Source organism: Indicator indicator, chromosome Z (assembly GCF_027791375.1).
Source record: "Indicator indicator isolate 239-I01 chromosome Z, UM_Iind_1.1, whole genome shotgun sequence".
In the NCBI taxonomy this organism is placed as follows: domain Eukaryota; kingdom Metazoa; phylum Chordata; class Aves; order Piciformes; family Indicatoridae; genus Indicator; species Indicator indicator.
In genome coordinates this window covers 32,651,273-32,795,451 of record NC_072053.1, presented here as the reverse complement: position 1 = coordinate 32,795,451, position 144,179 = coordinate 32,651,273, and the positions used below count along the sequence as shown (strand labels likewise).

Genomic DNA, 144,179 nt, shown 5'->3' with positions numbered 1-144,179 from the left:
ATATGGGGTTGTGACCCAAGTGCTGGACCCACCAAACCTCATACAACTGGCCTCAGCCCATGGATCCAGCCTGCCCAGATCCCTATGCAGAGCCTTTCTACCCTCAAGCAGATCAACACTCCCACCCAATTTAGTGTCATCTGCAAACTATTGAGGATGTGCTCATAGGTATCATTAATAAAGATATTAAACAAGACTGCCCCCAGCACTGAGCCCTGGGGAACACAATAAGTGTCAACTGAATTTAGTTCCATTCACCACCACTCTGTGGGCCTGGCCATCCAGCCAGTTTTTAACCCAGAGAAGTGTCCATCCATCCACATCATGGGCAGCCAGTTTCTTCAGGAGGATGCTGTGGGAGGCAGTGTCAAAGCTTTACTAAAGCCATGTAAACAACATCCACAGCCTTTCTCTCATCCACTAAGCAGTTACCTTTTCTAGAAGGAGATTGTTAGTCATGAAGGACCTGCCCTTCACAAACTCATGTTGATTTGGCCTGATCACTTGGTTGTCCTGCATGTGCTGCATAATGGTTTTCATGATGATTTGCCTCATAACCTTCCTGGCACTGAGGTCAGACTGGCAGGTTTGTGGTTCCCTGGATTCTTCTTCTGGCCCTTCTTGTAGTTGGGAGCCACATTTGCCAGTATTCAGTCAGATGGACCTCCTCAGTTAGCCAGGGCTGCTGAAATGATGGGAAGTGTCTTGCTGAGCATCTCTGCCAGCTCCTCAGTACCCCTGCGTGGATCCCATCTGGCTCCATAGACTTCTGCGGGTCTAATTGGTGTAGTAGGTCACTAACCATTTATTCTTGCATTATGGGGTTTCATTCTACCCCCTGTCCATGTCTTCCAGCTTACCAGACTGAGTACCCAAAGACCAACTAGTTGTACTAAAGAATGAGGCAAAGAAGGTGTTGAGGGAGTGCTGAAGACCTCTTAAGTACCTCAGCCCCACTGTTTATAGGGAGATGCTGAGGGCACAGCCAGAGGAGTGAGCCTTTACCAGACCTGTGGGCATTTACTGCCAAGCAATATCTTCTGGAGGGCAGTGGGAGAAGGTGAGCAAATCAAAGCTGATGTATGATTTCTTCCCAAAGACAATACATCTAGTCTGTTCAAGCATTAGAAACCTTCAAAGAGAAGATTCAAATGACTAGATAGCTTTTTCAAAAGCAATTACTATCAGCTTCTGGAAGTTTTCATCACATGCTACTGATACTGTGGATCTGGCATTTAAATATACACTTCAGGGAACGGAGATGTATCTGGCTTCGTTTCCAAAGGGACATTGTAACGTAAAGCATGGCAGTTCACTAAAAATATGACATCATCAACTTCATCAGACAAATGAATAACACAGAAAACATCAGTCAAGGTAGTTACAAGGTAATTTCAAGACTGAGGTTAGAAAAAGTTTTGGAACAAGCTATATAAAACAACAGATTGCAAGTGTTGCTGTCAGTCATTCTATTGAGAGGATGAACAATCAGAATGAGGCATGATCAGCCTCTAAAGACTGGTGAGGTGAGATGGGATGGGTGGGCCATGACAATATGATACATAAAAGCAGTTATATTGCAGAAAAGAGTTTTGTCCAAGACACATTTGAGCCAATCTGGAATAAAAGCTGGGAAAGCAGAGATGCCATAGCCAGCTGACAATAACACCCCGTGGTCACAACTGATATATGTGGGAAAATTCCAAATTGAAATAAACCATTTTCCTAACAGACCTGGAGGCATTGCAAGAGTGGAATTTTTCATTGCAGTGATGCCATGTGTTTCCAATAAAAACTGATGCTAAGACTCCTAGGGAACACAACACGGACAATGTAATGATAGCAACTGTCATGGACAATGCAAGGAGATGCACAGAACTGCAATCTCATGGTGTGGTTTCACAGGTGAAATACAGGTTATGAAAAGCTTCATTCAAGTTACCTGCACCACGGAGGTCAGCTGTATCAGATCACCACTGGTGGAAGATGGCTAAAAATATCCATCAGAATGTTTTTTCATATCCAGCAGAAAATTTTGTGAGTGCCAAGATTTGCCTTTTCTATGGCAGAGTTTGCTGAAGGCATTTGGCATTTACTGTGAAAACCAGAGGAGAAAAACACACATGTAAAAGAGATACTTTGTAGTCCAAAGATGGAGCTCCCATTCTTGACCTTGACGGATTCATGGATAGATTTCTTTATCTGGTGATGAGAAAAATTTTTAATCTGGGTCATCCATATTGCAGGAGAATCAGAAACATATTTTGTGCTGAAATCACTTGACTTTCCTTTTGAGTTTCTTTTCTTTAGTCCTCCCTGGTTTTGTGTTGGGGTTTTTTGTTTGTTTGTTTATTTGTTCGGTTTGTTTTTTTGTGGTTGGGGTTTTTTTGTTTGTTTGTTTTGTTTAGTTGGGATTTTTCCTTGGGGGGAAGGGTGGCAGGAGGGAAAGCAGAGGGGGCAGGAATGAGAAACCAACTACTTTTGCTAATGATAGGTGGCAGAAAGTCAACAGGAGCAGTGTCCATAGGGCAGTAGCAGGCCATATGGTACTCAAGCACTCTCTTACTCTTGACTACTTCATCTCAGGGGATATCCTGACCTGGATGTGACTTTGTCTGTTTGCTTTTTCTGGATACTTGTCTGGTGTCCCCTTGAGCCCCTGGTAACCTACAGCAGTGACTGCTTTATCATGCTCTTGTTCTGGGCTCATGTGCTTAGAACAGCTAGCTGCCTTAAGCTTTTTTCTTGATTTTTCTATGTGAAGAGTTACAAGCCAGCCTTTTCCAGTAAAGAAAATCCTTGAAGTGGCACAAGGCTTATGGTCTGTAGCTACATCAATTTATATAAAAGCCCTTGCTGAAGACAAGAAAAAGAAAACACTTTAGATAATTTCAGTTTTTCAGATCATGATACCAGCAGCAGCATTTCCAATTTAGATTCTGTTGCTACTAAAAGATAGTTATAAAACTTGGTATACTGAATTGCAAGTTACATGCAGCAGGGTGCATGATTAAATCACATCAATAGCTTACTCGGTAATTGCTTACTGTTTTTGTACACTGCAGCCTCACACTGCATTTTTCAGAGAAGTTCCACTAATGGTTGTGGAAGCATCTGTTTGCACTGACTACTGATGTGACTGGGTAGGTTTAGACTGGACATTAGGAAAAAATTTTTCACAGAAACAGTGGTCAGACTTTGGGATAGGCTGCGCAGGGAGGTGGTTGAGTCACCAACCCTGGATGTGTTTAAAGGTCGTTCGGTTGTGGTGCTAGGGGATGTGGTTTAGGGGTAAACCTTCTAGAGTAGGGTTATTGTTTGGACTTGGTGATCCTGAGGGTCTTTTCCAACTTGAATGTTTCTGGAATCCTGTGATTCTGTGACCATCTGTAGGCATATGAGGGTACAACTGACTCCAGAGGGAACTGGCTGTGTTTTCCAATGCTGGTTACTCTAGTAGGTCTAAATGAAGATCAATATTTATGATAGTCATACCTCATTATTCAGGGACTTGAGCACAGATCCTGGATCCAGCTTCAAATGATAGTGTTTGTTCCTTATGATTCCTTACAACACCTACATATGCCTATGTATCATGCCACCTACGTACTCCTACCTGTACAGCCTTTACTGAGACGGTAGTGGAAACATCTAGATTGCTATTGATTTTCCTCACATTATGGTTATATTATGTAGGGACCTATACCAATTTTAACTGCTTTCCAGGGGCCTTTTGTTTTTTTCTGGGATATGGTATGCCTTTCCTTTGTATTTATCTCCTCCACTTTCTTTGATTATTTTTCCAGTTAACTTGCTTAAATTTTGACCTACTTAATTTAATTTCTTAATGCTTAGTATCTGCATAAGAAAAAGATACAAAAACATAACTTCCTGTTTTAATTCCACCACTAAAGCAGTGAGTACAGTGATGTCTGTAGTAGGGTTTTGCCTAACCTAGTAAAGCAAAATAATGTGTCACACAAAGGAACTGAGCAATTTTATGTTAAAAATTCATGCCAAGTTTAGCAGCTCCTGACAACCTCTCTTGTACCCTTAGTACCAAAGGATATGCACACCTGTGATGCATACAAATAACCTAACCTCAATAAGGAATCTCATATGATGCAGGTGCAGATGTGCAGAGTTCAACTGTGACCAAGTGGAATTCCTTTAACACTTTAAACACTCCTTTAACACTCCTTTCTCATTCCTCTTGAAGTCAATTGCATCTGAAGAAGATGGTAGAGGACCCCTTTTTCCACAGAGACAGAAGACTCTCTTTCTCTTGAGGAGTCTTTTGTGCAGTTACAACTACTGTGTCTTTGTACTGCTGTGACATCTATAGACCTTGGTCAAGGCTTATGACATTGTTATTCTTGGGCCAGATAAGCATATTGACTCCACATTGCCAAACCTTATTTCTTAGCACTCTATATCTCTTTTGATGACAGGACACAACAGACTAGGCCATTTAGTCCAATTAAGACCCCTAGGTTGCACCATCTCTTGGCACAGCAACGGCAGCAGTAGTAGTTGGTGAATATTATTATTGCAGGAGCTGACAGTCTTTGTTGTGCACTGGGAACCACAGTGCCAAGCACAGAGCTACCACACAGCAAAGGCAGTTTCCCCTTTGGGAGACTGCAGTGTGGTAGCAAAAGGAGGGCTTGGGAAGGGATGAAGTATGAGGGCAGTGGCTAATCTGACACAGTATTTGCACCCAACAGCAGTCTGAAGATGTCAGGTTGCCTAAGAACAAATGCAAAACCAGCCATGGCTCCTTCTCCTGCAAGCAACCATACCTCCCAAGCTTCAGTGTGGTTCTTCCAGTCATCATCTGAGTACACAAAAAAAGCAATCAGCAAACCGAGGAGAATGGGAAGTCTGCTTAAAACCACCCTTGTAGATGCAGAGATGGGAGCAACTGAGCAGGGCTGGTACTAAGGAAGTGCTGAGCTCCCTGTGGCCCCAGGGATCTTTCATGGTGAACTCCACTTGAAAAATTTCCTGGAAAAAATAACCACCATCCTAAAATATCCTTTTGCTTCCTGAATGCTCAGCTACCAGTGATAGCCACTGCCCTGGAAAACTTTGCCAGTGACACTAGAAATAGCAGTCCAAAAAAGGATCCCATTCATTGAAACTTGCTTTATGAAATCTCACACTGATGCAGTGCTGGGTAAAAGATGGAGACAATCCACTTCTACTTCATGCAAATAAGTGTTTGTTTATTTCCCATGCCCATGAATCAGCAGAAGGAACCTGCATGATAGGATCGATCATCTGATCCAAAAGCAAGAGGTGATTTGTGCAAATTGGCATGGAAAACTTTTAAGGCAGCTCCATTTCTGCAAGAACGCTAGAAGACTGAAGTTGCAGCATGAGACACATAAAAGGAATGAGACCAAAATAAAAAAAAGACAGTAACTGGAGAATCAGTGAGAGGCTGATAGATAGTGCAGTGGTTTTGATGCCTTGGTTTAGTGGACAGCATGAGAAATAGCCTAGCCTTGCATCCCTGTGTCTGTCCCAGATCAGCCCTTGAGAAAGAAATCTCTGGAAGATGCTGTAAAGAGGAGTGATGGTAAGGACATGACAATGGGATCCTCTTGCCAGACTTTCTAACAGGTGACCTCCAGCAGGGGCATAAAATGCACGTACCATACAAATATAACATACTCTGTCACTTGAGGCACAGGGTCGAGGGGAGGCAGCATCTCACTTCTTCCACATTGTTCCAGCCTCTTCCAGCTCCTCCTCTCCCTTTCAGATGGATGGAGGAGTGCCAGATTTCAACATTAGGGTGGTGCATGTCCCCTGGCAGTGATGTAGTGTTGTCACTTCAAACACAAAAGGGAGCTCCAATTGTTTGCACACAAGGCTGCTGGGCTAACTGCAGCAGCACACACTGTTGTCTCCCAACTCAGTCTTCAGCAGAGTTTTAATTTGTTTGCTCAGAACTATTCATCTACTGTTTTCAAACCTCACACACACAAGGTTTCAGCAAGTTAAAAAGTTCTAAACCTTTTCCTGCTCCTCATGTCATTCTGATGTTGAAAGAACAGATGAATTATTGAACACTGAAGATGGGGATGGAATTGAAAAACAGACAAGCTAAGGCTTACTGAAATACTCTTGTCAAACGTATCTGCTAAAGCTCTTGCTCAGCTGAGAACAACTTGGCTGACACTGGCCCACGATACCCAACCCTTGCTATGTACCATCTAGAAATCAGAACCTAAGGAAGATCTTTGGCAATATTTTGTCAGTAGATAAGCTGACTAAATATTAACCAATTTTTTTTTTTTGCAATCCCTAATCAGAGGTTTCCATTCATACAGCTGCTCTGTACCCTGAACCTCAAGTTAATGTGTCTCCATTTTATATGAAAGCTTTGCTCACGTTGCTTTTTGGGCTCTGAAGCCTTCACAATGTGACCCTCTCACTGCTGGCTCAGGAGGCAACCTGATGCTGCCTCTGTTAAGGTCATGTTAGCTAATGAGTTCAGGTCATGTCCAATGTTTAGCTTGTTAAGCAGGACTTCATGTTTCCAAGTTAAGTGCACTATGCTGAAAGTAGAATTTACAGACTGAGAGAAAGCACCATGATTTGGAAATTCACATTAGACGGACAAAAAATATTTCCAAATCCCTCAACAGCAGTGAAGCAAGCCTGAAATAGATTGCTTGCCCTGGAAAGCAGATCCTGCCAGTAAAGCCCCTACAAGAATCTTCTTCAATGGAAGAAAAACAAACAAAAACTCCAAGAAAACAACAAACCCCAAACAAATAGAAAACTAGAGTTTTTGGTATTTCTGGATAGTATCTCAGTGCAGTCATTTAAAAAAAAAAAGTGAACAAAAGAGACAATGTTGTCGTTTATTAGTACCAAATATTAACATGGAAAATAGAGATAAGAGGCATAATAGCAGTAGAAATGTTAGATTTGAACAGTGATGGCTGGATGTTTGTTTTGGTAATTTTGGATTGTTTTGTGATTTCTCAGTAATGTGGAGCTGATGAAGTTAAACTGGTTGTGAGGCATAAGCAGCATAAAAATGTTCATGCAGAGCAGCTCAGTGGCTCTGTGGTCTGTCACAAAGTCCAGTCAGCAAAATAGGGTGAGGATAACTGAAGAGGAAAAAAGTATTTAATAACATTGCCTGTCCATCCTACCCTGCCTGGGAATGTTTTGTGGTCAGTGCTGAGCCAGCATTCCCTACCAACCAAAACTGCGTTCCCTGTTCGTCTCCTGAAATCTGCAGCTCTGGGATGTGATGAGTTGCCGCAAGAACCTGAGGTAAGTCTTGTTCTCAGCATCCTGAGTATTGGGGCTCTGACCCTTTCAGCATGCCAATCCAGACTTTTCCTGCCTCTTCTCTGTCGTGAGAACCTAGTTTTGAAATGTATTTCCTCAGCTGCTGCTTAGACATTTTATTTTCCAGGCAAGAAAAATAGGTGGGTCGTAAACCATCCCTATCCCACACAGCACTTCATCACATACTTAATTGTATCTTTAGTCCTGACCTCAAGGGGATGTGAGTACATACTCAACTTGCTGTCCATGCTAAATTATTTTCCTGAGCAAGAACTGGCAGAAGGATCACCCTTAAGCGGAAATGGGGCCTTGCCAGATTTTATTTCTTAGAGATCAGCTGGTTTTTGCTGTTGTTTGGCTTTAAAAAATCACAACAGCATTGCAAGAGTATATTTTACAGCAGAAGAAAAGGTATGTTTTTTTTTCTATTCTGCTATAACTCAATAACAATTGATGGGATAAAGCTCACTAAAATAATTTATATCTGTCCAGAAAGGCAGAGATGAATATTTTCAGCTCAAACAGTGAATGCTTTACAGACTCAAAAGGTGAGAACTCAAGAGTGATAATTGGGACTGACCTGTAGTATTGTTCTAGCCTTCATGCAAAACTTAGAATCATAGAATCATAGAATCAGTCAGAGTCGGAAGGGACCACAAGGATCATCTAGTTCCAACCCCCACTGCCATGGGCAGGGACACCTCACACTAGCCAGAGCCTCATCCAGCCTGGCCTTAAACACCTCCAGGGATGGGGCCTCAACCACCTCCCTGGACAACCCATTCCAGGCTCTCACCACTCTCATGGGGAAGAACTTCTTCCTCATGTCCAGTCTGAATCTCCCCACTTCCAGCTTTGTTCCATTGCCCTTAGTCCTGTCACTACCTGATATCCTAAAAAGTCCTTCCCCAGCTTTCTTGTAGGTCTCCTTCAGATACTGGAAGGCCACAATAAGGTCAGCTTGGAGCCTTCTTTTCTCCAGATTGAACAGCCCCAACTCTCTCAGTCTGTCCTCATAGGAGAGGTGCTCCAGCCCTCTCATCATCCTGGTGGCCCTTCTCTGGACACGTTCCAGCATGTCCATATCCCTCTTGGAACAGGGACTCCAGAACGGGACACAGTACTCCAGGTGGGGTCTCACCAGAGCTGAGTAGAGGGGGAGAATCACCTCCCTTGACCTGCTGGCCACACTTCTCTTGATGCAGCCCAGGCTCTGGTTGGCTTTCTGGGCTGCAAGTGCACATTGACAGCTCACGTTGAGCTTCTCATCCACCAGCACCCTGAAGTCCCTCTCCTCATGGCTGCTTTCCAGCCAGTCACTGCTCAGCCTGTATTTGTGCTTGGGACTGCCTCGACCCAGATGCAGGACCTTGCCCTTGGTCTTGTTGAACCTCATGAGGTTGGCTTGTGCTCACTTCTCCAGTTTGTCAAGGTTTCAACTTCATGCATAAACTCTTCTTACATTCAGTCTAAAGCAGTTAAATGTTTTGTAGACATCCATGCCGTACTGCAAGGCAGTCCCGTGAATGTAGGATCATCAGCAGAGGCATTATATTTAATTTTTCCAACTTCACAGCTCCAAGCACCCTCTGACAATGAACAAATAATAGACAGTAGCAGAGTAGAGGGTCAAACACCGCTCAGTGTTTAAAATACAACACTAGTGATTACACTATCTTGGGATTTGGGTGCAGAGGAAGATATTGTTTTCCAGTATAGACAACTGTGACCAGAAACAGCTCTCCAACAGCTCTCAGCAACCGCAGCTCTTGTATGAAGATCTAAATTTTAGTCTCATGCTATGAGGAGCGGTCACTCGTAAGCCTCACCTCTCTCTCAGCCTATCAGGCTGTCGAGGCAGGATGTTTGCAGCGATATTGGTAACAACCTGTTTATAAGTTGGCAGCCCCCTCCTCCTATCCCATGTGTGAATCCTGACACAACAGGCTCAGTTCCATGGGCTGCAGGAGAGAGCAGAGCTTCAGAGCACAGCCTACCACTGCCCTTCTGCCGGGCTGAGCTGCCTTTTCAGCTCTGAAATGCCACCTCTGCTGAGGCTTCTTACAGAGGTACTGAGGTGCTTCAGTGTCCCTCCTGTCATGACCCTACCAAAATTAGCTCTCTCCTGAGTGTCCTTCACTTCTAGACTTCTAGGAAGCTTTTCTATAGCTTATATCCTCTCACCTAGATGGATCTGCTTCTTTGGGATATTTTGTGCTCATTTAAGAGAGTGGGGAAATGATTTCCTCCTAAGAAATCATATACAGCTTTACTTGTAAATCCCCTATGACTCACTATGCTCAAGAGCAGGTTTCTTTTATCATTTTTGATGTCAGATACAATCTAAATTATATTTACATGTGTCCCAGGCTTCTGCTGTGCAAAGGATTTCCAACATATTGAAGCAAATCCTGATAACTGCTTAGGACTAAGCAGTATTATCTGATTTTTCAATTTTTTTTAGTCTCTCAAGAATAATAATCATATATTACTCTGCAGAAAAGCCATTATATAATGACCCATCTGTGGAAGAAAAATTCCCATGAATCTAGTGGTAGAGACGACCCATTTTAACTGCCTGTTGCTCCAACATGGAGCATAAAAGCACAGCTCTGCTGCCCAAAACTGCTTCTCTAGGAAGACTGGTAAGAAGAAGAAGCCCATGGGTGGAGATGTGTTTGCTTGAGTAACGTCTAGGATGGATAAGCTGCATTGTTACAAGTATCTGCTACCTGTTTAGATTTACTTGGTCACTGGAGAATAGTAGAAGTACATAGGGTCATGTGCAAATACAGACTCTAGCCCTCTCTGTGTGGGAGGAGGCAGCACAGCTTTCATTAAACATCTTTTTATTCCAAGCTAAGAAGTGTATACACTAATCAATAAGCTGAAATGTAAAATATAATTATTATTTAAATTAACAGACCCTTTAAAGTGAAACATATGTACAAAGGGTCAGACTGGGATGTCCCTTGTGGGCAGAGGACAGCACTAAATGAGGTTTGGTGAAAGCAAATAGTGGATGCAAGGGAGCTAAGGTGTTATCCAGCATCAGTGAAGCACAACTGTCAGACAAGATTGTGAGAAAAAAACAGAAAGAAGGACAAATAAAGGAGATAAGTCTCTGATGAAATACTACCAGGGTTGTATGGAGCTGGGTGGGTTTTCCTCTGTAGAACTGTAAGAGTTCTGTATTTGGTACCCTGGTGCACTGACACCCCTCTCTCAAATGATTTTCACAAAGATATCACATTTCACATTAATCTATATGAAGCTGTATAATATTTTGATATGTATGTTTGTTATATGCAAACATGTTACATGCAGCTGTGAGGTATAAAACTATGTACTACATAGCTATACTCTATTTGCTAGAGAGCATGTAATACATATTACCTCCTCTACAGTGGCCAGAATAACCTGTGGAAAAACAGTGATCCTTTAGGACTTCCAGTTAAGTCAACAAAATATGATGAATTTTTTCCTGCCTTTGCAGCACATGGAGGAAGGATGCAGCTTATAAATATTGAAGTGGCTCTACAACTTTCGTTTTCTTTGTAATGGTCTCAGTTGCAATGGGCAAGTTAACTTCCATTTGGCTTGTGCCACCTGCAAAGCAACCACTGATGTTGATATGCAGACCTGCACAATAAAGTGTTCTTTGAGTTGAGCATACTTTCAGGTGATCACAAGATTTTGCTTTCTTTGTTTCAGGGGATAATTTTTGTTTCACAGTCCCTCTTTAATCTTCTAAGTATGATTTATAGCTTGCTTTGGTTTTGTGCAAGAGCAATTATTCATTTCCTTTCTGAATGAAAAAAAATCATCTGCTGTTTTGTGACTGCTTTACTCTTCAGGATTGCTGTTTTAGATTCAAGAGATCCTAGAAATAGTAGTTGCCAATTGCTGGTCAGCAGTTGGAAGACACAGGACACCAGGGTTAGATGCAAGCTATAGTGCTGATGGGAGAAAACAGCTGAATAAACAATGACAAGGATTCCCTACTTGCTGCTGTGTGATCCGGAAACACACACAGGACTACCTGGTGCCTCTCTCCCTGGATGTGTGTGCATCTCCATGGTGTATCTCACCACGGAGAAGGCCTTAGAGTGACTATTTGCAGGACTTGATAACCCTTCATCTGTCTCTCTTTAACCAAGAAAAGATGTTAAGGCAGGCCCTCACTACACAAACAGTAAACGATACTAATCTCCACATGCTTGTTTTACACCAGACAGACAACCTTCATTTTATATGTCAAAGACAGACATTCTGCTTTCCTACTCAGCTCAGTATGCACTGCTCACCATGGCCAACATTGCCCCTGAAGGTGACTGAGTATTTTGAAACTGAGTCCCACAAGCTTTCTCCTTGCCACAAAGTATAAACTCTGATTCGTCTTCATGACCATGCACAACTGCAAACATAATTGCCTGTGATAAAAATGACCTTCTAGGACCCAGCCCCAGCCCCAGCTTTTAACTCTGTAGCCACTTCTGAAATGCAAGTGTAAGGAAAAATTAATCCAATCTAGAAGTTCCTGTTCATGACAAAGGCAGAGGATTCTTGTAAAATTTTGTTCGGGTAAAGGGAGAGTCCACAGGACAAATCTGTGGGGTCTCTCAAATTGCTGGAAGGCACAGTTTCTGTTTTATCCTAAATTCCTGGACGCAAATTTCCTTCTCCCTTTCCCCCATTGGCTAAGGTACTCAGGATTTGCAGTCTTCTCGATACACCTACTATGTGTACCCCTTCGTGTGTAACCCTCCTGCATCACACATCGTATGTTCATTTAAACTAGATTCTTCACTTCTCTGGATGGAAAAGTTAATACTCAAGTAGTCTATTAAGCTTGTGCTCTGTCCTAAAAGTTCAGAAGTTCAGGCTGTGTTCAGTGTCTGTTGTCTTCAGACAGCCCCCTACTGATTTTACAGCAAGACCCCAGATAAGGCCCTTAGCAAAGGCTGTTTGTGATTTACATACGTATAAATAAGGCAAAATGTCTGGTTCTTTCTTTGCTATTTCATCTCCTTCTTAGCCAATTCTTCATTTTGTAAAGACACTACCCACCTTAATCCTATTACAAGCCACACATATTTACAGTTCTGCTGCTGAAAGGTGGGGTTGGAACATCAATGTGTCCTTCCGAGTTACAGCATATATAACCCAAAAGAACTGAACATTTTACCTTTTCCTAATACAAAGTCTCCAAGCAAAACAAATAAACCAACCAACCAACCAACCAAACCAAACCAAACCAAAACCAAATAGCAAATTACTCAAAAAGATAAATCCGGGACATGCAATTGAAGTTGACTTTGTCTGTAATACTTCTGAAAATACGCCCATGCTCATAACTCCAGAAAGCATTTACAGACACCAAAGGTTGTGGTGATAGACTACATGACTTGGCAGATGCAGTTGGTTGGTGTTAAGGTACTCACAGTTGTACAAAATCAATCTGCACATTCATGCCATGCAGATCCCCGTTCTGCTGTTAACAATGCGCTTCACAACACTTCCATCCACAGTGTCTCTCCACATGAATGGGAGTTCTCCTTTCACCACAAATGAGGAAACTGCATCACAGAGAGGTTGAATGATATTCCCTCAGTAATGCAAGGTCAGGGACACCACAGGAACATTTGTTTCATCTTCGTGGCTCTAACCATCAAATGACAATTCGTTGGAATGAAGAGAACAGGGCAGCTTTTTCAGATCTTAATTGCTCCACCAATTGCTCTAGGTATAAAGATTGTAAGGGGAAGATTGTAAGGCCTTGTTCATGGTCTTTGTAACCATTAAGGAAGCCATTTAAAAAGGTTAATAAAATGTGAACCATCATTATGAATTGATTGTTCCAGTCTATTCTTCTTGATGCTGGTGTTAGCACTGTGATCCACTGTACCTTTTTGAAACCATGATATTTTTCTCCCACGGCCTCTTTAGATAGACTTGCTGGTTTAGAGAAATGATTTTGTTGGGGATTTTAGAGAATAAATGCAGTGGTCAGACCTAACTGCCTGTACACATTCTTCCAGAACCTGACAAAAGTCAGCAAAAGTCAGCAAAGGTGTGCTAACTCCTGAAAAAAAGACCAAGATTTGACTAATCAAGTTCTATGATAAGATTTGAGGGAGATTGCACAGAATCATCATTCTTTCCTTAAGTGCTCAATCTGAGTCAGATTTTAAACAAAGAACCTGGAGGGGGAAAAAAAAGACTAAATAAGTAAAAAGAAATTTCTAGAACAAGGAAAGTTTTTAATAATACAGAGATTCAGTTCTTCAAGTAGAAAGAAGTTTAACTGATTTAAAGAAGAAATCTGCAGTAGGAAATAATTCTGATAGTCCTTTCCATTAAAAAAAACAGATACAACAACCAAAACTAAAACCAAAAGAAGCAAACAAACAAACACAAACAAAAAACACCAAATCAAACCAAACAAAACCAAAACAAAAAAATATTACCACAGATGTCCATGTAGCAAAAAGCTGGAATGATCCAAACCCATTCATAGTTATTTTCTAGGCCAATGGTTCTTGTCATTTCCAGGATTCAGCTTTTTACTAATTGTGTTGCCAACTGCATGGTAAGCATGAGGATTCTGCATGCTGGGTCAAAAGGGCTATGGAGATGGCAGGGACAGTTTGGCCTTCAGGGAGGTGTGGAAATATGGAACAGCACCAGGTCAGCAGGGAATTTTCTGGAGGAAAGCATCACCTCCCAGAAAGGAGACAGAAACGCTGCAGGTACACTAGTGTTTTCCTTGGATGAGCTGTCCAGAACTGTGCTAAGTTCTTCATATCAGTGTAACAGGTATCTAATTTTCACATAAAAAAAAAAGATGGCTTTGGGCCTTGTAAAATGATCACCTGCCTTTTATTTGGTCTTTGGAATTTCTCTTTCTTTCCCATTCTTGTTTTCCTTCCCTTAATTATTTTTGAGAGAGAATACAAGTACCGTTTTGGGTTAAAAAACTCTAGTCTTTAGAACTCACAGTATCTCCTCTGCACTCCTAAGAGAACAAAATTAGGACAGCTGTCTTGTACTCAGAGGGAGTAGATCATGGATTACAATCTGGTTTTGTGCATATGACTGTGCCTCACTGCTCTCTGGATGCTGCAGTAATATCTTAGCTAATTAGATCAGAGGTAAGCAAGGAATGAGAAGATGAGATCACTCCCCTCCTTCCACCACATTCATTTCTAGCTGTCTAGAGGATAGACTCACCCTGCAGAAGAAGATGTAATTTTACTATCAGAGGTCATACTCACTGGCTGTTCAGCAATGGCCCTCCCATTTCATAGAATCACAGAATCACATAACATTAGTACTTGGAAGAGACCTCCAGAGATCATCGAGTCCAACCCCAGCCAAAAGCAGGATCACTTAGGGTAGTCCTCACACGAATTCCTCCAGGTGGGTTTTGAAAGTCTCTAGAGAAGGAGACTCCACAGCCTCTCTGGGCATCCTGTTCCAGTGCTCTGTGATGCTCACTGTAAAGAGGTTTCTCCTCATATTGAGGTGAAATCTTCTATGTTCAAGTTTACATCCATTGTTCTTGTCTAATTACTGTGTGCCACTGAAAAGAGCCTGGCCCCCTCCTCCTGACACCCACCCCTTAGATATTTATAGACATTGATCAGATCCCCTCTCAGTCTTCTCAAGGCTAAACAGTCCCAGGCCTCTCAGTCTGGGAGACACTCTCTTCTTTGTGTTTTGCTTTCATTGCTCATTGAATGTGCTAAGAAGGAAAACATTTGGAAATGGTTCAGTTGTGAGTAGTGCTTTTGTGGGGTTTTTTTTTTGGTCATTTGTGCAAGTGAGCCCTGGGGACTCTGAATTGCAAGGAAAAGAAACTTGCTGAAGGTCCCAGGTCAGTAAAAGGAGTACAATGTTTTGTCATTTTATGAGAGGAGTAATTGATGGAAAATCATCACAAGAAAGCATAACTTTCCTGGAGGAAAGGTTTTCCTCCCTTTTCTTTCTGGAGGTTCTTCTAGTCTTGGGATTGTAAGAGGAAATCTTTTAAGGATGCACAAAAGAGTGTTTCTGTCAAATGTAACACCATTTGTCTTGTAATCACTGTATTCAGGAGCCTTCTTTGCTTGCTAAAATATTATGGGTTCAGTTATTTTACAGGGTGAAATCATCTACATTAGTCATATGCAAAACTATTGTCATCTATGCTTCCCTGAACCTTTCGTTTTGCCAGCCTGTGGCACATTTCACAGACAGTGAAAAACAGTTGGCAAAAGTGGAGCAAAAATCTCTTGTATGCTGTCAGTTTTTATGTCTGCCTGCTTCTGGATGTAGAAGCATTTGCAACTCCTCAGCTGAATCTAATACTCATCTAATGCTCAGTCTTTAGCTCAGGAAAAACATCCTGGAGGAATCAGACACCCCACTGAACTGTAATCTGTTCTCATGCTGCAGGAGCAGACTGCTTGGATGTAGAGGCACATTGTAAAGTTGTTGACTCTTCTATAGTGTTTGTTACTCAGGTATCTTTTATTACTTACATTTGGTCTGCTCAGAATTCACCCCCTTTCTGTTATGTTGGTGCTAATTAGAACTAATCACTTTCAAAAGTTCCCTCTTTGTTCTTTTGACAATCTATGAACTGAGTATCAAATCTCATGAGCAGGCACATAAGTTTTGTAATAAACTACAGGCAGATTCTAACCTGTAACTGTTACCAAACATATTGCAATACCATGAGTTAAGGACTTGTCTGTGGTCAAAAGATTTAAAAAAAAAAAAAAATTCTCTGGTTACTTCATAATCCCACTACTCAGAAATGCTCTGGAGCCAAGCATAATTTATAGGACAAATCAGGTACAAAAAGTGTTCCCAGAAGATGCCAGACTGATTTAGGAGAATCAGTGAGCTACCTTCTTCATGGAAGTGTTGACAATCTCTTTCAGTAGTGGTACTCGTGGGTATTTTTTATTAGTTATGGGTGGAATGGGTTTGACTTACACATTGTGATTCTGATTTCTTCCAGCACTCATCTGATGCCTGGCTCTGTCAATGTGCTGAAACCTGGAAGAAAGGGAAGCATAGCATCTCTCATACGCTTTCAGTGTGGCTGCACCGAAATGGGAAGCGCTTCCACAGTGCCAAAGATGTCTGGCACATATATCTGCTTGTCCCTGACATTGTGCAAAGCTGATGACTGGACAGACTGGGGAGCACTGAGGGCAGACAAATGGATGTAAAGGTCAGGATGATCTGGAGTGTGGGGAGGAATTTGGACTTGATGATCTCTGGACGTCACTTCCAGCCTTTAATGGCCTGTGATTTTGTGAGGAATTTTAGCTGCTGTAAAGGCAGAACTGAAACATCTTTCTGCCTTTGGTGCATCCATGATGGAGGATTGGAGAACATTTGCATGATCTGATAGTCATTTCTGTGTACATGAGTATTTAAATCTGATTTTTTTTTTTTTTAGGTGCTCCTCATGGGGGGCAACAGTCCCACAATGTACACTTCATCTGTGAAGCAATGAGGGGTTTTGTGGTAGGCTGAAGATGGGAAAAGTAGTTAATACACAGAAAAGATGTGTTACTCAAGGTGCAAGGGGAGTAGTGGTATATCATAAAATAAATTTACAACCCTCATTCTTCATGTAGTATAAAATGTCCTAAATGTCTCTGTATTGCTTTTCTGTTTGGTAAGTATGAAAGAACACTGATTGAGAAAGAGCTCTGGTGCACTAAATAACAAAAAAAACAGAAAAAATAATTGGGGAGACGGGTGATGGGGGGCAGGGAGAGAGATGCAGAATCCAACACATTGGAATTGTTTTGCAATAACCTAAATTAATCCTTTACTGTGATGCATTGATATGTGAGAGTCTTAGCTTATCTACTGCTAGGAGGTTTTATGCTTATTGCCCCAACATTATGAATACAAATCATTCCTGAGCACTCTGAAGAGGGTTGGTTACCTACTTGTTCAAGTAGTTACAAATGAACAAGCTTTTGGGTTTGGCTGCACACTTAGGGTGCTTCATTATTCCTATTCTTAGACTGAAGAGAGTCATACATAGGCCCTGAGCATTAAGTGAAAAAATAAAGGGTAAGGGGACACACAGACACATATTGGAAATGAGATTTGGATCTTAGGCTCTAGAATATCCAAACAGAAAAGCTGAACAAGCACACTGACTGCAGTTAAAGAATTTGTGTTTCTCCTCATAAACACAGGTTTAATACACTTTTTACTAAAGAGTAACTTTCACAGTCCCTCATTCTGCTACTGTTCAAGTCCATGGGTGTGTCAGTTCAGGCTGGGTGCCTCCTGTCACTGCCACATAAGCTACACCTCTGGTGTCCTGAGTGTCCAACCCCATCAAGTGGACACAGGAAATGGCGTATTGCTACCCAGAAATCCTGCCCCCTATAAATCCATGTTGTGGTGGTTTGAAACTGTCTTTTTAATTTTTCCTTGCAAAGTTCAGAACAGAGAAAGTGAAAGAATGTAAATAAGTCACTATTGGGTGTAAGAAAGCAAAATAACGATTGTTCTAAACACTTCCATTGGATAGATAGAAATGTTTAAGAACTATTACCCAAAACAAAGTAGGCATTCTGCACATTCTGCGTTCGGCAGTGGGGGCAGTTGCTGAGCTGTCTGGCTGCTGTTTCTTCTTCTCTTCTGGCTGAAGATAACACACTGACCTTGGCAGCTAAGTTAACAGCTTTCTGCTTAACTAACTCTGCTTCTCTGTCCAGGGGGGTCTGGGGGGGAAGCTCCTGGGAGAGGGAGGCCCCTTTGGGAGGGTCCCCTTGGGGGGAAGCAAAGGGAGATCGGTTGTGCTTTTTCTGTTGATTGTATATATTTGTGAATGTTGTGAATTTTGTATATTTGTACATATTCATTGCATTTCATTGTAGATTTTAGACTCTGCTTGTAAATACAGCTTTTCATTTGCTTCCAGACTGGGCTAGCCTGGTTATTGTCGGTGGGGGGGGAATTTCAGCTCACACCGACACACTTTTTATTTTTGGCGCTCCAACTCGGGGCTCGATTGCTTGTTTGATTTATTTCTGCTCAGATTAGGAAGCAAAATGAAGCTGTTTTGGATTCTGAGTCATTCTATTTCATCTATTATCAGTGTGATTGTTTACAGATGGGCCATTTCTTGCATGATAGACAAGATTGTGAGATATGTGGCATATAAGTCATTTCTTTGGGTTAAGAACAAGTTACTGAATGTTGGTGAATTCTGTTATGGTCTTATTGGGCTAAGAAGCTATGGTAACTCAACTATGGATCTGCTAGCAGACACATATGAGTTTGTTACTCCTCTTACAACTACAGAGGGTCTTTGGAACCAGTGGTACCTTAGATATCTTGTACTAGCCTTAATCTTAAATTTGTTGCTTCTTGGAATAATCATATGGCTACTGATAGCACTGTATCAAGAAAGACATAAGGCTACTTGCTCTTCCAACTCTGCTGTGAATGTGAAAACCAAGCCAGTAAATTTGGTGGCCACTGTAACCAGAAAGCGTAAAGGAGATGCAGATGCTGCAGGAGATGGTGCAGATGGAGATGAGGGTCCTTCTACTCAGGGTCCCTCTCTTAAGAAAGATCCTTCTGATGAGGAAGAGAGGGTTAGCCTTAAAACTCTGGTAGACCTCTTGAGACCCCACATGGATGATGGAGATGTAGGTCAGGATGTAGACCCTAGTAGATTAGCAACTGCTGGTAGTGCCTCTGAACTCAAAGAAATTCAACGGAGGATTAAAATAGGATTATGGGGACAGCGACCTCAGGATGATGATGATGATGATGATGATGAGGATGACATACAGTCAGCTAATGCACCCAGACAGGAAATTAGACATGTGAGGAAGGATTACATCAGAGGAGATAATGAGCCAGTCCTGTCTTGGCTAGCCAGGTGTTTTGATATGGGAGCCCCAGCATTGGTGGTAGGTGACAAGTCGGCCTCTCAGTTGGGGATGCTCTCAAAGGATACAGGCATAGACAGGCATCTAGGCAAGTGCATTGGTAAAGTTTCTCTGTGGGCACGCCTCCTACTGGCAGTCTCGCTGAGGTACCCCAGCAGAGATGATTTACCATGGAACCCTAAGCCTTGGACCACAATAGCTGAGGGAATCAAGCGTCTGAGAGAGTTTGCTGTGAGAGAAGTAATGTATGGAGATCATAAGACTCTGAATCCTGATGAAATTCCTGTTGGAACAGGCCTTGCCAAAAAGCTCATTAAGCTTGCTCCTCCTAATTATGCTACTATTCTGGCAAGCAGGATTGTGGCAAGAAATTATGGTGGAGTGCCTCCTACTGTTGGCCATTTCACTGACCAAATGAGGCAGTTGGAGGATAGTCTTGCACGTACTTCTTTGGTTTCAGCCATTGAAACTTTGTCTGGAGAAATGAAGAATTGCATGAAAGAGCTGAAGGAGGAACTTAAAACCTCCATATCCAACTTGATGAAGGGGGATGATTCTAATTCCTCTTCCTCCAGATGGATACAAGTTTCAGCTGTTAGGAACAGACGTGCTCCAAGGAGGCCATTCCAGAATAGGTCAAACCAAAACAGACAGCAGAGGCAATCACGTGGCAGTATCTGGATAACTCTGCGTGATCAGTTTGGTGAGAACATGAACAGATGGGATGGTCAACCAACTTCTGATCTTTTCAAGAGGTTACGGGAGCTGCAGAGGGGCAGATCCCGAGGTAGCAATACCAGGAGGGTAGCTGTCGCTTCCTCAGTTTCCCAGAACAACTCTGATAGCTCCAACAGTGATCCTAATTCTGGTGCTGGACGTTGTGCCAGCTGTACATGTGGAGGTAATCCCCACCATTAGGGGTGCCCTGCCTTCCGCCAGGGGGAGGTAAGGGATAATGGAGATAACAGAATCTATTGGGATGTGTACATCCAGTGGCCTGGCACTTCAAAATTTCAGAAGTACAGGGCCTTGGTTGACACAGGAGCTCAGTGCACCATAATACCATCAAATTATCAAGGGGGAGAATCTATAACTATTCAGGGAGTCACTGGTGGATCTCAAGAGTTGTTTAAGATAGAGGTTGATATAAGTTTAACTGGGAAGCAGTGGAAGAAACATACTATTGTAACAGGTCCTAATGCACCTTGTATTTTGGGAATTGACTTTCTGAGAGAAGGGCGTTTTAAAGACCCTAAGGGTTACAAATGGGCTTTTGGAATAGCAACTGTAGAAATTGATGGAGGAAAATTGAAGTTGTCTATCAGACCTGAGCTTTCAGATGAATCTGCAGTTGTGGGACAACATGAGATAGAGGATGTAAAGCTGCCGGTTGCTTCTCAAACTGTGCATCACAGACAATACAGAACCAACCGTGACTCTTTGGTGCCCATTCAAAACTTGATTCGTCAGTTGGAGAGTCAGAAGGTCATCAGCAAAACTCATTCACCTTTCAACAGTCCAATCTGGCCTGTGAGAAAGCAGAATGGAGAGTGGCGTCTGACAGTTGATTTCCGTGCCTTGAATGAAGTAACTCCACCCATGAGTGCAGCTGTACCAGACATGATGGAACTCCAATATGAGCTGGAATCCAAGCAGGCCAAATGGTATGCTACCATAGACATTGCTAATGCTTTCTTCTCTATTCCCATAGCAGAGGAATGCAGGCCTCAGTTTGCTTTCACCTGGAGAGGCATTCAGTACACATTCAATCGTTTGCCCCAGGGGTGGATTCACAGTTCAACCATCTGCCATGCAGTGATCCATGATGCTTTGGAGAAAGGTGGAGCTCCAGAACACATTCAGTTCATCGATGACATCATCGTCTGGGGTGAGACTGCTGAAGAAGTCTTCGAGAAAGGTAACAAAATCATTGACATTCTCTTGCAAGCTGGTTTCGCTATCAAGCGAGACAAGGTGAAAGGACCTGCCAGAGAAATCCAGTTTCTGGGAGTGCGGTGGCAAGACGGTCGCCGTCACATCCCAATGGATGTGATAAACAGAGTCTCCACCATGGCAAATCCCACCAACAAGAAAGAAACTCTGCGTTTCTTAGGCATAGTGGGATTTTGGAGACTGCACATTCCTGGATACAGTCAGATTGTGAAACCTCTCTATGATGTGACTCGAAAGAGAAACAGTTTCCAATGGGGTCCTGAGCAACAAGCAGCCTTTGACCAGATCAAGCGAGAGGTAGTCCAAGCGATGGGTCTGGGACCTGTCCGAACTGGTCCAGACATTAAGAACATTCTGTACACGGCTGCGAGTGACAATGGTCCAACCTGGTGCTTATGGCAAAGAGCTCCAGGGGAGACACGAGGACGTCCTCTTGGTTTCTGGGGTCGTGGCTACAGAGGCTCAGAGGCAAACTACACTCCAACAGAGAAAGAGATTTTAGCTGCTTATGAAGGAGTGAAAGCTGCTTCTGAAGTGATTGGAACTGAGTCACAACTTCTTCTAGCTCCTAGATTGCCAGTTCTGAATTGGATGTTCAAAGGCAAAGGTTCTTCACCACATCATGCAACAGATGCTACCTGGTCTAAGTGGATGGCTCTGATAACACAGAGAGCTCGAATGGGAAATCTCGAAAGGCCTGGTTTGGTGGAGGTGATCACAAACTGGCCAGAAGGCACAAGCTGTGCTAAACCTCCAGAGGAGAGAGTAACTCGTGCAGAGGAAGCTCCTCCTTACAGTGATCTGTCTGATGATGAAAAGAGATATGCTTTGTTCACAGACGGTTCCTGTCGTCTTGTTGGGAACAAGCGGAGATGGAAATCTGCAGTGTGGAGTCCAACGCGCAGAGTTGCAGAAGCGAGAGATGGAGAAGGAGAATCCAGTCAATTTGCAGAGGTAAAAGCTGTCCAGCTAGCTCTTAACGTAGCTGAACGTGAGAGATGGCCAAAGCTTTATCTCTACACCGACTCGTGGATGGTAGCCAATGCCTTGTGGGGTTGGCTGAAAGACTGGAAGAAGAATGGCTGGCAGAGGAAAGGAAAGCCAATCTGGGCTGCAGATCTGTGGCAAGACATTGCTGCTCGCATTGAGAGAATCCCAGTGAAAGTGAGACACATCGATGCTCACATTCCTAAGAGCAAAGCTACTGAGGAACAACAACACAACCATCAGGCAGATCTAGCTGCAAGAGTTTCCCAGGTGGACACAAACTCTGATCCTGATCCTGATCTTGACTGGAAACACCGAGGTGAGCTGTTCTTAGCTCGGTGGGCCCATGACTCGTCAGGACATCAAGGCAGAGATGCAACCTACCGATGGGCTCGTGACAGATCCATTGACATTTCCATGGATGCTATCACACAAGTCATCCATGACTGTGACATTTGTGCTGCTATTAAGCAGGCAAAGCGGATCAAGCCCTTGTGGTACGGTGACCGATGGTCCAAGTACAAGTATGGTGAAGCCTGGCAGATTGACTACATCACTCTACCTCGTTCTCGATCTGGTAAGCAGTATGTGCTGACTATGGTAGAGGCGAGCACTGGATGGCTGGAAACTTATCCAGTTCCTCATGCAACTGCACGTAACACCATTCTTGGTCTGGAAAGACAAATCCTGTGGAGACACGGAACTCCAGAGAGGATTGAGTCAGACAACGGAACTCATTTCAAGAACAATCTTGTAAAAAACTGGGCCAAAGAGCACGGCATCGAGTGGATATTCCACATTCCCTACTATGCACCAGCTGCAGGGAAGATCGAACGCTACAACGGTTTGCTGAAAACCACTCTCAAAGCCATGGGGGGTGGATCTTTGAAAAACTGGGAGAAACATTTAGCACAAGCAACCTGGTTGGTGAATAGTAGAGGTTCAGTGAATCGAGCTGGACCTGCCCAATCAGATTTGTTGCGAAAGGAAGAAGGTGATAGAGTTCCTGTTATCAGAGAAAAGAATCTGTTAGGCAAAACTGTTTGGGTATTTTCTCCTTCAGGAGAGGCCAAACCTGTCCGAGGGGTGGTTTCTGCTGAAGGTCCTGGTCACACCTATTGGGTGATGCAAGAAAATGGTGAAATTCAGTGTATTCCACAAAGAAATCTAACTTTGGCTGAGAGAGGTTAAATTCAGAGTGTTGCGCAGACACAGCATCGCGCCCAAGAGGAGAGTTCATGAGATCTACGGTGCACGAACCCTGAGAGCCCTGAGTCACCTGAGAGTCCCTGTTCCTTCCTTCGCTCCATCTGCGAGGAAACAAGCTGTTTGCTGTTTTTCCTGTGATTTGACTCTTTTGAATCATCTACATCTGAGATAGCCGGAATGGACTATGGTCTTTATTCACCTATTGTTGTAGATATTATTTTAGATTAGATAAATGATAGTAGCAGCCAATGGAATTGTTTAGAAGGGGTGGACTGTGGTGGTTTGAAACTGTCTTTTTAATTTTTCCTTGCAAAGTTCAGAACAGAGAAAGTGAAAGAATGTAAATAAGTCACTATTGGGTGTAAGAAAGCAAAATAACGATTGTTCTAAACACTTCCATTGGATAGATAGAAATGTTTAAGAACTATTACCCAAAACAAAGTAGGCATTCTGCACATTCTGCGTTCGGCAGTGGGGGCAGTTGCTGAGCTGTCTGGCTGCTGTTTCTTCTTCTCTTCTGGCTGAAGATAACACACTGACCTTGGCAGCTAAGTTAACAGCTTTCTGCTTAACTAACTCTGCTTCTCTGTCCAGGGGGGTCTGGGGGGGAAGCTCCTGGGAGAGGGAGGCCCCTTTGGGAGGGTCCCCTTGGGGGAAGCAAAGGGAGATCGGTTGTGCTTTTTCTGTTGATTGTATATATTTGTGAATGTTGTGAATTTTGTATATTTGTACATATTCATTGCATTTCATTGTAGATTTTAGACTCTGCTTGTAAATACAGCTTTTCATTTGCTTCCAGACTGGGCTAGCCTGGTTATTGTCGGTGGGGGGGGAATTTCAGCTCACACCGACACACATGTGCAGAGTCATTCTCTTCCTCTTTCTTCCCTCTCTGTTCCCGTGGGAGATGCTCCCTATGGGGTAATGGTGGGGGAGTATCTCAAGGACTCTCAGGCCTGTCTAGGCCTAATGCCAGGAGGATGCTCCCTATGGGGTAACGGTGGGGGAGTATCTCAAGGACTTTCAGGCCTGTCTAGGCCTAATGCCAGGGGTGGGGGGGGAAGTCTCAGGCCTGGCCAGCCTGAGACTTGCCTAGCAGTGGGGGAAGAGTGAGCCCTGGGGGTCTGGGTAGACCCTCAGGTGGGAGAAGGGAAGAGTTGGGAAGCCTTTGGGTGTTATGTAAGGGGCTCTGTATGCTTTGGGATATCTTTGCCACTATGCTTTGTAGTTTTTGTATTTTCACCAATTGCTTTTCCATTTAAACTTTCCATCACTCTCCAATCCGTTTGTGTGCATGTCATTCTTTTGTCCCTCTCGGGGCAAGAGAGGATCTGTCTGGCCTCAAACCAGTACATTGTGTAGCAGAGGCTCTAGGCAGCTCTTGTTATGCAAGAATTCATACCTCATTTCCCTTGGGCTTTATCAAGCCTTCAGCATATACACCAAAGCCTTTAAAACAGAATTCTTCCCTTCTTCTTGGCCCAGATGTAGTCCTTTCTCACATCATAAGAAAGATTAATTCAGTACTCCTTCTGGAGACTTAACCTTTAGTTTGCTCATGATGTGTCCTCTCTCCCTGCAACAGCACTTTGCTTCCTTCAATGCAGGTGAGTTAAAGACCCTGTATCTCAGTGACCTAGCATAAACAGGGCTGCCAATAAAGTGATATGTCTGTTGGACTGTGAACAATAGAATATTTAATTATGTTTTTTTTCTCCAGAAGATTTTATTCAAAATTAATTAAAATATAATAATTCCATCAAAATTTTCCATTCAGAAATAGTGGTGCCATAAGGAGACTTTTAGCCCTAACCAGGGTACATGATAACAAAGAAGAAAACACAGACAACATCTTTGATAGCAAAGAGGGTGACTGATGACAGAATTTTATAGAAAATGGAACAGTCTGAGTGTTATCAGGTGAAATATCCATAACTGTAAATTGGAGATTGGAGAATTGCCCTGTTACAGTGGCTCCCTGCTTTTAAGAGGAGAAACAGTTTTATTGGAGGTTCCAAGAAAAATATAATTCACAGGTAAAACCTCTCTGAAGGACTGGAGGTAGCTTAGACAGACATATGAGTGTTTAGCAGACACTGGCAAGAGGGAGTGATGGTTCTTTCACACTGGGTTTAATGGAACCAGTGCTCTTGTCCGAGCGTTGTTTTGGGGAGGAAAGCAGTAGTACAAGTAACAATGTCAAGGAAGAAGTGTCTATAGACTGCTGTAGGCATGGGGAATAGAAAAACAATTTGAAATTTATATGTAGGCAGAAGGAGTGGTTTCTGAAAGGAAATCCAAGGTTCAGGAGGAGCATAGAAAATGTTGGACAAAGAGGCAGCACAGGAATGTCTTCCTCAGCACTGGCACAGCAAGCAAGAAGTGAGCAAGCAAAGAGTAGCTATGCAACAAGCTTTGAATAAAGACATTTTTGGCTCTGTCACCATCCTGTGTGCGTTAAGCTAGTCAAATAATTTTACCTATCCTGTGCTTTTTTCTCCTTCCCGCTATGGAAATGCTTAGTCCATGTTTGCATGGTCCTAGCAGAGTACTTCAGTTTTTCGAGGCCTTCAGGCACCAAGGTAACAAAGCATTACCTAATTATAGTAGAAATAACAGAAAAGAGGCCAGGTCCAAGTACAGGCTGGGAAAAAATGAAGGCAATAACACAGAGGAAAACCACAAAACATCCATAATCTTTAGCAGAAGGAGGAGTGCTCATCAGCTTCAAAATCTCTGGGTCTCCTTCCCTTTGTCCATCCCTTTCTCTCTTGCCATTCCACTTGTATTGTGCCTTCATCTTTATAGCTATAAGCCAACACCCAGCAGCTAAAATCTATGTATGTCATTCCTAACTATAGCTTGCACATTGCTGCAAGCTGCCTCTGTAAGCCCTGTTTCCATGGAAATGAAAGCCAGCACCATGGCAATATAATAGGAGACAGTCATCAAAAGGGAGTAGTGTAATACCTTTATCTTACTTCTGCTTAGTAGCAGCAACAAGACAAATGCTCTCTATCTAAAGCCGTTTCCAGTGGTGGATCTCAAAGTGCTTTCCATATGTGAATGTAGTTAGTCTCAAAACATCCCCAAGGTAAACAGTACTCCCATTTCATAATGGGCAAATAGACTTTTCATACTTCAAGCTTGCATCCTAGATAGATACAAAGTTCTTGTTTCAGAGTGGGCCTTTTAGGCACTGCATAGCCGTGTCACATAGTATGTGATGACAGAATTGCACACTCCAGTTTCAGGTTGAGTGCATTTTAAATAGGTAAATTCAAGATCTGGCAGATATCTGAAGGTGAATCTCTCCCCAGTACAAATCTTTCCAGCTGTCTAGATCTATTCTTTTTTTAGCATTTGTATCACAATATTGCATCACTATATTGCATTGATTGATGGATCCCTTCAACCTAGTGGTTGGTTGCACCAAGCTCTGCCTACTAGTCCTATAGAAAATTGTATTAAAAATGTAAAAATGAACACCACCGTCTTAAAACAAGTTTCACACACATTGAAGTCTGTCTCTCTATTTGCCAGCTGCCATACGATTCTCTTTGTTTTCAGGGCTGATACAAACTTTGTAATTAATGATAGTGGACAGTACCATAATTGTGAACAGTACCACAGTTTCATGTGAACACAACAGCATTTTTCCTGTGGCTATTTTTTTCAGTTTCTTTCAACAAAACTTTGGATGTGCTTCAAGGAGTCCATGGGAGGCAGCAAAACTTCAGATTCCACGTTCCTGGAGCAGAATGCTCTCAACTTGTTCCTTTCTTTGGAAGAGAGATAAGACAAAGTGGTGACAATGAGTTCACACACTTGTTTATTCTGTGTCACTGACAGAAGCGATGACAGAAGATTCCAGAGCAATGTGTAATATACAGATGGAATACTTTAAATTGATTAAACTGACATTTGCAAACTAAAGGGAAAGGTTTCCAGAGCTTTTTGCTGTCATGATGGCATGGAGGCAGTCAAGCACATGCATAAGGGGACACTTGTGCATGGACTTATTGTTGCAGAGGTCTTTCTAGGCACAAAACTTTGCCTGTGGGCATAATTTTGTGGGTTAAAGCTTCCAATAACACCATTCTAAAAGAAGTGTATCTTCCAAGAAAGTATCTAGAGTTGCAGAGAAGGAAAAAGGAGATTCTGGCTGTTGGGACCACGCCCGGTTAAACAGAGCTTCCTTTCAGGAAAGATGCTTTGAACAAAAACCTGTGTGTCCTTAAACAAAAACTTTGTAAGCCGCTGTAATTCTTCATTACAGTTGTTACTTGTTGTAGTGTGGTGGGCTAAGAAAAAATCCCTCCCACACTGACAATAACCAGGCTAACTCAGTTTGGGAGCAAATGAGGCTGTATTTTACAAGCAAAATTACAATCTATAATGAAATGCAATGAGTGTGTACAAATATACACTATTCACAACATTTAAAAATATGTATAATTAACAGAAAAACATAACAAAGCACCCTGGCTCCAGAGGGGCCCTGCCTCTTTTCCTTCCCTCCCCCTTCCCAGAGCTAGCAGGCAAAGGGGAAGAAAGCCAAGAAGCAGAGAGGTTAAACTTAGCTTTTCAAGGTCAGTATGCTATCTGCAAAGCCAGGTGCAGAAGAGAAACACAGACTGCCCAGTAGAGAAACACCAAACAGACAAAGAGACTGCCTGTACTTTGTTTTGAATACTGACTCTAAACATTTTTTTCTCTCCAACGGAAGTGTTTAGAATAATCATTATTTTGCTTTCTTACACCCAATTGTGATTTATTTACATTCTTTTACCTCTCTGCTCAAACTCTGTGAGAAATTAAAGGTATAGCCGTAAAACCATCACACCACAGAACTACATCACAGTCTCCTCTGCCCTCATGGACAATTTAGTCAGAAAATAGCGGGGGTTGGAATATATTGAGGCTAGTAGCAGCTGGGTAGTGAGGGCTCTTGTTAAAATACTTTATGAAGTTCAGAAGACTGAAGGATTTCAATGTGCAAGTGGTAGTTGCTGAAGATGTGACAGGCAAAGACTGAGTGAAAGAAAAGCTGTTTAAACAAGTCCTGCTGGCAGAAGGAGGAGAGAGCAGGTCATAGTCAGTCCTGCAACATAGTTACTGGGGAAATGTAAATAAAGAGGAAATGAAGAGGAATTGTCATTTTGTGGTAGTTTTAGGCCATACCGTTAAAATTTTACATGGATCCTGAACAGAAAGTGGTAGAATGTAAACAAACCACCATTGGGTGTAAAAAAGGAAAATAAGGATAACTTCTAAACAATCCCATTGGATAGATAACAAACATAAGCTGGTTGTGTAGGCTAACTTTCTCAGCTTCGTCGCTCTGGGAGATACTAACTTGCTTCTGGCCGGCTGTGCTGACCTTGGCTGTTGTGGTAGTTTTAGGCTATGTCTTTAAAATTTTTTCACAGATCTTGAACAGAAAGTAGTAAAACGTAAATAAATCAGTTTTGGATGTAAAAAGGAAAATAATGTTAATTCTAAACAATCCCATTGGAGCGATATCTACCATAAGATTTGGTTCCCAAAACAATTTCTCTCTCTTCTCACTTCCTGGGGCTTGGAGATACTAACTTTGTGCTTCTGCTGGCTTCTGCTTGACCTTGCCTGCATTGTTTTGGCTAAGTCTAACATCTCTCTGCTCCTTTCGCTTGTCCCTTTTGTATAGGAGAGAAAGGGGGAGGCAGGGAGAGAGAAACTGTTGCAGCTTCCCTGGTCCTTGGCCAGGGGGTCCTTGTGCTGTTAATTAATTGTAAATACCTGTAAATATTGCATATTTGTACATATTCGTTGCATTTCATCTTAGATTGTAGTTTTGCTTGTAAATACAGCTGTCATTTTCTTCCAACTGAGCTGGTCTGGCAAATTTAATGTTGGGGGGAAATTTTCAACCCACTACACCTGTGTTCTTTGTTTTGGTTAAGTACTAAAAAACAATTTTCTGCTCTTTCTCTTGTCCCTTTGTGTCCAGGGAGGTAAGGAGAGGAGCAGGAAAGGAAAAGCTTCCCCTGGTGTTTCGGCCAGGGGATTTCTTGTGCTCTTTATAAATTGTAAATACCTGTAAATATATGCAAATACTGTATATTTTGTATATATTCATTGCATTTCATTGTAGATTGTCGCTTTGCTTGTAAATACAGCTTCATTTCCTTCCAACTGGGCTGGTCTGGCAATTTTGTGTTGGGGGGAATTTTCAACTTACCACACGTTTTCTTATGATTATTCTGGAAGCAAACAAATAGGTTTGACTTAATCTGATAAGTTATTAACTGTGAATCATTCTTCATACCTGGAAGATTAGTAAGTACGTTTATTCTTGTAGCCCATTTTGTATTTCTTCACAGATCTCACAAGTAAACGGTGATGTGGTTAGTTAGGTAAGGCATTTTGTTAAAGGAACACAATAACTAGTCAACTTGCTTCCAATGACATTCTGCCCAAGGGCATTTCACACAGATTTCATTGCACAAAGCTATAATCCATATGTAACTCAGAAACAATCACATGTCTTGCTCTGAAATTTTATTGTAAACCTTATAAATTGTTTACATGCATATTTTAAAAGCCTGTAACTCATTTTGGCCTGAAGAGATCCAAATCAATGTTCTTTGACCTTTACTTGGAAAAGCTGGATTTTAGACTAAGTCAAGCTGATGTACCTTTACCCATAAAACTAAGTTATAGAATCATATAGAATATGTGCAGTTGCATGAGGAACTGGATAAGTCTCCAACCATCCAGTGCTTGCCTCTACTACAGTCAGCTCATATTGCTTACCAGATCGAGAACAAGGTAGAGTGATGTAGTCAATCTGCCAGGCTTCACCATACTTGTACTTGGACCATCGATCACCATACCACAAGAGCTTGATTCACTTTGCCTGCTTAATAGCAGCACAAATGTCACAGTCATGGGTGACTTGCGTGATACCATCCATGGAAATGTCAATAGTTCTGTCACAAGCCCATTTGTGGATTGCATCTCTGCCTTGATGTCCTGACAAGTCATGGGCCCACCGAGCTAAGAAAAGCTCACCTTGGTGTTTCCAGTCAAGATCTGGATCAAAGTTTGTGTCCTCTCAGGAAACTCTTGCAATCTAGATTTTCCTGATGGTTGTGTTGTTGTTCCTCTGTAGCTGTGCTCTTAGGAATGTGAGCATCAATGTTTCCCACTTTCACTGGGATTCTCTCAATGCGAGCAGCAATGTCTTGCCACAGATCTGCAGCCCAGATAGGCTTTCCTTTTCTCTGCCATCAATTCTTTTTCCAGTCTTTTAACCAACCCCACAAGGCATTGGCTACCATCCATGAGTTGGTGTAGAGATAAAGCTTTGGCCATCTCTGGCATTCAGCTATATCAAGAGCTAGCTGGACAGCATTTACCTCTGCAAATTGATTGGATTCTCCTTCTCTATCTCTTGCCTCTGCAACTTTGTGTGTTGGACTCCACACTGCAGATTTCCATATTCGCTTGTTTCCAACCAGATGACAAGAACCGTCTGTGAACAAAGCATATCTCTTGTCATCATCAGAAAGATCACCTTAAGGAGGAGCTCCCTCAGCATGAGTTACTCTCTCCCCTAGAGGTTTTGCACAGCTTGTGCCCTCTGGCCAGTTTGTGATCACCTCCACCAAACCAGGTCTTTCAAGATTTCCCATTCGAGCTCTCTGTGTTATCAGAGCCATCCACTTAGACCAGGTAGCATCTGTTGCATGATGTGGTGAAGAACTTCTGCTTTTGAACATCCGATTCAGAACTGGCAATCTAGGAGCTGGAAGAAGTTATGACTCAGTTCCAATGACTTCAGAAGCAGCTTTCACTCCTTCATAAGCAGCTAAAATCTCTTTCTCTGTTGGAGTGTAGTTTGCTTCTGAACCTCTGTAGCCACGACCCCAGAAACCAAGAGGACGTCCTCGTGTCTCCCCTGGAGCTCTTTGCCATAAGCACCAGGTTGGACCATTGTCACTCGCGGCCGTGTACAGAATGTTCTTAATGTCTGGACCAGTTTGGACAGGTCCCAGACCCATCGCTTGGACTACCTCTCGCTTGATCTGGTCAAAGGCTGCTTGTTGCTCAGGACCCCATTGGAAACTGTTTCTCTTTTGAGTCACATAATAAAGAGGTTTCACAATCTGACTGTATCCAGGAATGTGCAGTCTCCAAAATCCCACTATGCCTAAGAAACGCAGAGTTTCTTTCTTGTTGATGGGATTTGCCATGGTGGAGACTCTGTTTATCACATCCATTGGGATGTGACGGCGACCATCTTGCCACCGCACTCCCAGAAACTGGATTTCTCTGGCAGGTCCTTTCACCTTGTCTCGCTTGATAGCGAAACCAGCTTGCAAGAGAATGTCAATGATTTTGTTACCTTTCTCGAAGACTTCTTCAGCAGTCTCACCCCAGACGATGATGTCATCGATGAACTGAATGTGTTCTGGAGCTCCAACTTTCTCCAAAGCATCATGGATCACTGCATGGCAGATGGTTGAACTGTGAATCCACCCCTGGGGCAAACGATTGAATGTGTACTGAATGCCTCTCCAGGTGAAAGCAAACTGAGGCCTGCATTCCTCTGCTATGGGAATAGAGAAGAAAGCATTAGCAATGTCTATGGTAGCATACCATTTGGCCTGCTTGGATTCCAGCTCATATTGGAGTTCCATCATGTCTGGTACAGCTGCACTCATGGGTGGAGTTACTTCATTCAAGGCATGGAAATCAACTGTCAGACGACACTCTCCATTCTGCTTTCTCACAGGCCAGATTGGACTGTTGAAAGGTGAATGAGTTTTGCTGATGACCTTCTGACTCTCCAACTGACGAATCAAGTTTTGAATGGGCACCAAAGAGTCACGGTTGGTTCTGTATTGTCTGTGATGCACAGTTTGAGAAGCAAGTGGCAACTTCACATCCTCTATCTCATGTTGTCCCACAACTGCAGATTCATCTGAAAGCTCAGGTCTGATAGACAACTTCAATTTCCCTCCATCAATTTCTACAGTTGCTATTCCAAAAGCCCATTTGTAACCCTTAGGGTCTTTAAAATGCCCTTCTCTCAGAAAATCAATTCCCAAAATACAAGGTGCATTAGGTCCTGTTACATTAGTATGTTTCTTCCCGTTTCCCAGTTAAACTTATATCAACCTCTATCTTAGACAACTCTTGAGATCCACCAGTGGTTCCCAGAATAGTTATAGCTTCTGCCCCTTGATAATTTGATGGTATTATGGTGCACTGAGCTCCTGTGTCAACCAAGGCCCTGTACTTCTGAAATTTTGAAGTGCCAGGCCACTGGATGTACACATCCCAATAGATTCTGTTATCTCCATGATCCCTTCACAGTATCACAGTATATCAGAGGTTGGAAGGGACGTCAAGAGATCATCAGGTCCAACCCCCCTGCCAGAGCAGGATCACTTAGGATAGAGTGCACAGGAATGCATCCAGCTGGGTTTTGAAACTCTCCAGAGAAGGAGACTCCACAATCCCCCTGGGTAGTCTGTTCCAGTGCTCTGTCACCCCCACTGTAAAGAAATTTCTCCTCATGTTGAGGTGAAATCTTCTCTGTTCAAGTTTGAACCCATTGTTCCTTGTCTTATCACTGTGAACCACTGAAAAGAGCCTGGCCCCCTCCACTTAGTACCCACCCCTCAGATATTTATAGACATTGATCAGATCCCCTCTCAGTCTTCTCTTCTCAAGACTAAACAGCCCCAGGGATCTTAGTCTCTCTTCATAGGGGAGATGATCAAGTCCCCTAATCATCCTCGTGGCTCTCCCTTGGATTTTCTCCAGCAGGTCTCTGTCTCTCTTGAACCGGGAAGCCCAAAACTGAACACAGTATTCCAGGTGTTGTCTCACCAGGGCAGAGTACAGAGGTAGAAGAACTTCCCTAGACCTGCTGGACACACTTTTCTTGATACATCCCAAGATCCCATTGGCTCTCTTGGCCACAAGAGCACATTGTTGTTCCATGGAGAACTTGCTGTCCACCAGCACTCCAAGGTCTTTCTCTGTGGAGCTGCTTTCCAGCAGGGCAGCCCCTAACCTGTACTGGTGCCTGCTGTTATTTCTCCCCAGATGTGGGACCTTGCACTTGTCCTTATTAAACTTCATGAGGTTTGCCTGCACCCAGCTCTCCAGGCTGTCCAGGTCACGTTGGATGGCTGCACAGCCTGACAGGTGTCAGCCAACCCCCCCAGTTTTGTATCATCAGTGACCTTGCTGAGGGTACTCTCAATCCCCTCATCCAGGTGATTGATAAAGATATTGAACAAAACTGGACCCAGTACCGATCCCTGGGGGACACCACTTGCCACAAGCCTCCAAGTTGACTCCTGTGACAGCACCCAGATTTCCAGTTCATCCTGCTTATTCCCCATGCTTCTTGTGTTGGTATACAGACACTTCAGAGACTCAGCAGAGGAGTATCTGTTACCATTGTGGGTGTCACATAATCCACTATCCCCTACAGCCCCTGGGACAGCAATGGAGCTGGTACCCTGACTCACAATTGTCCCAGGAATGTCCTCAGTGGCGCTCGTTTGTCCCTCTTCCCCCTTCAATATTAGTTTAAAGACCTATCAATCAGCCCTGCCAGTTCTTGTCCCAGGATTCTTTTTCCTCTCAGAGATAGTTTTTTTCTGTAGTCAGCAGGCCTGAAGTCTTGTAGAGTAGCCTGTGACTAAAGAACCCAAAAACCTGCTGTTGACACCAGTCCCACAGCCAGGCATTAATCTGCTGGATTTTCATGTTTAGTCCATCATTAGTCCCCCATAGCTAGTGGGGGACAGAAGCAAATACTACTTGTGCTCCTGACCCCTTAACCATTTGTCCCAGGGCTCTCAAGTCTTTCTTCATTGATCTCAAACTTCTTTTTGGAATTTCATCATTGCCTACTTGGAAAACAAACAATGGGTAGTAGTCAGTTGGGTGGACCAGGGTAGGCAGTTTTCTTACTATGTCTTTGACCCTGGCCCCAGGTAGGCAACAGACTTCCCTAAAGAGTGGATCAGGTCTGCATATAGGACCCTCAACACCATTCAGAAGCAAGTCCCCGACGACAAGCACCCAGAGTTTCTTCTTGACTGCAGATGTTTTGACAGTAGGTTTGCTCGCCCCTAGCCCCTCTGAACAATGTAAACTAGACAAGGTTTCATAGCTGCTGGTGGACGGTTCCACTTGCTGAACATTGGTTTTGGTGGAAACAGGTTCACTAAGAACAGCAAATCTATTATACAGGGACATGTGAGGGGGTTCAGTGACTTGTGGGGATGCCACGCCTGGCGCACTTGGGAGGAATTTGTCTCCATTGCTCTCCAGCTTCTGAGTCATTCTGTTTGGGAAGCTGGTAGGACAGTAGGGAGCGTTTAGTGTCCTGACTACTACATGGCTGATGGGACTGTTTGAAGGATGGCAGAGTCTGATTCCATCAGTCCAGTTTCCTCTCACACTCCCTAATAATCTGCAGCCTTTCAACTTTCTCCTTTAGCTCAGCCACCAGAAAAGGTCACCCACTTGCTCACAGCGAATACAGGTGTAGTCCCTGCAGTCTGCCTCGGGAAGTGAGAGAGTCTGGCACTCCTTTCAGCCAGGAGTTTGGATACCTTCATGTTTATGTGGGACCTCTGTCTGGGTTGACACAGATCTTTTGGAAACACTTTTATGACGAGTTGCGCCCATCTCTGATCCTGCCCACATGACCTAACTGGACAACAAACCCAGGTGACTCAGCTCCTCCCTCTGGTGAAAACACCTGCCCTGCAGCAGAGACTGCAGCCATGCCACGCCTGCCTCTTGGGAGAGAGAAGCTGGCTCAGAGGAGGGGTTGTGCCGTGCCGCTTGGCGCTGCTCCTGCCTTGGTGAGCAGGGAAGGGCTGGGATCGGAGATGATCCCTTCCCCCTGGTGGAAGGCAGGGCACCCTTAATTGTGGGGTTTACCTCCACATGTATGGCTGGCACAATGTCTAGCACCAGAGTTAGAATTACTGTTGGAACTATTAGAGTTGTCCTGGGAAACAGAGAAAGTGACAGCTACCCTTCTGATATTGTTACCTCGGGCTCTGCCCCTCTGCAGCTCCCGTAACCTCTGGAAAGGATCAGAAGTTGGTTGACCATCCCATCTGTTCATGTTTTCACCAAACTGATCATAACACACTGAATCCTGATGAAATTCCTGTGGGAACAGTCCTTGCAAAAAGCTCTTTACGCTTGCTCCTCCTAATTATGCTACCATTCTGGCAAGCAGAATTGTGGCAAGAAATTATGGTGGAGTGCCTCCTACTGTTGGCCATTTCACTGACCAAATGAGGCAGTTGGAGGATAGTCTCACATATATTTCTTTGGTTCCAGCCATTGAAACTCTGACTGGAAAGACTGAGAATTGCATGAAAGAGATGAAGGAGGAATTTAAAACCTCCATATCCAACTTGATGAAGGGGGATGATGCCAGTTCCTCTTCCTCCAGGTGGATACAAGTTTCAGCTGTCAGGATCAGATGTTGTCCAAGAAGGCCGTTCCAAAATAGGTCAAACCAAAATAGACAACAGAGGCAATCACGTGGCAGTATCTGGATAACTCTGCGTGATCAGTTTGATGATCATCAGGATGCAGCGTATTATGATCTCCATACATTACTTCTCTCACAGCAAACTCTCTCAAATGCTTGATTCCCTCATCTACCATGTTCCAAGTCTTAGGGTTCCATGGTAAATCATCTCTGCTAGGGTACCTTATAAGGACAGCCAATAGGAAGCCTTTACCAAGGCACCTGCCTAGATGCCTGTCCTATGCCTGTGTCCTTTGCGATCGTTCCAAATGGACTTGTCACCTACCACCAAGGCTGGAGCTCCTGTATCAAAACATTAGCTGACTGGATATCATCCTCATCACCATCATCATCTTATTCTTGAACCTGCTGTCCTACTGCAAGCCTTGGTGCAATTTCCTGGAGTCCAGAGACACTTCCAGCAGTTCCTCATTTACCAGGGCTCATATCTCATCCTACATCTCCACCATCCATGGGTGGTCTCATGAAGTCTGCCAGACTTTTAAGGCTAACCTTCTCTTCCTCATCAGAAGCATCTTTCTTAACAAAGGGTCCCTAAACAGAAGGATTCTGACCTCCTTCTTCACCTTCTGCAGCCTCTGCACCTCCTCCTGCATTTTCTGCACCCCCTCCTGTGGCTCCCTTGTGCTTTCTGGTCAGAGCAGCAATTAAATTAAATTGAAAGCTAAATTGGTTCAGCTTTCAAATCCACAGCAGAAACAAAGAGATTCTGTGCAGAGACAGCAGGTACCCTTTGAGGCCATGCAGCCACTGCTGCTTCCATTTCAGCAGCAGAGGGAGGAAAGGACTGTGCCTCATTAATGGAGGCTGCCTGTGTAACCACGGTAGCCATCTTAGGTCCCGGCAGAGTCCCTGCAGCTCCTGGCTCAGAGTCAAAGCTGCTGCTGCTATCGACATTCAGAGCTGCTTTCTCGTAAGCTTTTGCCTGTCACCTGAACGCTGTAATCTGAATCAGTACCTATTTCAGGATCTCTCTGAGCTTTTCTGTGTTTTCTTTTGTGCCTGTGCAGGCTGCTAGAATAAGTAGCTCCATGCCTCTCTCAACACAGTGCTATCAACAGGCATATAATTACTATCACAAACAGCAGATTCAAGCTTAGCATATAAATCATTTTGGGGTTCCATTTGTGCATATAACCTTTTGTGATAGGAATAGCAAATTCATATACTTCTGCTGGCAGATTTACAGTCTCATTACCGTAAGTCCCTACTCCAATAAAACCAGAAAAATACCCAACAACTTTCTGTAACTTGTCTTTAAACCAAAGAAATAGTTTATATGCCATGTATCTTACAATTTTATCTATCATAGCAGAAACAGCCCATTTATCAATTACCACAGTCAGAACAGAATATATAACATGCCACAGGATCCAGAGCAGCTTCATTTTCCTTCCTAATCTGAGCAGAAATAAATCAAACAAGCAATTGCCTCATGTTGGAAAGCACCAAAATTAAATGTTGTGGTGTGGTGGGCTGAAATTCCCCTCCCACATTAACAACTCCAGACTAGCTCAGTTCAGAAGCAAATGAAGCTGTATTTACAGGCAAAACTACAATCTATAATGAAACACAATGAATATGTACAAATATACACTATTCACAACATTTACAAATATTAACAGAAAAACACAACAAAGCCCCCTGGCACCAGAGGGGCCCTACTTCTTTTTCCCCTCCACCCCCCTCTTCCCAGAGCTAGCAGGCAAAGGGGAAAGAAAGCCAAGAAACAGAGAGATTGTTAAACTTAGATTGTCAAGGTCAGTATGCAGGGATGTGTGTTATCTCCCAAAACCAGAAGAGAAACACTAGAAAGACAGACTGGGAGACTGCCTGTACCTTGTTTTGAGTACTGACTCTTAAACATTTCTATCTCTCCAATGGAAGTGTTTATAATAATCATTATTTTGCTCTTTTACACCCAATTGTCATTTATTTACATTCTTTTACCTTTCTGCTCGAACTCTGTGAGGAAAATTAAAGGCATGTCCTTAAAACTACCACAGGCTGTAAACCAGGGCATCCAGTGCATTAATGAGAGAGGGAAAATTATAGAATCATAGAATTGTTTTGGCTGGAAGAGACCTCTAACATCATTGAGTCCAACTGTGAACCTAAGACCACAATAGCCATTACACTATGTTCTGTAGTGCTGTGTCTACATGCTTTTGAATAACTCCAGGGACAGTGACTCCACCATTTCTTTGGGCAACCAATTCCAATGTCTGAATAATCTTTCAGTAACAAAATTTTCCTTAATATCCAATCTAAACCTCACCCAGTTCAACTACACCATTCCCTCTCATTCTGTCACTTGATACTAGGGAGAAGAGATCAACATGCTCCTCGCTACCCCTGCCAATCTCATGAAGTTCAAGCACATCTCATGAAATTCAAGCACAAGGTCCTGCACCTGGGTCAGGCCAATCCCAAGCACAAATGCAGTATGGGTGATGAGTGGATTGAGCAGTCTTGAGGAGGACTTGGGGAATGTTGGTTGATGTAAAACTCAACATGGGCCAGCAATCTGCACTTGCAGCCCAAAAGGCTGATCATGTCCTGGGCTGCATCAAGAGTGACCATCAGGTCAAGGGAGGTGATTCTCCCCCTCTATTCTGTTCTTGTGAGACCTCATCTCGAGTATTGTGTCCAATCCTGGGACCCCCAATTCAAGAAGGACATCAAACTGTTGGAGCGGGTACAGAGGAGGGCCAAAGGGCTGGAGCACCAGCACAGGCTCCAAGAGTTTGGTCTATTCAGCCTGGAGAAGAGAAGGCTCCATGGGGACCTTATAGCAGCCTTCCAGTAACCAAACAAGACCTACAGGAAAGCTGGGAAGGGACTTTTTAAAAGTCTTGTAGTGATAAGATGAGGGGGAATGGGTTTAAGCAGGAAGAGAGTAGGTTTAGACTAGGAGGAAAATCTTTAGAGTGAGGATGGTGAGATATTAGGACAGGTTGCCCAGGGAAGTTGTGTATGTCTCCTCCTTGGAAATGTTCAAGGCCAGGCTGGATGGGGCCTTGAGCAACCTGGTCTAGTGGAAGATGTCCCAGCTCATGGCAGGGATGTTGGAATCAGATGATTTTTTTTATATCCTTCCAACCCAAACCATTCTATGATTCTATGAAATAAGCTCTCCCCTCAGCCTGTTCTCCAGAGTAAACACCCCCAGTTCCCTCAGCTGCTCTTCATAAGACTTGTTCTCTAAACCCTTCACCAACTTCGTTGCCTTTGTCTGGACGCAATCCAGCAACTCAATGTCCTTCTTGCAGTGAGGGGCTCAAAAACTAAGCACAGCATTTGAGGTGCTGCCTCAGCAGTGTTGAGTACAGGGACATGATAACTTCCTTATTCCTGCTGGCCATGCTATTCCTGATACAAGCCAGGATGCTGTTCACCTTCTTGAACGTCTGAGCACACTGCTGGCTTGTGTTCAGACAGCTGCCAACTAGCACCCCCAGGACCTTTTCTGCTGGGCAGCTTTCCAGCCACACTGCCTCAAGCCTGTAACATTGCACAGGGTTGTTGTGACCTAAGTTCAGGACTCACCACTTGGCCTATGAAATCTCATACAGTTGGCCTCAGCCCATGGATCCAGCTTGTCCAGACCCCTATGCAGAACCTTCCTATCCTCAAGCAGATCAACACTCCCACACAATGTGGTGTCATCTGCAAACTATTGAGGGTGCACTCAATCTCCGCATCCAGATCATTGATAAAGATATTAAAGAAGACTCGGCACAGACCTGAGCCCTGGGGAACACCACTTGTGACTGTCTGCCAACTGGATTTAACTCCATTCACCTCCATTCTTTGAGCCCAGACATCCAGCCAGTTCTTCACCCAGAGAACTGGCCACTCATCCATGCCATGAGCATCCAGTTTCTGCAGGAGGATGCTATGGGAGACAGTGTCAAAGGCTTTACTAAAGTCATGTAAACAACATCCACAGCCTTTTCCTCATCCACTAAGTGGGTCACCTTGTTGTAGAGGAATTCAGGTTTGACAAGCTGGATGTGCCCCTCCTGATCCCATGCTGACTGAGCTTGATTATCTGATTGTCTTATATGTGCTGCACAACAGCATTCAAGATGATCTGCTCCACGGCCTTCCCTGGAACTGAGGTCAGACTGACAAGTCTATAGTTCCCTGGGTTCTCCTTAAAAAAATTCTACTTTTGGTGTCATCACCATGATCATCTGCCCTGGGCCTGCTAGGTCTTCCCTCCTGTACCTCCTTGAGGGCATGCCTCACACAGAAGTATCTTTTAAGATCCAGATTGTATTTAGCCTCTCCACATGGCCTCACAGGCTGCTTAGCTCTTGTTAGTCCTCTCTCTGTTATCACAGCAGTACTCCAGACATACTTCCTTGGTTCTTGTGGTGCACATATAATTGCTTATTCACCACTCATCACCAACAGTGACAGGACTTTGAATTTGCTTACCAGAATATTTTGGTCTGATACCAAAATTCTTCACATATGAGTGATGAAAATGGGTGACTGTTTCCCAGCCTCCCCACTCCTTGCTCTATGCCCATCTTCCTGTTAAACACTTTGTTTCATAGACTAGTGGATCTTTCCAGGCCACTTGTCCACCAACTGCCTTAGGAGCCCCAGGTACTGCAGGGTGGTTATGCCCACCTTTAGGAGCTTGCTTCCCCCTTTATCCACTTTATTGCACAGACACAAGGCTACTCTTCAGATCTGAACAGTGATGCCTCTGCACTTTTTGAAGGAGAACATAGGCTTCTTTGCCATGCACATCTAAGAGACAGTCCCATGGAGAAGACATGTCCTGCAGTAGCTCCTGTGCTCCAGAGTGAGGCTGTGCTGGGCCCAACAATTCATTTTTACCCCTGCATTTTTGCCTTTGACATGGTTTTGCAAGCAATCTTAGAAGACTCTCAAATGTAAGCTCTGACCTTCTTCTACGGCTTGAATTAATATGACAAGTTATCAAAGAAGGGAGTGGAGTGAGGCATGGTACATCTGAACATGGTACATTTGGGTTGTCTCTCTTTTGGAAGACTTGTGGCATATTTACTGGAAATCCTTTAGGTCTTTTGAGAGATCCATTTACAGAATTAATTTCAGGAGCTGTTTTTAGAGCTGTCTTTGTCACCAAGAGCAGTTCAGTCTAGTTTTGCCACAACTGCAGAGACTCCATATTGCTGTGGTGCAGTTTAGGGTAGTACTGCTGGGACATGGCAAAAGGGATGTACCCATATGCCCCACTCATAGATCACAGCTAAGAGACAATTGGAAGAATATGGATGTGAAGATCACTATCGCCCTAAAGTGATGTAACTGCAGGCTTCTTGCTTTGCCTGTTCTACTCACCAGGTTGAGAACATAGTCTTAGAAAAAAAAAGCATTTCAATTTTGCAAGTATTACTTTTGCTTCCAACCATTCTTCAGGACTCTTACTGGAAATGCTGAATGGTTTTTGCATTGAGCAAAACTGCCAAAAAAGCTATTTAGTTGGGTTGTGACTCAAAAGATCTGGCCTCTGTTCAATGCTCTGTTACTGTTTATCTGCAGCCATAAGCAGATGCCTTCCCCTACCTGTTATGCAGAGGCGGGGAATTAAAGTGAAGAGGAGGGATTTAATCTGGAAATGTTTTGCTTGTTCAGGTGAAGACACCATCATAGCCCCATAACACATTAAGAAAGAAGGTGAAAAACACTGCATAGATTCAACATAGCACTGGATAGCAGAGCAAAGGAAGAAACACGCTTCTAGAAAGTTCTAATCAGTCCTGCAGCTTCCTGGAGCCTCCAGAAATATGTTAGTGCTTATCAGATCAGAGTGCTTATCAGGGTAACATTCAAGTTCATATAAAAAGTGTATGCATGTGTACATGTATGTTTATATATCAGCTCTGGTGAGGCCACAGCTTGAGTGTTGTGTTCAGTCTTGGACACATCAATACAAGAGAGATGTTGAGGTGCTGGAGCAAGTTCAGAGGAGGGCAATGAAACTGAATAAGGGCCTGGAGAGTAAATCTTATGAAGAGAGACTGAAGGACCTGGGGCTGTTTAGTTTGAAAAAGAGGAGGCTGGGGGGAGACCTCATTGCTCTCTACCTGAAAGGATGTTATGGAGAGGCTGGTACAAGTCTCTTCTCACAGGTAATTAGTGAGAGAACAAGAGGGAACAGCCTCAAGCTGTGACAGCCTCAAGCTGTGACTGACTCCTAATGTCCAGTGTTTAGACTGGACATTAGGAAAAATTTTTCACAGAAAGTGTAGTCAGGCATTGGAACGTGCTGCCCAGGGAGAAGGCTGAGTTTCCAACCATGGATGTGTTAGAAGGTCATTTGAATGCAGTGCTTGGGGATATGATTTAGGGGTGAACCTTCTAGAGTAGGATTATCGGTTGTGCTTGGTGATCCTGAGGGTCTTTCCCAGCCTGAATGTTTCTGTCATTCTGTGCTATGTAGTAGTACAGTTATATAGTTGTAATTATAAATGTAGATTATAGTTACGTAGCTATTATTATACCGGTTTTACACGTAACTCTACACATACATAACTAGAAAATTACACACTTACATATATATATATATTTTTCTCTGCTTTAAAGAAAGAATGAAGATGATGCCTAGTATAACTGGAGCCTCTCCTGAAAAAAATCCCAACCAAAACCAAAAATAACTCATGTTTATCTCTGCCCTTCTGAATGTGGTAGAAATCAACCAATCCATTCAAAAGATATTGGAGAGACAGTAGATCAGCAATGTCTTCATTGCTGTAGAGAATCAGGGCAAAATCAAGCTCAACATTTGGCAAGATTTATGTAGTCCTCACATTCTATCACTTGAATAAACAGAAATGTTTCTGTTCAAATGTCCTTACAGAAGAACTGTTTTAATAATTTGTTTACATGTTACATTTTTTTTTCTAATTTTTATGGATTATTGGCTGTTTTGCCTCCCATTTTCTGTCCCTTTCCAGTCAAAACTGACTTGTAAAAGAGCTAGGAAAAAGTCTGCACAACCTCAGTCTCAGGCCCGTGATAACTTCAATCAGCTCCTCCTTACTCAGCAGCTTTATCTTGGTCTTCAAGTAATTTTTAAATTAGGGTTGTCCACTTGTCTGGCCAGTGACTATACTGATCCTGTGAACTGATTACATCCAACTCCCAACTAGTTGATGCATGCCTGTGTCCTGTGTGCATCCTCAGTCCCTGAGGTGCTGATGTGTTCAACTGACTGGCCACAAAATTGACATCCCAGTTTTGCAAATACTGGCTGACACAGGGCTCAGATGTAAATGAACAATTTTCCCACTGGTTTTCAGCCAAAGCCTCTTGTTACTTTCCCCCTGTTGCTCCAACAGTCCACCAAAGTATACTATAGAGCTTGGGCACGTGGAGAAATATCAACAGAGATTTGGAAACTATGAAGAAAACAAGGGAAGGGAAAAACTATCAGCTGCTTATGTTATCCAATGCTTAGTTTCAACTCAGGATGTTTATTTCTTCTCATTAAGTATAATTATGGAAGAATTCTGTCTTTTTATCTATGAGGGGTATAAAGCTTGCTTGTTCTGAAGAATGAGGACAACTCAGGTGTCACTGAGTAACCTTTTCCAAACCCAAACTGCACCAGCTTGGAGACCAGAATGTGGTGTGGGACAGTGTTGAAGGCTTTGCTCAGGTCCAGGTAAATGATGTCAGTCCCTTGGCCTTCATCTATGAATGTTGTGACCTTGTCATAGAAGGCCACCAGGTTTGTCAGGCAGGATTTGCCCTTGATGAGGCTGTGCTGATTGTACCCAATCACCTCTTTGTTATTCTTCTGCCTCAGCAGTGCCTCCAGGAGGATCTGCTCCATGATGTTACTGGGCACAGAGGTGAGACTGACTGGTCTCTAGTTACCTGGCTCATCCTTCTTTCCCTTTTTGAAAATAGGAGTTATGTTTCCCCTTTTCCAGTCAGTGGGGACCTCCCTGGACAGCCATGACTTTTGGAATGTAATAGAGAGCAGTTTAGCAACCTCATCTGCCAGTTCCCTCAGCACCTGTGGGTGGATCTCATTGGGTCCCATGGACTTGAACACTTTCAGATTCTTCAGATGGTCACAAACCTGATCTTCACTCACCATGGGCAGTTCCTTCTTCCAGTCCTGTCATTATCTTGCATTATTCTGGGAGTGGGGTTGGAGCCTATACCAGTGAAGACTGAGGTAAGGAAGTCATTGAGAACCTCAGTTTTCTCCATGTCACTTGTCACCACTTCACCTGTTTCCTTTCTGAGGGGGCCCACACCTTCCCTAGGCTTCTTTTTACCATTAATATACCTATAGAAATCTTTACTGTTCCCTTTGATCTCCCTGGCTAGATTTAATTCTAGCTGAGCTTTAGCTTTTCTAACCACTTCTCTTGCTGCTTGGGCAGCTTCCTGATGTACTCCCCATTCCAGATGTCCTTTCTTCCACTCCTTGTAGAGTTTCTTTTTGTGTGACAGCATGTCCAGGAGCTCCTTGCTCATCCAGGCAGGTCTCCTAGCATTCTTTCCTGCTTTCCTCTCTGTGGGGATGCTTTGCTCCTGGACACAGAGAAAGATGATCCTTGCACACTGACCAACTGTCCTGGGCCACTCTTCCCCCTAGGGCTTTATCCCACAATACTTTGTCCAGTTGATCCCTGAAGCAATCAAAATCTGCATGCCTATAGTCCAGGGTTGTAAGCTTGGGATATGTCCTTCTGCTTGCCCTGAGGATCTTAACTTCTATTGCTTCATGGTCACTGCAGCCCAGGTTATCCCTGAGCCTTACACTGGTCACCAGCCCTTCTTTATTGGTGAGAACAAGGTCCAGCATAGCACCTTTTCTCATTGGTTTCTCTACCATTTGGAGGAGGAATTTGTCATTTATGCATTCCAGGAACTTCCTGGAATGCTGGTACCTGGCTGTGTTGTCCCTCCAGTAGATGTCAGAGTGGTTGAAATCTCCCATGAGGACCAGGGCTTGTGAACATGAAGCCACTTCTGTTTGCCTGTGGAGGGCCTCATCTGCTTGGTTCTGCTGGTCAGATGGCCTGTAGCAGACCCCTACCATAACATCTCCTTCCCCTGTCTTCCCTTTAATCTTCACCCCTGTGCTCTCAACCAGCTCATCATCCTTCCCCAGGTGGAGCTCCACTGCTTCCAGCTGCTCACTGATGTAGAGAACAACACCTTCTCCCCTCCTACCCTGCCTGTCCTTCCTAAAGAGCTTGTACCCATCTATCCCTACATTCCAGTCATGGGAGTCATCCCACCAAGTTCCAGTAACAGCCACTATGTCATATCATCCTAGGAGCACAGTGGCCCTTAACTCGTCCTGTTTGTTGCCCAAGCTGTGTGCATTAGCATAGAGGCACTTCCAGTGCTTCATCCTTGGTTTGGCTCAGGGCAACCAGTTGAGAGCCCTTGCCAGCACTCCATCCCTCTGCCTCTGGTGAGCTGCCCCAATGTTTGTCACAGGCGAGCATGAGATTAATAACCACTTCCACCTTCAAATGTAGTTTAAAGACTTATCAATGAGCCCTGACAACTCCCACCCTAGAATCCTTTTCCCCCTCTGAAACAGATGCCTCCCATTGGTTGCTTGCAGTTCTGGTGCCCTGTAAACTGAGCTGTGATCATAAAATCCAAACTCCTATCCATGACACCAGTCCCAGAGCCATGAATTGACCTGTTGGCTCTTTCTAAATGTTCCCTTGACCATCAGCGGTGTCAGAGGGATGGAGGAGAACACAACTTGAACTTCTGATCCCTTTAGCAGTTGCCCCAAGGTCCTAAAGTCTCTTTTAATTGATTGTGAGACTCTCACTGCTCCATCATCACTACCTACCTGAAAACCAGAAGTGGGTAATAGTCTGAAGGACTCCCAAGGGTGGGAAGTTTATCTACAACATTCTTTACCTGGGCACCAGGCAGACAGCAGACCTCTCTATGAAGTGGGTTTGGTCTACATATCAGGCCCTCCGCTCCTGTCAGCAGGGAGTCACCTACAACAATGACCCTTTGATTTTTCTTTTCAGGGTCAGTTTTTATGGCTGGCCTGAGGCAAGTCGGCCTTGGTGGCACTTCTGGCCCTTGTGGCACTTTTGGCCTTCATGAGCCCTCATCCTTGCTCACAACCAGTTCCTCCTGCAGAGCCTCGTACCTGTTCTGCAAGGGCACTGTGGGTGGTGTGCTTCTTAAAGCAGCACGTTTGCTCCATTTGTGTTGTTTGTTTCATCAGGTAGCTACCTGTTCCCATTGACCCTGCACATGTGAGTTACTGCAGGAAGGCTGAGGGGCTTGCTGATGAGAGGACATCGAATCCTCTGCCCCACTAAGAGTTGATTCCTGTTCCGTATTTGTAAAGATCAACTTGTGAGAGTTATCCATTTCCCTCTCACTCTCCCTGATGCTTCTGAACCTACTCACCTCTTCCCTGAGCTCCATCACTTCATCCTGAAGCTGTGCCACCTGGCTGAGCAGGTCAAAAACCTGCTCACACCGCACACACCCATAGTCAGTGTTGCCCCCTGTTGCCTGTGAAAGGCTTTGGCATTCCTCATAGCCTGTGGCCTGGATGCCAATATCCTTTTTGGTGGGTGCAGAGAGCACAGTCTTACTCCTCCAAGTAGCCACCATCATGCCTTCAGTAAAACTGAAGCACCTTCTGTTCTGCCCACACATCCTGCTTGTGCCAACTACTGAGCTAATTCAAAAGGAGTCCCTGGGATATCTTGTGCCCCACTCACTGGGTTCCAGCTGAGCTAATTCAAAAGGACCCCCTGGGGTACGCTCAGTCACTATTTGCTCTCCCTGTGCCTGTTAACCTGCCTGTACCAATGGTCAGGCATTCCCAGCTGTCTGACCATGCCCTCTCCCTCTCGTGCCCCACTCGCTGGGTTCCAACGAGCAAGACGACTAATTACATCTATATCCTGTTGTAGCACCCTTTGTACTCCTTGCACTGCCTGTTTGTTTCTTCTCCTACTCCTCCACTAGCCTGCCTCCACTCCAATGAATACTGTCTGATGACATAAGACACAGATGTTACTAATATTTGAAAAAAAGTACAGTCTACTGTGGAACAGTGTGAATAATGGAAAACTCAAGTACTCACTGTTCCTGTATCACATTTCTTTACTTCTTTCTACTTCTTAAATTACTGTTGTAAGCTTATAAGGACCAAGGTGGCTTTTTCCATCTGATTTTGCATCTCATAAATCACAGTGAAATAGGTTCAATAATAACGTAACAAGGATAGTGAAATGGGAATGGTTTAGATGTAGTAGGACACCAGGAATTTAAGCTGCTCCAATTGGAAACAACTGTCATTGGTTTTGAAGCTTACTAATAGTCTCTTATCCAAGTCATTAATTGATCAGAACCACCAGAATAAATGAATTAGCAGTGCTTCAGTAGATGTCCCACCAACTGCAGAAAATAAACTCCTGCCTGAAGATATTCAGTTACATAAATAACCTATTAAACCATCAGGTATTCAGGCTGGGCTGAAGTAAAACATCTATGTGACACTTCAACCTTGAGTGGTCTTTCTTCCATTCTTCTTGGCTGTACTACTAGCTTTGGATCCGACAACTGTGTTTTCAGCCAGTCTCAAGGGAAAAGCAAACAAGAATATTTTTGTATCGTTTTTGTTTGTTTGTGCAAGAAATCTGCTGCTCTGATCTTGCTTGAGAGTACACATGAAGCTAGAAAAGTTTCTAGTGATCTCCAGATTCAGTTATGGCCTCTCCCATTATTTTCTGATAGAGTATATTTCAGTCTTCCTTTTCTTTAGCTGGGAGTCCTATATGAGGCAAAATTTACCAAGAAAACACTTTTTGCGCAATAAAATGGATCAAGAATGTCAAATCAGAATATACTGATAGGGAATAAAGAAGGGGAGATAAGCATGGTTAAAGTTAGTGAAACATCTTGAAAGATCTCAGTCTGGGTGGAATAACACTCAGTGGAGTCAGCATGCTGTTGAAGGTTATTTTTTGCAGTGCAATCCTGGCCTAAATACACCCTTCCTGACGTGGTAATCTGTATTGCATGGCCAGAGATTCTTCAAAGAAGATGAAACACTCTTCTCTCCTGAATTTCATGTTTATTAAAAGATTTCATCTTCTCCTGTGTAATGTTTGCATCACAACACAAATCATCAGCTTGCTTTGACCCTGACACCATTTTATAGGCTTAATAATAATAAATCTATGTCCTGAAATAGTTTCTGCAGATTACAGCAATCAGTCAAAATTCAGGGAGCCTTAAACCATTAATGTCATCGGCAATGATCCAGCACCCTGGGAATCCATCTAAATCAGCCATTATTACTGAAAATGATCCTTAAGAGCCTTAAGATAAAGGTAGTATTTGGGAGCATAAATTGCAGTTCTATTTTTACCAGCCATTGAGGGACGATTTTCATAGTGATGTTTTGTATCTGTTTTGAACAGGAAAAAGACAGAACAATTCTTTCTTTTGCCTCGTGCAACTGTTTTGGTTATTGCAACAGAAAAATAGAATCCAATACATAGCAGATTGGTTTGCCAGAGTCAAATTGAAGTATTTGTTATGTAAAAGAGTGTCCGTATTTTCTGAAGGAAAAGGAAAGAGCTGTCATCACAAGCCCTTAGTACACTTCAAGTTGAAATATTTCTAGTGCAAGGCAATGCTTCTAAGAGAAGTCGTGCCCACTGTTTTGAACCATGGTCACCTACAGGTTTGGTAATTTCACACTCTGGGATTTTATGATGTGGAAAAACAATGCAAGGCTTCAAGACAAAACAATTCCTCCATGAAGAGATACATCTACAATTCCTTGTCTTGAGATTTTTTTGTAGAGTACCTGAAAGCCTATCGGGTAAAATCCATGGCAATACTGAAAAGCTGCAGAACTCAGATACTTTTTTTTTTTTTTTTTTTGTATTTGTGGATAAAACTCAGTTTACCTTATGGTTTGTGTGTAGATTTTTAAGATTAGTTTTCCTTTATCTGTTTTAATTGCATTTGTATGTGATTTTAAAATTTTATTTTTTGCTTAGCTGGTTGAGTTGAAGGATCTCAGTGAAACAGCCATACAATTTGGGGTAAGATATTTTAAGTGTCTAAACTATGGTCTGCTGAATATTGTGCCTAATGTGTGTTGACAGCTTGTTCACACCCAGCTGTGAACAAACAACACATCTTAGATACATCAACGCAGGCCCTGTGATCAGCACTGTCCTGAAAGAGCCATCATGTTATAAAGAACAGAGCTCTATTTCTAGCAGGAGCAGATTCAAGATGCCATTGAAGACTAGATCTGTCCTCATGGGTTTGCTAGAAGCTAGTTAATTCCCCACAGCCTAAACCTAATGCAACAGTGCTGAGGCAGCTGAGCAATTTCCATCTTCAGCAAACAGTATCTCAGCAAAGACACAGCCAGCTAGCTGTAAAATACGCCAGCAAACACAAAGTTTAAGTCTCCTTGCTACAGATAGGAATGGAAACTAGTTAATCATACCATCCTATCACAATGCATCTCTGAAAAAGGAACAACTGGGTTTTTCTTCCCCCCAACGGCCTAATTTATCCACAGGTGTCAGATACTGTTCTGCTGTTCATGCTTGAATTTCTCCTGGAAGCAGAGCAAATATGGACTGTCTGGATTTTGAATCCTAATATCTAAAATAAGAAAAGATATATTGTATAAGACTCACCAAAAAACATCTTAAATTTCTATCTAATTCAAAGCAACTGTATCTACAGACAGGTGTTCACAGTCCCATTTCACACTGCAAAGTGGAATATGTAAGAGAACAGTTTTCTGGTTCCTACCTGTGGGAATCAGTCTAGTCTTACATTGTGGCTCCCTGTTTCTACAACTGTTATAATTCCCTGATAAGATATTAGCTGCTGTTCTTCACTTGCAATATGACATTGGCGTTGTTGTCTGATAATGGTTTAAACCAAGCTTCAGGTATCTAGGGAAAAGGTTTTCTCTAGATACCTGAGCAGACTCATTTCCAGTAAAAAGATCTCTAAATTTTCCTCTCTGTCATGACAGAAGTCTATAAAATTCTGGTCACACCAGAAGCATATCAAGTTCCTGTACTTGAAGCTGGATTATAGCCTGTGGCCTCTCTGCAGATGAGAGAGACAGGTGTAAGGGGAAAACAAACAAATATTGCTCTTCCTCATATGTTTTGTCACTTAATGAAAGAATAAGCCTTTGAAAATCATAGCCTAAGAAGCACACGAAGTCATCTTCTGTTGTTCTCCCCCTAACCTTGAATTTTCTAAAACTATGCAGTTGACCTTTTACATCTTTTAAACTTGATAGCAGTATCTTTCAAATACAGACAGGCAATTTTGACCTCAGCAATGTCAAATAATTTTATCTACCATTAGATGCCAGTCCTTCTCATTTAATTGATTTGCATTCAGGGCTGCAGTTCTCCCTGAGCTAGGTGGCTGTTATTAGGGTCTACTGCTGTGGCTGGTGATGCAATGATCTATAAATGCAACCTTTTATTTTAGCTTTTACTGTGGAAGTAAAATCAGTTACTGAGTGACAAAGCCCATCAGTTGAATACTGTAGCCCATTCTGTGGCTGAAAATTTTCTACAGGCACTGAAATTAAAGACCAAGGGCGGGGACTTAAAAAGCCATAAGGCCAAGACTTGGGAAGTCTGTAACTACTACTTCAATGGAGTAGAGAAAAAAGCAACAAAGATTTTGTTAGGTCATTTCTAAGTGTCCTAGATGTATTGAGAAAAACACTTGGCTAAAAAGGAAAAGCGTGTGAGAAGTAGCCATGTAATTTCTTGGGGCTGATGAGATTCCCCAGTGCCATGATTTTGAGGCCGATCTAGGGTCCATCTCATGGGTGCTACCACAAGGTAAACAGGACAAATGCACATTTCTCTGGGTTCTTCCTCTTTTGTGCCTCTGTGTGTCACACCTATCAAGCTGCCTGAGATTGCTTCAGGCTCTGCTCCAGCTCTAAAAAATGACCCTGTGATCAGTATCTGAAGTGATGTTATGGTGTAGGAATTAGCCATAACAGATCCCCAGACAATGATGAAACCTGTGGACCTGGGTAGTAGCAGAGCTCAGAGATGTTCTACATAATGACCTAATCCTCAGCTGAGGAGAAAAATAGCTTCTTTCTGAATTGTGTTTTAGCTTCAGCAGAACAAGCAAAGGTTAACAAAATATCTACGCTCTTCAAACAAGTTTGGAAAAATTGATCCCCAGAAGCTCTTGGGAGAAACATTTGGACTCCAAATCACTAAATCCTGACAGTATCCCCACTCTCAAAGGAGTGTTATCTTACCTAAGAGGAGTGCTAATTTGCACTCAGCTGCATTTCTATGCAGTCTAAACAGGAAGAAAGCATTTCAGAACTGGGATGTCTGGCATGTGTAGACTCCCTATACTTCTGAATATTTAGGTTTTTTGCTTAACTTTTGACCTTTCATTCTGACTATCTGGTTATGGAAATCTGAGGGGTTTTGTCCGTGGACTATCATGTTCCACTTAAACTTCAAATTGAGACATTTATATAAGCACAGTATGTTATAAGGCATAGACAGTCCTTCTGGCAACTAATTCCACTCCAGAGATTTCTAACTCTCTCTTGGTTCTTTGGAGAAGCAGCCCAGATGCTGTCATGTTCCACTACAGTGAAATTATGTGAAAGACATTTGTAAAAATGCCTCTAGGAGCTGAACCTTAATTATTGAATGTATTTAATCCTGTTCTACATTCTCTCAGATATATATCATCAGGAAGAAAAAGCTTGCAATAGTGTGACCTTCATGTAGATCGATGAAGACAAATTAGTACAGAATGACCTAGTTTAGAAGTATGGATGTCTTGCTAAATAAATCAAAAAAGATATTCCTGAGTTTGGATTAGAATCATAGAATCATACATACAGTTATGTTGGAAAAGACGTTTATCAAGATCAGCTGTTAACCTAGCATTGTCATATCCACCACATCTACACATCTTTGAATACCACCATGGACAGTGACTCAACCACTTACCTATGCAGGCTGTTCCAGTGCATAATAATCCTTTTGAAGACATTTTTCCTGATATTCAGCCTAAACCTCCCCTTGGCACCACCTGAGGCCATACCCTCTTGTCCTTAGGACCAACATTCACTTCACTATAATCTCCTTTCAGGTAGTTGCAGAGAGTGATAAGGTCATCTCTTAGCCTCCTTTTCTCCAGAATAAATAACACACATTCCCTCAGCCACTCCTCATAAGACTTGTTCTGACTAGTTAAATCTCAGCAGACATTGGTTTCCTAATTCACAAGTTCACCATCCCAGGAGAGTCAAAATTGTTCTGGTAGTCCAAGCAGCTCTGGAGAGTCCCGCTTCCACTGCATCCAGCACCTCTCAGGAGCCATGCACCTCTTCATTCCAAGTGCACAGCCCAGTCCTACATCTAGTGAAGATTAAGGAAGTTTTCAGGAGCATCAAGTACCCCTGTAGTAGCTGTTAGAGTCATGAGGTCTTGAGGGACTTAAAATAGAGTGCAGTTTAGAAATGGTACAGGTGGGACACCCAGTCATTATTCCTGCTTACACAAATCAGGCCATTCAGATCTGCTACATCTGTAAGATAAGGCAATCCAGCCAACACGATGGTGAGGTCAAAAGGAAAAATTGGAAAGTGGGCAAAAAATATGCATAGTTGTGCAAAAATGTACATTTGAAAGGAACATTTTAACAGTCTACAAAATGTCAATAAAAAAGTGTTGGTTCTCCCTAGATTTTCAGGAGATGAGGCAGCCTATCTGGTGTCTGATGCTTGGTAGATTCAAGGACAGGGGAAATGTGGTAGAGTTATGAATAGCAGGATTACAATTATTTTCCAGAAAAAAAAAAAGTAGGATCTTGCATTAAAAGTTGTCAAGACCGTAGATGTGTACCTGTGTACTGTCATTCTGTGGGATTGATGCGGAGTCTAAGAAGTGAGAAGAGAAAACTGCAAGTACAAAACAATGTTGTCTACAGAGCTGTAGAGTAATGATCCATAGTCAGAAAATATTTTAAGCATTTAGAACTGATGTTGTGATAAGGATCAGTACACCCAAGGCCTAATGAGATCTTCGTAAGAGTGAAGCAACTTTTATATTTTTTTTTTTTAAATTTAAGTCCATAGTATTCTAGGTAAAATGGGAAGCAACTTCAAGGAGGTACAGCTCTGAAATGTGATTTTTTTCCTTCTTCAAGATGAAATGTCAAGAGGAAGCATTTTCTATAGAGTGGATGATGAATTCTATGTGCAGGGAGGCAGCAGAGGACTGATAGCTATAAAATGGAGGTTTTCTGAAAATCAGCTGTGGTTTTGAGTTATTAATTGTGCAGTAAACTGTGCTTGGTTTGACATTATGTATTGGTATTAGCAGAGATGTAACAGAAAAATAAATCCCATTCAGTGTTTCCTCTTTTAGGGCTTGCCAATTGTTGTGTAATTCCCAGCTGGTGGTGATGGTCTTCAAATCACAAGAAGTCAAAGGATCAGTAAGTGCCCAGCACCATTCCTCTGCAAAGACTGAGCCTTGAAAATCTCCCATAAACATCAACCCAGGTAAGCTCAGATGCAGTCCTGAAGTTATCCAGCAGTTTGGCTTTGTGTAACAGAAAGCTGAACTTGACTTGACGAGGAGTACATCATTGAAGTCCCACCCATACATGTTGGTCCTATGGACATCAGATGCAAAATGGCAGTTTCCCATGCTTTCCTGCACAGCAACACTGCAAAGTGTGTTGTACATCACTGGCTTGAATTCAGGACTAGAAACCCCACTGAGGAGAGCAAAGAGCAAGCAGCTTTTGCACCATGCCTATACCACAGCTATGACAACACTCACAACCATTTAGGATTTTGCCTGATTATTTTGCTGGGCAGAAAATACAATCTCGTAAGAATAAGCTTATGCTTTCATTTTGAACTCTGTTCCTGCTGTCTCAGAGATCCTATCTCAGTAGGTTAAAAAAGCACATTTTTCACTCAAGTTAGCTCAAGCAATGTAATTCATGCAACACAAAAAACTATGTTAGGCTGCAGGCTAATATGCTCAGGAACATGCTAGCTACCTATATTTGGCCTGGAGGGGGGAGACAGCTGGTGGGGGGAGGGGGAGTGGGGGCAGGGGTAGTCTGAGCTACAATGCATTGAGTAATACACCTGCAAACTTTGCTTTGCTCTTAATATAACTAGAAGCAGAAAACTATATGAGTATAATTGGATTCTAAAGAGACACATCCATCACTGGTATATATTCAAATAAATACACATTGAGCTTCACTCTAACTTCTGTAGCAGGTTTCTACTGGCATTCACAGCAGGGAAATGAAAGTCTGTGCAAAAGCTACTGAGGATTAGAGAGATATACTAAAATTTTTGCATCTTGAAGCTATGCACTTTACTGGGCTTTCCAATCAATTTAGCTTCAAGTTTTCTACTCCTAAAGACAGATCAAAACCATACAATCAAAGCTACCTTTTCTGTATTTCTGACTTGTTGTGAATGAGTCTTACCTGACTGAAGATTAGGGCTAAGTCACCACGATAGTTCTGTTTTCCTCAAACAAGTTTGTACAAGAAGTGCATTCTTCCCTTGTTCCAGATGCACACTGTAGTTTGATAGGGGTACATCTATGCAGTGATTTGCTTCCTGACTGCTGTTTTCAAGAACAGGCAAAGAATCAAGCCTCGGCTTTTCCGAAGGTTTAGATTCAGGTCAAGAAAAAGATGAAGGCATTGTGGATCATTATTGATTCAGATACATTCAAGGTATGGAGACACACAATTGAATTGGTGTATTTTTACTACTGCAGCCCTGTCCTAAGCATACAACCTGGTACAGATTTTTTGCTTCCCAAAGCCTTCTGGTAGATGACAAGGTTTGCTCTTGTAGTGGTTCAGTTTCTGTTTGAGGTAAACAGCAATTATAAGACACGTTATTAAAATTATTAGAGCATGGAATAACATCCCAGTTTTTAAACCCTGCCCCACCAAGCACCTGCTCCTATGAGAGATTCCTGTGTACTAGGCTTTTGGGGTCTGTTACTCCTGCCTCACTCCTTATGCTCATGCTTGCATGACTCCCTTCTCCATACAGCCTCTACCACTTATAAATCTTCTTGAATGTTTTTTTTTTTTCTTTAAATCTATCAAAAAAATACCCAGGGCACTCTCCCAGTTTTTCCTATTACTCATAGCTTTAAAATACCTAAGCAGTTTATTTTAAGTCACTCCTTCATCTAATTCCATGTCTCTAATCAAATTATGCTGCTGTTAGCTGTTCTCTCAGTAATCCTCAAAAAATTGTTTCTCAGCTAAACTGATTTGTAACAAATTCTCCTCCAGAAGCTAGATTCTGGGGCCAGGACTCTTGGTCTGTCCACCCTGACTCTGAGTTTTTAAAGTCTCGGTCATTTCCTCCTGGGGTTATTTTGCCTGGATGTAGATGAGTAAATGTGATGCCATTTGAAGCAGTCCTTGGCTTCCTTCTATACTCCAGAAATCACTGAAACGGTATCAACTGAGCTGAGGCAAGCTGCCAGCTGAGATGCAGGGGTTTTGCCATACCAGTGGCAGGCAACAGTTTGTTTTTTCAGGAAAGTAAGTGAAATATAAAAAATATTATCGAAACTAAAAGGGAAAGGAAACCAGTTTTCTGCTCACTTGGATGGCTAATTACTTAATGAACTTCTGTCTCTGAGTCAGTTTAGGAATAAAAAAGCATCCTTTTCACAATGTAGCAAAATATTGTCTAAAAGGAACTTTTTTCCAAGTGAAATCTCTTGTTAATGCTATTAAAGTAGACAAAATAGTGTCTACCAGAGTATATAAATGATTAAATGGATGCTGAAGTAGGACCTTGAACCTTGTTCTCCTATGTCTGTCAGTAAGAGGGAGGCCATCATAGGCCTCCTAATTGCCTGTTCTTGTCCTGAGCCTGTGAATATTTAATTATTTCTGCAGAAAGGAATAACTCCCACAAAAGAAACTGGCATTAGAGTCTGATAGTGACATTAGTTGGCTGAATTTAGCCTTTGGTTATATCTTAATGCTCTTCCAGAAGTGCAATGACCTTGGTCATTTCTCCAAGACAATGAACATGGAAGCTTAGCAATTCTAGAACCTGTGGAAGTCGCTTCTGTTAAATTTCAGAGTCTTCTTTTGTGTGTCTAATTTTTCACATTTCATTTTGTATGGATTGAGTGTTCTCCCAGGCCTTTCCTCCCCACCTCGAAGAAGTTTGTGGCTGAAATCTAAGAGACTGTCATGGATTAAGCTGAATATTTGCTGCTGTTTTTCAAATCCATCCTGCCTCATGCCACCTTCAAAATGAAAGTGCTGGCTGGAGCAAAGTTCAGATCGTAACATGGGAGGCTTCCTATTCTAGCTGCTGCTTTTGGCTTTTTGGGTTTGGCTGTTGGCTCTTCTTCCTGCTGGGATGGTGGCATGGTGGGGAAGGATGTAGGGGTTTGCTTACTGGCTTCTGCTTTCTGCCCTGCTTTTTCTTTAAATAGGCTAAGGTAATTGTGCATTATGCTATCTCATTTATATTAAAATCCTTTTTTCTCAACTCTTTATCTCAACCCAGAGGTGTTTTCGTTGTGTTTTGGGGGGGCTTTTGTTGTTCTTGTTTGGTTTTGTTTATTTTGCTTGGCTTTGGGTTTTTGTTTCATGTGTGTTACTTCTCACTTCTTTATTTGGGGGAAACAGGCAGGTTAATCTTTTTCAGTGTGTTAACCTGTTACAGAGAGTTTTTCTCTGCTGAAACAAAGAAAAGTTACAACCTGCAATCACAATCTTGCATGGGGCAATTTATTACAATCTCGCTTGAATTCCTACTTGCCCAGCACACTGTATTAATGAGGTAGTCAGACAACTGCAAGAGAAGATGCAATAAAAGCAAAGAAGGAAGAATCTGAGGAGGGAAGAACCCACCTGTATTCCCAGGGAGGGATAAATAAATTTTTAGTACATGAATATTTAGGCTGAATTGTGTCCATTTCCCCCTAGAGCCTTCTAGATCAAGCCTTCTAGATCTAGACAAGCTGAACAGAACCATCACTGGGGTTCCCATGAATAGCCTGGTCCAATATACAAAAAAGGTTTTGCACAGCATCCTGACAGTTAACTCCTGTTCTCACACAATGCCAAAAATGAAGTAAAATGGCTGTGAGGCTACTGAGTGAAACTAAGAAATCAAAAACAAAGGACAAAGTGTATTAGACCCATGCTACATAGTCTCTCCTATGATAGAGCTTCATCTAGTGCCTGGAATGAATTCCAGATGTTGCTTCATGTACCACTGAATGGGAGGAATTGGGATATTCACCTTGAAAATTATTCAGAATTATATAGTTTGATACCAGTACATTGCTTTATCTAAAAAACTGGAGGGAAAAATCGGTTTGTCACTGTCTTCATCTGAAAGAGGGTGTTTTGTTTTGTTTTGTTTTATATTTGCAGCATTTGGAAATAGAGATGTCATATTACAGGTGCTTGCTCAAGTAAGGGAGAGTGACAAAACAGCCAAATGTCAGGAGGGAATACAAATTTAGAAATGCATCAGATGGAAATACAATGACTGATTGATGATAATTCAGGGATGAATGGGCTGAATCTGACATGATCCTAGGGCTTTTGTTTTTCCACTTTCCACTCCAAGACAAAACTAAATATGTAATAATGCAAAAAGTCGTAATTTTTTAAATCCTTTTTGGGGAGACTTTTCCAGGCTGGAAAGGAGGAAGAAGCCCTGTTTGAATGACTGGAAATTAAAAGGACTAAATGATCAGGAAAATGTTTCTAACAAAGCAAACGTTGTTTTCATGCAATATGAGCTATGAATATACGGGCAGGTAATTACACAATCTATTACAGGCCACTGCATATTGGATGGCAGCTATTGAACTCTTAGCTTCAACATGTTTGGATGGAACAGTACCTTAATTTTTCTTTCCCTTTCTGTTAATGGAAAGAACAGCAGCTAGGAGGAACATGTGCTGTGGGCAGAGTGTGGACTGCATTAAAGATCAAACATTCAAGGAGAACATTTCAACTGTGATGTAGAACCCATTTAGACTTCAGCTGTGAATATGTTCAATCTTGTTTAAAACTGAGGCTCTTAGAATGCCTCTGCAGAAGCTGAGAAATACTAGAAATTAAGCTTGCATTTACCTTGGAAGCAGAAGTTCAGAAAAACACAGAAAGAATATCCCCTTATTTGCTTACATTGACAAATATTTGGTGTAGTTCTGTGCAAGAAGGTATTGTACTGTACCTCCCAGAATTTGAAATGTATGTCCCCTTTTGGGCATGGAATTCTGACAGATTTTTTCCAAACCTTTTATTGGATCAGTTATGAGCTTATGGAGCTCCTTGGGGTACAAAAAAACCCAAAAAAAAACCCCAAAAAAACAAAACAAAACAAAACAAGAGAAACCCGAAGAAACCAATCCAAATAAACCAACCAAATTAAAGGAGAAAAGTGATAAAGTGATAAGACACAAGTTTAAATCAAAGTTCTCAAAGAAACCCAAAGCAGAACAATACCTCACATTTCTGAATGTAGAATTTTAAAGGTGGAACTAAACATTGCAGCTGCATTTATAAGGAGCCTAGCATCCAAACCCTTAACAAATTTCGAATTCTAGTCTAAATTATCTCTTTTTTTTTTTTTCCCAGATACTTGATTATTTTCCCTGTAACAGCTTCCTTGGTTTGTCATTGCTCCAATTCTACCTGCAGTCTAAGGATTTTGCTGCATGTCAGTTGTACCTGCAGTTTTTTGTTCAGCAGTCCTGACAGTGTTGACTGCCATGTATTTGTCTAATCACTCTCAGGTATTCATATTTTCCCAGGTGAAAGAACATTTACATATTATTTGTATTCACATATTTTAAATCAGCCATCTGTTAAGTTCATCTGATCTTCTTGGGCCTTTTATTCTGAACAGCAGTAACTAAATTTTCTGTTTTGCCTTCTCTCTGACTTTCAGAAGCAGTTGTACCTAGCACACCTCCTCGTTGCCCTCTTTTCCAAATCAAAGCTCCCTAGTCTATCTTATGTCCTCTCTCAGTGAAGCTACTCCACATCTTCTACCATCTTTGTGGTCCCACCTGGTACTTTTGCTAGGTTTTTTCATCCACTCTTCTAGATGAAGGAGATCACAATCCTATGTAGTCTAAGACTTCCCTTACCACAATCCTATGTAGTCTAAGAGTTCCCCTATCAGAGGGTGTCAACAGATGAGAAGGCCTCAGTCTTTACTGGCAATCTTTCTCTCTCTCCCTCCTGAGTCAATGGACCACTAGGTATAGACAAGTGGGATAAAGGCCCTCCCACTGTAAGGGAAGATCAAGCTCAGGCCCATGTGAGGAACCTGAACATGCAAAAATCTATGGAACCTGATGAGATGCATCCCAGAGTCCTGAAGGAACTAGCTGATGTAGTTGTAAGGCCACTCTCCATAACACTTGGAAAGGCCTGGCAGACCCTGGAGACTGGAAGAGGGAAACATCACACCCATCTATAAAAAAGGTTAAAAAGAGGACCTTGGAAACTACTGACCTGTCAGCCTCACCTCTGTGTGGAGGAGGATCATAGAACAGATCCTCCTAAAAGTTATGGACGTGGAGGACAGAGAGGTAATTTGAGACAGCCAGCATGGCTTGACCAAGGGCAAGTCCTGTCTGACCACAAGATCACAGAATCACAGGATCACAGAGTGTTAGGGGTTGGAAGGAACCTCTGGAGATCTTTGAGTCCAAGCCCCCAGCAGAGCAGGACCATAGAATCTAGCACACGTCGCACAGGAATGCATCCAGATGGGTCTTGAAAAGTCTCCAGAGAAGGAGACTCCACAACCTCTCTGGGGAGCCTGTGCCAGTGCTCCATGACCCTTACAGTTTATGAACTGATCTTCTTTGGCTTGGGTGTTACGTAGGGGCTTTCTCATCGATTCAGGTTTGATAAGGCCACAAACTGAGGTGTGAATTTCTTCTGCCAACCTGAGAAAAAGACTTCTGACTGGGGCGTTAGTGTCATAGAAACTTACGGTTTTTGGTGGTGGTTCTTAGGGTGTTTAAGGTACAAGATGGTGGTGCACCAGAGACAATTGTTTACTGGCTTGTCCTATATGCCTGTCTCCGCACACGCACAAACCCTGGGAACATCTTTCTAAGCTGCACTTTCAGAAGAGGAAATGTACACCTCCCTTCACCCTTACCACTAACGAAAAAACCACTTCCTCCCCTGCCACTCCCAGCTGTCTCTGCAATAAAACAGACAGAAAAAGTTGAGCCTTCCTGATTCAGGTGAATGCTGTAAAAATATCTTTTGACCAGCCCCTGTGAATTTGCTCTCATATCAACAGTTTGTCCCATCCTGAATGTGTTAGCTGATGACCCAGTAAGCCAAGCATCTGACCAGACTACCACTTTGCCCTCTCTCCCTGCCTCCTTCCAGCTTATTTCTAAGGCTGAGAGATGAACATGCATAAGAACATTAAAAAAAAAAAAATCCTTCCTGTGGGAACAATATTTAAACAAAGTTTATATCTCATATTCAATGGACTAAGACCTCAAGAAACTCAGGCATCTGTAAGAACAGTCAAGCTCTCTCATTGGGAAATACAAGTTCTATTTTCCATTGCAAATATCATTCAGGTATGACTGTAGTACAAAAGCAGTCCACAGGAGCTTGTGGTAGCAACATGAAATGAGACTGATAATTTACACTTTCTCACCTACAAGTAAAGTATCATTAGTGCCAGATAAATTATTGAAAAAGTTGTCAAATAAATTGCCTTAGAAAGATATGATCAACATTTTCCTGGCTTAACAGCACTTTAACAGATGTTCCTCCAGTACCCTCCAAAAGGGATTATTTGAGTGAAGTTTTACTGTAATTCTTGTTCCACTGAACTTTCTTTAATGAATACCCTGGGTGTAATTCTATCACCTACTCAAGATTTTTGGACTTCAATACTGCTCCTATGCAAATGATAAGAGAAATGGTAGTCTTCTTTACCAGACTATATATATCTTCAAGATTAGGAGGCCTGATCAGTGATTTCTGTTCAGTCACATTTGAAAATATTGGTTAAGAAAGCAGAAACATTTAAAAATATTTCAGAGTGGTAAGTAGGCAGTGAAAATAATAACCTGAATGGCAGCCAAATCTCTTTATAGGGAATGAAGATAATTATGGGGAGATTCTTGTACTGGGATTAAATGAAGTTAGTGAACCTAAAGACTTTTTTGGTCCACACAGCCACATTATGTATATTTGCCTATTTGTAGTTTACATGAATTTGTGCTAGGATTGGAGTAGTGTGGAGTGAAAGAGTTTGAAATGAGGACCTAAGGGTGTTTTCTGGCTTGAAGCTTCCCATCAGTTAACAGCTAGTTATGCTGTAGTAGACATAAATGCTTCTAATACATTACATGGTGGCTTTGTTAATGCCATGTTCAAATATTCATGTTTCTGGTCCACAGTACTAAGGATTATTGGGCTTTTCAGTAGAAGTCAACCAAACTAAAATAGAATCATAGAATCATAGAATCAGTCAGGGTTGGAAGGGACCACAAGGATCATCTAGTTGCAACCCCCCTGCCATGGGCAGGGACACCTCACACTACATCAGGCTGGCCAGAGCCTCATCCAGCCTGGCCTTAAACACCTCCAGGGATGGGACCTCAACCACCTCCCTGGACAACCCATTCCAGACTCTCACCACTCTCACGGGGAAGAACTTCTTCCTCATGTCCAGTCTGAATCTCCCCACTTCCAGCTTTGTTCCATTCCCCCTAGTCCTATCACTACCTGATAGCCTAAAAAGTCCCTCCCCAGCTTTCTTGTAGGCCCCCTTCAGATACTGGAAGGCCACAATAAGGTCACCTCGGAGCCTTCTCTTCTCCAGACTGAACAGCTCCAACTCTTTCAGTCTCTCCTCATAGGAGAGGTGCTCCAGCCCTCTGATCATCCTGGTGGCCCTTCTCTGGACACATTCCAGCATGTCCATATCCCTCTTGGAATAGGGACTCCAGAACTGGATGCAGTACTCCAGGTGGGGTCTCAGCAGAGCTGAGTAGAGGGGGAGAATCACCTCCCTTGACCTGCTGGCCACACCTCTCCTGATGCAGCCCAGGATCTGGTTGGCTTTCTGGGCTGCAAGTGCACACTGACAGCTCATGTTGAGCTTCTCGTTCACTGCACCCTGAAGTCCCTCTCCTCAGGGCTGCTTTCCAGCATAGATCTACAATACTTTTCAATTCTGAGTGGATAAAATGGAGTTATGAAAACACTAGTCCAGTCAAATCTGGTTTCTTTGTCATACTCAGATCTGGCTGGGTTTGGTTTCCTGTTCTGTTTATAAGCTATATCTGCTCTAAGAAGAAGGTTTGTGATTTCTGCAATTGCATGAGATGGTTTTTCTTGGTTTAAAAATCCTCCCAGACTTTGGTCCTTTAAAATCTAAAGCCAGACTCACATTGCAGATCAGACCTTGAAATGTGAGCACTGATCTAAAAGTAGTTCTGATATAGATGTCACCTCTTCAGTTGAAATACTCTAAAGAACCAAAAAATAAAACTGCTTAGAGAAAAACACCACCATCTTTACCTGTCAAGTACCTATCTCAGCATAAGCCTGCTTAGCTTTCAAGAACTTTGAGGCTTCATGATGTACACATGGAGTAATCATTGAAGCAGGGATGTGAATTCGGCCTTCCCTTGTGTTTGGTGGATGTCATAATAACTGGGCATTATAATCAGTCTTCTTTATCCCAGTGAATAATTTTAATGTATATGGAGTAAAACCATCAGTGGATTGAAGCAAACTCTTTAGTCTGTTGAGAAAAGCACTCACCTAGGTTGTCTTTGACTTTAGCCACCGATCACTAAAGAGTCAGGTCACATGTATTAAACGACTACCAAGTGACCTTTCATGGACCAAATGGAGTCCTGTTTTTAATTTTGAACACTGAACAACTTCTGCTGAATCCATAATCCTTGTGAGGGCTTCATATTAAAAAAAAAAGTGAGAGGTTTTTAATGAGAATTCTTCTTGCAGAACCATTTGTGATCAACTCCAGTATGTGCATACTCAGCTTTACACTCCCAGTCTCTGTCAAGGTCCATGACTAGATTAATTTTTAGGAAAGGATGGAGAATAATGACATCTTGGTGCTGAGTAGGTTATTTATGTGATACAGGAATGTACCCTTGGATTATAAAATGTTTCAGAACTAACAAATGCATCAATAACTTTAAACTGATAAAGATGTTGGGCTGGCAATTTTTTCCCCTTAATTGCCTGCAGAGCAAAATTACAAAGGTAAGTAAATCTGAGGTTTTAGAATACTGTGTGAATAGAAAAGTTAGTCATTAACCATCTCATATCTCTGCCTTGACCCTTCCTCTTACATTCAAGTAGGTCACCCAATAAACTGATCCCCTGAAAATAGATGGCTCAAGAAAACAGTGGAAGATAAGCTTTTTTTCCAGGTCTCATGGTGTCTCTCTCTCTCAGTGTGAGCCAGTTCTTGAAGCTCCAGACACACAGAGGTACGTTTTATTTGGTGGGTTTTGTTTTGTTTTGTTTTGTTTTTTTTGGGGGGGTGGGTGGGGGAAATATACAGTCAATTATTTCAGCTTCAAGATTGTATAGAGTACAGCTGACCAAAAAAATCCCAAAACAAACGAAAGAAAACAAAACAAAAACCAAGACAAAAACAAACAAATGAAAAACCAACCAAACAAGACCAACCAACCAACCAAACATAATGATAAAAAATCACAGAGGAAACCAGCCATCTGACTTGTGCTGATGACTGTTTTGAGCTAGAAAGCTTTGAAGATGACAGTTCAAAGAATAAAGCATAAATGTTGAATTGGGCAGGGACACACAAATCAGTTAAGTCCTGTGTATTACCAGATACAGGAACAGTTTCTGAGATCAATCATGTTCCTTAGGTGCATCCTTATTTCATACCACAGCACACCAAACTAGCCACCACCTTTGCTTTCAGCCCTGTTGCCACAGAAAACAGCCCGGATATATGGGCAGGAGCAGCTTTGGCCTTCTTCACTAGTTCTGCTGTCAGTGACTGGAACACTGAGATCTGAGGACAGTCAATAAGACCCCAGGTTTTGTTTTTCTGACTGGAGATGAATCATATCCAGCATATCTGATTTAGAAATCATAGACGTGTACAATAAGGATGGGATACAGGAATGAGGCTGGGCTCCAAGCTCCAGAGTCTCTTTTCTGGAAAAGTCCTACAGCAATCAATTGGGGAATAGAATAAAGCTGGAAGTGGGGAGATTCAGGCTGCACGTGAGGAAGAAGTTCTTCACCATGAGTGGTGAGAGCCTGGAATGGGTTGTCCAGGGAGGTGGTTGAGGCCCCATCCCTGGAGGTGTTTGCAGCCAGGCTGGATGAGGCTCTGGCCAGCCTGATGTAGTGTGAGGTGTCCCTGCCCATGGCAGTGGGGTTGGAACTAGATGATCCTTGTGGTCCCTTCCAACCCTGACTGATTCTATGATTCTATGATTCCATAATCTGCTTCACACATGCAGCATGGTTGCTTTGTTACTGAGGCAGTGGCATAGATCTCTCAAGCTTCTCAAGATGCTTTTCACCAATTTTGTACCATTTTCAATGGATAAATGAATTTTAAAATTAGGGGAGTGTGGCATTTTGAAGTGAAGCCTATTCATTGGCAGAGCCTGGCTAGAAAGTTGAATACATTCTCAATTAGTCATCTTCTCTTCAGACCTGAGGGTACGTTAAAGGTTGTATTCAGCTAAGAAAAATCAGGTGTGCCCTTAGGTATTGTAGCCACAGTATCTGCAGAATAGACATGTTGAAGGAGCATATGCATTTACATTGAAGCAGAATTCTGAGAATAAGGGAGGGGAGACCTGTTAAATTAATTGCCACAGCTAAACACCTTCCCCAGTAAAAGGATCTTTCTTGAACCATCTTAATAGAGGATGTGCTCTTCTTTATGTGACAGCAAAAAGAATATATTGCAAAAAAAATTCTTAACAAGACTTTAATAGCAATCCCTTCCCTTTCTCCTCTGCTCCTATGGCTGTTTTGAGCCAGCACTATACAGGAGCTGTCACACACAGCTGGTCACAAGAGAGCACATCCACACAAGTGACTTGGCCTAACAGAAGACAAATTTGGTGAACCTCTGACCACACCCTGCTGGAAGCCCATGTGGCCCAGACAGATAAGAGGAGTTTTCTCCACTGGAGAACTGTGGATGAGACCTTGCCCAGCTGTGCCTCCCAAGATTACAGTGGGAAACTGACAGACCGTGACAAGATTTTAGTTTTAGTAACACTGCTGCTGTCAGTAACACAAATGAAGACATTTTGAAACACCAGCATGATTTAATTGTATTTTCATGTGAGATGTTTTTTCTTTTCTTTTTTCTTTTTATTTTTTTTAATCACTTTGTCCTCTTATGCCATCTGAAATATTCACAGCCCTGCAGAAGAGTGGTTGTGCACATTTATTGACCTGCTAAGTCAAGCATCACTATTTTGTTCAGAAAACACAGTGCCTACCATAAGGAGGTGCACTGATGTGGACTCTTTCTAATGCACCCCAGAATACAGCTGACCGTCTTGGTCACGACTGTCAATCGCAGGCTCATGGTGAACTTGTCATCCACCAGCAATCCCAGGTCCTTCTTTGCAAAGCTGCTTTCCAGCAGCTCAGCACCTAACCTGTACTGGTGTATGAGGTAATAACCTCTCCATGAAGTCTGCAGACTCTTCTCAGCAGAGCATTCTCCACTGAAAGGTCTGGTTTAACTAGGGTAGCTATGCACACACTCTCATAATAATAAAAAAAAAAGGTCATAGGGCCTGCCACCTTCTTGAATTTTCCATGTAGGAATAGGGCATAGGGAATTTCACACAGATCTCCAGCTTTAAGGTAGTGAACTATAAGGTCATTTGACTGAAGTCCTTTCTGCCTTAGTTCTACTGTCACAATACGCTCTCCTGTGTTCGTGGCTATGGATCAACTGAAAGAAAGTCAAGTTCCCTAGGTCTCCCCTGGATAAGAAAGGAAATACAAACTGATCTTAGAAAAAAAAAAAAAAAAGCAGCATCTTCTTCACCTATGTTATTTCAGCTGAACAAATGACTGGCAAGAGACAAACTTAATCTCCAAAGGACAGGCCTATGGCATTCATATACACAGGCCATTAGAAGGTACCCATAAACCAGGCTTGAGGCAGTGCCAGGTAGAGAAGCTGACAGTATCCTGACATTACTGTTCACCCACAATCATCTAGGTGGTGTCCAGCACCAAAACTCTGAGGAAGATACAGCCCATCATCTTTTTGAAACTGTCTACCATCTTCATAATTATTATGAAGCACCCAGCTTCTATAAACCAACCGAACTTTCAGCCCCAGAATTAATTGTCCCTTTTCATTATGCCCAAGAGCAGAAGACATCACAGCTGGTACTGGAAAAATTAAAAATGAACTGCTTATCAGCAGGGAAGACTGAGTTAATCTAACCTTTGGCACCTTAAAGCTGTTCCTCTGAGCGTAAGCCATACCTGGACTCCCTCTGCAGTCAACGGACTGACTCCACAGTGATTCACCACATCCTAAGAATAGCGCCTGAGGTAGGTGGAATGACTCACCCTGGGGAGTTGCCTGGCTCAATCTGTGAAGAGAGCTTTGCCAGATGGCTTTGATGACAAGCCTTGCTTCTGGGTGCTTAAAATTAGATGAGATGAAACCCACCTCAAATGTTTAACCTCATTGTCTTCTTGAAACAGGGAAGAGCTGCAAATCACAGGAGCATCCCAACAGCTGCCTTTAACTGGCAGCTTTTACCCAACAGAATAAGGATCCTGTGTGGATGTCACAGGAAAGGTGGGAGGTGCCTGCAAGACGCATTCTGCATCCTTGCCCAAGAGAGTATGGTGAGATGTGTGAAACTGTTCCACTCGACTCTGCCCCTTGGTATGGCATGGTTCCAGCTCTAACAGCTGCTGGATTTGTGTTCCTCTCATATTTCCACTTCCTGCTCTTCCAGTTCTCTACTCTTATTCGGCCTCAATATCTACAAGCTGCTATGAATTGCTATACCTAGATGAAGCCAAAGCCTCATTCCCCTGAGTGCAGTGACAGGCTTGAGGGCACATGAAAGCCAACATCCATCCAAAGCACTGCCATGGGTACTGGACAGGCAGGTGTCACCACCCTGTCACATAAACCAGCAATGGGATTCCTTACAGGAATGTCACCAAGTGTTGATTCTTTATGTATCTGTTTCATCTAACACCACACGGTCAAATCTGCTGATATAGTTCTGATAATTGCAACATAAGAAAAATATGAAAAAAAAAACCCTAATCCAGCAACCTTCACAGAAAGTTTGTTTTACAACAAGCAGAAGATTTGTGGAAAAATAAAGTAAGCCTTGTAGGGAATAAACACAGAGGAAGAAATGTTCTCAGGTATGAAATAATCATCTTTCTTCTCAGGCTACAGTCTTCTAATGAGTTCAGAATATCAGGCACATGGCAGTGAAATAATTTGAATTAACTGTATTTGTGTCTGGTTTAGTCAGTATTGTTTGTTCAAAGTCCTGAGGATGTTAAGTTTTAGATCCTGTTGTGTGCTACCTGTTAAATTTTTCACCTGCCAGTTTTGCACATATTTCAATCAGTGGCGTGAACTCTTTTTTTTTTTTTTTTTTTTTTTTTTTAATTTCCCCCAGTATGTAGAAGAAACAAAAGCACAAGAGGTGTCCTTGCAATGCCATTCTGGAAGAAACCATGGCCTGCCGAAGCTGTATCTTTTCGAATAACTGTCAGCATGTTTCTGGTTATCTGATTCCTGTTAAGAGGTTGATTAGCTGGTCCCTGCAAAGATTATACAGAGTTTGAATAGAGACTGATCAACTGATATCTGTTTACCCAGAAGATCCCTAGAAAGTTTCTATTTTTGGTAATCTAGGTATTTGACAACATTGGTCCTTAAGGGCACTAAATAAAACAGAGACACCAGAACTACGTCCTCAGCAGCACTCCCACAGTTCATGCGTTTCCTTGTTTCAAAGGTGATAGAAAAAGCCTAGTGCCTTTCCTACAATCCATGTTTGATACAACGAGGGTTTGGCCCTGCAGGGAAAGCAGAACTGCTTATTTTTAACTTTCTTTCTAGCGAAGGAAGCCATCAGAACTTCATTTTTTTTGTCATTTCCTCAGCATCCACCCTCTAAAGGAGGGCCCCTGTGGGGTGCTGGGTTCCTGTAGTAAATGCTAGGTGTATCCACAACAGGGTCCCCCTGCGAACATGAGGGGCTCAGCATCATAGCATAAGGAGTGGCTGCCTTTGTAAGAGGATGTTACAGGCAGTGAGAAACAGTGTGTGGTCTCAGCGGGGCTCTGCCACAGGGCTCTCCTTAGTCCCACTGTTTTGTGCCTGGCTGCCCCCACCTGCAGCACAGGCACTCGCTTGGGCAATGCCTGTTCCCCATACTTGGACTGTTTGCATTACAGGTACCTGTGCCTGCCAAAGCCATCTCCTGCTCACTGGCTAACTGCTCAGCGCTAGCATATGATTTACAGTGGGTCCCACTTGGCTGTCTTAAGAAAGCTTCCCCCTGGGCAGCAGGGAAATGTAGGTGCTGGGTGTGTTGAGATGCTGGAGGCCAAGGGGAGGAGACGGGACCTGTCCCTTCAGGGGAGGGTCTGGAGACCTGGAGAATGCAACAGTGAGAAATTTAAAATCACCTCTTCCCTTTTTGGGTTTGTGTCTCAGACAAACAGGCTTGTGTGGTTACTTGCACACAACTTGGTGTAAGTCAAACTCACAAAGAGCATTCCCAAGCATGTAAAAATACCACAAGTGCTTGTAGCTGCACAAAGATAGATGCAATCAACTTTTCATATTGCCTACAAGAAATGGCCATCAAGTCTTAGCAAGAAAGCAGAGAGGGAAAGTGGGTGTGTGTTTTTCTGCAGATAGCAGAAATAGAATGACATTTTGGCTAGCTATTTTTTCAGAATGCCAAGAGTGATTTCTATACAATGTATGATACAGGCAAGAAATCTGCCTCTCCGCAGATTTGTGCAGATCATAATCAGCCAGTCTTAATTTTTCTCAATAGCTGACGGGGAACAATGTGTGATTCATGACCTAGGTAGCTTCATTTTTAGATGATGAGCTCCATAGCTTAAGAAGCATGTGTTGCTCTACATCTCAACATTGGTTCAGGGAGCAGCAAAAAGACAAACAGAACCTGTTTTAAAGAATCAGTTTACTAATTGAGAACAACAGCAGATAAGTTCTCTGGAGATTAGCCCCACTTTCTGTTAAGTGAACTAAAAACATGGTAATAGCCTTTTATCTAAGTTTTTTTTGGTAAGAACCTCTAAGGGCCTATGACAATGCTGTGATTATTAAAAATTATTTCAAGTCTGTGCTACCAGAGTACCTCAGTCAGGAGGGTAGTATGTGACTACTGCAAGCAAAATGTGGGCAAAATGTGGGATAATAATCTTGGACAAAAGAGTGGCTGGTTGAAACATAGAATAGAATCATAGAATCAAGAAGGTTGGAAGAGACCTGAAGGATCATCGAGTCCAACCTGTCACCTACACCTCATGTCTATCTAAACCATGGCACCAAGTGCCACGTCCAATCCCCCCTTGAACACCTCCAGGGATGGTGACTCCACCACCTCCCTGGGCAGCACATTCCAATGGCCAACCACTCTCTCTGTGAAGAACTTTCTCCTCACCTCCAGCCTAAACCTCTCTAAAACCTCTCCTGGGGCAAGATACAGATGAACTCAAAGAAGTCAGATACCACATACCAATGAGGGGAAGACAATAATGCTCAAAATAGTCTTGCCTAATACCCAACTCACTTCATTCTCATGTTTTCACAGTTCCTTGCAGCCATAAAGCTGGTAAATGACTTCTAGTTACAAATGATGATGGGCTGGCTTCATGGAACCAATGATAGAAGCCACACTCATTTCAGAAGAACTGGAACTTCATCTGCAGTCTAACAGGCTGATCACAGATCACAAATACTGTGCTGCTTTTACAAGAGTCTGAGATGAGAACTGTCTTCTTGGCACTGTTTGACTGTAGTTCCAAAGACTACTTTGGAGCTAAACTTCTCCATTCAGTTCAATATATAGGATGGTTGTGAATGAGCTGAAATTATTTGCTCCCTAGCTGTCTGTAATAATATGACCATTTGGGTCTCCTTTTTGAAGTAGGCCACATAGAGACAGAAAGAGTTATCCAAGAATGCTGATAAACAGACATCTTGGTTCTTACTGAAGCCTCAAAAACTGAAATGCAGTTTCAAAACAACCTTTATTCTGCTAGAAGATTTATTACAATTTTTAAAGCAACTTAAAAACAAGATACAGCTCTATCAATTCTATAGCTTGAATAAAATTTCAAGGAGGCATGTTTTCATTGTTGCCTTGCAAAGGCAATTTACAACCCACTTTACCCTCCACCTCCTCAAAGACCATTTTAAAACAAAGTAATTTTAATGTTTTAAAGACATTTAACAGAACAGAGCTTTATTTTTTAAAATAAGAATTAAAAAAAAATAGCAGCATCTTGGGCAGCTAATGCAGTCTCATTAGGACAAGTGCAATGTAACATTTCCAACTCCTACAGTTCAGTTTAGTCTTCAGCTGTAGGAAATACAACAGGATTCTACATTATATGCTGCATTTTGGAACCTTGTCCCATGGGAGGCATTGTGCTTTCAGCTGCCCATTTCTGAAGTGACCCTGAAAAAAAAATAGTATCAGGATTCACTTTCCCAACTTAAAACCATGCATAGCAAAAGCACTGTGTGAGAATCGGCAGAAGTTTTCCCCATTAGAAGCATTATTATTTCAATGCCAATTACAAGACAAAGCCATTTCTTCACTACAGAACAGCTGACACCAAATAGAAAATTTGAAGATTTGGTTTCACAGACTGCTTGACAAGATTTCTTAGATAATTGAACCATACAGACAAGCTTACGTTTTATGTATCTTTTTAATTTTTTTTTTTACATTTTTTTAAAGAAAATATCCAACAACACAAACTCATTTTTCTAACTGTATTTGGAAACATGCTGTACCCACAGAGGTCTAATGCGTGTGTGTGTTTTTAAACAAAGTTAATGTTATCACTTACTCAGTTCAGAAAAATGATGATGTTTGGTGAAAATACACCAATACTGGGGTCTATTTGTACATAAACACAGCACTTCTGCACACTTATGCACAGACACACATCCCCAAACTTCAAACTCAAATTTCTACTTAAGGAAACCAGAAACTCCTAATTATGCTTGTGGGTTTTGGCTCTCTGTGTTATGTCTCATGCCTTACAAAGGCCTTGTGAAAATGCTGCTGAAGCATAACTCAGAGATTTAAAATAAAACAAATAGACAAACAAAAAAATCCCCTAAACAAACAAACAAATTAAAGAAAACAAGTCCCACAGTTGAATTGTGTTAGATGGAAAAATTACATGTCAATAGAAATATAGAAAAGCACTGTGGTTTCTTCAGTATATCCAACATTTTTTTTTTTTTTAATATATATTCATCTGAGATCAAATCAAAACTGGAGTGAACAATATGGTACATTAGGGACAAACAGCTCTGCAGTGAATAGGGCTGTTGGCAGGACTTAGCTCTGTGCATTAGGGAGGGAAGGAAATGCAGAGGCCACACAATACTTAAGTACCAAAGAAAACCCACTCATGCCAATGTGAGGGTGTAAGTGATCCTTGCAAATTGCACAGACCCTGTGTAGGCAGAATATCCCCTTAAGAAGCCCTAAGCATTTATCCCCACAACATAGTGCTTATTTCTCATTGTTGCTTGTGCAAGAAAAGCAAGTGCCAAATTAGCACACACACTACTTTTTTTGTTTTGTTTTGTTTTTTTCTCTCTGCTACAACCACAGATGAAGAGAAGTTATACAGCACAAAAAGAACAAATGAAATTCCATACTGGGCTGGGCATGCTAAGGATATGGCCCACTGACATAGCAGAGGTTTTCTTAACATGAAGAAAATTAGATCCAAATGCTTTAACTATGACAAAAATTTCTTGACAAATGCTACGTAAAACATCAATTCAGATTACATATATTTTGCTTATAGAGAAAAAAATACAATTTTACTCTTAAAAATATTCAACATTCAAAAATGAATACATGTCCAAAGAATATCTTGGATTGCTACAAGTGTTAAACTGTTGTGTATTGAACTAATTTGTAACTTCAAGCACAGTAGTATAACTGGCATGCTAGAGTAATTGTTGGTGCTTTTCATAGTAAAAACCAGTTATTAGTAACCCAAATTGACATGGTCCTACAGGCTTGGAAAGAGTGGAATGAGGAAGGAAAGGGACAAAGACTACACTTCTATTCAGAAAAGGTATTAAGAATTATTTTGTAAATGGTGACTATCACGAAACATTAATGTTGTTTGAATTTCGTTTTCTGATATGAATTCTAATATGGAAATACATTTACAGGAAAGCAAGGACAACTCACCAAAACAAACCAACAAACAGCACAAAATCAAAATAAAAATCAAAAGTCTTACAGTCTCAGACATGAAGGAACAATGTAAAAATTAAAAGACAATATAAAAACTGCTGGAGACTGGCAAATTTCTTGGTATTATTTCCAACAGCTATATAAGCACTGTATACTTTGAACTGAAACACATCTATTTCTAAAACCAAACTATGATGAGAGAACTCCATGGGCCTTAGTCTTATGATTATGTGTGCAACTCTCTTTAATAGTAATGAGTCTTGCCTTTGCATCTTGGGAGAAGAATAAATTCCTGTGTTCACTTAGTCAAAACTTTTCCAAGATTTCTCTGAATGTCATTACTTTATCAATCCGTGAATTTCCTCAGTGGTCAGGACAATTGAATCACCACTGCAAACTACTTGGGATGAACCCTTAACAAGTTTGCTTGAGTGGGATTCATGTATTTCTTTAACTAAACTGTAGTTCTGTAAGTCTCTGGTGCCTGAAATTATAAAAGTGTTCATTCTGATACTGCCTCAGCCTATACTTACGGAAATAAATCTAAAATGTTAAGTATAATAGGCGATAATTATCAAACTGTCCTAATTAACTTTATGTTATGTCCAAACGTTCTCAGCAAAGATGGGAGATTTTTCTTTTCATGACACTAATAAAAAATACAAACCTAGGCAACAAGTTAAAGAAACTTCCTTCATATGAAATGAGAATACCTTTACATGCTTACAAAAATCCTGCCACAGTTGACTAAGAAGTCATTTCTTTACTGTGAAGAGTGAATCCATTCTGAGATCCAAACTGTCTACTACATCAGCAAAATTTTATCCTGCTTTATCTGCAATCATCATCAGAGAAGGATACACAATTTTTTGTCTTTGAAATACAAAGACAATCATGATAGAGGTTCAAAATGTTTCAAGAAGCAAACAGAGTGGTACCGTATTCTAAAGATATCTCTGAAACAATATTGTTGGACTCAGTGATATTTCATAATGTTCATATAGTTTTTTATTGAATAAAGCAGCTTTGACGCTTATCAGGCACTGCCCAACAAAATATTCAGTCCAAAAAAGAAAATTACGAACTTTAAAAACTTTTGAGCTAGTAGCTCAATATTCTATACAAAGAAAATTGTAAAATATTTCATAGTTTTAACTCTGAAGCCAACTCTTGCTGGCTTCCTGTACATAAAAAAAAAAAGCCAAAATCAAAAGACCACCACCCAACACAAAAAGAAAAAAACAAACCCAACAAAACCCCAAAACCAAACAAATAAACAAACCCACAAAAAACGCCAACCAAAACAACCCCTTCTCCCCCCCTCAAAAAAAAAACAAAAAACCACAAAACAACAAACCAACAACAACAAAAAAACCCCCACAAAACAAAACAAAACAACAACAACAAAAAAAAACCCCCACAAAACAAAACAAACAAACAAAAACAAACAAAAAACCCAACCCAACAACAAACCCAACCCAACTACAAAATGGGTAACAAAAAAATTACCACAGAAAATATTTTCAGGCAAAAGAAAGAAGCAGACAAGGAAACACGAAAGAAAAACAAGCTTAACCTGTAGATATGCTTGAGAGAAGACTACAGCCTAAAGAAAATTCAGTATTGCATAGCACGGTCTAAGAATTCAGCTTTCAGCAAAGAGAAAAGAGAAGCAGTTTGGTATTGATACTTCCCATCAATGATAGTTAGTCATCCAATACTATGTACATTATTATATACTGTATGCCATTGAACGTCCTGTTCATTTCAGTCTTAAATATATTCTTACAACAGGATTTTAAAATGCCTAAACAAAACACTTCCTGGCACTTTGCTATTACAATTCCTCTGAAAAACATACTGTAACTGAAGTCCTTTTAAAGTGTCACTCAGAAATGAAAGTGCCATTCTGCTACATATCATTCACCAGAAACCAAAAAGTCCACAATGCTCTTGGTCTGGATCCACTGAGTGCAGCAACACCAAATCCAAGCCAGGTTGTGACCACGTAATTCCAATTACCGATTGACAAAAACCTCTTATACCTTGTATCTGCAGAATCCGATGTTCTAGCTGGTAAAGCTTCAGAAGTGGTCGTAAACAAGCACCATGGTTAAAGGCCTCTATGTCCCTGCAGGGAGATCAGGTTTGGATTTCTCTCTCCTGTTGTGGGTTTTGTTTGTTTGTTTTCTTAATTTTTTTAAAAAATCAGTTTAGATTAGAAACATACAGTCACAGTTTAACACTGTGTCATCTCTCCCACTGCAGTTGTGAAGGAAAGCTCTAGTCCCATCTGAAGACAGACAGCTTTGACAACGCAGCTGAAATTCTTGAGTAAGGCTGAAAGGAGCCTTTTCTCTCCAGAGGCCTCCATGTTGTAAAATCTCTTCTTTAGGAAAAAACCAAACCACCCAGAGTATTAAGATCTTCACCGCCTCTGCTGTGCATATACCGGGTAGGCTAGTGTGACATTGAGAGAGTCATTGTGCTGCACGAGCGATGTGTGTTGATAATGTAGCACCAGTTCTTTAAGGGAGTTGTACAAGTTATACGGCTCTGCAAATCCATACCCAGTAGGTGTTTTGTTTATCACACAGTGCTTTACTTCTCCATCCACCCTAAGGAGGAAAGAAACAACTAGGTTTTAGTTAATCAGTACAGCAAAGCTAAGCTAGAAAATCAGGTATTTGAAACACATCAAGATACTAGTCACTACACCTCCTGTTTTCTGTGGTGGGATAATTGTAAAAGCCTAGGTTTAATCCAAATTCTTAGATGCTGTCTCAGCTTAGGAAGGGAGGAGATAGGCAGGGCTTAGCAGCTGCAGAGTAAAGTGTGCATCTGTGCTTTGGTTTCCCTTAGTCTGTGTGAGGTGCATCTGTGGGAGTGGCACAGGTTAGGGCTATGTAGGGAAAGGAGCAGCAACAAGAGTGACCCCATGACTTGTTGGGATGCTTCTAAGCTTATTGGAATCCATGCACATATGAATGCCTATCTGCCCCTGGCTCAAGGTAGGTGTCTGAAATGGTGGCTACGTCATCCACAAATTAGGGTACGTACACAACAGAGCAGGCATAGCAGCCTTGTTTGCTGCTCTCTCGAACAAGGAATGTTCCATCTCGCTTTCCTCGCAGCAGATTTTCAGCTTGGCTTCTATTAATATTTCCCACATTCCATGTTCTCTCATCATGATGGGGCAAGTCCTCGTCATCTTCCACCATAGAGTATTGGCTGATGAAACAGAACATGTTTGTGAAAAATACAGCTAAAGCAAGGTCCATTAATTAGTAAGTCTTCATTTCATATTAATTGAAAACAACTAAGTTAGTGGTTAGCAGGATGCTTCTCTGGTAAAACTAGAGATCTAAAGCATGAAATACTGCACTGTTCAAATCAATGAATAAAAAAAGCAAGGAAAAACTTTCAGTTCTTGTTCCGTTTAAAAACATTTGTGTACATCTGAAGGATGTAAAAGGATGCTGTGTTATATTTCAGAATCCGCTGTTAGCGTGTCAGTACTTCTGCCAATGCTTACTGTTTCCATAAATAGCAAGCCCAAGTGAAATCAATTCTTTGAGACAGCTTCACTCCCAAAGATCAGAAGATTTGGTCAGCAGTGAAAAATCATGACATGTAGCAACTAAAGGTGCTGCTTGAGAAAGCTATGCACAGTTGTACAGGTAGACATATTAATTACTGGTAAGGAAGATGGCTTTGTGGAAAGGATGGAACAGCAGAGTACCTTTTCCTCATATCCACATTATGACAAGAGCATAGAACATATAGGGCCTTCTCTACCAAAACAACCACCAACTATATAGATGTTGTGGAGTTACAGAGAACCCTCTGATCTAAAGCTCACCATGAAAGATGATGTCTCCGGTTCAATTGTGTAGTCAGCCTGATACCCTGCACTTCCAGAGATCCCCACTTCCCTAGAAGCCTGTCACTCCTGCTTGCCTTGCAATCAATCTGGCTAATTTATTTATTCTCTCTGCAATAGATTTTTAAGCAGTTTTCCCTGGTCTACAAAAATATGACTTCTCATTTATTGAGAGTTCTAACTTTCAAAAGATTCTCAAAGTAGCCTTAGAGAAACCAGCACTCTCATGCATAATTCAGCTTTTCAGCAGAAGGGTGATTTTGGTTCAGATGACATGCTTCTGTAAGTCCCTTATCCCATTGCACTCCCTTTGTCCTGCACGATATTCAAATGCATTTCAGCAGTGGCTCTATTTCAACTAGCACCTAGAGAATGTGATTCCTGCTTTCCCTGCTGCTCATTATATTTTTTTTCCTGCATTAAACCTTAGGAAAAAGTCATATTCTACAAGTTTAATGTTTCAGCAGAAACTTGAGCATCTGCAAGATCCACTGGCAAAGGAAACTCAGAGTGAGTGAAAAGGAATTTTCTTTAAACAGTTGCACTTACTGCATTGATGCTACACTAAAACCATGGCCTGGCACTAAGGGATGGATGTATTGCTGGAAACAGGTGCCTGTACGTTCTCTGTCATATCATCTTTGAGCTATGCTAAGACAGAGTAAACACCATGGCTTTAAAACACGTATGCCACTTTTATCCCCTGATTCTACCAGTGCAGCCACAGCCAAGATGCATGATTTTCAGGGTAACAGTAGGAGACTCAATAAACCAGGCCACATTTAAACCGGTGTGGACAAGGAGAGTAAATCCACTGAACAGTCATTGTCAGTCTGCTGCTTTTCCTTTGTGTTCAGCCAGGCAGTGTAAAGGCATGCACAAGAAACTACACGGAGAAAACATTGATACAAATATTACTCAAGCAACTTTCTTTTTCTGTTTGTTCATTCTTCACTTCTACCATACTCTTGGTTTTATTTTGTGGCACACTTTAGTTTGAATTTGGTCTACATTCACACCACCCAGGTGCTCTTTGCTTTCTGTGCAGGAATGCAATGAAATGTATTCATTAGCCAAGCCCTTGCAGAACCTGTACTCAACTGAATTGCTCTTAAGTCTTTTAATACTTACTCCTCTGTATTTTCGTTTCCCAGCCATTCATTTAGCTTCTTTTGCCGAACACCTTTTTGAGTCAGCCACCTGGACAGCAATTGAAAATAAAATTTATTTGTAGTCACAAAATTTGTATACCAATTAAAATAAAGCTTTTTTTAAAAAAGGATTTTGTTAATTCATAATGGTACTCACATCAAGTACTGATCTCTTGTCTTCCTCAGCTGTATGAGGTCTGGCTTAATGCTGTTCATACGCTTGTCTATCTCTCTATATTCGGCTGCTTGCTTCTTTAAATCCTCTTCTAATCTGCGTCTGCTGTCCACAATTTCACTTATTCGAGACTTCAGTTTTTCATAGTTGTGCATAATCCTGAATGGAATAATGTGGTAAATTACACTCTGATGATGTCTTATTATGTTACACTGTTTGGTGGTATAGACAAGAAAACAGATTATTTTTCTAGATGTAGCTATGTATTTTGCAAGTTCACATCTACCCCGCCTGACAATTCTTTGCTTACAACTGAACAACTTCAATCTTCCCACCTTGCTTCAGATAGGCAGAGCTATACTTTGCACTGTTACTTTCTTCAAAATCATAAAATCTGAAATGCAAATAAAAATACTGACCTTTGTATTTCTTTTTCATTTCCTTCCCGTTTAAATTTTTCAATGTATTCCTTACTATATCTTTCTTGCGTCTGGCACTGCTCTTCAAATATTTTTATCGTTTCATTAAATGCTTCAATAGCTGTTCTTTTCATTTGAATTTCCTGAAAAGAAAATAATTCTTGTTAACATTGTCTTCAGACAGAGTGGGTGATTTATTGGCTTGTATCACAGAAACACTTCGGTATATTGTAAAAGATCCCCTTATCAGAACTCGTTCTGTCTACAGAGCCTTGTAACACAGAGAGGAGTCCTGTGCATAAAGCTACCATGATTAAGTTTTCCAAGAAGAAAAACTGCTAGATAAAGACAAAATAATCTTTGTTTTGTATTGATAAATTTTATTATTCATGATTAGAGCCTTATGGCACTCTGCTGTTTGTATCAATGCCTTGTATTTGCCTTAGAGGTACATCTGGCTTTCTGAAATAAATGTGTATGATATTGGACTGGTCAGTTATCAAGAAGTCATCTAATCCGTCTTCTTTCCCCTATATAGACAAGTTGTCACGGGTTCTGTTCCCTTGCCTGCCACATACAGTGGTTATTTCTCTTTGTATTATTCTCTGTGATTTCATGATTTTTCTCCTTATGTCAACCCACAGTGGCTTTCTGTAATCTGCCTCCTGACTCCTCCTCCTCCCTGCCCCACCCAGGAGGGGAGGCAGAGATGGGGTGGTGTGCTAGTGCTGTGCATTGCTGGTTCTTAGTGGCTCGGGTTTTTTCCCCTTGCTCCCATTGGTGGGAGTGAGCCTTGTTACAGCAGACTGTATTACGCTAACGCACAAGTCTTTAAAGTCATTTGTTCAAGTTGCGTGCACTTCTACACCTTTCTTCAATTATTTTTAGGTCTATTTCCTGCACATGTGAAGAAGCAGTCTTGAATCTGGGTCTGTAAATCCAGACTAACTCACTGGCATTTCAAGATACGGCTAATAATTCATGAGGTTGAAAGCAGAACAGAGGTAGCTTTTCATTCCTGCACTGTAGCTACACACATAATCTACCCTGCACAGATGAAAACAGACTCTTCAACAACTATTAATAAAATACAATGCTTCCCTGCAAATGTGACCTGAAAAGCGTAACTTAGCTTGATGAAGTCAGTATGCCGAAGTGTTGCTAAATCAGCACAGTTCTGTGCTTGCTTTGGATGCAGATGTTAGAGTTGGCCACAGAGTAGGTTAGGTTGCAGGTGGTGACTGTTCAAGTATGTGTACGCAATTCCAGTATACTGAGCAAGCACATCAGGGATGTTCCCCCTTTTGGGCAACAGCAGTGGCGGTGGAAGAGAGGAGGAGGAAGGAGGATGGAGGAAGATGGCAGTATGAATTTACAGCAATACTCTAAATCTACAGAAGTCTTCTCTCTCCCTTTCGTTTCAAATCTAGCTTACCTGAGACGTTCTTGTGTAGTCCTCATAAAGTCTGTCATATTCTCGGCTTTTTTCCTGGAACTGCGTATTATACTCATGTAATTTCTTTCCCACTGCCTCAATGCTGTCCTCTTTTACAACTTGATCCTGGAATGATGAGCAGAAGGAAAGGTAGTTCATAAAGAAATAATTATATTGCACAGATTTTTCAGGATAAAAGTGTTTAAAAGTGCCTAGATAGTTACATGGTAAATATAACTCCTCTTTCATAAATATGGAGATACAATATATTATATGTATAATATTCAAATGACAAAATGATACATTTACTCATTAATGAGTGGGATATTTATTAACATAAGTTTATTTCTTAATAAAGCATCTGCAGTATTTAAATTTGCAGTTATTTATATGCAAACTGTGAAGACATTTTTAAACAAAACCAGACATTTTGGTACCCACTTTATTTATTCAAATATTAGCAGAGCTAAAGTCATGATAAGTGACTCCTCAGTCTGCAGTAATACCTCTGTAGGTATTTTAGTGAAACACAAGGAAAAGACACCAAATTACCTGCTGGTACTTAGATACTGGATACAGTAATTTTACATCCAGTTTAGGATTATACTGGGCTAGAGATTCATTCCGGTAGTGGTTTATCAGCTCGACCACAGAGTTGAAAGTTAATGGGTCAGAAAAGCCGTACTTTCCATCTCGATGAAATATTTTGATTAATTTGTTATTCCCTCCTTTCCTGCAATTAAAGTTTGTTGAAAAATTAGGCATACTTCAAGTACTACTTCATAAAGAACACTGTATTTTAAATGCAGCATTCCATTTTACTGCCATGTAATACAGCCCTAGAGTAATTAATCTTACCTCAGCGTAAGTGTGTAGTCACCATGCATTTTGGTTGAAGCATCTCGTACCAAAAAGGTACCATCAGCTGTGTCTCGAAGCTTCTCATTTACTTCTTCTCTGAAATGAAAGCAAAAGTAACCAAATCATTTCAGTTTCTCCTCACTCATTATGCTTCAAATTCTTCTGGTTTATAAACCAGAAAGTAAGTAGTTTGTAGAAGACTACTTCCTCTCCATATTAGTACATACTGTTATTTAATAGCTTATTTAACGTTGCTGAAGAGCAACTGGGATACAACATGGTATATTCTATCTGTCCTCTCACTGATGGACAAAATTGTATTCCTGCAAAGGTCTTTCTGCTTGTTCATACAAGTCTGCACAATAGGAGGAGCCATTGTTGGTTAAACATACCTATATATAGTGCAGTTAAAAATGTCCCTAATATATGGCACTTGTTAGTCTGGCTTCTTAACTATCATGCCTACAGTTGAGGTTCCAGATGAAAGGCAAGAAGAAAATAGTTATTTCTAAGTGTTGTCCTTTCATGATAGGATTTCATAAAGATGTCTTAAGGTAATAGAACAATCATTTCATGTACTATATTCTAATTGACTTCCAGTAACTTTTCAGTCATGTTTGGAACAAACCCAATGGTAAAATGTTTATTTTGGAAAATGGCCCTCAGAACTGCAGTTGTTCTATACATACACAAAAAATACATATACACAGCATAGCATGGATGTAAAGTCAAACACAAGAAATACATGTCTTGAGCTGATTTACCTTGAGATATCTCCCCAGTACCATTCAGCATCTTGTAATGACATGTTGTTATTCATGCTGTTGTTAGTTACAGTATTAGGTTTTGGTGGCTTAGGAGGCAGTGCTGCACATGAAAGGGGGAAAAAAAAAAAGTTCATTACTACTCACTGAAAACCTGACCATATATTCACTGAAATTACACATTATGACATGAATAGTAATAATCAAAAAAAAAGAGGTTACAAACCAGAGTTTCCCATCACTATCAGTTTTCAAAAATATTAGAAGAATTAAGGGTATTTTACTGAGAACCATATAATTCAACAGGAAACATTTAGTGTTTAAAAAAAAGTATGTTACTTTTTCAATAACATATTTAAAGCAAAATGTAACATCACACTCATTCTCCTCCCCCCGAAAAAAGCACGCGAGAAAAAAAAATCTGAAGTTTCCTTTTACATCCATTCACCACCTACAGATGAATATAAGTAATAAAACACGTAAAATGTCTCTTTTTTACCTCCTATGTAATGATCTTACAAGAATGATGCTGCTTCCTCCCTCATCTAAGAGCTGAGTAGCAAGAGATGCAAGCCCACAGCAATATTGTAGATTTTAAGAACTGGGATTTTGTGATCCCCAGCATTCTGTGAAATGATTTGCCAAAAAAACCCTTTAAGAAACCCATCTGTGACCCACATATCCCTTGTGTTAATCTTAGTATTCTACAGAATAAATTGTGTTCCAAACGCCAGGACTGATTAAAAACCACATCCCCTTTTTTCAATGTCAGAGCTGCATATGTATATCAGTGGGTGCCAGAGAAGATACTGCAGCACTCCTGACTTAGTAGAAACAGGACTACATAGGAATCAGGATTAAACCCAGCTCTTTTAGTTCTCCAGTAAGTACACCATTCTTTATGGATGTCCCTGTCCTGTATATTATGACTGGCTACAAAAGACATTGCTTTTAAAGTTGAAATTAGTATCAAAAGATAACACATTGTTTTTTATGATGTGAAAAAAAATGGTGTGATATCAAGTACTCAATTTATGCTGATAGATTTTAAAATATTTTTCCTCAAACAATCCGAAACAGTGATTTGCAATCATTGTTTCAGGAAATGAAAGTGTTACTACACCATCTCCTTTTAGTGACAGTGTGAAACAGAGATAGCAAGAATAATGAGAGAAATAAATTTTCTGGCGAGGTAATTGCACAGCTAGAACTACAACTAACAAAATCAAAACAGGTCAATTCAGTAAAAATTCAATTAAGTAAGCAGGCAGATAGTTCTACAGGTTAAGATTCTAATTACTGTAACCATGCACTAAACCACAACTCGATTCTAATTTATGAAAAAAAGGAAAGAGAAAAAAACTTATATGCATCAATGACAAAGAAATCCTACATATCTACTAAGAATTTACAGCAGCTATTGTAAAAACAGAAATGAAATAAGTCTTCCATAATAAGACTGTAGTTTTACCTGGTGGATCCATTTCTATGTAAAACATCAAGTCTGTGCCACAATTTATATCTGTCTTAGGATATTCTATATCCAGTTCTTCCATATTCCAGACAGTATTGTACATTTGTATGAGTTTCACTGAGTAAGCTCAGATACAAGAAAAGAGTCAGGCTCTCTTTGTAATGGTGTCTTGGAATTCATTTTAAAACCTATAAGGGGCTGCACTGTAACCTATTACATCATAATCCTCAGCCAATCCTGTCAAAATAATGTCACCAGACCACTCCTGTTTCATCATTTTATTCTACATTAATCTTAAAACAATTTCAGTTTTGGAAAGAATCTGCCTTTAGCAGAACTGCAATATAAACCTGGTATTACAGATAAAAAGAGGGAGTGGGCTCTGCTTGCCCATGTTCCTGGCTCCTTTTTCTGACTTTGCAGCGTGGTACAGTCCAATCCTGGCAGGATGACAAAAGCCTGATATGCTGCAGCACGTAGCTCTTACACACACACAACACACGCACACTCACACACACTGGGCAGCTCCTTTTGGAAGTAGGTCAGTCACATCTCAGCTGTATTTACCTGCTTGAATGCCTTAAGTTTAGCATTCAAGAAGCTTTCAAAAGGCTTCTATGCCTATTGCACATATTAAAGATGCAGAAGTGAAAAGAGCATGACGCTGTGTATCCATTACAGACATTTTACACATAGATACACACAGAGACGTATGTATATCTACATAATGAAATATGAATGTTTTTTTTTAATCTGTGCAGATTTCTGTTATTTTAATGTATACACAGGTCAGATATTATTGATATTATTACAGAAAATGTGCTTACTGCAGAGATGACTGCCCCCCCTTTATAATTTTGTAATAAAACATAATTCCAATCAATCTAGATTAACTCATTTTGAAATCTAAAATGAAAATGTTGTAATCTTACGTTCATCAGACTTGTCTAAGCTGTGCTATAAAGTCAAACCTGAGGAAGATCTTGAAAAGCGATTTTACTGAACATAAAAGCCTGGATACAATGAGATTTAGTTCACCTTTTCACGCTGTTTCTCTACTGTGTTCTCATTCAGGTATTTATCAAGGTAATTGTTTTTAAAAGCAAAAATGCCCTTTTAGAGTCTCCATCCTTGCTTGACTGTCATCAGTATTCTCCTACCATTTACAAATATTCCTCCTAACTCTCCCCACTACTGACTGTAACTCTCTCAGACCTCTTAGAAGAAACATGCACAGAATAGACTATTAATTCTGAAGCAGGATGCTATGTAAAGCCATGTGAATACTTTATACTTGTTATAATCTATGGGGGCAGAAAACCAGACACCAAAAATAGCCACAACAAAGAGTAGCTGTAGCAACAATCTGTGCCTATATCATAAGAAATCCTAGTGCAGCTGAAATGTGCTCTACCTCACAAATACTCATTAAAAAAATTAATACAATTTCTATCCTTCCTAAAGATTTCACAGGTATCTGCTCCCTCTCTGCGCCCCTCAGCAGCTTACCCCTTTTAGAAAACCATTAACATAAAAGAACATGTCTAGAGTGGCAACAGCTAGTTTGCTTTCTATGTTAACAGGCTTAAATTCATGCTGAAGCAGACTCTCCACTCCCTGTTTAGGTAGACATGCTCCAAAGATTCCTTCCATTTCCAAAATGAAATAGGATACTTAAAATTATCCCAGACACAAGTCCAAACACTGAACTTGGAGGTTTAGCCCACCTGCTACCCAAACAGTAGAGTTGCCAAGGTAGTTATTTAAAATAAGTTATAAAGATTTCCTACACAGACTACATTGCTGCATTTAGGTCTCATGAGGGATCAGTAACATTGTTTTATTCCTTTCAATAAAGGCTTTCATGAAAAATTACTACCCTGGGGTTTAACTGGCCAAATTTTGGACTGCCCACACTTGTATAATCAGGTTAGTGCTCAGCTCGGACTAGACCAGCTCGCAGGCTAGAAAAGACAGGAGGCAGACAGGTGATTCCCCATTCCCTATATAACCTGGAGAGGAAATGAGGTATTTGACTTTCATTCATGTATCTTAATCTTAAGACCATGGAAACCTTACCTGATAATCATTTATAGTACAATATTTCCATAAGATGATCAAGAAAACACACACATAAATTCAAAATCACTTACTTTGTACATTATGCATTGCAAATGCTCACCCTTGTAATACAGCCTGGAAATATAATCCAATAACTTCAGAAATTAATAGGTTTCCTCTTACAAAATTCTTGCTTAAAAAGCACCTTTAAGCCTTCTTTTACTAGCAAGCCTCTCTGAAGCAAAGAAGAAAAAAATTTTTCTGAAAAATAAATTGTTCTGTTTTCCAACCACTGCTCCACAAAAATCCCTAAAAGAGCTGTAACATGCACTGAGAAAAACGAAGCCTTCTCTCTCTCTTCTTATGTGCTTAAAGCCCTGTGCTGTGCAGGAGGTATCCACTTACTCTGGTTCATCATTAAAAGTGAACCTGACTTTAGTACTGGGAAAAAAAAAAAAAAGAAACCACCACCCTCAGTAGCTTGCACGTCTCTCTAAGATAAAGATCTCAGTTTCATGATTAACTTGGGCAGGTTCAAATATTTGCTGAGCCAGGGATTTCAGGTGGGGGAGGGGGAGCCAGATTCAAAGTAAAAGTTGTCATCAGCTAACAAGTGGCCAATGCAGGGGTAACTTTATCATTTTAAATATGTAAATGATCAGACCATTGTAAGAGACCTTAAAATAGTCTCTATCACTGGCTGCTGAATACAGTATTAAAAACCACCATGAACACACAAGTAGAGGAAATGGCTAACTAACTTACTGCAGAAAAAAACCAAACACAATCAAAATCTGTATTGAAAAGAGCTGTATCTCTCAGAGCAGTCCTGTGCAGGCAAAATAGCCTACTTGCAAGCATAGGATCACCTTCTATACATTCATGCTGAGTCACAAATACAGGTGCTGCTTGAAGACCTCTAGCATGATGCTGCGAGGCATTTTATGCATTTCCTATAAACTGAAAATAACAGGAAAAACACCTGTCTGTATCCATAGTGTTTTCCAGTATGTCAGCATTGTTCATTTTTTGGGCAGGCAGGCAGGCAAGGGGTCTGAAGTTTAGGTCAAATATATTTTCCTTGCCTTAATGTTTGGTGGAGATCAAATTTGCTAAAGGGCAAACAGAGCAGCAGCTGAAAAGTCTGCTCAGCTTTGCCTATAGAAGGTTATCGTCTTTGTCATCTATACTTTTTACAAAGAAATAAATTCAAAGAGAAAGAAGCAGCAGATCACAATATTGAATTCAGAGAAAGTAGAAGATTAATATTTTCCGCCCACTTGCTGGAAACAGTGAGGACTTCCAATAGCTGTGTTCTTTGAGATCTGCCTGTGTGCCTTATGGCAGACAAATGGCATTGAAAAGCTTTTACCTCCTGAACACACCAGCTAATTAAAACCTCCTATTCTACAAAACACCCTTTGTGAAATCCCAAATATATGCAGTACATTTTTGACATTTTACAGTTGATCAATTTAGTCTTTGCCTACTTGGACAATTGTCAGTTCTATATATAATTCAAAGTAGCAGTCATAACGGTACAGCCTACTTCTAGAGGAAGGGGTAACCTGTGTTTCTGATGTAATCCAACTTCTAACAGTAACTGACATGCCTCCTATTTACTGTTAAAATTACAGAACCCATAGAAAGCATTTCTTGGATTACAGGGCCACAATACAGAAACGTATTCTCAAATGAGAAAAGACAACCAAACTTAGTTCAACAAATGTTTACCACTTTATGAAGCCCAAGTACCCACACAGAGGTAAAAAATAAGGCTTTGTTCCTAAAGCAGATTTTCTTCTGGATTCCATTGCCTTGTGCAAAAATGAGTTCCTAATCACCCTGCAGAAGAGAATCAAGTCCAGTGTCCTGTCACAAAAGATGCTGGCCTGCACACAGTTGCATTTCCATACAAACCTTGAGTGGTACCAGTGAATCTATAGATTCTTATTTCTGCAAATATAGCAGCAGCCTGCTAGTTCTCAGTCATACTCATAGCTTCTTCCATTCATAAAGTGTTTTTGTTTATTTGTTTGTTTTTACATAACTAACGTACAGAGCAGGAAGATAACTGGTCGGGTTCGCCAGGCTTGCGGATATGAGTGCTGCACATACTTACACACACACACACGCATCGTCCTGTCAAAACTCCAGCACCCTGAGTTTGGGCGCTCCGCGCAGCGAGCTCTGAGCACGGCCCGCCACGCGCCGCGCCGGGAGGGCGGGGCAGGCAGCTGGCGAGGGCTATTCCCTGAGAAAGGGCGCCCCCTGCCGGCCGGCGCGCGGACTCGCAGACCCCTTTCGCGCGGCCCGAGCTCCGCGGAGCAGTCACGGCCCTCACGCTGCAAAGCCGCGCTCGGGATCGGGCGCGGGCGCTGCGGCCGGTCCGGCCGAGCCCCTAGGCGTGATCCAGCAGCATCACAAAATCACAGAATGTTAGGCGGTGGAGGAACCTTCAGGGATCATGTAGTCCAACCCCTTGCCAAAGCACGATCACCTAGGGCAGGCCGCACAGGTTTTGAAAGTCTCCGGAGAAGGAGACTCCACAATCTCTCCGGGCAAGCAAACCTGTTTCAGTACTCCGTCACCTTCACCACAAAGTCTTAAGGAGCTGCAGCGCTGCATCATCTCTGCGTCCCCAGGCCATTACTCTGAGAGGGCTGTGGGCTGAGCCTGTCCACTGCAGCAGTCCATCGGAACTGTGAGTTCAGTTCCAAGAGGAACTGATCATCTTTTACACTCCCCCTGCTCTGGCTGTTACACTACCATGCTTGCTACTATTTTGTGCAGAAAAAAGCAAGCGTCTACATCTTGGTGATACTGTCGGGACTCTGCCCCCATGCCCAGCAAGTAAACATGTAAACCACTGATTCTTAGCTGTGACCCTGTGAGTAGTAAAACCTATTCATGTTTGTAATTGCAGTATTTCACAGCTGGAACCATTATTTGCATGTTACTTACAAACCTGAGAAACGGGAATAAACTGGAATAGAAGCAGCCTGAGTTAGTACAGAGACCACTGGAAGCTTCAATCCACCCCTACAGCATGGCAGCTCCTTCCCACCACTGCAGTAGCTTTTACTTATCAACCTGTTCACTCACAATGCCACGAACTCCCTATGTCCTCTTGTTCTCTTTGCCATTCTACAATAGAACATATCTTACTCTCAGACATTCAATGACATTCCATGTTCCTTAACACTCTGACCTCGAGAGGACCCTCATTTCCCTGACTTCCATGCTAAAATCATCCCTCAAGACTCCCAATTGTTTCAATTGCCTCTGTACAACCTGCCTTCCCAGACACCAACTTCAAATCTGCCATGCTGCTCCGAGCATGCACCAGGCCTCATGGACAGCTCTGTGACCTGCATCTCGCCCAGAACTCCTGCAGATGGGAAAGCCAGGAGCCTTCACGATCCTTGAAAAGTAACTGAAAAAAAATTTCCAGTCTTCTATTCATATAAATATAGTGTATTTTTCAATATTGACCTCTAAAAGCACACATGCCTTCACACCTCTGGAATGATGTCTGAGATTCCATGAGAAATAAGCAGCACTGTAAGCTATAATCTGTTACAATTAGGGTCTTCTAATACTACTGTTTTCAATAATGTATTTTGAGGCATGCACTTTGATTCTGACTGTAAAATCAGAATTACTTTTTGATTTAAAGCCTGTGTGGCTGTTTATCAAATGGGGGTGTTAAAATGGGATGCTAAATCACCTTGCTTGCCCGCTAACACCACCTTTGGCTTTCCTACTGATCAATTTGAAGAATGATACAGCTATGAGAAAATGGATCCTGTTAGCAATTATTCAAAAAAACAACAATTACTTTGTCTTCACCTACGACACACATAGGAACAGGTATTTCTACGTTAGTACTTTAATTTTTGTGAAGAGCTAAGCACTATTCTAAGCCTAAAATGCGTAGTTTGTTTTGAACACCATGATGGGGGGTGGAGGGAAATCAAACCAGAGTTGTTCTGTGATTTAAAAAAAAAAAAAAAAAAATCAACAAGTAATGATGTAGGAGTAGCTCCTGGTTTTGCACCATGGTGTGCAAAGTATCACTCTAAGATGTCCAATTAAAGACATCCAATTTCAGTTGTTAATTTTATGACATATCATATGCAAGCTCAATTGCATACTTTCCACTGTGTGGAGGTAAGTGGGTGATGTGGTAAGAAAAACTGCCACTGTTGTGCAAAAATGTTCTCCCTGTTCAGATTGGTTATCTCCAACACTACATTTAATGTATCTACATATGGCATAAGACATCACTAAAACAGTAATCACAGCTCAATTTAGACAGCACGTTTTCATCCAGGCATGAGAATAACAAATCAAAAAAGGGAAGAAACTATGACTGCATTGGCTTCCCTGTTATCACTTAGCTGTCATATTATTTTCAACAAGTAAAAATGTCTCAGCTTAAAACCTCTTAACTTCTGTACTTTTAAAATTCTATTAAAAATTGTTATTCTCAGAACATTTATATGACAAAAAAGTTATCGTTTTTAGGAGTCTTCTTTTTGTTACAATGTCTCTAAACAATTTTTATGGAAACTCAAGTTACAGACCACTTCAGATGGTTAGGTCACTGAATTATTTTGATGTGTAAAACAGACTTTATGGAACATTCCATTAAAACTCAACTTTTGATTTTTACAGGCTTTACAGGCCTAAGAGCAGAGGCTGGCTAACCATAGACTACAAAGCTTGAAATTTGTACCTATTTTTCAGTATATTAATAGATGTGCAAATGTTTTACTAAAAAAAATTCTGCTGCCCAGGATGGTCTTTGAAATGCATTGGGATCTGTTGTATGAGGGATGAAAGATCCTATGATCTTTCTTAACAGATCATATTGAAAAATCACAGAAGGAGCTTCAAAATAAACTACTGCATTACAAAAAATTAATGCAGAAGCAATATTAAAAACATGCAAATATTAGATGAGAATTATTTAGTGTCAAACCCTATAAATTTGATGGATACAGCCACACTGCCTCAAGTACTCTAACGATACTCTCAAGATGACTTTACTCCTTATCCTCATTAGTAGTTCTAACATCAATAATGTCTTTCAGTTTTACTTTCCTCATATGAAGCAAATCAAGACAACAAGCAACCAAATGATCTAAGTGCATCTTAAGAAACTCTTACTTTGAAACAAAAAACTCTCACTGTGTAACTTCCCAATTAATGCCTTTAGCCCAACAAATTTACTCACTCTACAACATTTGCACACACATAATTAAAAAACACAACACTATTATCAAGCTGTTTAGAGTATTAGAGGATTCAATAATGCATTTTGTGTTTCAAGGCTTGTAACGGGGGCCAAAGAATAATTCTCTAAAAATTGGCTGTTATTTACTCAGTCTTAGTAAAATAGGCCCAATCAGCATTAAAAGTTTGGACTCTCTCGGTTGTTACAAAGCATTAGGAACAAAAATACACAGTGGTTCTGGAAATACCTGCTTAACTGTTTTGACGAAATTGAACAAAACCAAATAGGTGTAAGTAGCTGAAAACAGATGTACACTAAATGCTAGGTAAAGGTTCCTAACTAATAGAACTGGCAGGGCTGGAAAAGCCTTCCACAATTACAGCAGAGGGAATAAAAATCTTAGCCATTTTAAATTTATCTTCATTACTTGAAGAGGAGGATTATACAATGTGCCTACCTGAAATATTAAGTATTTTTCTGCTGCTGTGTTCTACCTCTTTGAATCTCAAGCAGCCCTACAAATCCTACTGCCATGAACTTTACCTTTGAATAGAAAGACAGGAAAGCTACAGCCTGCTCAGTGTTTTCCTTATCATTGCCCTATCCCTTGTTGGGACATTCTCTGTTAATGCACTATAATAGAAACTACTTTAAGTTAACATCTAAAGTCCTTTGTGTTAATTTTATTTGCATGTGGTTAGTAATTCTGCCTTGCTCCTGACTTAAACCCATGGACTTTTTCATAAACTGGAAGTGAGTTTTACTGTTCGTTAACTAAACTAGATGCTAACTCACAGAATCAGTACAAGTGTAATCTAACTTTCCTGAATGGAGTTTTAGCGTTTTACACATTGTTTACTGATACCAACAGAAGAATCTTTTGAGTCTCTGGATTGAAAAAGACACATATGTAAATGAGGGGTGAAATCTTACTTTCTTCTGATGACCTCTGTGAGGTATTGTACTCCTAAGAAAATGTATCTGGGAGTAAAGCTAAATAAAACTTCCAGAACTTACCCCCCCACACACACTGTATGATATGCCTCCTACTGGTTTATAGGTCTCAAAAATTCACAAATTTCTATTCACTGTTTACAGAAAAATTAATCGAGGTCCCAAGGCTGTATGAAATACAGGTAACTAAAATAACACTAATGAAAGAGACAATTTCTTCTTATATAATGAAAGAGACAAATTCTTCATGTGTTCTAGTAGAATGTTCTAGTACACATTTTTGCATTAAGTTTGATTAAAAAAGAAAAAAATACCCAAGCATTTATTGTCCTTAAGTTGCATTTTAGTATTTTAGAAAACAACGGCATGTATCTTCAAAAATTAAGATAGTTTTTACCTGGTACGGGCTGTCTCTCATTCCATTCACTTGTGATTAAAACCTCTACGATTTTTATGTGCTGTTCTGTATTATCAGAGCTGCAAGAGATGGATTAGTCAGTAAGAACTAGGAAAAATGCAGGACTTTACACCAGAATTCTTCAAAAAACACTGTAAAAATTTGTACCAATGCCCTCCACATTAGAAGATCAGGAAATTAATTCATTAAGCCTACTTTTGAATATAACTAACTCATATTTACAGTATAAGATATAATAAAGATGATCCACGTACCTTGCTACCTGGAACTTGAAAAGCAGTGGGCTGAAAATTTCAGCCAGAGACCTTGCATTCAAGAGGTTTTTACTGGAGGCTTGACAAACTCTGAGGAAATGTTTGAGCAAATACTGGAGTGTGAGCCAATACTGGGGAGGTATATTTGGAGATCTGATGAGTTTCTTCAGCAACTGAGCATATTCCTCTGAGCTCTGCAATTCTGAAAGCAAAGAGATAAAAAGCTCTTGATATCAGCAAAGGAGCATCCAACAAGTAAAATGAAACTATTTATGACTCTTTTGGAAGCATCAATCTTACAGAAAGAAAAAAAAAAAAAGTAGCTCTGTTCCTTATTACTGCCATAAGACTTCTTTTGAAAAACCATGCTCAAGGAGGAGTGAAGAACAATTATTTACAAGTCAAATGGAAACAGACATGCATTTTGGTAAAAACCACAATGTGTTCAAAGTGTACTGGTAGAAGTCTGCCTTGTGTTTAGCATCACACATGATTGGCTAATTCTGAGATGCATTAGATAAGTCTCACAGGTGCTGTTCTAACTTTGAAGGTTACCAGTAACAATATCCTGTCCTGAGATGTATAACAGAATACTTGGCGGATGAGCTGGAAGCCTACAATCTGTACTTGTTTGAAATGACCACTGTAGATGATGAATCTCACATGCATGTACTTCTCACTTAATAATCTGCAGCTCCCAATGCACTGCAGAACACCGTGACCTCTAATACATTTACTTTGTCAGCACTGATAAAAAGTTAAAAATTAGCTTTCTGCATACAGACAAGTCCTTGATTTTTCCTCCCCAGTTTTTCTATAGTCATTCTTCTTACTAAATTGAAGAGAACTGTGCTATCTCTTATATTTTTCATTATGTTTTCATTAGGTAACTAAATAACACATGTCTAGATCTGAATGCAAGAGCTTTCATCAAAAGTGGTGAAGGTATACATGCTTTCTGAGACGCTGCCCTGTTGTGTGGGATTTTCCCTGTTCTGTGGGTGACAGCTGGATCACTGGGTATTTAGAATTCTAAATGCTTTTTTGTCTAACTTTTGAAGTAATGTGATAATCATACCTTGAGCTACAGAAATCATGTCACTGTGAACAGCTGCTGGAATGATGGGATTTGGCAGGTCCAAGAGATACCTCTTTAGAGCATCTGCTAAAGTATGCACATCAAATGCCTCTAAATCCAGTGAAGAGGCATCTAAATGGAAAGAGAAACATACTTTTTTAGACATTAGAAACTGGTAAAGAATACACAGCCTCATAATAGTATGGCTTTATACCAAACCAAAATTGCTAATTTACATCTGATTGACAAAGCATAACTCGTAAGAAAGAATGTAAGACACCATCTTGGATATGAAGAACATACAGGGCTCAACCCTATGCCCAGGACCTTGGGATCTGATGAAATAGCTTCCAAAGCTTCTGTCACATATAATGCAGGGCTGAACTCCGAATAATGTGGTGACTTGCTGCATCTTGGCAATGTTATGGAACATCAGAATATTTTTAATGTCTCTGTTTTACCTGTAAATATTTTGTGTAAGAGGTAATCAAGGATTTGGACAAATGCAGCCTCTCCTACTGGTAGCTACTGGTAGTTATGACTGGAAGTTTGAGTAACAACTTTGGGCTTCAAATCTGTAAATATTTGTGTGACTAAGTCAAAACAAATACACACGTGCAGAACTGGGTGCCTAGTGTTCTAGGATTCAGGATTTATCTTGTAAAACCTGATATTCTTCCAGGATAGTTATGACTTGGGCTAAAGTTTGAGACTGTTGCATAAAGGACTCATTGTTACCATTGGAGCAAGGAATAATATCAGGAAAAATAGAAACAGGAAAACACAAAAAATGCTTACTGTAGCGCAAGCAAGATTTGAGTTCACCTTAAAACAGGAAGCTCTGGCCCAGTGAAGTCCTAGGTGTTTACAGGAAGATCCGTGCTTGGTACAAGAATTTAGAGGTGGCAATGCTACCCAACTTTTCTTGTCTAACCAAGTGTCCTCTAAGTGCTGAATTTATCTGGCTTGTTTAAACCAAACTCAACAGGGAGGCAGAGGAATCAGACAAGTGGTGTGTCTACACATACTGTGTAAAAAGGCAGCAAAGAGTGGGTAGTGAAAAACTTAGTGCTTCTGCACTTCCTGTCTGTTTTCCCCAAAGGAAAGCTTGCAGTACAAACCCAATTCTTATCAGACACCAAAGAATTTGTACAAGAAAAAATACATTATGAATGGCTCAGATGATAATAAATTTGCATTGTAGGTATGAATTCTACAAAAGGAATTATGTATCAGAGAATCTAACCACGAACTTGTAAGAAATAGTTTTCATTACTTTTTTGCTCAAAGGATTTTATTTCATATTTTATTTCAATAAGCCAAGTTAAATCCTGCTTCTTTCAATGTTGAGCCATTCTCTGAAGCACAACACAAATTATTATAATGAATATGTAAGTAAGAATAAACTTCTGGTATTCTGCAACTTTTTGGGTGCAATTCCCATCTGCTGAGCTGGCCAGATGCAAGTCAGCTTTGATTTTGGAGCTACACAGCCCTGTATTGAAGCGAACAGGCAATTATCCAAATATTATGGAGAACATTTTAACTATAAGCAGAACAGCAAGCTAATGCAGTTCACAGCTTTGAGACCAAAGCCATTTTAGCTCTCTGATTTAACATTCTGTTAATTCAAAGAGAGTAGGTGGAGGAGATGAGATGTCTTTATCCATGTATCTGGACATCCACTGCACTGGCTCTGCCCTGGAAGATTCTGATCCTATCTTAAAAAGAACAGTGATACTAAGGGGTAAAATCCTGTTCTCTTTTCTCAAAACTAACTACATTTTAAAAAAGAATACATGTAAACCACAAGTTCTCTATCTCAGGATATAAATGAGCCATTCGTTATAACCTCAGTTACACCACAGTTTAGAGATTAAAAAGGGATTAATATAAATTAAGAGATACATTTGTATGGTGCCATAGAAATCTGGATTTATCTGGACTGAAAAACATAATACTAAAAATACGGCATAGACTGCTAGCACCATATGCACATCTCCCTTCCCTGTCTGCACTCCTTCACTCCTCCACCAGCAACAGAGGGCAGGATGCTCTTTTGATTTGAAAGAGTGGACAACATATCATCTGTTGTTCACTTTGTTAATATTTACAGTTACAAAAACCGAAGTGAGATATTTCACAGTGCTTCTTTTTTCCATTCAGTAACACGGCATGTAACCAGTTTAATTTTATAGCCCTTGTGGGTTTTGTGCTTTTTTTATGCAGGTTGAAACTCACACCACATTGCACCCTGGCTTGAAAAGGTGTGGTCGAATGCTCCCCCTGCAATAGCTACTCATCTCTAAGACTGTAACTGAGTGTTGCCACACCAGTATATTCTGGCCTGAAGTAGAAACAAAGTGTACCAATAAAAGAAGGTAAAGTATTTCAGGAAACTTGAACAGGTATGTGGCATTAGTGGGTTTTACTGTCCAAAACCTGAGAACTTAACCTACTGCAGCAATATTAATTCCATTCTCTCTTTCCTCTCCAGCATCATCTCTGTAGCAGGTAAGGAATGCACAGCAATTGCCTTCCCAGGTACTGGACCAAAAAAACGCGCACAGAAAGTGGTATATAAACAAACGATCACTAGTTTACAAAACAATAATGTGCAGCCTTACAGAAATAGTCAGTCTTGCTTCTGAGCAAAACACCTTGTTTTTCTCTCTACAGCTAGATTGTCAGTCCTTGAACAAGCAAGTGACCAAGAAATTATTAAAATGCTTGTTCTTGGAAAAAAACATGCAATGGAGCAATGAAAAAAAAAAAAGAAAACCTGTAAAAATTAAAATATCTTTCATATGAAGTGTAAAAGTTAGAAAGCTTTTTTACTTCTAAGTTTTTTTAATGTATTATTTAGAACCAGGACATACACATAAGCTGAGCAGGGGAGCAAAGAAAAAAGAGCAGTGTGACTGCAAAATCTGTCTAGTGCTTTAAGGAAGAAAACTGTACTTACCACTTTCAAGCATCTGTCTTAATTCTGCTACGCTGCTTGAACCTTGTGTTCCATACAAAGTTGAGCACTCTAGACCTTCAAAACAGAATTGATGGGATATATTCATATTTCAGTGACTGCCACCATGACACAACATAGCTCTGTTCTCTTTTTACAACTATTCAGCATATAAATTTACAACAATCTCCCACTACCACCCATCTACAAATACACCGTGAAAGGAGACTGGCTGTAGGACAACTCTTTGTACATGCAACCTGCTGTGTCTGCAGAAAGAGTTGGTCAAGGAAGATCAGAGATGCCAGCAGTTCCACTTACTCTCTACTACTTTCCATGGGCTGACTGTACAAGGCCAGGACTAGGAAGCAGATTCACATATCCCAGGGAAGCAAATGGCTTGCAGGAGCAACATGGGAACTAGATATTCCTTTACACTCTATGTGCAGGCTGAAAACACCAGGTCTTTCAGGTAGATAAGAACTGACCAAACTGAGAGGCCACAGGAGTGGGACAGGGATATGAAAAAAGTTTCGACATATCCTCAATTAGCTTTCAAGATTTAACAGAGACTTTGAAGTTAGAAGTGTGCCTAACCTTTGACACTCTTTGCAGCCAAGAGCAACAGACTTCTTCTATGGGACAGGTAACCCTCAGGTCACCTTTGACCATCCAGAGAGCCCATAACCTCACAGTGTATGTAGGGTTTCATACTACTGGTGTGAGAGAAAACGTCTCTGTATGTCACATAAGGTTGATAATCCACTCACATAAAACACATCAATACAATGTTTCCATGTGAAAGATACTGCCTACAGCTTCCCTACTACAGTGAAAACGAGAGGACACAAGTAGAGAGGCCATAGCATGGGATGCTGAGCACTAGCAATTTAACAGTATCAGTGGTGATTTGTGGAAACGGTAGCTGCTTATGCAAACTGTTGTCAAATATAGATCCTTCTGGTTGACACGAGCAAGCTTCTACTCATTTGAAAAAGGCTCCTGCTCTCTTAAGGAGTCAGAGTAGTATGTGAGAACCGATGTCCAGAGGGACAGCAACCTGAATGTAATGAGAATACTTTTCCTCTCGCTCCCCAGCTATAAGGATATTGAATGATCAAGATCCACTGAACTGCTCCTTAGTACATCACAACTATGAAGGTAACATTAGGTGACAGAAGGAAAGAAATAGGGAAAAAAAGAGGGAAGACATCTAGAAAAAAGAAGAAAGCCTCAAAGACTTGGAGAGACATCAAGACAAGAAGCAGAAGAGAAAAAAACAAAAGCCAACAAACAATAAAAATAACACTGTCTGGCTCAGCATATACCAGGCAACAGAGAACTGGCTCATGAAGCCTAAAAACAGTTCTTGTAACTTTTTCTTATTTAGTACTTTCTTTTTTTTTTCTCCTTTCTTTGGGGAAAAAATATTAATTGGATACACAGGCAAACAAGTAAGTACTATGACAGCTTTTCTATAACCTACTTAAAGCGCTTACAGGTTAGAAAAAAATGCCAGCTCTGGATCAGATTCTGCAGTCTTGGTTAACATAAATTAAAAAAAAACAAAACCTTGGAAGATTGGTCTTCAGCCTACCTTTCTTTTCAATTGTTTCCACTATCTTCATGAGAATTGGTGGAGCAATATCAGGAGGTGCAAACTGCTCTGTAAGATCTGGAAGGAAAAAAGCTGTAAAAGAAAAAGAAGAAAAATAAGAGAAATAAAGTCAAGCTACAGGTGAATACAATTGCTGTTTACACGTTCATGATATGTAACACAACCAGTTAATCTTAAAGTAAGGAATAAACATCCCATTTGTTAGGCCTAAACAAGAACAGACCACAAGTAATCAGAAAACTGAACAAAAATAATGAGCATTGCATTTTTATAGCGACCTCAACCAGTCTTATAATCATTCTGCATATTGCCCAGGAAAAGAAGATACAACGTAAGTTTGCAGTCTATAGATGAACCGAGATACAACACAAGGAAGGAAAAAATCTTTTGGTCTGAGACATTTACATCCATTGTGCACCACATGGGGGAGCTAAATACATCATCATGTCACAGCTGCGGATACCCTGGGTGAAAGAGACTTGCAAGGGCTTCAAATAGCTATCATAACAAGTATTTCACACATAGAAAAGTTCAATAATTTCTGTTTGCTTTCAATTTTCAAGCATAGCACTACTAACAATGTAACTTTCTTGAAGTAAGACTTTTCTACAATGACTGCTTAAGAATGAATAGCAGTATGAACGAAAAGAGACATTTTGCAGATTCAAACAAATCTGCATACAGATTTTACGTGGTCAATTTACACACATTATTGGCTTTCATGCAATCCAGTTTCTTCATGGAGAGAACATATTGTATAAAGAATGTTCTGGCTCAGTGGTGTGAGGGATGACCTCTCTCTAAATGCACTATTTTTGCCAAAAGAGTAATTCAGAAGTTTTAGAGCAGTTTTGGAAAGCAAGAATGCTTACATAAGGATACTAAAACACTGCCAGAAACATCTGGCATAGTTTGATGTATTATGACTAATAAACAAAGTTTAATCACTTAAGTGACAGTTGCCAGTTGCCTAAGCAACAGTGAACTCTGCCTGATTAAACTCACCATGGATAAATAGCGATTCTTAAACACATATGCATGTATGTGTGTGCATGCATACGTATACACACATGCATGCACATCCACTCAAGCCTATTTCTAGAAGACTGAAACTGAAAAACATGTAAGGGCAACTAAGTAAAACAAACAAACAAACAAACAACAAAACAACAAACAAACAATAAAAAAAAGCCCAACCCAACCAAGCAACCAAAAAACCCCAACCCCCAAAACAAGAAAAAAACCAAACAACAACAAAGGATGCATAAGGACATTGTAATTTAAAATTTTGTGGTATCAGAAAAATGTAACATGACAACTGAGAAAAAGAAAATAGACTGTTTCAGAAGTAACAGTTAAAAAAACTTTCTGAAAATGCAAACAACTGACAAGTAGTAACACATTACAGAAGGTATAGAACAAGTTTTGAAGTGCAGAAAACTGAGGAAAGACAATAAATTATTTACAAGCTAGTAATGGAAGTGGAGCACACTGGGACACTGAGATATGCTCCTTGCAAAAAGAAGCAGAACGATGGTATGATAATGATGGAATATTTTCCAGCCCATTCATAACTGAGAAGGACGTTAGAAAAAACATGTTAGTCATAGCGGTTTAACTTAGGAGGCTCAGAAAAAAGTAGTGCAGGTCCCAAAAGAATCACCTGAGCAGATTTCTGGCCCATTGATGTTACTTTTTAATGACTTGTGGAAAATCAGAACAATTCCTGGAGATGAAAACAGGTGTAACACCTGAACCACATTCTGGAAGGACAAGTAAGACCACAGAATGTTAGGGGTTGGAAGGGACCTGTAGAGATCATTGAGTCCAATCCCCCTGACAAAGCAGGATCACCTAGGGCAAGCTGTGCAGGAACACATCCAGGTAGATTTTGACAGCCTCCAGAGGACGAGACTCCACAATCTCTCTGGGCAGCCTGTTCCAGTGCTCTATCACCCTCACTGTAAAGGAGTGTCTCCGCATGTTGAGGTGGAAGCTCCTGTGTTGTATCTTGTACCCACTGTTCCTTGTCCTATCACTGGGCACCACTGAGAAGAGACTGGCACCTTCATCTTGACACCCACTCCTCAGATATTTATAGATGCTGATAAGATCCCCTCTCATCCTTCTCTTCTCAAGACTAAACAGCCCCAGGTCTGTCAGTCTTTCTTCACAGGAGAGATGTTCATCCTTGAAGCTCTCTGTTGGACTCTCTAGCAGTTAGTTCCCTGTCTCTCTTGAAGCTCAAAGCTGGACACAGTATTTCAGGTGTGATGTCACCAGGGCAGAGCAGAATGGGAAGAGAACCTCCTAGACCTTCTTAGACCCACTTTTCTTGATGCACCCAAGGATGCTGTTTGCCCTCTGGGCCACAGGGGCACACTGCTGTCCCATGGATAACTTGCTGTCCACTAGTACTCCAAGGTCTTTCTCCATGGAGCTGCTTTCCAGCAGGACCACCCCTAGTCTGTACTGGTGCCTGCTGTTACTCCTCCCCAGATGCTGGACTCTGCACTTGTCATTATTGAACTACATGAGGTTCACCTTTGCCCAGCTCTCCAGCACGTCCAGGTCTTGCTGGATGGCAGCACAGCCTTCCAGTGTGTCAGCTTCCCCCCCACTCCCAGTTTTGGATCATCAGTGAACTTGCTGAGGTACACTTAATCTCCTCATCCAGGTCATTGATGAAGATACTCAACAAAACTGGACCCAGTACAGATCTCTGGGGAACACCACTGACCACAGGCAGACTCTGCACCACTGATCACAACTCTGAGCTCTGTTGTTGAGCCAGTCACCAACCCACCTCTTGGCCCAGTCATCTAACCCACTTTTCTAGAATTTACCTTTGAGGATGTTATGTGAGACAGTATCAAAAACCTTGCTGAAGTCAAGACAGACATCCACTGCTTTCCATCTATCCATTTGGTCATGCCTTCACAGAAGGCTATCAGGTTAGTCAAGCAAGATTTCCCCTTAGTGAACCTATGCTGGCTACTCTTGATAGCCTGCTTTTCTTTCATGTGGTTAGAGATGGCCTCCAGAATGATGTGCTTCATCACGTTTCCAGGGATGGAGGTGAGGCTGACTGTCTGTAGTTGCTTGGGTCTTCCTTCCTGCTGTTTTTTGAAGACTGGAGTGATATTAGCCCTCTTCCAGTCCTCAGGCACTTCTCCTGTTCTCCATGATATTTCAAAAACTACGGAGAGCCGTACAGCAACAACATCAGCCAGCTCCCTCAGCACTCATGGATGCACTCCATCAGGGCCCATGGATCTGTGTGGTTTTATTCCATCTAAGTGATCTCTAACCCAATCCACAGCGACCAGTGGAGAGGCATCTTCCTTCTCGTTTTGCTCTCTTACCTCCAGGGTCTGCAATTCCATACTCTCAGCAGTGAAGACTGAGACAAAGAAGGCATTCAGTTATTCCTCCATCTCTGCATTGTCTGTCACTGTGTCTCCCACTTCATTGAGCAATGGCTCCACTTTCTCCCTATTTTTCCTTTTACTGTTGATGTATTTGAAGAAGCCCTTCTTGTTATCTTTCACTTTCCCAGCCAGGTTTAGATCTAAAAGAGCTTTGGCCCTCCTTGCTGCATCTCGACATGCTCTGACAGTATTTCTATAATCCTTCCAACTGACCAGGCCCTTTTCCCAGTTGTTGTTGCCTTCCCTCTTCCATTTGAATTGAATTCTTTTAGTGGCTCCTTGCTTATCCATGAGGTCTGCCTCCACTACTAGATGTTTTTTTCCTCAAGATTTTTCTTGAGCTTGGAGATGGTATTTGAATATTAACCAGCTCTCTTGGACCTCCTTGCCATCTAGAGCCCTAGCCCATGGGATACTTTTAAGCAGTTCTTCAAATAGGACAAAGTTAGCCCTCCTAAAGTCTAGAGTAGAAGAAATAGTAGAAGAACTCTACCCTTTCATGGTCACTACAGCCAAGGCTGCTTCCTGCCTTAACATTCTTGGCTAGACCTTCTTTCTTTGTTACTCTAAGGTCCAGCATCACACCTCTCCTCGTTGGTTCTTCAACCACCTGCATCAGAAATTTATCATCAATGCACTGCAGGAACTTTCTGGATTAAGTATGCCTGGTTGTGTGATCTTTTCAGCTATTATCAGAGTGACTGAAGTCACCCCATGAGCATCAGGGTACGTGATCTTGAGGCTACTTTCAGCTTCATCGACATGCTAGTTATATTATAAGTCCTAGGCATGATAAAGGAAAATCTTACCCTAAACTCAGACGATACAGAAAAAAAAAAAAAAGACAGAACTGTAACCAATGATTGCACAGCTTTTCAGAGGATCTGTTCTGTTAAAAAGCACACTCCTTCCTTCCTTGCTGACACGTCAGTTAACTGGAAAATGAGTACAGATGAGTACACAGTTTTTTCAGATAGTTGACTTAATGTAACACTATGATTAAAAGATAATTTGAAAAAAAGAAAAGAAAAAAAAAAGGCATGTTATATAGGTGTAGCTGACCAGCAGAGCTCCAGTTAACGAAGCCAAGGTATTCAGGGAAGGTATGGACTTTCCATCTCTTTACATCTTCAAAGTACTTTCAGGTTCCATCTGGAACATTTCTTTTAGCAGAACATTGTATTAACTTTATCACACACAGTTTTGAATATGCTACACTTCAGGATGCCTCTGCTGAGGCATGTTAAAATACAGACCATTTGATTTGCACTATGCAGATCAAATAGTTCCTTTTGACCCCTGTGGTGGGTCTGAATCTATCTTATGTTGAGGACAAACCTACTGAAAGAATAAACGAAAGATCAGATTAGAGTTGTATAAAAGTGTACACTATGAAAACACTCAAATTACAACTCACGGGATGCTAAGGACATAAAATGCATTCCTTACATGGCAGCAGATGAAGAAGAGTTTTAGAGAACAGTTTATATACTTTTCCTAATGAAAGTAACTTTCTGCTCCATTAGTAGCTAGTTACATTAAATACCTTTCATTGCATAACAGCAAAGAAATTGCATAATCTCTGAACAAAGATACTTCCCTCGAATTCCAGCTGGAGGCAGCATATAGCAGTAGACAACAGAAACCAAGGAAAGAAAGGACTGTCAAAGAAAGAGAAATGGAGACAGAGTACAGAAGATAAACTCAGTAGACATTTGAAATCTTTCAGGCAACAGCTCTGCACTTCAAGGCATCATCCATGCAGGCTGCTCAGCACCAGACAGAACTATGCAGCTCTGACACTGAAAAAAGGGGGATGTGGTTTTTTAATGTGGGAAAGCATAGAAGATACTGCAGCAGTGAGGTGGTGCAATATGTAGGGAAACCTAAAACAAATAGGAGGTAATCTCTACCAGCAGAAACAAAAAACCCCCCATGCACACAGAGAATAGTAGGTATAAAACCTGGAGTTACCTTCAGCGCAGCAATGGCAGAAGAATATGTCTAAGTCACACACAGTGCACAGCAACATTGAAAAAACATGCACTTTATCAGCATGTAGATGCCACTGACAAATTAAAGTCACCTAACCCCTCACTTGTTCTAGATTTCCTAAACCTAGTGCACCATATGCAATATAATTTACTCATAGCAAGACATTGACGTGGAGTTTAAAATTCTCAGCTTTTGCACAAGATAGAAAATTATCTTCATTTAAAGGCTAAAGGCCTCATGAGACAAATCTTTTTCTTTCTGACAGATGTTAACAGCACTTATAGAACTGAATTCAATTTATAACATTTACACAGAAGACAGCCCAGTTTGGAAACAGTGCTCTTCAATTTAAAAATGCTGAGAGGAAATGGCAAAGGGTAAACTAAGGAAAACTATACCTGCTTTTGGAAGAAAACAATCTGATTCCAGGAGCCAAAATACAAGTTATCCTTAAAGAAGTCCTGATTCTAGATTAGGTGATTCAGAAGAAAACTCTGCATGCATATGAAGATCTTTGAAGGGAAAGGAAAACTTTTCAAATAGGTCAGTTTTATTAAAAGAGAAGTGATATAAAGCTCGCATGCAACCTGCATTTAGTACCTAATTTTGAAAATATCTTTTTGGCTTTGAAGCATGGTGTAGGACAGCACAGAGGTTTGGAGAACCAAATCCACTCTTTAGAATCTCAGCAACTTTGTAGATCCCTTTTCTGCAATCCAATACATGTTTTTCACTTAAAGCAATCATTTTCCCCTCAAATTCCTGTATTTATTTTAAAATTCCACAGGCTCTAAAATATTACACCTTTTGAGAAGCTGAAAAGTCATACAGCTTTCTTGTCTTTTTTCTAGACACAAGTCTGGTAGTTGGTCTCCAGATAATGAGGAAGCTCCTGATGGCACATGATAAAAGCTGGATTTTCCACTAACTCTATTTTAATCTTGCCACGGTGATAGCCAATGAGATGAACTTCTGGAAGCAAGCGTTTGCTCCAATCTGCAAACTCTTCCCTAACACAGACAGGCCTGTACAGCTCTAAGGTAATGGGAACATGTGGGAGACGAGGGCATACCTTACATTCAAGGGTTGGCAACACAGCTACAAAGTGCAAGATGAAACCAGCACACAGCTGCACCTTTTGGAAAGGCTCTCAGTAAAAAGAGATGCTTTAGAGTTAGTACCTGGCAATGACAAGTGGAAATTTAAAGCTGGAATTTTAAAGCTTCAGACACTTTCTGAGCCAAATCATTCATTACTGATGGAAGAAGAATGAATATGAAGATTAAAAAAAAAAAAAAAAATCAGTGTCACTTAAATTGCAACTAAATACATGATGCAAAAGAGTGTTAATTTCTACATATTTTACAAGAATGACAAAAATTACTTGAATTTAGCTTTGAGTCAAGATTACTCCAGAAATAGCATTTAAGTCTGTACATATATACTACATTCAATGACAACAAAACTCTACATAAAAGTCTAATATTTGAGAGCTCCGATCTTAAGGCAATCCCAACTGCCTGATGTGCATGCAGATACACTCTTTATGCAGGCAACTGTACCCACTAACACAGTGAATGATGCATTCATAGATTTACATATAACCTTGTTTTAAAGTCATACAATATATCTAAATGTGAATGTTTTGACCAGCATTGAAATTAACTAAAACACAAGCAGAAGAATAAATGTGAAGGTAGAGGTCATTGTCAAGCAAGTTGCAATAATGCTTCCAACAAGATTAGCCAGCAGCTGATCAAGCACCTGAAATACTTCTGCTAGTAACATCAGTGGCATAATGCACAACAAGCATCAGACAATGAAGCATTTTCCACAAAGTTCAACACCTGTGCACGCTATTGAGAATTCTGAGAAATGTGGGAGCTTGATTTCTTGACTGAAATGCTGTTGTTTCAGCAGTTACATACTCTACCAGGTATGAGAAATGGAATTTTAAAAAATGTCCCACTATTATGACCCATTTTCCTTGAAATAAACACAAATTCCAATAAGGATCCATAATGGCTATTTTAACCACTTGTCAGCATACAGTTTCAAATTCAAGTGAAGATGCACTAAAAACGAGGGCAGCTGGGCATTTCTGCACAGCCTTTAATGCAGTGGTATAAAAACTGAGGCAGTCTCCTGCACTCCTGTGTGCTGACTGAAGAAGAGACCGGATGAGGCACTTAGTGCCATAGTCTAGTTGATTAGTTAGGGTTGGGTGATGGGTTGGACTTGATGATCTTGGAGGTCTCTTCCAACCTGACTGATTCTGTGACTGCTAGTGACACCCAGACCAGAGACAGTCATGCTTCAGGACACTGAACTGGTATCGCACCAAAAGCCATGCCTGCAGAAGCATGTATTCAGATTCTGTAACAACGGAAAGCACCAGGCAGTGCCCTGACCTGGGTGATGGCATGCCCCAGTGCTTCTCTCAGCTCTGCAGTGGCAGCTGCTCTAGATGCAGAGCCTCAGCCATCATAACCCCCTCAGCACCCACTTGAAATTTTGAAAGCGTTGACAACGCTACTAACTTTTAGTGAGCGGGCATTTCATGTTCCATTATACATTTCTATGTAGTCTTAAGAAATCAGCAAATTCCTGCAGAAACTTTTGGTAACAGTACGGAAATTAAAAAAACACTAAACCCTATGGATAAAATTTCCACAGAGACCATGCTTTGGGTTCAATGCCAGACCAAGACAGATAAAGATGAGTCCGTAATCACAAACGAGTATCAGAGAGAAATTAACTATGTTACTTGAGGATTTGTAACCTTGTCTTGATATTTGCAATTTCAGAGTCTAAAGGCATTTACCAAAAGAACAGGCAGAACTGCCCAACTGCTATTGGCAAAAGGTTTTCACTGGACAAGGATAAAAGACAAGAATACGACAGTGAAGACTAAGAAGTTGATGCCCTTGTGGGTCTCATAAACTGAGGACTAGAATAGATAGTAGATTCAGCTTCAACTGTTAGAATTAAACCTCTCCTTAGAGCCCACTGACATGAGATGGTTTACTTTGGTTATAGTTAAATTCTCCTAGAGGCTGAAAGCACCACTGAAAACAGCAGGTAGAAAGGCTGTTCACAGCTCAACCACCTTCTTCAGTACTGGTTTCATTAGAAATATTTTAAAAGACCCCACTGTTCACAGAAAAATATAAAAGGGATTTAATCTTCAGTGAATTTGACACACCATGACAAGTGTCTATATTATTTGTCTTTTATTTGTATCGCACGTCATCAGTCAGACTCAGAATACCACAGAATCCTCAGCAACTAAAGATTAGAGTTGGAAGAAATGAAGAAAGATTAAGACTATCCAGCACTAAAAAAAGGGAATTGTTTGGCCCATCAACACTATCGGCTTTCACGCTCACAGGAAGCTCATTTTCATGGGAGCAGAAAACTTTCTATGAGTCAAGATTTATAGCAATATGAATGATTCTAGAGTTATGAAAAGGAATAGGGAAATGATGCCTGCTGGTGACCTTACATAACTGGAGTATAAGCAGGAAGCCAGATGGAAATACTGCCAATTCTAAAATCTTGAATAGTATGCAGCCAGTGCAGTCTAATTCCATCATTCAGTAGGTGCTGGGTATGAGCTAGGAGATGAAGCAACAGAACATCCCTTCTAGGGCATCTCAATGACACTGTTTAACTCTCATGGATAAACAGTACTCTGTTAATACACTTCTGGAACTCAAACAGCTTTTTAAAGCAACCATATTTCTTCTGTGATCCTAGATCAGTAATACAGAGTGACAAGAAATTTTCCAAGAGGCTTATTCCAAAGGACTGAAGGAGTTTTTACTGGCATGACATTCTGAACTCAGTCTCTTCCAGTGTACTGCCTACAACACAAACCTTTTACTAATTCCTCCAAGCTCAAGAACAGAGCACCCTGAAGAGTGAGTAATCAAGGAAGGGAGCCAAAAGATCCTGCATCGTTGAGCAGAGAGTTACTGAATAAACTCAAGCAGAAGTAAATTTATAGAACATGGAAGAAAGGGCTGACCACTTGGGAGGAACACAAGAATGTTGTCCGAGCATGTAGAGATGCAATGAGGCCTCCTTAGAATTAAATTTGGCAAGGGAACTTAAAGACATCAAGAAAGGCTTCTTCCAGTACATTGGAAACAAAAAGAAGAGACTGCACAAATTGTTACAATATATAACAGAATAAGGCCAGGCAGTCATGCTTTCAGGATGAAAAATATCTGCACAGTATGATTGGGGCCTGTATAGTCCAACCCGGCAGAATCCTGGGGGGTTGAATAAATACCAAATTGCATCACTTTATCCTGGCTACACCTAGTATGTCAAAAAAGACAGTTACCTGTATGAATCAATGCTGTACAAGCAACAAGTCAAATGCTTTGCCTAGATACTTTCCAGACTAAACAGCACATACATGCAAGCAGTGATCTGACTGTACATTGTGATTATGCAGAAAGTTTTGGGGGCTGGGAGAACTAATTCCTCTTTTCATCCCCATTTATGAAGCTGCACCACCTAAGGAGAACAAGGGGTAACAACTGTAGGAACAGAGGTGAAATAAGCCCAGTTAGTGCAAGAAAGTAATCTATAAACAGTAGATGGCATAACTAAGCAGCACAAAGCTTTGATTAGAAAGCAATAGTTTATAATATACCAATTCTCCTGGAAGAAATCTTCTGTGACATAACACAAAAAATGTGGAGAGATAGAAAAAAAAAAAGAAGATGGTGTCAAATTTGAGGAAAGTTTAGCAGCACAAATAGGTAGAAATATAAAACTAACAGGCAACACAGTACTGTATTCCTTTATAACAGTTTAATACTTTTAATAGTGACTGCTAATCACGTTTCACACATTTAATGTTTCATAAAGCTCTATTTCTATCACCTGTTGAAAGGGAAGTGATACTGTCTGTACCAGGAAGGAATTCTGTACATAATATTCCATCAGGTTAAACCTCAGTAACTTCATGAATTATGAGCTGTCAGGCACTCTTCTCATCTGCTACAGAGTATACTTCTTAGAAATAGGAGTTATAAATAAGACAACAGATGTTATCTGTTGGCTTCAACTGGAGCAAAGATAGCTTTTAAAGAGCAGTCTGTAGCTAAGACTGTTGCAAAGACAGTATTCTGCCTCCCTCTATGGGTGAGATTTTATAATATTCCTTTTCAAACTAGAACTGAATTTAGGATGCAACTATTTACAATTAGTACAAAGATAATCAGAAAAACAAGCAGCCCTGTTCTGAGGAAAAATTTCAAGGCTTATGAAAAAAAAATACCAAGTGCAATATTCTGGCTTGCAGTACACTGCATTACAAAGCTGCACATAGCACATGAACTGTTTTGCATATGAAAAAAAATTAAGAAAGTGATGGGAAAAATCACTGGCTTATTCAACTGTTCTTTGGAAGAGCTGCAAGATAAGCACAAACAGTAAAATAAGAAATAAGTGTGAAAGCTGTAAAAGATGCTCTTCTACTGCTAAGCAGAGGAAGGCAATCAACAATCTAAGGAGCACAGAAAGGGCCCAGGCCAGACACAGCTGGAGTTGAACCTGAAGCAGGCTGGCACTAATACTTTGATACTGCCAGTCTCTGGAGAGGTGCATCTCATCTCCTTCCTGCAGTCTGCATCACGGGGCATGACTAGAGGATTCCCATGGTCTTCTCGGAGTTGGCAGACTGATGTGTAATTCCCTCTTACCTCTCATTTGCAGGAATCACCCACAGCCCTATGTGACATGCAGGAGCACAGCAGGAAGCAGTGTTCTCACAGTCCCTAAGATCATCAGTTTAAACAGAAGAGCGGGTTAGTATCTCTACACAGAATAAACAAGCATGGTCCTCAGATCATTACTCCAAGAATAGGGAACAAAAATATTTTAATAAGCCAGAATATGTTTTTTTCATGTCTTGATGTCTGCATGTTTCCTGCCAGTAATTTTCAGTCAGAAATATCAAATGAAAAGTAAAATGCATTGTGGCCACCAAGTTACTGCATCTCCATCATCAAGACAATGACAGAGGTGACAGTAAAAGAGAAAAAAGACAGGGTAAACTAAGAACCCAGACCCAGTGAACAGCAAAATGCTACCCTTTTTGTCAAGTGAGGCTTGTTGTATTTTCTCCTTGCTTCTCCAGGATTAGAGAAAAGCTGAGCTGTGCAAGAATTTGAGTAATTCTGCTCAATTCTCCTCAGAGACAGTAAATGGCAATGCAAAGTTAACATTCCAGTTTCTGGTAGACATTTGGCATGAAACCATATATGACATCAAGAAAGCAAATGTATGACACCAAATACTGAAACGTAGTGTGGATAGCACAGGCGTGAGGACAAACAGCATGTTCCACTGGCTCTTGTGACCTACTTATCAGGTTCCCTGTGCAACCTTTAGGTTTACTGTTGTCATGAAACATCCAGACTGCAGTAGTAGTACCTAGAAGCCCTCAGCAGAATCAAACCAAACTTATGATATTTCTCTTCAAACAAAATCTCCTTTACCGATATTATGATTAACCAGGCAATCTCTTAGAGCTGATGCCACCTGCCTTACCACAAACTCTACCTCATCTTTTACTAAAGCTAAGGTATTCCATTAACTTCTACATTCTAGACCTTTTTTTTTTTAGAAAAATGAAACTCTAGTATAAACAATTTATTTTAAGGAGACTACGTCTAAGTTAGTACATTTAGTCAATATTTTACTACAGTCACACTAACAAGGGATCTGTGGCAAAGCTCAGGTCTGTTGGATGCCCATGTTAACTGTGTTAAAAGGGTATTAAGACCACAAGATCAAGCTCTCAAAACTTCAGACAACAAGGAAGTAAGGTTGCATATGAAATTTCAGTTCTTGCTTTTGTCTCTTTCCACATGACATAGCATTTTTCCAATGACATTACCCGCCTCATTTCACACAAAACCTGGTGCTTCCAAGGGATGAAATCCATCTGAAGAGCTGCGATATTAACAGAAGCAGCATCCAGATTGTACGTGGTCATCAAGTAGGCTCAGATTCTCCTGTTCACCTTCCTCTTCAAACCTCAATTTTCTACTATCTCATCTCAACTTGGATTCCCAGCAAAAGTACTTTGCTCCACAACTTTTTGAAAGTTCTTCCTAGTAAGTGGGGAAGGAAATACATACGCTTCTGCTCCTGGAAACCACTGCCACCTAAGCGAGAGGCAGATGCCTGCCTTTTAAGTGAAAAAACTATGAGATCCATCTCAAGAGGCACTTGAAAACTTTGGTTCTGGCCAGCCAGTGGACAGTCATGGTGAGTCAATTTCAACAACCCCCATCAGGTGAAATTTCACAGATCAGAGGGAGCTCACATGATAGAATTGTTTTTACCCAAAAAGTAGTGATATGTATTTTCTTCTGAATAGTTCGACACTAACCCACCAAGATTACTAACCTCATTTCACTTTCCATGTGACTATGGTGATGGTTAATAATGCTGCTCTAGCAGCACCTACTCTTGGTTTCTGAGACAGAACTGCTGAGTGGATGCTCACTGTGAGAAACTGGGGATGCTGGAACTCTCTCCAGAATCAGCTGTCCCACCTGCAAAGGATCCCTGCACCTGACTGCTGGATGTTGTGGGCTTTTTTTGCACTATGAAGTTGTTTCTTATGCAAGGCCATCACTGGTTTGTGATAATAACTCTGCTTGGGAAGAGTATTTTAAAACATTATCTTTTTGTTCAATAATCATAAAACATAAAAATTCAGGATAGCATGTTTTACTCTGAAAGAATACTTTGTTTTGCAACCATTTTGCTGTGGCAAAACTAATGGAGGAAAAAAATGCAAACAAATCCCCCCTTAACTATCTACAGGCAAGCAATCTAGAGGAAAAGAATAAGCTCTTCACTACTGCAAGCAAAAGATAACGTGAATTACTGTGCTTGAGAAGTCAAGTTGTTTAGATCTGGAAGATTTACATAAAAAGTACTGGCAGCAGCCTCTGGCAGATAAAGCCAAACCAGCTCCTTCATCTGAGAATCATGGGAAACATTTGTAAGTACACAGAAAGTTAAAAATAATGAGTGTATAGCAGTCACTCAGAAAAGACCCTGCAAACAATGATAACAGCAATCCAGCATCAGAAGGGTTCTTTATTCTTTAAACTAACGTATTTCAAATCAATCCTTTTTCTTCCTCTTAAAAACGAACAAAAAATCCCCAACCAACCAAAGAAAAACAAGAGAATTGTTCTAGTTGCCACCACAGTAATACAGCAATGCTGAAAGACAATTTTCTAAGAAAGTAAAACTGGGTTAATCCTTACAGCCATTAAACCATGGGCTGATCTGACACACATACAGAAACAGTGGCATAATTAGAAAATTTCTGAACCAGATCTACATAGAGTTAATCCCACCATCATATTTAACTTCAGACAAAGAAGAAAACTCTAAGTCTGCATATATATAAAGATTTTTGACCCATATCATATACCTCTCAGCTTTCTCTGCATAGCCATGTCATAGTTGATTTCTCACTCTAAAATATTTCATGTTATTGAAATGCTACACAAAAAGAACTTCAAAGAACATGAAGTGCAGGTGCTCAATACCTGAACTTAAAGGACCTCTCTTCCATAAATGACTGTTCACACTCTACTGATGAATTTAGAATTCCTTTACCTTTAAATTAGAATTCAGCAGTAAAAGCAGTGAATTTCATGGACATTTACAAAGCATTCTGGGTCTCAACTGACTGGCCAACTGCAACTGGACACAGACCTTCATCTTTGTACTACCTAGCACAACCGCATAGCAGAGATTTATGTACCACAAATCTGCTTATAGAAAGTATAAATAAAGAATTGAAAATAACAACAAAGACAATGTTAATGAAAAGCTGGCATGAAAATATGTTAAACTTTTACACCATTGCCAGCAAGCCAAAGATTAACTGAAGTCAGAGTAAGGTGGAACAGATTTCTGTCAGTATGTGGAATACTCATTTGCTAAGACACTAAAAGCAAAAGACAAAGCCTCTCTTTAAGACAGCTCAAGCACAATTCCAAGCTTCAACTCAAGAAAGATTCTTCTGCAACCTCTATGCAAGTCTACAGTGTCAAAAGCATTGTTGATGCTGAGTTAAAGGGAAAAACGTGTCCTTCCTGAAAACAAGCAGTGTGTTATGAAAGAGCAAGACTCAGAGGAAGAGGCTGAAATAACTGCAAAAATTATTCTTTAAGAGGTCTTAGAAAGCATAAACTGCAGGGAGGCTGTGCAAACTGAAAAAAAAAAACATATGTGTCTAGTTAAGAACTGACAACATGTTCCCTGTGACTTTTACTTCAGGTGGATCAAATGAAAGCTGCTCTTCCAGGGAAAAAAACAGGAAGGAAGAAGCTCTCTTTATGTCCTCTGCAAAGACTCAAGAGGTGATCAAGAATCAACCTGAAGTGCTAATTCATTTCCTTGCATCTGCCACCAGGTAGCTGCCCTACTAGCATTGATGTTTCCTGACTTCCCTGTAGAAAAGTCATGGGCAGCAGCATCAGTGCTTAAGCTGACTGTCTCTGAATTTAGGGGAGGACTGAGCATGTCATGAAATACTAAGCTGTATATCCTAGTTGTTTTCCTGCTATGCTACAAGGCAAAAAAATAAATAAAAGTTAGATGTCTGATTTTGTTATTGTGTTCCAGAGGAATCCCTTGGTCATCTTGTGGAAAGAAACACACATGGTAACCTTAAGTTCACTCTACCAGAGGAAACACCTTTCTCATTTTATTTTACCTGTTAAAAGGAATTTGTTTATTTATTTAAATGCAAGCCATGACAAGAAGGGGAAGGATGTCTCAACTGACTCCCAGATGGAGAATCACTTCTAAAAAACAGTTCCCTGTTAAGAACAGAAGGAAGAGAAATGCATTGTTCAGGCAACTTATTCGTAAAGTTCCCTGGGTAACATCCCTTAAGAAGAAAGGGGTCCAGGATGGTTGGACCTACTTCAAACAGGAGCTCCTAAAGGCACAGGAACTGGCAGTTCCCACATGCCGTAAGACGAGCCGGCGGGGAAGACGACCGGCCTGGATGAGCAAGCAGCTCCTGAAGGATTTAAGGGAAAAAAAGAGGGTTTATCAACTTTGGAAAGGGGGGGAGGCAACTAGTGATATGTTTAAGGATGTTGCTAGATCATGTAGAAGAAAAATAAGAGAGGCAAAAGCACAGTTAGAAATTCAACTGGCCGCTTCCGTGAAGGACAACAAAAAGCATTTTTATAAATATATTAATGCTAAAAAGAGGAGCAAGAGGAGCCTCCACTCTTTATTGGACGTGGAGGGTAACATTGTCACTAAGGGTGAGGAGAAGGCTGAGATTCTAAATACCTTCTTTGCCTCCATTTTCAACAGTAAGGCAGGAGGACTTCAGGATAACTGGCCTCCTGAGCTGGTTGATGGGGTCAAGGAGCAGTGTTGTACTCCTGAAATCCATGTGGAATTAGTTCGAGACTTGTGGAGTCACTTGGATATTCACAAGTCCATGGGACCTGATGGGATTCATCCTAGGGTGCTGAAAGAGCTGGCAGATGAGCTGGCCAAGCCTCTCTCCATCATTTTCCACCAGTCCTGGCTCACTGGAGAGGTCCCAGAAGACTGGAAACTGGCCAATGTGACACCCATCCACAAGAAGGGATGGACAGAAGAACCTGGGAACTACAGGCCTGTCAGCCTGACCTCAGTGCCAGGGAAAATCATGGAGCAGATTGTCTTGGGGGCAATCACTGCGCACCTGAAGGATGGCCAAGGAATCAGGCCCAGCCAACATGGATTTAGGAAGGGCAGGTCCTGCCTCACCAACCTGATCTCCTTCTATGATCAGGTGACCTGCCTGGTGGATGTGGGGCAGGCTGTGGATGTAGTCTACCTGGACCTCAGCAAGGCCTTTGACACTGTCCCCCACAGCAAACTCCTGGCCAAGCTGTCAGCCTGTGGCTTGGACAGCAGCACTCTGCGCTGGGTTAGGAACTGGCTGGAGGGCCGAGCCCAGAGAGTGGTGGTGAATGGTGCCACATCCAGCTGGCAGCCAGTCACTAGTGGTGTCCCCCAGGGATCAGTGCTGGGCCCCATCCTGTTCAATATCTTTATTGATGATCTGGATGAGGGGATTGAGTCCATCATCAGTAAATTTGCAGATGACACCAAGCTGGGAGCAGGTGTTGATCTCTTAGAAGGTAGAAGGGCTCTGCAGAGGGACCTTGACAGGCTGGACAGATGGGCAGAGTCCAACAGGATGGCATTCAACCAATCCAAGTGCCGGGTGCTCCACTTCGGCCACAACAACCCCATGCAGAGCTACAGGCTGGGGTCAGAGTGGCTGGAGAGCAGCCAGGTGGAAAGGGACCTGGGGGTACTGGTTGACAGCCGCCTGAACATGAGCCAGCAGTGTGCCCAGGTGGCCAAGAGAGCCAATGGCATCCTGGCCTGCATCAGGAATAGTGTGGCCAGCAGGAGCAGGGAGGTCATTGTACCCCTGTACACAGCACTGGTTAGGCCACACCTTGAGTACTGTGTCCAGTTCTGGGCCCCTCAGTTTAGGAAAGATGTTGAATTGCTGGAGCATGTCCAGAGAAGGGCAACGAGGCTGGTGAGAGGCCTTGAGCACAAGCCCTATGAGGAGAGGCTGAGGGAGCTGGGACTGTTTAGCCTGGAGAAGAGAAGGCTCAGGGGAGACCTCATTGCTGTCTACAACTACCTGAAGGGAGGTTGTAGCCAGGAGGGGGTTGGTCTCTTCTCCCAGGCAACCAGCACCAGAACAAGAGGACACAGTCTCAAGCTGCGCCAGGGGAGGTTTAGGCTGGAGGTGAGGAGAAAGTTCTTCACAGAGAGAGTGGTTGGCCACTAGAATGTGCTGCCCAGGGAGGTGGTGGAGTCGCCATCCCTGGAGGTGTTCAAGAGGGGATTGGAGGTGGCACTTGGTGCCATGGTTTAGATAGTCATGAGGTTTAGGGTGACAGGTTGGACTCGATGATCTTTGAGGTCTCTTCCAGCCTTCTTGATTCTATGATTCTATGATTAAATTAAATTTACCTGATTTTTCTAAGAGGCTTATTGTTACTCCCTGTTTTAAGCATAGTTCACACGAACTACCTGGTTGACCAGAACAACCAACTTTCTACCTAACCTCTCCTCCTAATTTTGGAAGGGTAAACTTGTGCATGAAGCTGGAAAAGGTTGTATCCTAATTAGCTCAGCTGCAGCATCTTCTGAGAACTTTACCAAGGCTTTCACAAGCTCAAGCTCCTCAGAAATGGTAGATGCAGCAGACAGCTAGTGTAACTCACCTAAGCTCTGCTATGCCATCACCACATATCTCATTCTTGCAGGATTCGGAACTGCCAAACAGCAACCTGTCAGCTCCCAAAGGCTTCTAATATTTCATATTAAATGTGCCACTAATAGCCTCTTCTAAAGAGATCAGTATATGCAATCACATAAATCTAAGTCTTTTTTAAGGGAAAAACAGTTTCACAGAATCACAGAATGATCTGTGATAGGAAGGGACCTCCGAAGGTCATCTAGTCCAGCTTCCTCTGCAGTAAGCAAGGGCATCCTCAACTAGGTCAGGTTGCCCAGAGTCGTCAAGCCTCACCATGAATATCTCTAGAGATGGGGCCTGTAGCAGTACATCCAAAACCCCTCCCTGCCCCTGCAGAGCTGGGATGGGGGGAAAACAGAGAGGTGTGGGAAAAAGGAGCGGGGGAAGGCACCTCTTCCTCCCCAAGGATGTGGTTGGTGGACCCACATGGGCCCTTTCCCCCAAGCCACATGCCAGGGACAGATTCCCGTGCTGGAGCAAGCCTGGGCATGTTTAAGCAGGGAATTGATGGTAATCAGTTTTCTGCCCTTCTTGGCTTTTGGGACATACTTTCTGGTACCGTTTATGACACCAATTAGCATGGGTGTTTAAATGGGTAAGCTGCAGAGCACTCCCCCTCACTCTCTCTCTCAGGTTTTGCCCACCCACATGTGTGGATTAGAAACAGCAGCAGTTTCAGGAGGATTTTTCAATAAAGGGACACCAGAGAAATTCCCACAATGGGTGGTGGAGCTAAATTAATAAGCAATTTATATTTTTTTTAATTCCCTGCCTTATCCCTCTTTATTCATAACAGGGCCCCAACCACCTCCCTGGGCAAACTGTTCCAGTGTTCCACTACCCTCATGGTAAAGAACTTGCTCCTAACATCTAATCTAAATCTGCTCTTCTCTAGTTTGAAGCCACTGACTCTCATCCTATCACTGCAGGCCTTTGTAAACAGTCTTGTCCCATCCTTCTTGTAGGCCCCCTTCAGGTACTGGAAGGCTGCTGTTAGGTCTCCATGGAGTCTTCTCTTCTCCAGGCTGAACAACCCCAGATCCCTCAGTCTGTCTTTGTAGCAGAGGTGCTGCAACCTCCTGATCATTTTTGTGGCCCTCCTCTGGACCTGCTCCATCAGGTCCATGTCCTTTGTTTGGTTCTTTTTGTTGTTGTTTGGTTTGTTTTAAAAATAGTGTATTTCTGAATCTCTCAGGGGAGCTAGCCCCACTACTTCTCTTTTTCATGTGTTTTACTAGAGCTTTCTACCAGTCAGATTCCTGTATTTCAAACCTTGCTCTCAAACTCAAAAATCTCTGGATAGAGAGCAAAGCCACTGATTATTCTTATGGCATTAAGATAGGAATAAATAATGCAAAGGATCAAGTGACCATTCTAATCTGTGCTGACTAAGGCTGTGCAGGGACCCAACTTCAGCAATGAAGTGTGAGGCCACAGGTGTAGATTTCTTTAGTCACACACTCGACTTGTTTGGCTGCTGCTTCACAACCTTGCAGGATAATTTAGTTCTATAGTACTGTATATGAAGACTGGGTTGGGTTTTGTTTTGCCTTTCCCCAAAATAGCTACAAATTACATAACATTAAATTACATGCAGAAACGGTACATACACTGGGAGTCAATACTACAGTCTTGCACCAAGCTAGCCCAGACTAAGAACAAATTCAGAGCCTGCTAGAGTCACAATTATGCCACAGTCTGACAGTGCTTTGTAAAGGTTCAAAGCAAGGTGCTTTTTCTTTTCTTTTTCTTTTTTAAATTTCACTCAAGAAAATAAGCATGAATTAAAGATTTCTGACAGGCAGCGAACTGGCAACCAAATTATACTTAACATGGCAAAAAACTCTGTATTTTCCAGAAAATTAAATTCATATTGAAATGAGAGAACTTCATGCTTTTACTTATGCATGGCTATCAACTTGAGTACCATAGAACAAATTGGGACCACGTTTAAGTCTGCTTTTTCCTGCTGGCTTTATAGTTTCCTTGTGCTTTCTGTACACTACACATTCTCTCTCTCAACATTTAATCTCTTTCTCCTTCAGGCACTCTGTAATCCAGCCAGTCAAAAAACCTTTGGTTTTAATAAGTAGATCTGCCAACTTAAAACACCAGTATCCTAAGCAATCAAATAATGAAACACACATGTATGAACTTGCACATAATCTGTCAAATGCCTCTCTAGTCCACTATGAAGGACTTTTACATTCTGAGCTTTTCATAGGAGCGTGCAATCATGCACTCTTAGCTTTCGAAGGTCAAATGCCATTGTTCTTTAGACTCCTACATCTTGTTTCTATGAACAAACCTAATGACCCTGCAATTTCTACATCACTATCTAGAAGACGTGAAACAAAAAAAATCTAATCCCATGAAGGTTGTACAGACAACTTCACATGGAATAACTATATTTTTTCAATTTCTCCAACTTGTTGCAGAGGTCTGGTGCAAGATAGCATAGATTTCTCCACTGCTCAACACTCTTCCCATGCTTCTACTGTTTCTGTGAAGTTAGTGAAAAAAACATTCCAGGTGTCAAGAGTACTTTTTCCCCCATTACTCATCTATCATCCACACTGAAGGTGTCTTGATTTTACACTTTATAAATTACTATTCCACTCCAAAGAATGCAAATGCATAATGCTAGCAACAGTGTAACTCAGGAAAAAATTCTATCACACTTGGATGAAGTTGCAGTGACACACCTCTTGATTAAATAAGGTTGCAGTTTAAGACCTGGCAAAATAAGGATGGTAGCAAAAGCATCTTTCAAGTAGTAAGTTACTGATTGGCAATAGAAAATTAAAATCAAGTTTCAAGGACTGTAAGTTACTATACAACATCATTATTTGTGAAAGTGCATGCACAGCATATCACAATTACAAAACAGTGAAAACAGCAAAGCTACTAGAGATGCACCATAAAAACCTAAAGCAAAAGGTACCTCAAATCTATGTATCTCAAAATGTGTAGTTTCATTGCAAGACACGTACAAGAAAGTACTGAAAACCTGAAAACTTTGAGATCTCAGAATCGGGAAACAAGTGAGACAACACTAAATTATGTCATCACATCTGTTGAATCTATGCAATTAGACTGGAGTAATTCTCTTGCTTTTGACGCTTGTATTTGGATTCCAGCTGGTGAAACTGGATGATGCAGGCAGAGGTATGCCAGAAAGATCTACTCTACAGGGAGTCATTTTGGACACCCTGTGCTCAGTAACTGAAGGTAGCTATGCAGTGAGCAGATGATACTCACTCCTTGTGGCAAATAAAGCCTTACACTGTCAAACCTGGTGCAGTTCTGGTTCCTAGTTTTTGTTATGTCAATCAACATATAAATACTAGAGTTAAGAGTTCTTGAAATTCTGAATTCTGCCCCTAGATCTCCTGTTGGTAACTGATTAACCTTAAGCTACCTTAAAATAGCAGGTTTTTGAATTTTCTTTTTGGTCCACCTCATTCCTCATAGGAATCATGATACCACCTTCGTTCACAACAGTGTCCTAAAGATGACTAATCTTTGTGATTGTGATGTTCTATGAAGTTGCTACTAGCCACATTACTGGAAGGAGGAGAAGAGGCAATGAAGAAATCTATTTCCAGAAAGGAGCCTGAAGGCTTTGAAGAAAAGGCAGCTTAAGACCACAAGCTAAACAACCAGAATGAAGCAATTCTCATTCACTGAAGACCTCAACAGTAAAAAAAGCAAGGATAAATGGGAAAAGGGGTCAGGTGACTATGTATTTAAAAATTGTATCAGAGGGCATACATTACACAAAGGTGCAATTATGTGTACAAACACAAGTTTTAGATGCATGATTTTGGATTTTAATGTTCTACTATAATGTGCAATTCAGTGTATATGTGCACATGTCAGGGCAACTACCACACAGAGTCGAGGCTACAAAGATGATGCTGAGGGGACTGAAGCATCCCTCGCACAAGGAAAGGCTGGAGAGACCTGGGGCTGTTGAGCCTGGAGAAGAGCAGACTGACAGGGGATCTTATCAATGCTTGCTAACACCTATAGGGCAAGGGGCAAGAGGATGTGACCAGACTCTTTTCAGTGATGCACAGCAGCAGGACAAGGGGAAACAGGCACAAACTGGAACCCAGAAGGTTACATCTGATCATAAGGACAAACTTCTTTTTTGTGAGGGTACCAGAGCACTGAACCAGGCTTCCTAGAGAAGCTGTAGGCTCCTCTGGAGATATTCCAAACCCTTGGCAGCATGCTGTGGGTAACTCTGCTTCAGCAGGGGGATTGGACTACATGATCTCCAGAGCTGTCTTCTAACCCCTAACATTTTGTGATTCTGTGTTTCCCTTCCATGCCTTTGAAGTCCATCAAAGTACAGTCAGACATTGTTCTTAACATCTGCATTTATCATGGAATATTTCATGCACATTCACATTATATGCAGCCTGGTATACTGGATTCTCTTCAGAGCAGAGTTTCAAATCTAAAAGGCAGTGGGAATTTTGCCTGAGAGAAGCAACAGTAAGAACTGTTGGATTTTTCCCAATGCTGCTAAACTCTCACCTATAGGTCAGATCCTGCACCTTCTGAAGTCAAAATGAGGTTTGCCACCAATATAAGGAAAAGCAGAATAGGAGCCTGATGCTTCTTGTATGAACAAGTCTTTTAAATAAACAAAACAAACCCAAACACGTATAACATTTTCAGGAACACTAGTACTTTAAAATAATCTTAATTTTAGTTTGCATTCAAAGAGTTTTTGAATAAAGCATTTTAATACTCTGTTTAGAAGAGAGCAACTCACATTTACAAGCATGGGCATGTTCTACCTAAACTACTGAATAATTTACCACAGTGTCAAACAGACAATGAAAAAAAAAAATCAACCAAACACACACAACCCAACCATTCTCATCTTATTGGCGTGTTCTGTGTCATAATAAAACCCTAGATATTTGTCTTAGAGGAAACATCTGGAGAAAAAGCATAACAGTTGGTAACTCTCTTCCCCTTTTTTGCTAAGCTGTACATGCAGCTCTTAAGTCCTGCATCTTAAATCACTGGGGAGAGCAGCCACAGCCCACTATCTTTTGCAACCTTCAAGACTGAAGATGGAAGAGACTTAACCATCACTACAAGAGCAGTCCAAAGAAACGTTTAGTATTGCACACAACAGATAAGCACCAAATGCCCCTCTAGTCATTATTCTACCAAAGGCCAGAAGGCAGCTCAAAAGAAAAAACACCTCATGATAGTAGCTCTGTACTAAAATTGTTAAATCAGTGATTTAATGTAACCCCTAAACTGTTCTGATAATAACGGGATTGTGAAAATCCCTCATTACACTTAGGGGGCTGCATCTTACCCAGATTACCAGAAGCGGTTTGGGGTTGTCAGCACTAAGTCTGGCTCAAGAGGAAGTTAGAAAAACATGAAAGCAGTGGGGAATGCACACTAATCTTTGAACCAACAGTAATAAATTATGACTACAGCAAAGCAAAGAGAGTTCAAGCATTCATCCCTCTGCGCCCTTGAGGACCCCTTACTGAGTGAACAAAGATCCTTTATTTCCAGATATTTGAGATGAAGTTCTTACTACTTGCTGTTTTGAATATGCATTCCTTAACACTTTCTCTATTGACCAGGCAGGATTGTGAGCTCTTTTCTTGGAACTAGCTTGCAACAGGGAAAAAATACAACAACAACAAAAACAAACCCTTCCTAAATCTTTCTCTGTATAAGAAAATTTCTTGTGTAGGCTAATGACTAGTTATGCTGTTCTGGCTTTAGAATAACGGAGTAGATTTGGATGGGTAAGAATATATCCTGAATTGCTCTCAAACATCTGTACAGATTTGACTCTAAAGTACCCAAAATAACTTGCCTCAAAATGTCATGGGATGACATTCTTTGATGTTTTTTTCTCAAGGGAATGGCTAGATTGCAAACAGTACAATAAATACCAAATGAAGAATAAAGGCTGTATGACAACAAAAGGCATAAAGGCCTGATCAAGGGAGGTTCTCCTCCCCTTCTGCTCTACCCTAGTTAGACCACATCTGGAGTGCTGTGCCCAGTTTTAGGCTTCCCAGTTCAAGAAGGACAGGGATATACTAAAAGAATCCAATGGAGGGCTACAAGGATGGTTATGGGACTGGAACATCTGCCTTATAAGGAAAGGCTCAGAGACCTGGGGCTGTTTAGTCTGGAGATGACTGACCAGGGATCTTACTAATGTTTACAAATATCTGAAGGGTGGGTGTCAAGAAGGGGACAGTATTTTCTCAGTGGTGCCCTGTGATAGGATAAGGGGCAATGTACACAAACTGGAACACAGTAAGTTCCACCTGCACATGAGGAAAAACTTCTTTACTGTAAGGGTGACAGAGCACTGGAACAGAAGGCACAGAAAGTTGTGTAGTCTCCTTCTCTAGAGACTTTCAAGGCCCACTTGGATGTGTTCATGTGTGACCTGCCCTAGGTGATCTTGCTTTGGCAGAGAGGTTGGACTCAATGATCCCTGGAGGTCTCTTCCAAACCTTGCTCCTATGATTCTATGTTGTAGAGTAAGCAACATGCTGAGAAATGGGTAGATTCAGATTGGATGTTAGGAAGAAGTTTTTTGCCATGAGGGTGGTGAGACACTGGAACAGGTTGCCCAGGGAAGTGATAGAAGCCTCATCCCTGGAGGTTTTTACAGCCAGGCTGGATGTGGCTCTGAGCAACCTGATCTAGTGTGAGGTGTCGCTGCCCATGGCAGGGGGGGTTGGAACTAGGTGATCCTTGAGGTCACTTCCAACCCTAAAAATTCTACAATTCTATGATTCTAAGTATCATCTGTAGTGCCTGATACCATTTAAAAGTTTCTTTGCCAAGAATAATCCTCCCTGCTTATCTGATACCTACTAATCTCATTCAAGCTGAATGAGGAGATCTGGGAAGAAATCAGCGATGGAACTAAAGTTTTCTGTGCTAACTCCAACAAATAAATTCCACTGTCATATCTGTAAACAAGACCAAAAAAACGTACAGCTCCTTGGAGGTCCATTCCATTCTTGGACTACAAATCCCAGGTTCTGCTACTCTCTCTTCCTTCCCAGCTGCTGAGGGACAGGAGTGCTTAGACATGCCTCATCCAAGAGATCAATCCCACGGGGGAGAAAAAGCAAGGAAGAAATCCCTTGAAATACACTAATCTGACACATTCAAGTGGAATAGTTTGGCTTTTGGACAGAATTTTTAGATTTTTAAGTGTGTATGTTTTTTAGAAGGAACTATTAAAGAAAGCTTTAAAGGAAGCCCACAACTGCCTGGTCTTCTAACACCTAGAAAATCCATTTTTTTTTTAAAAAGGGGGGCAAGGAAGCCACAGACAAAAAATAAGCCCCATCTATGTTTTGCCTACTTACTGAAAAATACAGTAGCTGCTGAAAAGCTTCTGAAAGCTGAGTGGACCAGAAGTAACTGCACTTCCTGCAGCAGGTCTACCTTATGCAAGACCATCTTCCCATCCCACACTCCCATCAAGTGATCTGCCAGCACAGATGGAAACTGGCATGTTCAGACCTGCCAAGGGTAGATCTTACTTATTGCCCTCAACATTCACAATCTCTAGTAAAAAATAGTATCTCAGACATTAATCTGTGGGAACTACTCCAGTACAGAAAACGATGCCAAGAGCATACAAACACATCCAGTGGATTGTACAAGCAACTGCTTGACAGCTAACTGAGCTTGTTAAAGATACTTCTCTTCATTCACACCATAGTTTACATAGTAGTTTTGAAGTACAGGATAGTCTTAAAAGATACTTTTAAAGCATAAAACCAATATGCAAGTACATCTTTCCTTAGCTCAGGGCAATAGTGTCATGAGGATTTTGATTATGGACCCTCATTATCCGAAAAGCTGTTAGCTTAAGTATTATTTTTTAAATGCTTTCTTACACACAAACTGTGAAAATACAAGGCAGTTTTTGGGTGCAACTCTTATTGACTGAACAAAAAAAACAGTCAAGTTAGTACAAAAAGTTACACCTGCTAACATTCTACCAAAAGACTTCAGGCAATGTCCAAGGATGCATACACTTCTATAACATAAGCACAAAAAACGTAACACAAAATGAAAACAAAGCAAAGCCCCCCAACCAACCAACCAAACCCCAACCAAACAAGAAACCCCCACCAAACCAACAAAAAAACCCAACAAAAAAAAAGACTCCAAACTCTTCTGTTAATGAAATCACAAAATAGGATTGCATTTTAGACATTTTGTTGAAAGCATGAATGGAAGTTAGCAAATATTAACTAGTTTTTTTCTTGTTGCTGGTGTTTTGGTTTGGTTTTAATCCAAATTTTTTTAAAAAATTCTCTTAATTCCCTAGATTCTCACCAAAGTATTCTCAGGAACAGGACTGAGGACTTGAAATCCTTCTCCAGTTAAAATAAATATTTCTTTAAAATCCTGTAATTCCCCTTGTCGTTCTTAGCTATCAAAATAAAGCAGTTCTTTGTATTCTACCCTTCAGATTGATTTCACGGATGTTCAGCATGGAAAGTAGCTTTGGAGCAAGATGCAGATGTGACAGAGAGCACAGCCAGCTGCAGTTACAACACCTGTGTTCTTTCACACAAGAAAATCTGAATGTGTATATGGCATCACACAAATATTTAAGTGGGCACGGTTATTTTCTGGGGGTGCAGAATGATCCATTCTTGGCAAATACTTAGCACCATGTGTTGCTGAAACTCACAAACCAATGTTATCAGATGCAAGCCTAAGTAAGAGCTATTTGCTAACCCATGTTTTTTTTCAGATGTTCCTTGATCGTAGCTACAGGAACAGATCAAGAAAATTCAAAGGTAGAGGGAGCAGGATACTTTACATTTGACTTGTTTTAAATGTGCCTCAAAAGCATTGGTGTCAGCAGAAGGTATGAAGCAGTATTACAAATTACTAAAGAACGCTAAGCAAAGTCACTCAACATAATGCCAAGGCAACTATAGAGAGAGTAAAATCTGTGATGCAAACCAGACAAATATTTCTTTCAGCATCAAACCAGGATTTACTCATTCTTGTAGCTTCTTAAAGCAAAATTTGTAGCAGAAGGCAGTAATTTTTAGAATTGATTGATAAACCTAGGGATAAAACAGACATTTCAGCCACCCAAGCCTTTTCAGGTCCAAGGTCATCTCTAATGATCAAAAGGGGGTTCTGTATGCCAGAAGTAATATATTTTTCCCTAAAATACTAATTGGTCAATTAAAATATTACTTTCAAAAGCTCTCCCTCACTTTTATTCTTACCCTATGACAATTAAAACACACACGGAAGATGCTGGGTTTGAAGCTCCTTTCTCCTTCATGCTTCTTCCTCCTCTACCAGCAGGTGGGGCCACGCATCAACCATGAAGTTGCCCAGGTCGGCGGGTCGGTGGAAGCTGTACTACAACTTAGAAGCGTATCCCTGTGCTCTCTGCGCTGCTTACAAAGACTATTTTTTAGTTACTACCATCCACATTTTATCACTGTGAAAAAAACGCCACGCCTCACTTCAGTGCAACTTGCAAAATCTGTTTTCATTAGCAATAAATCAGGTGGCAAGAACTGTTTTCAGCAGCATGTGCTCATCTGGCAGCTAGAAATTTGCCACCAACTCGTGGAGTTCATGACTGCAGGACAGTTCTAACAACTGCAGCAGGGCAAAGGCTTACACTCAAACTGGGCTTTTTAGAAGGAATCCAAGGGCTCTGGCTTGAAAGGTAAATCCATTTACCAAATGATATGGTGACTCATCACTTCACCCCCTAATTTCCTTTTTCCATTTGCCTTAACCAAGAGAAATGATGACTGCTTCTGTTCCAGGCTCCCTGCATTCCACTCACTCATTACCCCTAATGTGCAAATGTAAATAATTTTCAGCAACACAAACACTCCACTGGTTTTAAAGGAAGATTAAAGAAAAAACTCCTACAGCATATCCAGTTCAAACACACACAAACGGTTTTATGCTGTCAGTTTGGATCTTTGTCAGACATTGCATAACCTGGTCTCTGAAAGGAAAGTTTCCAAATGTTCCACGCCATTATCTTTGTCTAATTTGCTGATCAGTATCTGCTCTAGGAGAAAAGCATGAAGAAAGTCTGGTGGCTTTTCGTTGTTTTGTTTTTTTTTTTTAAAAAGCACCCAGAAATCTATGTTATAGTTTCAGCACAAGAAGGAAGAGCATCAGGTTATTTTTAGGCTCTAAACCCGCTGAAATGGTATGAAGCGTCAAAATACACAACTCTTTTAAAGTTACACAGGAAGTTGCAGGAAGCTCCAAAACACAAAACCAGACAGATTATTCATATAGAGTTCTGATCTGCCCTTCTGCAATTGGACCTTCATTTCACAGTGAGAATTTGTAATTTTAAGTTACATCTGAAAGTATTTCTCTGTTGATTGATCGAAACTTTATGCTCTTATCTTAGCCCTCACACTGCATCAAAAGTTCACAAACTCAGATAGCCCCAGTAGAGCTTATCCACTTATCTTTTCCAAAAAGCTGGGTAAGACAGCTCTTAGGAGTAAGTGAGAGGCATGAGCCCATATAGCTTCAATTTTAAAAAAAAAGTATTTCCGAAAAATTAAAATAATACCATCAAATCTTTACTGCTTCACTTGAACTTCAGATTTGTAGTGGAAGGCATATACATGAACCTATGTTGGGTGTCCACTCTTGAAAATGCCTTGATCCCTCCAACAGCAGGCAGTTAACCGTGCCTGGTGGGAGAAGAAACCTGGGGAAATGGCTGGTGGACCAGTGAAGACCTCACACCAGCATCAGAAATTAAATTTACCTCGCCACAGCTCTGACTTGCACCAGGCCTGAAACTGAGAAGTGCTAGAGTCTTCCTGGGGTTCTTGTATCCCCACTAATTTTCTATCTTTTCAGACATAATTAAAAAAAAAGCCCCATACACTCAGACAAAATCTACCTCTTTACTGACAAAGGCAGGCAAAATGCAACACTCCTAAAAGTCAAAAAGCCCTGGTTCTGCTCTTGATCAATAGCTGTGTAAATTTAATGGAATTTGAGACTACCAACAGTTTTGTTTTCAGATGGAATTTATTATCTGAAAAGCTCTCTATTTTTAAGCAAGACTGTGATTGTGTAAAACACTGGCTTGATGCACACCTTTGCCCATGTTACTACCTTCACTGACTGCAAAGTCTGTTCCGATGTCTATGAGTAGTTGTGTATAAATACTGCAGCACTGTGCCTAAATACTGCAAATTTGATCTCATGCAAAACAATCTGGACACTGACAAGCAAGTGACCAAGCTTAACAAGGCTGGGGAAAGAATAAATTAGAATAAATGATTAAGTATTAAAAATAGTATTGAAATGATTTTTTTTGAAAATAATCTATGTGGCACAGATTCTCCTATGACTGCATGCATATTCTTTAGAATCTCCAGCAAGTTTCTGATATGGTTATTCAATATATATATAACATGGGTACATACTCTTTCTTCACAGAAAAAGTATATGGATTACAAACAAGTGAGGCACATTTAGGAAGCCTGCTTCAGTTCCACATTGATTTGTCATTCTGATCCACAGCAGTTTCCAATCATCTAGTACTGAAAATGTAAACTTGACTGTATTTGGTCAAGCAGGTTTCATACTATGCATCAATTTATTTCAAATACACTCTAGGGGTGTAGAGAGAAGTATCATCCTGGGAAGAATCTTCTGGCCCACTGCCCATTACCTTGGCTGCTGGACAGTATTAACCGTTCTATTCCTGCACCAAATCTTACATAGAAAAATAGTGAAGCCACCTTTAAGTCAAACCTACACTGCTATATTATTTTTTATCTGAACTGTACTTCTGCCCACACCTCTGGTTTCACCACAGGTATAATTTTTTGTATCATTTTGCTCCAAATTTCTTCTTTATAATATTCTTTCAATGCAATATTTCCCAAATTTGTTTCTAGACTTAAAGCACTCTTTCCTTAATTCTCTACACTTGAAAGATCTGTAAAGAGACTACTTACTACTAGTTTTCCCAACTTCTTTTAAACATACATTACTTTAAAAAGCAATTAAAGCTAACTCTTGAGTTCAAATTTCAGTGCTTCTCCTAATTCTGTTGTGGGGGTCTAACCTCATTGTAGGGCATCACTGAGGGTGTCTAGCCTTTTACGTGAAGCTTAAAAATCTTTAATTCAAAATAAGTAATGGGGACTTAAGTTATTTTAATCAGAAAAATGCAAGGCTGGATTACAAGTTGATTCTTAAAACATTTTGGAGCACAGTAGGATCATGTGTGCAGACTTTGAGATTATGATTCCCAGTTAAACTAGCACATTTTCTTGCTTCAAATCCCCACAGTCCCAAACTACTGAAAAGTAACACATTGTATGCAAAGAGTACTCTGCCTATATGCAATAAACTTCAGTTTAGGAGAGATCTTGTCACTACAGCTTGGAGCACTGTCTCATCCCAAGGAAGCAGAGAAGCCTATGTTTAAGCAGAGCACCTTCCAATCTACAGCAGAACCTCTCAGAGTAACACTCAGCAGCTGAAATTCCCCCAAGTATCTGTTGCAAATGCAGTCCCAGGGTCCACTCAGAAACTGTGAGATTAACACCAGGACTTCCCAGAACACTGTGGGTAGCTCACAGCATGAAGCCATAAACAGGAGCATAAAGCAATGATGAATACACAGACCAAGCAAGTAACAAAATACAACTTTTAAATTTGAAGCCTAGCATGCTGGTTATTTCACCACAGCATGGACACATTAAGAACAAGGCTTTTTCTTTCCACCCTATGATGGAGACAACCATTTCAAGGGGATTAAGAAAAAAGTCACTTTTATCCAGTCAGCGCATGTTCATATCCATGTTAATATCTGAAACAAGTAATGATAAAATAGCATTTTCTTAACAAATGCAAATTCCCCATATTCAAAATTAACCTATATGAGGAACCACTAGACTCTAATGACCAGAAGATGAGCTTTTGGGACAAACTAACAGGGACAGAATAACCTAAAATGCCACTACGCTCCCATCTGTCCCCACCTTCATTCTAACAGTGAGGCACACCTAGGCATTATACACTTGCAAGCTATTTTTGAGTGCTTAAAGATGTCACTATAAAAAAATAGTTCACGTTCACCCTTTATTAAGCCTGAACTACCAACCCTGAAATTATTCTACCAGTTTTCCACTTAGTTGCCATATACCATTTTCTGCATTTCTGCTCTTATCTTTACTGAATATCATCAGCACATCTGAATACATATTCCTAACAGGCACAGTGGGATCAAAGGTCATAACTGGACACCACAACTTTGCCAAGTGATGCAGCAAACATTTCTGTAGAGGCAGAGGGTGATGATACTATCCAGGACTGTGGTGTCACTGTGAGAATCAGGATAACATACTGTATTTCCTACAGCTAGAAACACTGAGAAATTAGTAATAATTTGCTGCTCTTACCTTTAACGCCACAGGTAAGCCTCCGTGAGAAAGTACAGATTTTTTTGCTATTAGAAGATTTTTTGATAGGAAATACTATTTGAGTTCATACTATCAGATTCACCAAGTTTCTCACCTGAGAGTCTGATGAACCACAGAGGGAAATAATTCCACCAGCTTCTTAGAAACCTAAAATAAACACTATCCTGTTCATTCTCCCTTTAAGTCTTTACAGTTGTAAATTATACTTTGTAAAAAGTTATGGGTTGCTGTGGTGCCTGACACAAAGCACAGTAATAAAACGTATGAATTTAATATCATGAAGAAGAAATAATTCTTGACTAAAATAAGCCATGTACTAAAAAAAAAAAAAAAAAAAAAGCTGACCAGCAGGTGTTATACACATAAACACACAGTTAGACAAGTCTACTATCTGAAAAACACAGGACATGCTTTCTAAGAATAGTACTGACCTTGTTGCTCAGTCTCTGCTTCAGCTTTTGCAGGACTTGGTGCTACAGGAAGGGGTCGAGGAGGACGAGGCTTTGGAGTTGGGGGAGATATTTTTTTTCTTCCAATGTACTCTACATATGTTCCTGGGAAATCCCCTCTCTCCCCTGTGGTTTCATTGCAGCCATTTAACCAGCCAATTTCCTCAGGTTTTGCTTCTTCCCCTTCACTGAATCCAAGGGCTAGCAAGGTACCTTTATTCACAGTTAGTATATCTCCTAAGTGCAAATCAATGTCCTCTTCTCGCTCTTTTTTGTAGTCATATAAAGCTCTGTATTGATACCCTTCAGCACTCATCTTGGCAAATGTTTTAACATTCAAAACTGCTATTAAACAGTGACAAATGCAACTGTCAAATTATATTTTTATGCACAGAGAGAGTCAAGATGCATTAAGAGGAATAATAACGTCAGTAGCAATGTCTAAGTAATAAAATCCACCAGAGAATCAAAAAACACCAGAATCTGCCATTTCAGTGCTGATGTTTTCACTGATGTATTTATTCAGTTCAGTTAAGCTGCAGCAGTATGTGTTCCACTTCTTCTATGTCTACTAATACTCTTCCAATTAGCTCCTTTTCCAGGCTTGCTGGCACTTCTGGGTCTCCATACTCAACTTCAGCTAATTCTTGCTGCCAGTTGTACTTCAGTTGTACTTGCCATCGATTGCCCACATACCTTAAAGACTGTCACTGAACTCTGCACACATGCGCTTCCTATAAAGAGAAGAGAAAACTGGTGAAATTCTTTCAAATTTAGATAATAGTAAATTTGAGATTTAAACTTTCTGTCAGAGGCTGTGTCCCACAAAAAAAGAAAAAAAACAAAATAAAAACTAACCAACCAAAAAAGAAAATCAAAAATCCAAACCCAGGTAACAACAAAATAGACATCACCCAAAAAAAAAATTTTAAAAAGTCTGCCAGCTAATGCCTTCACTTTATAAATTATATATGTCTAACCACTTGAACAAAATATGCACCCCTGCCTTATGAGACATGCTTCCTTCTATGGCTTATGGCCACTGAAGTCTCAGAGGAAGAGGGCTGAGCCCTGAAGCTATCCCTGTAGTGCAGTAACACTAACCTGAGGGCAAGATTCTACATGTTATCTTCCTGAAGACACAGGGCTACAACACTCCTCCACAGAGGTCTGCCAGGAGAGGGATCACTGTAATTAGCACTTACTCTCATCACTATGGTTTTCAATCTGCTGTTTATGCAGAGGGTGAGGATGGGCAACAGACCTCAGCACAGTCTATACTCTGTAAATCCTACTGCAGGGAGGGGTCTTTACATCATTTGCAGGACAACCAAAAGTCCAAAATGTTTTCATTTGATGAGTACCTTACTTGTTTTTTCTGATAAAGAGGGGCTCCCATCCTTCAGATGGTTTTTAATGTGTTTATGGTATAACACTAGAAAATATAACCACCAACTGAAACAGGCACACCCAGACCACCTAAGCAACACCAGCAGAAGCAAAGTATCAGGGTGTATGCTTAAATTACCCTAAAGGCAAGAGAATACAAGTAAAAAGGCAAAATAAAACTAAAAAGAAAAAAAAAATATTTAGGAAACAGTAGCTCAAAGACAGAACAGTGAAAGTTTTCTAAACATTAATTCAACTGTTACTCATTTTCATCACTTAATAAGACAAGCTCAATCACGATTTGAAACGCTACCCTGGGAACTAGAATCAAAGCACTAACTACTCAAAGTTGCATTGAAATTCCTAAACTACAGATCAATAAAAGGCCTGAATGTCTATCTAATACCAGTAGATAAAATATTGTCAGTATGCTACATACATAGTGTATGGAAAGCTCTTTTTTTTTTTTTCCTCTTTGAGAAACACTCCATTTTGCATTGTAGGGAGACACCAGTAGACAGGGTTGGACCAGGAAGCCTCTGACAGCTCTCTTCCGCATCATTTTCTCTAATGTCTCAGTCATAATGTCCCTTGAACATGACTAACTGACAAGATACAAAGTATTTAAAAGAACGTATATGGGCTTCCTTTGCCAGTGAATGACCCTTATTCCTAATTTGTATGCAGCTCCAAGTCAGTCCATCAGGTCTAAGTATAATTCCCTGCAGCTTATTGTACAACAGCTCTTAGAACACAGAAGAAAATCTCCTAAAGTTCCTGAAGAATCTCTTTATCATCTCTTGCAAACAGTTTTTGCTGTAGAAAGAATTATGAGCCTGAATTAGACTTCTCTTTTCAAAAAGCCTACACACAAGTATTTATTTTAAAACTTGCAAATCTATCCACGTGGATTTGGCATCCAGCTCCCACCAAAATTTTAATAAGAAATTCCTACTGCCACTTCTAAAAAACCGAACTATGCACTTGGTTTTCTTCACAGACTTTGCAATTAACATGAAGAAAGTTTCACTGGTACCTCATTTTGCCTCTTCTACCAGAGGAAAGCATACAGACAAGAAAAAAAAAAACCTAAAGCACAAGTATCAATTGTACAGAAGGGTTTTCAAAAGCATGGGTTCCTCCCGTTTCTTATAGCAATGGAACAAAATGCACTTACACACCTTAGATCTAAGTGGTAGAGCCACTAAGTGTTTCCAATCAAAACCAACTAAGCATGGTAAAATCTGATAGAAAATTACTACCCTGACTACGTTAAATATTCCAAAATATTTATTTTCTTTTTAAGACAAGTTCAACAAGTGTTTTGCTAAAATTACTTATTTCACTACAACTGCCCATGGGCATTTTGGCAGTCAGTGAAGCATGTCTTCTAAACACTGCATGATTTAACTGACTTGACCTACTCTGATGATCTTTTATCATCAAATGCATCCTAGCAACTTTATGGCTATATATTTAAAATTAGTAGTTTTGTCCATTACACTTAGTCTGACAATACAGATCTGGAAATGCTGTAACATAAAAAATGTTTATGACAATTTTTAAGCCTATTTTAAAATCTTAAAACCTGAGTCAAATAGCACAAAAGGTCCTGTTTACTTGCATGTTAGAAAAACTAGCAAAGTTTCCCTAAATCTGGTTTTCCTGGGGCTCAGAGCTGCAGTATCAGTTACTACTCACTCCTCATTTTTGCCCTCGGTACAGGATCCCCAGCATCCTATCTCCTGAATGATCTATAGTTCGTATACCTGAAGACACTCCTGCAGGTGAGCCATGCTGAATTTCTTGGATTTATGCCTTTTTCTGTTCTTGATATCCATCAGGTTTGGGGATGGAGGCAGACTCAGACTCCAAGAACCTTGCAGACAGCCACTAAGCAGGGAGAGACACTGCTTCTCCACACCAGCCTCTTAACACTGCAGCACCTCCCAAGAGCCCTCTTTGACAGTTCTTACTGCTCTACTAAGGACCCAAATACACAAATTCCCTTTAGTCCAAGTGAAGTTACATGGTCTCTACGTCGAAGACATTTTGACTCAAAATTACTTAAGTTGATTAATCTTAAAACAAATAGCTTGGAGACATCCTAAGCAGAAAGAAAAAACAACAAACTAAACACTTTAGGCAAGAAACATTGTTATATTTGAGATGATGTATTACAGGATTTCCATTTGGCCAGTGGAATGGAAAAGAAGGAAGAAGCACTGAAAGGGAATCAAATGCTCATTTGTTTTTTATTTACTGTCTTAAGAGCTTGATTCCAATGAAAGAGTTGAATTCAGAAGGAATTCAGATCTTTCAAAAAAATGGTTTATTGGATATTTCAACAAATTTAAAATTTAGCAGAAATATACTAAAGATTCTTGTAAATTTAAGTGGAAAAGGAAGGGAACCTGAAAGCTTTCCCTCCACCCCCTTTCAAAAATTATGTCTGGCCCCCACTCCACTCAAAGCCATGCACTTCCTACTACACTCGCTAGCATTCTTTTGGTGACTGAGAATAAAAACTTCTGTTAAGTGAATCCATGTTATTACCAGCTCAACCAGAAGGGTGTTCGTGGGTTACTGATACAGCACCCCTATTGAAGACAGAAAATATTTTCTTCACCTTTGTACTGATACATTTAATAACCGTATCTCCTCATACTGCCATCTCTCCCATACTTATTCAAAAAATCCCTACAGAAACAGTGTTTAACACTAACCTCTCTTCCACTGCAATTACGAGCTTCATTAATGGAAGAGCAGACTTAACATATTCAGAGAGGCACCGAAATAATGAGTTTAAGTCGAGAATTTGCTTGGAGACAAACTCTTCTCCCCACTAGGTGTCTACACACCTGCAACTCAAGCTGCAGTTACCTCTGAAGTACGAGGCTGCCGCTCTCCAAGTGGCGATGGCCAAGGTTAAGTATCACATCGAAATATTTTTCTGCAAGAAAATAAGGTCCATGACATATCGTTAAGAAGATGCATAGTTCTAATGCCTTTATACCACTTAGTCTTTTAAAGAGTCATTTTGAGCCTGTGGAGATACTACTGGCAAACGCGTTTAAACATGTACACAGGGGAGAAGTGCACTAGCGTGACTGTGGGCACTGTAAAGCCCGCGCTATTCTGAAACATCTCAAAGACTTTATACGGGCTCCAACGCTGGTTGAGGCGCACGCCGCCACCACCACTTGAGAAAAATCATTAAAATAATAGTAACAATTAAAAAGCCTAGGAACAAACTGATCTTCCATCCTGTTAAGTACCCGGGCAAGTTAATCCCTCCGGCTGTTTCACACCAATACTACACCCGGCCGCGGTCCCCGCAGCCGAACAGCCACTCCCCAGGGGCTGCATGAAGCTCAGTCACTGCGCTTCGGCCCCGCTCGGAGGCCACAGCCCCTCCGCTGCCAGGGCAGAGCGGCGCCGAGACGGTGCTCTCCGGCCCGGGGTCGGTAGAGAAGCTGCCAGAGCCGCCCTCAGCGGACACCCTGTGAACAGGCAGACTCGACGGCGCGCCGCCCGCTCCCCGGCGACAGCCGCCTCCGTGCTTCCTACGGACACTCCACCCGCCGTCCCAGGGACGCCAGTCGCACGGGGGAACCATCCCGGCTCCCAACGCCGCACAGCGGGGCCGAAGCTCCAGGGCAGCCCCGCGGTCGCCAGGCCTCGCCGCCAGCACGTCGCGCTGCCCGCCCTGCTCGACCAGGAAGCACCAGCCCGGGCCGCCCCTTGCCGCGGGGGAAAAAGCTTCGCCGCCCCCAGGGCTCGGCGCCGGCCGTAACGGGCGGCCTGCCCAGGCCTGCTGCGACGGAGAGTTCGGCGGCGCCACTGTCAGCCCGGACGGATGAAAAAGTTGCTCGGAACTGCGGCGGCTGCGTTCCCGCTCAGCCTGTCTCCCCACAGGGTCGGCTGCTCTCTTGGTGCCGGGCGGCTGCACGGCCCGCACTGCCCTGCCCTTCTTCCCTGCCCGGTGACCGCCCGTGGGGCAGCGCCAGGTGAAGCGGCCGCGGCAGCATTCGCTTTACCTGAGAGCAGCGGCGGCGTCCAGCCGCCTCTGTCCCGCCGCCGGCCCGCTGCTGCCGCGTCGCCCCGCTGGCCACCGTGCACCCGTCCCACTACACCGCTGAGACCCGCTTCCCCCTGCCGCGCTCACCGCCTCAGTGCCTCCGCGGCGCCGTGCCCGCCGCCGGCACTGCCTCCGCCACGCCCCCCGGTGCGTCCGCCAATCCGCGAAGCCACCGGCAGAGTGCCCTCCCGCTGATGATGGCGGCTGAGAAGCGGCGCTTGCAGCCGCCTGGTACTTGACGCTGTCGCCGGCCCGTCATAGGTTGGGACCTGCGGCTGGCGGCAGTGTTGGGCTGTCCGTAGCTCCCGCCCGCGGTGAGGGCGGCCCAGGGGTCGCTGCCCCGCTCGCGGGTGCTCGGCCGTGCTGACAAGGCCCGGGCGCCCTGCTCGGCCACGGAAAGGCGGGCTAGGCCGGGGAGCGACGGTGAGAGGAACATGTGCTTCTGCCTAGTTCCTCTTTGGGGAATTTTCCCCTCTTTTTTCTTACCTCTTCATCAAATTGACGTAATATGTTACCTTGGTAGAGCATGCCCACAGCAAAACAGGCATCTCTGCTCCCCATTACCTGGGCTGTGGGTGTCCAGCCGGGTTCAGATGTAGCCATTTCTCTCCAAGTTTCATGGGCACCGGTTCTGGGTCTGTGCCCCCAGGGACAGCCTGGTAGTAGCATGTCTGGAGTGATGAGCAACAGGTCACTGTCTTCCCCTCGGCTCTTTCCAGCCCTGCACCATAACAAATGCCTCTTGACTCCAGCGTAGCCAGAGCTGTCTTGCAGCAGGCACAGTTGGGTGGATGGAGGTGGTAGCTGTCAGCATCAGCCCAGATCATCAGCTGATACCGTAACTTGCCATTGCAGGGTGCCCAAGTTTACTAGGCTCCATGCAGTGCAGAATAACATTTCATATTCCCTGCCCCAAGGAGTACACAATCCCCAGTGGAACTGACAACACAAGGATGTTAACACCGTGAGGGTGAAGCGAGAGTCCTGCTGCTGAGTTTGAACAGATCTGTGTTTAAATACTAAATATGCATACATATGCTAGTGTGACTCAGTCGTTGTAGGTGTCACCGTGAAAGAGGAGAAAGTGATTTAAGCAAAGATGAAACACATCCAGGCTGGCAAGGAATGAATGCATGGGCAGCTGTGCAAGAAGCAAACTAAAGGTTCATTGAGACCCCTCTGCAGTGAATTCAGGTGTCAGAGGTTGACCTGACTGACAGCAGCCGAATGAGAGACATCTAGAACCTCAAAAACGTTTACTGCAGACAGAGTGCAAGGGTAAGATCTTGAAATACCCTGTGAGGTAGGACTGAGTTAGGACTGGTTAAGTAAGACAGCCTGAAGTCATGATTGAAAGAAGAGTATGTGCTGGCTGGAGGAGAGGGAAACGTCCTTTAATTTGACAGTTGTGCATTCTGAAGCAGTGAATTATCTTACAGTCTGATCATGGATAGCAGAAAAAGTGGAGCAGTTTTACTGCAACAAATGCAATAGGTTGGTGGGCATGGTTTTGGAATCCTTAGACTTTTGGACATATTCCTCCTGAAAAATGTTCTAACCCAAAGTATTTGGTTGTACTGAGTATGGGGGCAATGTAGAAATCTCTTATTATCTATAGTTTCTTTAAAAGATGCTCCTCCATGGCTTCTTTATGCTTTGGAGAGCATTTCCCCTTGAATTCCTAACTTCACAAGCTTCTGAGGGACACTGGAAATGTTTCCTCATGCATCATTTCTACATTGTTTCATTAGGAGGCTGTTCACTTCAAGACTTCACGAAAGAGATGACAGCTCCTAAAGCCTCTGGGGTGACTGTTGATCTGACCCTGCAGAGCACTGCAAGCACTGTAGCTTTGGAGCTGCAGGATCCAGTCCTCAGAAAATGGTAAAAATACCTTCATTAGCCTGTCTGACGATCTAAACATGCAGAATTTTAAACTAAACAATCATTTTGGAACAGAGGCTGCTGTTTCTACATAAGCAAAAGCATCATTGTGATTCAGATACTAAACAGTACAATTGTTGAGGGAAATGGCAATTCTCATCTCATACATTTTTTGTGGACTGAAAATGCAGGCAGAAGCAGAGTTAAGAAACAATGTTCCATTTCTTTTGTCCAGACTGTTGTCTGGCATTTGCTGTTGCTGAGGGCAAAAACAGCATGGATTTTGAAGGGGATTAGACAGACTGACTGCTTGGAATGCCAGTCCTAGACCCTGGCCTGACAATAGGTGAAACTAGACTAGTTCCACAGGTGAAACGCAGGGCTAGAGTTGATTACTGTACTGCCTCCCTCCTGGCATGATGTCCCTCATCAAAGGGGAAACTCTGCAGAGCAGCGTCCAAGACCTCCTTCCTGCCTCTGTAGCAGCTGAGTGTCTGCTTTTTTTACTAATTTTCCTCTCTGAACTAGACTTCTGATTTCACCTTGAGGACCTCACTTGCTGCTTTCTCTGACAATCAAGGAGAGAAAGGGACCCAAAAGAGAGGAACTAAACAACAGCACTAAGTTGCATTGTTACACCTCTTGCTGGCATTGCTGTTATGCCTGTTGTGACTTCTATCTTAAGGTCAGTCCAGCTCCCTCACATCCCTTTCCCCAGCATTATATTAGGTGAAGGGTATGACCTAAGACTTGTTCTAGGAATGTTACACAGCAGTCTTTAATGTAAAGCTTGATGAGGAGGATTCTTAAGTCGAAAACTTGGGTTTCTTCTTCAGTCAGCTACTTTTAAGAAGGTCTTAACTGCATAAAGCTTTTGCATGTAAAGCTTTGAGTAAAAATGTGAGCAGATGTGTCTGATTAGGTCTAGCTGTGAAAGGTTAAGGCATTGAAGCAACATAGAAGGGATTGTCAAGGCAGCGGTTGGTGGAAAGAAGGAAAGACAGAAGGGTGGAATATGGATAATCAAGGTACAAGCCATACACACTGTCCTTGCTAAGGAAGACAACTGTACTCTCCATCTGTCAAGAGATCTCTTGAGCATTTCTGCCAGAGGCTGCTGAGTGAAATGCAATACAGAAGTGAGCAGGTCTTCAGTACTAGTAACAGTCAAGTGATTTGAGCCTTTGCATCTTATCTCTGGTTTTCTGTAATAAAGGTCATGCAGCAAGGAAGAGAATCTTTTCTGGAAGTTCCATGTCCTCTGGTAAAAAAAAAGTTCATTTTGATCTTAGAAAGGAAGTTCTAAAATGTGGAAGTTGAGAGGAAAAAACCATGCTCATCAGAGGATTTGTGAGGAAAGCAGAGTTCCCAAAGCATCAAATCTCTTCCACTACAGCTGCAAACTACATTTTTCTTCCTTACTGGCACATTTTAAGCAGTAAAATTTCCTTCTGTTCATCCTAAGATATCAAACCTACTTGTAAACTAAGATACCTAGATTAGTGGTTATTATCAGTGCTGAATATGGTCTCCTATGATACTGTGGGCAAAGGTGGAGGAGGCTGAGCAGTGGAGTTGTATTTAAGTATACCTTAGGTGTAATGCTAATGGTATAAGTAATGTACTATGTTCAGAACAGAGTCCTGTGATTTGTGACACAATATCATACCATCCTGCAGCAGTGGGGTTTTCAGCCAGCTGATGTGAAGATTGAAGTTGAAAGTGAATCAACACTTACATTCTTTCTTACTCTCAAAGGTGAAAATTAATTCATACAGTGTAACTATGCTGTTCTACTACCACATATTGCTAAATGACTCATGTAAAATTCCCAGGAGAGTGACGGTAGTGGGGAGTCAGGAAAACAACAGGAAAAAATGTCCAGAGCTATTGTAGACATGAATTAAACACAAAATAAATAAAATGGATCACAAGAAGGGCAAGCATCAGAGACAGGGAATGGTGATGTTTTCATGTCACAGCTAGGATAAAGAAAATATTGCTGTTTGAAAATGTGGTTTTAAGCGTGTTCCAGAAGCTGAAACAGTAACATGAAAAGCAAGCGTTGTAGCATATAAAGGAAAAGAAAGAGCTAAAAATAAGATAGAGGAATCCAGGAAAGAAAGAAGCAAAGCTTGCTATCAGGCTTGCTAAGCCTGATAATCTTCTTGTTAAAACTAGAAGGAAACTAATTAGCAGCATGCAAATCATGCTGGGCATCACAGTGTGATTTGATCTGAATTTATTTCAGTTCTGTGGGAAGGACAGAATGGATTTTATCTGGCAAAAACCTGACATCAGTATTAAATGTTTCTATCTCAGCTAATCAGACAAATCTCACTTTATAGATATTTACATTGTATGATTCAGTTCATGTTATAGAGAACATCTAAGGCTTTCTTTCATTCTTCAAAATACAGTGTGAATGAGGAGGTGGTGGAATCTCTGTCTCTGGAGGTTTTTAGGAAGGCTAGTTGAACAGCTGCTTGGCAGAAATTCTAGTTATCCTGCCTCAGCCAGAGAGATGGAATACATGACCACTGGAGGCATTTTATATGTACGTGCATATATATATATTTGTGAATTATCAGAGACACAAACCCGAGAAATCACTTCCTTTTAAGTAGATTTTCCCACCAGAAGCAAAAACACCCCCAAAATAGCTCCCCTACTGAGATAGCCTTGATATCTAAAAACCAGATGACAGTCATTGTAAAAGCAGAGGGCCTTACCTCTGCAATATGATCTTTTAGCAAGGAGTTTCTCCAGTTTGCTTTGGAGCACATTCCCAAAACACAAAACTAGTGGAAAACAAGATTTCTGAGTGGAAATCACAGCCAGAGAATACTTTGTGTTCTTGAAAAATCTTCAAAATATTTTGCTTAAACCCCCCAAACTACTTTTTAGTCATCTGAAAGCTGACCTTTTTCATGTATTTTTTGCCTCTAGCCTAAGTTTGACTAAATGTATGAAAATTCACATTTTGTCAAGAAACCTTTTAAAATCTGTAAGAATTATTTTAATTATCTACAGATTATTAACATGAATAAATGGACAATATTTTTCCATGTCTGAAGCACAGCATAATTGATAAAATAGTGTTATAAATATGGTGTCTGCAAAAGCAACATCTGTGTTTATCTTTAAACCATGTAAAATTACATAAACATAGATTCTGCTTTCTGTGAAATCTATGAGTAATTCCTCTTCTGCTCTTTCAGTGCTTGTATGCTAAGTAATAGAAAGTCTAAGTTTGACAGCCTTGCAAGACTCCTGTCTTCTGTGTAGATAAGTGGTGTGGCATGAAGAGAAATCTTGGAAGTTCTCATATGCACCGTGTTGTATGTGCGCCTATGTCTATCAGGACCCTCTGAATAAGCCCACTAGGAGTAATAAGACCCACCCTGAGTAATGTATCTAAATTTCCAGGGCCATCTGTAGATGTGTTTTCTAATGATTATGTTTTCCTAAAGATGCCATTTGTAGCTTTTGCTACTGACATCTGATCACAGGGAAATTTACATCCTGCAGTAGTGAGCTCAGTCTGAAAAGTAGATGCAGGTTAACTTAGGTTGAGATGATTTAGTAATTTTCTGTCAGTTTGTATAGAGGAAGAGTTATCTAGTTTCTTCCAGTAACGTTAAGGTGGAAGAGGTCACACCTTATTACCAGTTCTCTGAGATACCCTGCACTCTTTAATCAATTATTCATAGGAGTCACTCATAACAGTAAATTTCAGTATGGGTACTTGATAGCTGACACCTACCCTTCTCTTGCAAAGTGCAGAAGATACAAGACCAAGTCTTGGTAGCTTGCCAATTTAGACATGTTTTTGTAGAGCCTGTGAAATTTGCTGCAATATGGGCATGAATAATCCAAATTCTGCCAGGCAGGAACATGTGCTGTTGCTCCTACATAAAATACATCTTGAGTGACATCTCTAACAATTACAGTACTAGGAAGCAAATACTAAATTAGAGCTCATCCTGTGAAGCTAGTAGGAGTTCAGGGCCAGAAGAAATGTGTATGCAGTTTCCTTTTGCTGCCTAGGCTAGGAAAGGAGCTTTTTTTTTTTATTTCAGCAATAAATGAATGAGTTTTCACTCTTTATTCTCATGGGAAAGAACTATCTTTTTTTTAAACATTGAGACAAATTTGCAACATGATTAATTAGCTGTATCATAGTATTTTGTTGCTAACTAAAGGCACAGCTACAAGGCTTACATCTTTTTGTTGCAAATATTATCATTCACAACTGCTGCCATTCTAGCAAGCTCAAAATGATAATAAAGGTGCTGTAGGCTACACCTTAGAAAGTAAGATTTCCTCACATCTCAGCTGAGAAGGCTGAGGACGTTTTCTTCTCACTTTCTCAAGGGAAAATGCATGGCTGCAAGTTGCCTTTATTATTCCTACTTACTCCTCTTCTGTGGTAGGAACAGCAAGTGGAACTAACAGTGCTAATTCCACCTTCTAGATAGGGGATGTGCACGTATGCCAGAGCATATGCACGTGTAATTGATCATTAGCTGTGCTTGTCATTTTGGTAGAGTGTTCATGTAGTTTTATGGCTACAATGTAGTTTCCATACTACAAGCAGATATGCCTTACCCTAAAATGTTACACAACTAGTAAATGGGTGTCAGTGTAAAACAAGCAATTATACTAGCAGTTAGTGTTTGGAACCCTTGTTTGATGATGTAACATCCAAGCTAGCCCTGGTTGGAGCAAACTGGAAAGGCTGGGCTACGTGGCCTTCAGAGGTCCTTTCCAACCTGGATTATTCTGCAGGTCAGGTCTGTGAGTGGATGAAAGCTCAACTGCTTTTATTTTAATTTGGAATGTAGTGGAGTCAATATATTATGTGTGACATTTCTAGAAGAATATTCATTTGACATGTTATTTTAATAATATAAAAATAGAACTTGTCAAATGCATGTGATCTACTCTATTTCAGTATAAACTGAATAGTTCAGAAAACAATTTCTTTGCAAAAATAAAAAATAGGGAAAAGAAGAATGTTATTTTGAGAAAGAAACGAAGGTAAGACATTCAAGAGCCACATACAATACAATTATATCAGGAGTTTGCTAAACTGAAAAACCCAACCAAAGAAGCCCGCTGTTACTAGTAGAACAAGAAAATGCTATCCTTGGTTTTCAGTTGTCATCTTCATACTATCAGTGAGCTTCAGAATAACAGAATAATGTAATGTTTTTACATTCAGCAAAAGTGGTGAAACCTCCTTCCATTATGACTTTATCTCTTAAACCACAAAGAAAGGGATGGGAGGGAGAGGGCAACATGTGCAGGGTAGCCACACTTTTAAAGTAAGAGTTTAGAGCCTGAAGAAAAGAATGGAAATTCAAAGATAAGGGTTGTAGTGTGGGCCCATTACCCATAAGTTCTATATTCTTCTTACACACTTCATGTGAGAAAAAGTATTTCACTTCTGTATGATGTTGGAAACTGAATGTTTTGGAAAAGCAGCACCTACCAAGTAACTTTGCAAGAAAGTGAAGTGGACCTGTAACAGAGGCATGTAGTCTGTGGCAATATTTGTTACTAGTGTAGGGAGCTGGTTTATTTTTTGAGGGGTGGATAGACATAGGGATGGATGGTGAACAAAAATCACTGGCTGGTACAAAATTACCATGATGCCCTTCAGATCAAAATGAAGGAGAGCTACGCTGTCTGGACAGGTTTAGTCTATCAGCTGCCCTTGTTTGAGTGTGCTGGCTGCCCAAAGCAGAATCTGTTATGAAGTACAATTTATTCATGCAACTTGCTGATGAAAAGAAATCCCTTGATGTGATGCAACTGTAGCTTACGGTAGAGTCACCAGTTTCTTAAGAGACGTGACAGCCCTCTGTCCTGTTTCCTGAAGAAACGCTTTTTAAAGTAAAGAAATTTGGGGATTTTCTAGTTCATCGAGTATGCCACACTGTAAGTCACGTCTCAGAGGAACCTTGTGACAGCTTTGAAGGTGTAAAAAATAGCTTAACTCAGTACAAAAATGGATCAAGACAGTAACCAACACAAAAAGTCACTAATATGGCACAGAAAAAAAATTGGTTTGACTTTCTGGAGGGTAAATCTTAAAAGAAGCAAGAAGAAGCTGAGGACTTGGGTATAGAAAAAAAACACAAAGCATGTAGACTGTAGGAACAGAGTGATGCAGTGAGGTGCACTGTACAAAACTTTATGGTTAAATGCAGGACAGAAAAATAGCTGCCACAGCAAAAACATTTTCTTGGAAGCTGATGAAAGGAAGTGCTATTAAAGCAGTGTGACGTGTTCTGAAACTGTGGCTATTCTTGTATGTGACTGTTCTCAAAACTGGAACTGGACTGTGGGAAGAAAATCCCCCACCTCACATTGCTGAGCAGCATCTGAGGACTGTGATGCATTTCTTTCTGGAAGGCTAGGAGTCAGGAAATGGTGGTCCAGGGAGGGCCAGAATACCTTCAAGGTTGACTTCTCTCAGTGCTTGTACAGCACTCAGCAGAGAGACCTTTAGAAATTGAGATAGTACATACAAATTAGATATTCACTACTAAAGTGTCATGTAGAAAAATTCCAAGTTAGGTGAGCCTATGGTTTGTTTTGCCTAAGTTATGTGCCTTAGTCTAGCCACACTTGGCTCTCAGTTGTTTGTAGTTAGTAACAACAAAATGGAAGCAGCTGGAGAGCAGAAATGTGGCTAATATAAACCACATGGAAATTGAGTTATAGGGGCATGTGTGGTAGATTCACCTGTGGAAAAAGTTTTAAGTGGCTGTCCTTGAAGAGTGCTTCTGCTTTCTGTAGAGAGAGGCAGAGAGAGATCTGAGTGAACGCTGTGTGTTGTATTGCATGTGCTGCCACATGGCGCTATGCTCAGGAGAGCTAGGGGAGCAAAGAGCCTGCTGAATTCACAGGCCAGTATCTCAGTTTTAAGGACAGGCCGAATGGATGCCTGATCTATGTATCTGAGTCTCATACAGTAATGTAATGACTAAAATAGGAAGTGAGTAATTCCAGTCAGCTTGGTATGCTTGTTTCCTGCACAGTGCTATATTTCATAACATACCAATACTGCATGGAATTTTTGTGAGCCTTGGCAAGAAAAAGCTGAAGGGGGACAATCTTTGGAGGTACTCTGAAATATATTTCACTTCCTACACTTCTTTCTGAAGCCTGTGTATTCCTGGAAGAGTCCTCCCTTCCTCCCTTCGTGAAGACAGCAGGATTTTCAGTATGTTGCTCTTGCTGTCTCAATCAAAGGATACCTCCTTGTGATAGTTTACGGAGGGTGATGAGCCTGGAATGATTATAGAAAAAGGAGGAAACTTCCACTACCATTTTCAAGTGAAAAGACAGATCTCTTCAATAATTTTGCTACAGGGGTGTCTTCACAGCAACAGATGTGGTCCATAACTCTGAGTTTTAGTTGGCTTCTGCCCTGTGCATAAAGGCATGCTGTGCTTATCTTTGGAGTAGGCATCACAAAGATACCCACTTTGGAGAGCTGGATGGTAAGAGGTAAAGCACTTTGGTCAAACGGTGTCTCCTTCTATGCTCAGTACTATTGCAGTGCTGTTCCTGTTCCAAGTTTTGTTCCTGAAAACCACTGTTGGAGTCGACTTGTGTGCATGACCTTGATTTGATGGTACATGGTGTTAGAGCAGGAAAGTGGTAGCCTGCAGGGTTGTTGCTACGAGTGGACAATTTCCCTGCAGTTCTGACTCCAACTAGCTGCA

The 144,179-nt window shown here is 41.3% G+C and overlaps 1 protein-coding gene across 5 annotated transcripts; it reads right to left on the bottom strand.

Annotated features, from left to right (window-relative positions):
* Positions 1-74,083: 74,083 nt before the first annotated feature.
* PIK3R1 (phosphoinositide-3-kinase regulatory subunit 1) lies at positions 74,084-129,399 on the bottom strand. 5 transcript variants are annotated; one of them, XM_054398119.1, is made up of 15 exons: positions 129,066-129,399; positions 97,328-97,420; positions 95,734-95,808; positions 92,769-92,900; positions 91,691-91,892; positions 91,416-91,495; positions 81,288-81,390; positions 80,521-80,619; positions 80,215-80,395; positions 79,663-79,788; positions 78,228-78,370; positions 77,791-77,967; positions 77,614-77,682; positions 75,660-75,830; positions 74,084-75,217 (listed from the first exon to the last, which is right to left on the bottom strand). In XM_054398119.1, exons 1-15 carry the CDS (start codon positions 129,397-129,399, stop codon positions 75,028-75,030), a joined length of 2,175 nt encoding a protein of 724 aa, XP_054254094.1. In that variant the 3' UTR covers positions 74,084-75,027. The 5 variants fall into 5 exon arrangements, with proteins under 5 accessions (XP_054254094.1, XP_054254096.1, XP_054254095.1 ...); XM_054398121.1 differs by lacking the exons at positions 91,416-91,495; positions 91,691-91,892; positions 92,769-92,900; ... (1 more) ...; positions 97,328-97,420; positions 129,066-129,399 and adding an exon at positions 84,915-84,946; XM_054398120.1 differs by lacking the exons at positions 91,416-91,495; positions 91,691-91,892; positions 92,769-92,900; ... (1 more) ...; positions 97,328-97,420; positions 129,066-129,399 and adding an exon at positions 82,759-82,864.
* Positions 129,400-144,179: the final 14,780 nt, after the last annotated feature.

Bases quoted from the DNA above. Each gene is read 5' to 3' on its own strand.
- PIK3R1 (XM_054398119.1), bottom strand. From the start codon at position 129,399: ATGAGTGCTGAAGGGTATCAATACAGAGCTTTATATGACTACAAAAAA. The intron at 92,901-95,733 runs GTAAGTACAGTT...CTTTCCATTTAG, and splicing joins AAGACAGATGCTTGAAAGTG to ATGCCTCTTCACTGGATTTA. The intron at 80,396-80,520 runs GTAAGATTAATT...CTTTAATTGCAG, and splicing joins GACTACACACTTACGCTGAG to GAAAGGAGGGAATAACAAAT.